Source organism: Bufo gargarizans, chromosome 11 (assembly GCF_014858855.1).
Source record: "Bufo gargarizans isolate SCDJY-AF-19 chromosome 11, ASM1485885v1, whole genome shotgun sequence".
Taxonomy (NCBI): Eukaryota; Metazoa; Chordata; class Amphibia; order Anura; family Bufonidae; genus Bufo; species Bufo gargarizans.
The window spans coordinates 42,529,271-42,673,449 of record NC_058090.1 but is presented as its reverse complement, the minus strand read 5'-3'; the positions used below and the strand labels follow the sequence as shown (position 1 = coordinate 42,673,449).

The window sequence follows — 144,179 nt, the reverse complement described above, 5'->3', positions numbered from 1 at the left end:
GACATTACATATATATTTTTTGTACTGAGGTAACGTTTACTCTATACTAACATTTATGAAAAGCTTTAAACCCCTGAGTATTATATGAGGAAAGTTGCATGCAAATATTGGGGATTAGTTTTGACCGTGTCGTAAGGCCTTTACCATTTTAAAAATTTTACCCTCCCTTATTGACTGGAACAGATTGATTATTTATTTTACTCCCTTTTTAGGTATTCTAAACAGATTAGACAGTCTAAGGCCTCATTCACATGTCTGTGATGACATCTGTGACAAGATGGTCAGTGGATCATCTGTGAAGGATCAGTATGTCTGTTTTTTGCCCTCCGTGTGTCATCCAGATTCCTTGTATACTGCTAGGCTGAAAATTAGTTTCCAGAGCATCTCCTACCAATGGTTTGTGAAAACCATGGACCAAAGACGGATTCATATGCTATAATGTGCATGAGGGATCCATAATCGCGGACAAAGTAGGGCAAATGGTGATACCACACGACAGACCTACAGTCGGTGGAAAACCACTGATGGTTTGAATACACACGTTAAAGACAATAAATGCGTGAGTGGTCGTAGAGACCATGGACAGCACATGTCTGAGATTCACTGGGGTGAGAAAGAGGCCTAGACATGTTCTAAATTTTCCCCAGTGACTGATGCTGGATAATAAATCTGTTGCACAGACTGTCTAGTCTACCTTCATACCACCTATAAGTTGGCGTACTTTATGTAAAGAGTTTCTGTCCAACGATGAACCTACATGTCATGGTTTGCATACAACTCTCGAGTGCAGCGGGCGCCTAAACTGCCTGGTTTCTGATGTTTAAAACAGCAGACGTCTGACGCTAATGTCTGTCAATTGGTGATATCAACAATAGTAGACATTTCACCCCTCAGATGTTGTGGTCTGTTGTAGCCAAAGTATCTGAGAGGTCTTTACCCAGGAACGCTGCACACCTGGGGCCTGAACAGCTTCCCCATGTGGAGATCGGGAAAGCCATTAGTTCTTTAATAGCCTGGAGCCTTAGGAAGTATCCTACGCTATTACAGGTATAGTTATTATGAAGGCTTGCAGGTGGCAGGGCTCCATAAGAACATGGCCAGTCTTCTATACACTGCAGTGCTAATTCCTTGCAGTGTAAGGGAGAAGCAATCTGAGTTCAAGGCTAGGGCTACACGACATTTGTTGTGTGACATATTTTATAATGCTAGTTTATGGTGTTGTACTACAACATGCTGTGATTGCGACACAATTTTTGTGATGCTGTCATGTTGCAGTCACAGTGCAACACCATAGACTAAGCATGACATTGTTGCAACATGAATGGTGCAGTGTAGTTGTACCCTATATATGTCGCGTGACAGATGTCACTGTGTAACCCTAGCTTAAAGTCACTTAAGACTTTTAATATTTAAAAAAAAAAAAAGTTTCTTCAAATTCAACCGCCTCCGGACCGCCTAACGCAGGATCGCGGTCCGGAGGCGGCTGTCTCAGGCAGAGTCACGCATTGGCGCGTCATCTCGCGCATGCGCATCACAGGCCGGCAGAGGTTAGAGGAGTATTTCATCATCAATCTGCCAGCCAATGATCGTGGCTGGCAGGCTGATGATTTAAAAAAATAAAATAAATCAGAAGCCAGTTAACACGTTATATTTATGAATATAAGGTGTTAAATGGCTTCTCTGCTGGTCCTTTTGGTCGGTTGGTTCCAGCAGAGGAGCAGACATCACAGTTAGTACACACCAAACACCACACATAGCCCCCAGATCACCCTCCATCACCCCAATTCACCCCTTGATCGCCCCTGTCAATCACCTAGTGAAAGGGAAAAAAGTGATCAGTGTAAACTGTCACTTTTTTTTTCACTGGTATTGACGGTTAGGTTTTAGGATAGTTTAGGCCCCTTGGTTAGGTAGTTAGCGATCGTTTAGCACCCAGCCCACCGCACCACAGTCACTGATTCGCTGATTAGCGTATCGCTAATCAGCATTTGTACTTTTATAGTATCTGTAAGTGATCAAAACTGATCAGTCAGATCTATAATAGTATTAGTGTCACCTTAGTTCGCCCTCCACCCAAAACGCAGTGTTTGCCCTATCAGGCCTGATTGGTCGCCCACACGTGCGTTCACCCACGCCCGCCCCGCCGCAGTGACAAAAAATTCATATTTGTCACAAGCGCTGCGGCGATAAATAAAAATCAGTTTTGATATTTCTTATCAATCGCAGCGGCTTCCGGTACTTCGCTAGCCTCCCATTTGTAAGACAGGCTTGCTTTTTTTTTTCTTGGGTAGTCTCAGGGGATACCCCCTAAATTTAGTAGTCCAAATGTCAAATAAGGGGTATTCTTCTGAAGAGACCTACAGGCTTCTGACCCAGTCGGATGAGGAATGGGAACCCTCATCTGACGAATCCAGCGGGTCAGAATATGAACCTGCAGAAAGCAGTGGCAGTCTGACCCAAAGTTCGGACGAGGAGGTTGAGGTCCCTGATACCACCAGGCGTACCCGGCCCCGTGTTGCTACACCACAGGTTGCGCAGGATCCTCTTCAAGGGCAGCAGAGTGGGGCTGGCGCTGTCGGATTACGTGGTGAGGCATACACCAGCAGCGCAGCCCTCCCTGGACCTAGTACCAGCACTGCTGTACAACATGGTGAAGTGGCGAGCACCAGAAGGGCAGTTGAAGCTGTACGGTGGCACATGCAGTAGTTATCCCGTCGCAGCCACCGCACAGACAGCCCCGTAGAGTCCCTGAGGTGCTGGCAAACCCTGATTGGCAGTCCCCAACTTCAGCCGCACCATTAGTTCCCCCTTTCACCGCCCCTTCTGCAGTTCGGGTTGAGACAGCTCAGATCGGTTCGGCACTGGGATTTTTTGAGCTGTTCTTGACTGCGGAGCTCTTGGACATAGTCAGGGCAGAAACAAATCAGTATGTCACTCAATTTATAGCCGCCAACCCGGGAAGCTATTATGCCCAGCCTTTCCGGTGGAAACCCGTCCAAGTTTCCGAATTAAACATTTTTCTGGGCCTTCTCCTCAACATGGGTCTAACCAAAAAGCATGAATTGCGGTCATATTGGTCCACGAACCCAATTCATCACATGCCCATGTTCTCTGCTGCCATGTCCAGGGCAAGATTTGAGGCCATCCTGCGTTTCCTGCACTTTAGCGACAACACCACCTCCCGTCCCAGAGGCCACCCAGCTTTTGACCGGCTCCACAAAATTCGGCCCCTCATAGACCACTTCAACAGCAAATTTGCAGATTTGTATACCCCTGAGCAAAACATCTGCGTAGACGAGTCCCTTATACATTTTACCGGGCGCCTTGGCTTCAAACAATACATCCCAAGCAAGCGCGCCTGGTATGGGGTCAAATTGTATAAGCTCTGTGAAAGGGCCACAGGCTATACCCACAAATTTCGGATCTATGATGGTAAAGATCAGACCCTGGAGCCGGTCGGTTGCCCTGACTACCTGGGGATCAGTGGGAAGACAGTCTGGGACTCTGTGTCACCCTTATTTGGCAAGGGGTACCATCTTTATGTGGACAATTTCTACACAAGTGTGCCCCTCTTCAGGCATTTGTTTCTAGAACAGATTGGCTGCTGTGGCACCGTGCGACCTAGCTCGTTACCACCCGTCTTGCAAGGGGGGAGAGGGCTGCCTTGTGTAACGAAGAACTGCTCGCTGTGAAATGGAGAGACAAGCGTGACGTTTACATGCTCTCCTCCATTCATGCAGACACGACAATACAAATAGTACGAGCAACCAGTGTCATTGAAAAGCCCCTCTGTGTCCACGACTATAATTCGCTCATGGGAGAGGTGGACTTCAATGACCAGATGTTGGCTCCTTATTTAGTTTCCCGACGCACCAGACGCTGGTATAAGAAGGTGTCTGTATATTTGATTCAATTGGCTATGTACAATAGTTTTGTTCTCTACAGTAAGGCTGGGAGAACAGGATCCTTCCTCAAATTTCAGGAAGAGATCATCGAGAACCTCCTGTATCCAGGAGGTTCCGTGGCCCCAACCACCAGTGTAGTGAGCCGTCTACACGAGCGACATTTCCCTAATGTCGTTGCTGGTACCTCAACCCAACCGTCACCCCGAAAAAGATGTGTCTGTAGCAGGAGTGGAATAAGGCGTGACACCCGCTATTTCTGTCCTGACTGCCCTGACCACCCTGACCTATGCTTAGGGGAGTGTTTCCGGAAGTACCACACACAGGTACACTTAGCATAGGGATTGCATCTCACAGGACAGGCACATAGGGCTATTAGGGCCCATTCACACAGAGCTGCTGCAAACCTCTCCTTTCACCTGGGACAAAGTGCATAATGTACTTCGCCACATCTTTGCGCTTTGCACATTGTCCCATGGGGAAGGAGAGGTTTGTCCTATAAAGGTAAAAAAAAAAAAGTTAACGTTCTGTTCAAAAAGTTTAATAAAGTTTATATGTTCCGTTCAAATATTATAGTTAATAAATTTATTGCGTTGCGGCCTGTTTTTTTCTTTTTTTTTTTCGATCGACTAGCTGCAGCACTGATGTGCATTCTGACCGAAGCATTGCGCTGCTGTCAGATTACACAAAAGTCGGTGTATGCGGCGCTGCAAGACGAGATTTCTCCTCTGCAGTAAAAGATACGTTTGCCGAGGCATATGAGCTAAGGAGGCGGCGGTGTTCATATGCTTTGGCAAACACTTTGTATATAAAAAATAAATAAATCCCGGCAATGATTTATTCATCCACATCAATTGATGTGAATTGAGAAATCGGGTTTGCCAGGGCATGCGAGCTAAGTGGGTATGGATTTTGGGCGGAGCTCCTATGTCCCGGCAGACGCCTTCCCCCTCCCTTTTTTTTTTTTTTTTTTGCTGAGATTTTTTCATCCACATTGATCGATGCGAATGAAGAAATCTGTGCCGTTAATTTTTTCTTTCAGCCCAGAGGCTGAACGGAAAAAATAAATCTCATTACCTGTATGCTCAATATAAGGAGAATAGCAGAAACTCCTAATGCTGGCCATACATGTAATGATTGCAGAGACCCTCAAATGCCAGGGCAGTACAAACACCCCACAAATGACCCCATTTTGGAAAGAAGACACCCCAAGGTATTCGCTGAGGGGCATATTGAGTCCACGAAAGATTGACATTTTTGTCCCAAGTTAGCGGAAAGGGAGACTTTGTGAGAAAAAAAAACAAAACAATTTCCGCTAACTTGTGCCCAAAATTTTTTTTTCTATGAACTCGCCATGCCCCTCATTGAATACCTTGGGGTGTCTTCTTTCCAAAGTGGGGTCACGTGGGGTATTTATACTGCCCTGGCATTTTAGGGGCCCTAAAGCGTGAGAAGAAGTCTGGGATCCAAATGTCTAAAAATGCCCTCCTAAAAGGAATTTGGGCCCCTTTGCGCATCTAGACTTCAAAAAAGTATCACACATGTGGTATCGTTGGGCAATGTGTTTTGGGGTGTCATTTTACAATTACCCATGCTGGATGAGATAAATATCTTGGTCAAATGCCAACTTTGTATAAAAAAATGGAAAAAGTTGTCTTTTGCCGAGATATTTCTCTCATCCAGCATGGGTATATGTAAAAAGACACCTCAAAACAAATTGCCCTACTTCTTCTGAGTACGGCGATACCACATGTGTGACACTTTTTTGCAGCCAAGGTGGGCAAAGGGGCCCATATTCCAAAGAGCACCTTTCCGATTTCACAGGGCATTTTTTACACATTTTGATTTCAAACTACTTCGCACACATTTGGGCCCCAAAAAATCCCAGGGCAGTATAACTACCCCACAAGTGACCCCATTTTGGAAAGAAGACACCCCAAGGTATTTCGTGATGGGCATAGTGAGTTCATGGAAGTTTTTATTTTTTGTCACAAGTTAGTGGAATATAAGACTATGTAATGAAAAAATAAAAATAATCATTTTCCGCTAACTTGTGACAAAAAAAAATAAAGTTCTATGAACTCACTATGCCCATCAGCGAATACCTTAGGGTATCTACTTTCCGAAATGGGGTTATTTGTGGGGCGTTTGTACTGTCTGGGCATTGTAGAACCTCAGGAAACATGACAGGTGCTCAGAAAGTCAGAGCTGCTTCAAAAAGCGGAAATTCACATTTTTGTACCATAGTTTGTAAACGCTATAACTTTTACCCAAACCATTTTTTTTTTTTTTACCCAAACATTTTTTTTTTATCAAAGACATGTAGAACAATTAATTTGGAGAAAAATTTATATATAGATGTTGTTTTTTTCAAAAAAAGTTACAACTGAAAGTGATTTTTTTGCAAAAATTTCGGTAAATTTCAATTAATAACAAAAAAAAAGTAAAAATGGCAGCAGCAATGAAATACCACCAGATGAAAGCTCTATTAGTGAGAAGAAAAGGAGGTAAAATTCATTTGGGTGGTAAGTTGCATGACCGAGCAATAAAGGGTGAAAGTAGTGTAGTGCAGAATTGTAAAAAGTGGTCTGGTCATTAAGGGTGTTTTAAGCTAGGGGAGCTGAGGTGGTTAAAATTTAAATCACCCCCCCTCACCCTATAATAAAAAATAAAAAAAATCATAGGCATTGCCATGTCCCAAAATGCCTGTATTATATTAGAGTATTCATCCTGTACGGTAAACGCCACAACGAGTAAAAGCCCTCCCACAGCTCCATAGAAGTCTTTATTTTTTTTAAGTATTAAAACACAAGAAAATGAATTCAAATATTGTATTGCTATAATCGTACTGACGCAGAGAATGAAGGTAACAGGTCAGTTTTACCGCACAGGGAATGCTGTAAAAACAAAAACTATAAAACTACGGCAGAATTGCATATTTTGTATACTTTTTCCGTTATCAGCCTATTTTGATTTTTTTTTTCCAGCTTCCCACTACATCGTATACAATATTAAATAGTGTCATTAGAAAGTCCAACTTGTTCTACAAAAATCGAACCCTAACCCGACTAAGTAACAAAAAATAAAAATTATGGCCCTGGAAAGGCAATGAGTGAAAAAATTGAAAAAAAAAAATATATTTTTTCCTCATGCACACGACCATATGTATTTTGTGGTCTGCCAAAAACAGATCAGCCAAACATACGGATGCACTGATAATAGGACATGCACTACTTTTTAGCGGAACGGAAATACAGAAACAATACAGTACCTTCTGTTGTTTTTTGCGGACCCATTGAAGTGAATGGTTCCGCATAGCGTCCTGAAAAAAAAAAAGAACGGAAGCGGAAAGAAAATACATTCATGTGTATGAGCCCTAACTGATAGAAATAACTGACCAAATATCTGAAGTGTGAATGAGACCTTATGTGAAGGGCTTGTACTTTTAAAATCTCGCCATTATAATTATCATCACTACTTTCTATCATCCGTATAAAATGCTCACATGATGGTTTTATTGGTTTTGTGCGCTTGATGGCCTATTTAAATAATGCATTGGTAAAGTCAAACTGTGACATTTGTATGGTTTGTTACAAGTTACATTTGAGACACTTGGCATCAAACAGTGATTCCTCTCCCTCTTATTAGTTGCTATATCCGTTGCAACAGTATGTTCCAGAATTTGTATTAACAGTTTTATGCTAGTCAACTATTGTGCAGGAGACAAAAACATAAACTGGAAAAGAAAATAGCACTACAGAAGTAAGTATCTATTAAATAAAATGAAACATAGTATTCCTTCTAGAATTGTAATTGATAGCATCAGATTCATGACGGCCTATGATACTGGTTTTATTTTAAACATACAGGTCCTTCAAAAAAGATTAGCATATTGGGATAAAGTTCATTATTTTCTGTAATGTTCTGATAAACATTAGACTTTCATATATTTTAGATTCATTACACACCAACTGAAGTAGTTCAAGCCTTTTATTGTTTTAATATTGATGATTTTGGCATACAGCTCATGAAAACCCAAATTCCTATCTAAAAAAATTAGCATATTTTGCATATCTATGCCTTGTAATTGACAGCCGGCTCAGTCGCCGGGACGGCGCTTCTGAATCCTGCGCATGCGCCGTCCTCCTCATTCGCCGCTCGATCCCGTCTTTCTGACGGACACAAGCGCGACCATGTAACAGAATCGCGCATGCGCCGTACGCGATGCCTGCCTGTCTGCTCTCCCTCCCGTGCGCGCGCTCCACTATCTTCAGGCTCCAAGTGCCCCACGTGATCACTGTAGACTTGCCGCAGATTGCAAGCCAGTGATTATCGGGAGCGGAGCATTGTTCTAATAATCGGAAGGTATTTTATGTCTGAACACTGAAGATAGGGGAGCGCGCGCACGAGAGGGAGAGCAGGCAGGGATCGCGGACGGCGCATGCGCGATTCTGTTACATGGTCGCGCTTGTGTCCGCCAGAAAGACGGGATCGAGCGGCGAATGAGGAGGACGGCGCATGCGCAGGATTCAGAAGCGCCGTCCCGGCGACTGAGCCGGCTGTCAATTACAAGGCATAGAGGCGGGGTTAGGGCAGGGGCGGTACGGCCAGAGGAGAGGGAAGGGCTACCCCCTTGACTTGTTGCTTGACTGTTGGAGCACAAAATTTTAACTTTATAAGACGATTTCTTTATGAATAAACAGCGCAGGAAAGCGGCACTAACATGGATAACAACACACTCAAGATAATCTATAAGGTACTGTTGCTAGTTTATAAAGTGAAAATGAGGTGAAAGGTTCGCTTTAAATTGAATACAGTTTAAAATTCCTAATTCCAGCGGTTTTCCTGACTAATGAAAATACCGTTGATCTTAGGGTACTTTCACACTTGCGGCAGAGGATACCGGCAGGCAGTTCCGTCGCCGAAACTGCCCGCCGGATCTGTCAAAACGTATGCAAACTGATGGCATTTGATGCATTGAAATGCTGGATCCGTCTCTCCGGTGTCATCTGGAAAAACGGATACGGATTTTTTTTAAAATTTTTTTGCAGTCTGAGTTTGCGTAGACCACAAAAACTGATCCGTTTTGCTGGAACACTCGGGGCCAGATCTGGCATTAATGCATGTCGGCATTCCGGCAAATGTTCTGGAATTTTGGACGGAGATAAAACCGCAGCATGCTGCGGTATTATCTCCATCCTGAAAAGGCAAAAACACTGAACTGAAGACATCCTGATGCATCCTGAACGGAATGCTCTCCATTCAGAATGCATGGGGATAAAACAGATCAATTGCTTTCCGGTATAGAGCCTCTAGGACGGAACTCAATGACGGAAAAGATTAACGCTAGTGTGAAAGTAGCCTTAGCACACTAGTCCTATATGCAACAATGGCAGCAGCTGATGCACATAGTCACTGCTGTAATTTTTAGGGATGCAATGTCAGGTGTCATTCAGTAAGATCTCATTTCACATAAATACAGCGCCACTGAGTATATGTTACTTTAAGGCGGCAGTTTTAATCACTGCTCGTTGAGCTCTGATGCAGATCTTGCGTAAAAGGATTGAAATCTGCTTCTAAGAGATCTCCCGTCACGTTTAATAAGGATTATTTGCCTTTCTTCAAAGCTTCATTCCCTCACCAGATGTCCACATGTCCCCATATATTACATTTGTGGCTAGGAGACTACAGTTACAGAGAAAAAACAATAGAAAGGTCCCTTGAGGACAACTGCTCCTTGTTTTTTTGCTATTTTTTTCCCCAACTAAAAAGGAATCGAAAGAATGAAATGACCAAAATAGATTTAATTTATTGGTATCTTTTTTGGGGTGTAGTATAATATGCTATCACAGGACGGAGTACACAAAAATGTGTGGCAAGCCTAGATGCGCCAATTTGCATCATTTTATTTTTTATGTACTTTTGACACATAAGCATTAGTAAATCTGGACTATTGTTTTATGCAGTAATTCTGTACAACCCTTAAATGTGTTTTGTTCAGTGCTAGAACATTGCTTTGGATGGTCCCTATCTTTTGAAGAGAATGCTATTTGCACGTTACTTTTGAAATCAAAAGTAACTTGACATTCCTAAACAAAATCACTCTGGGTGTTGTGTTTATTTTCTGAACTTTTAATACCACTTTTCAGTGCCCTGGATATGTGGGAGCACCATGGCATCCGTCCGCTCGCGGTCTCTTGCTGTCGTCCAGTGAGGTCACTGTCTGCTCTGACATCACCACTCCTGTGAAATGGTGACATATACCTCTAATATAAAGTATGCTAGTGCTTTTATGTCACATATTGAATTTCTTGTATAGTTGTTTTGCATCATTATTTACATGTTTACAAATCTTTTTATTTACTTGTTTTTCTAATGTCTCCTTTCTATTTGTCAAATTATAGCAACAGGTAAGAAACCTCTAGCAATATCCCCTGATGCTTGAACCCACTAAAACCATACCATTTTAAATCAGTAAGTGTTTACCAAGAAATGATTACTGTCTCATAATGATCATTATTTTGTCTTTGGCAGCCTCAATAAGAATCACATCACTAGAAGAAAGTCTGGTTCCAGTGTTATCACCCACTGGCTGTGGTCTCTTTAACCGCCTCCGGACCGCCTAAAGCAGATGTGCGGTCCGGAGGCGGTAGCCCTGCGCACAACGACGCATATACGCGTCATCTCGCGAGGGCCGGGATTTCCTGTGAACGCGCGCACACAGGCGCGCGCGCTCACAGGAACGGAAGGTAAGCGAGTGGATCTCCAGCCTGCCAGCGGCGATCGCTCGCTGGCAGGCTGGAGATCTGATTTTTTAACCCCTAACAGGTATATTAGACGCTGTTTTGATAACAGCGTCTAATATACCTGCTACCTGGTCCTCTGGTGGTCCTTTTTGTTAGGATCGACCACCAGAGGACACAGGTAGGTCAGTAAAGTCGCACCAAACACCACACTACACTACACCCCCCCCCCCCTGTCACTTATTAACCCCTTATGAACCCCTGATCACCCATGATCACACCATATAAACTCCCTGATCACCCCCCTGTCATTGATCACCCCCCTGTCATTGATCACCCCCCTGTCAGGCTCCGTTCAGACGTCCGTATGATTTTTACGGATACATGGATCGGATCTGCAAAACACATGCGGACGTCTGAATGGAGCCTTACAGGGGGGTGATCAATGACAGGCGGGTGATCACCCATATACACTCCCTGATCACCCCCTGTCATTGATCACCCCCCTGTAAGGCTCCATTCAGACGTCCGCATGTGTTTTGCGGATCCGATCCATGGATCCGTAAAAATCATACGGACGTCTGAACGGAGCCTGAAAGGGGGGTGATCAATGACAGGGGGGTGATCAATGACAGGGGCATGATCACCCATATACACTCCCTGATCACCCCCTGTCATTGATCACCCCCCTGTAAGGCTCCATTCAGACGTCCGTATGATTTTTACGGATCCATGGATACATGGATCGGATCCGCAAAACACATGCGGACGTCTGAATGGAGCCTTACAGGGGGGTGATCAATGACAGGCGGGTGATCACCCATATACACTCCCTGATCACCCCCTGTCATTGATCACCCCCCTGTCATTGATCACCCCCCTGTAAGGCTCCATTCAGACGTCCGCATGTGTTTTGCGGATCCGATCCATGGATCCGTAAAAATCATACGGACGTCTGAATGGAGCCTTACAGGGGGGTGATCACCCATATACACTCCCTGATCACCCCCTGTCATTGATCACCCCCCTGTAAGGCTCCATTCAGACGTCCGCATGTGTTTTGCGGCTCCGATCCATGGATCCGTAAAAATCATACGGACGTCTGAATGGAGCCTTACCAGGGGGGTGATCAATGACAGGGGGGTGATCAGGGAGTCTATATTGGTGATCACCCCCCTGTCATTGATCACCCCCCCCCCCCCCCCCCCCCGTAAGGCTCCATTCAGACATTTTTTTGGCCCAAGTTAGCGGAAATATATATATTTTTTTGTTTGTTTTTTCTTACAAAGTCTCATATTCCACTAACTTGTGTCAAAAAATAAAATCTCACATGAACTCACCATACCCCTCACGGAATCCAAATGCGTAAACATTTTTAGACATTTATATTCCAGACTTCTTCTCACGCTTTAGGGCCCCTAAAAAGCCAGGGCAGTATAAATACCCCACATGTGACCCCAAGGTATTCCGTGAGGGGCATATTGAGTCCATGAAAGATTGAAATTTTTGTCCTAAGTTAGCGGAAAGGGAGACTTTGTGAGAAAAAAACAAAAAAAATCAATTTCCGCTAACTTATGCAAAAAAAAAATAATTTCTATGAACTCGCCATGCCCCTCATTGAATACCTTGGGGTGTCTTCTTTCCAAAGTGGGGTCACATGTGGGGTATTTATACTGCCCTGGCTTTTTAGGGGCCCTAAAGCGTGAGAAGAAGTCTGGGATCCAAATGTCTAAAAATGCCCTCCTAAAAGGAATTTGGGCACCTTTGCGCATCTAGGCTGCAAAAAAGTGTCACGCATCTGGTATCGCCGTACTCAGGAGAAGTTGGGCAATGTGTTTTGGGGTGTCATTTTACATATACCCATGCTGAGTGAGAAAAATATCTTGGTCAAATGCCAACTTTGTATAAAAAAAATGGGAAAAGTTATCTTTTGCCAAGATATTTCTCTCACCCAGCATGGGTATATGTAAAATGACACCCCAAAACACATTCCCCAACTTCTCCTGAGTACGGCGATACCAGATGTGTGACACTTTTTTGCTGCCAAGGTGGGCAAAGGGGCACATATTCCAAAGAGCACCTTTCGGATTTCACAGGCCATTTTTTACAGATTTTGATTGCAAGGTACTTCTCACACATTTGGGCCCCTAAATTGCCAGGGCAGTATAACTACGCCACAAGTGACCCCATTTTGGAAAGAAGACACCCCAAGGTATTCCGTGAGGGGCACGGCGAGTTCCTAGAATTTTTTATTTTTTGTCACAAGTTAGCGGAAAATGATGATTTTTTTTCTTTTTATTTTTTTCTTACAAAGTCTCATATTCCACTAACTTGCGACAAAAAATAAAAAATTCTAGGAACTCGCCATGCCCCTCACGGAATACCTTGGGGTGTCTTCTTTCCAAAATGGGGTCACTTGTGGGGTAGTTATACTGCCCTGGCAATTTAGGGGCCCAAATGTGTGAGAAGAACTTTGCAATCAAAATGTGTAAAAAATGGCCTGCGAAATCCGAAAGGTGCACTTTGGAATATGTGCCCCTTTGCCCACCTTGGCTGCAAAAAAGTGTGACACATCTGGTATTGCCGTACTCAGGAGAAGTTGGGGAATGTGTTTTGGGGTGTCATTTTACATATACCCATGCTGGGTGAGAAAAATATCTTGGTCAAATGCCAACTTTGTATAAAAAAAATTGGAAAAGTTGTCTTTTGCCAAGATATTTCTCTCACCCAGCATGGGTATATGTAAAATGACATCCCAAAACACATTCCCCAACTTCTCCTGAGTACGGCGATACCAGATGTGTGACACTTTTTTGCAGCCAAGGTGGGCAAAGGGGCACACATTCCAAAGTGCACGTTTCGGATTTCGCAGGCCATTTTTTACACATTTTGATTGCAAAGTTCTTCTCACACATTTGGGCCCCTAAATTGCCAGGGCAGTATAACTACCCCACAAGTGACCCCATTTTGGAAAGAAGACACCCCAAGGTATTCCATGAGGGGCATGGCGAGTTCCTAGAATTTTTTATTTTTTGTCGCAAGTTAGTGGAATATGAGACTTTGTAAGAAAAAAAAAATAATACAAAAAAAAAAAAGAGGATCAAGGTATGGCTCCAAAAGCTAGCAGGCGCTCGGCTGACCTCTCAAATCAGAAACTGGGGTTCAAAACTGCTGAAACAACAAAAATAGACCAGTTTCTGAGGTCTCCGAGGGTTAATACGAGGGGCGGACAAAAGGAACATGCCACAAAAAAAAATGATGACCCAGAGTTGACGGAGTTAGACCCACAAAAAGCCTTTAGATACTCAGAAGTGGAAGATGGTATAATGGGGGAGGTTATCCCTAACGACAACTCCTCTCCGCTAGAAGAAATATTGCTAGCGGTCAAACAAAATGGGGATTTAATACAGGCTGTTACAACCCAACTTGGGTTTATCCAAGTTGATGTGGGACTAATAAAAGATGATTTGTCAAATATGAGAGACAGAGTTAACAACCTAGAGAGCTCTGTTACCCTGATACAGAATGAATCCCAAAAAATAAAAACTGAAGTCTCCACACTTAAATTAGAGTATAACCTTCTGAAGAAAAAGGTGGCGGACCTTGAGGATAGGTCACGAAGATACAACGTGAGAATAATAGGGATTCCAGAGGGTGCGGAAGAGAAGAATTCAACCCAATTTATACAGAAGTTAATCTTTGAAAATTTTGGGAAAGATTCGTTTTCCCCCTTCTTCATGATAGAAAGAGCTCATCGGGTCCCAGGGGGTAAACCAATTTCAGGGAGACAACCGCGGACATTTCTTGTTAAGTTATTGGCCACAGGTGATAAAGATATCCTTTTGAGAAGGGCGAGGGAATGCTCACCGGTTGTATACAATGGGAATAGATTGGCTTTCTTTCCAGATTTTTCAAAAGACATACAAGAAAAGAGACGCACATTTATGACTGCCAAAAAGAGGCTAAGAGAAAGGGATATTAAATATTCTCTTATATTCCCAGCAAAATTACGGATTATTTTCAACGATAAAACTCTATTTTTCGATACTTCGGAAGAAGCCACGGACTGGCTTGATCGAAATAATCTTTGATCTAATTCCTCTTAGGATGTGTTGGGAATTGTAATTGCTATAAGGGGTTTACACCCCTAAATTTCCTTTTCTTTACCTCTGAATGGGGGCGACCGAGTGGGGGGAGTGTGGGAGGGATGGTCACAGGAGAGAAATCTACTACAATATGTGGTGGATTACCTGCATGGGGGGGGGGGGGGGGTTGGGGTTGGGTAGTGGTGCGTCAAGATATATCCCTTTTTTTTTTTTTTTTTTTCCTTTCTTCTTCCTCTTTTTCCCATCTAACCACTGTTGATAATGCTGACTAGAATTATTGCCTGGAATATACGTGGTTTGGGGGATAGAGGAAAAAGACAAGCAGTTTTTGACTTTACTCGGGTCCACCTACCTGCAATAGTATGTTTGTTGGAGACTCACCTCACCGAGGAGACCTCTAGGGTGGTCAACAGGGGATGGGCTGCGCATACGTATCATTCTACTTTCTCCAATTACTCGAGAGGTGTTACTGTCTTGATACATAGACTTATTGATTTTGTTTGTATGGCATCCTCTGTTGATCAACAGGGGAGATTTATTTTTTTACATTGTAGGTTAAGGGGGGAAATATGCATTTTGGCCTTTGTCTACATTCCACCGCCATTTTCTTTTTCGGTTCTTAATTCTTTGGTATTGTTTATGGATAAATGGCCTGAATGCCCAACACTGATTGTTGGCGATTTCAACTGTGTCATTGATCCTCTACGTGATAGGGTTTCGACGAGCATCAGGAGTGATAGTCCGGTTCAGGGGTCTCCCCTGGCACGGTTTTGCCTGGAGGCTGGTTTTGAAGATGTTTGGGAATATTTAGGACAGGGGAAAAGGGTTTTTTCATGTTTTAGTAAAGCAGGTAAATCAATGTCTAGAATAGATCTTGCATTGATAACTAGTAAACATCTGAAATTGGTAAATCGAATGAAATACGAAACGAAGTCAATATCGGATCATTCTCCGCTACTACTTGAACTCTGCTTAACTCAGGAAAGATACACACAAAAACCCCCCTTTAGACTAAATCCTTATTGGTTATCAGTTATAAAGACACATGAAGTAATCCAAAATGAAATTGGCCGTTTTTGGGATAATAATTATGGCTCAGCAAAAATTCTAGTTGTATGGGATACCTTTAAGGCGTACATGAGGGGATTGCTGGTTAGTAACATCGCGAATCTTAGAAAGGAGTACGGGAAAAAACAGAAAAACCTAGAAGAACGTGCAGCACTGGCGACAGAATCCTTTTATATGAATAAGACGGAGGAGAATAGGGAAAATATGCAAAGAGCCACGCAAATATACTCTAATTTTTTATTAGACAAGGCCCAACAGAGCCTTTTTTTTAAGGGGCAAAAATACTTTACGGAGTCAGGGCGACCTGGTAAATTTTTGTCCAGAGTAATATCAAGCCAACAATCTAAAAAATTTATAGACAAGGTTCGATTGAGTGATGGTAAGATGGTCACTGGACAGGGTCCGGTAGAGAAGGCCTTTGTTGACTATTTCCTGGATTTGTACAAGGCTGAAACTAAGATCACAGATGATAAGATAGACTTCTATCTTGACAGGATTACCTTCCCTTCCATTACTGAGACGCAAAAGAAAGCACTCGAATTGGAGGTCTCAATTCAGGAACTCGAGGGAGCTATTAAATTATGCTCAGCCAACTCTACTCCTGGTTCAGATGGGCTTCCATACGAATTCTATAGTAAATATAGGGAGTGTATTCTCCCCAGACTGCTGGAGGTCTTTTCTGAATCAATGGAGTATGGGAAGTTGCCAGATTCAATGATGGAAGCTGTAATAATATTAATTCCAAAAAAAGGCAAGGACCCCCTAGATCTAGAATCTTAGACCAATCTCACTTCTTAATGCAGATGTAAAGCTTCTCGCGAGGGTCTTGGCTACAAGGCTTTCTAGGGTCATTTCCTCTATTGTCCACCCGGATCAGAGTGGCTTTATTCAGAACAAGGGTACACATCATAATCTACATCGGCTCTTTTCTAATATTCAGGCCCCTGGGGGGACCGCTCGCTCCATCCTGTCATTGGATGCCTCTAAGGCCTTTGACAGGGTGGAGTGGCGCTTCCTCTGGAAGGATCTGGCAAGGATGGGCTTTGGAGAAAGGTTCATAGGTACTCTTAAGTTATTATATGGATCTCCAAGGGCAAAATTGAGTCTTAATGGAATCCTGAGTAGCAGTATTGATTTAAATAGGGGCACGCGGCAGGGCTGTCCATTATCCCCATTGCTATTTGATATCTATATCGAACCCCTTGCTATGGCCATTAGACAGGACGAGCAGCTTAAAGGATTCGGTACGCTAGGAACACAAGACCGTATTTCACTATATGCGGATGATGTTCTTTTTTTTATAGACCACACGGAAATTACTCTTCCTAGGATTATTCAAATGGTTAAAGCATTTGGTGAGGTGTCTGGTTTTCTTATAAACTGGGCTAAGACCAGTTTGATGCCAGTGGACCCCCTGCCACAGGAAGAGGTCTCTGTGACACAGTTGAATATCGTTGACACTTTTCAATATTTGGGTTTGATTATATCACCTCGGGTTGAAAATTTTATACAACTTAATTTGATCCCCATAATGGTAAGCAGTAGAGCTAAAATAGGGATCTGGCTGAGACTTCCTCTATCTAGAGCCGACCGAGTCTCATTAGTTAAAATGGTGATACTACCACAATTTTTATATGTGCTCAGGAATACACCTATTTGGATACAAGATAAGTATTTTAAACTTATGGAAAGAATAATTAATGATTTAATATGGGGAAGAAAGCGAGTTCGAATAAAGCTGGAATATTTGTATAAATCAGTGGAGTGCGGGGGTTTAAACCTCCCTTACTTTAAAGGGTACTTTATTGCAGCCCAGTTATTGAGGTGCTATGAGTCAGAGAACAGTGCACTGCTGGGGAAGTTGGTAACCAGCCACGCCCATAATAATATTTTTACCTTGTTGGAATCCGGGCTATTGAAGAGCTATGAGCGAGGCTACAGAGAGACCACAAAACTACTCCTGAAAGTGTGGGCTACAACTAGGACATGGTTGAAGATTAAGGGTTCATTTACATTTACGCCTCTATGGCATAATGTGCACTTACAAAGGCTGGATGATATTGCAGCCGACACATTTTGGCAGAAGAATAAAATTTTATACATTTCACAGGTAGTTAAGGACAGAGATATTAAACCATTTATAGAGATGACACATAATATAGAACATTTTTCATGGTTTAGGTATCTTCAATTGCGTTCAGTACTATCCAGTTTGGATGACAAACAGGTGTTGGATATAGATAATTCATCTTTTTTGAATGAATGGGTAGGGGACACACTGTCTAGAATAAAAATTTCAAATATATATAAGTTATTACTTAAGGCACGGTTTAATGATACACACTCACCAGGACAAAGAGCGTGGGAGCTGGATTGCCCGAACTTACAAATAGAAGGCTGGGAGATTATTTTTGGGAACTTAGGTTCACTGTCACAGAACTTCAATCACGTTCTAGTACAATTCTATATTTGCCATAGATTATATATTACTCCATTGTGGATGAATAAATGTGGATTAAGAGACACGTCAAACTGCCCCAAATGCGACACTGTAGGAGCGGACTTTCTTCATATGATATGGACTTGTCCAGAACTTATAAACTACTGGAATACTATTAATAATTGTATTATGTATAAACTAAAAGTTCGAATCCCTTTTGAACTACAAGTATTTGTGCTTAATGATCTTTCTAAATTAAATAATCATGAGTATCAAAAGATTTTCCTGAGCAGAATATTGATGTTGGCTAGAGTCTTGGTCAGTCGGACCTGGTTTGCTCGATTCACTCCAGATATAAATACATGGATAAATTTAATTGTTAAGGTAAAAAATGATGAGAAAATTATGTACAAACAGAGGGAAGCTGAGGACAAGTGGATTAAGATATGGGGTGGTTGGAGGATTGATTAGTTGAGGTCAAATGGTTTTATTTATAGGGGTTTTATTTTGATGCACCACAGGTAGGGGGGAGGGGGGTTGGGGGGAACTGTATCCTTTTTTTTATTCTGTAATGTTTTGATATATTAATAAAAAATATATATTATAAAAAAAAAAAAAAAAGTCATCATTTTCCGCTAACTTGTGACAAAAAATAAAAAGTTCTATGAACTCACTATGCCCATCAGCGAATACCTTTGGGTGTCTACTTTCCGAAATGGGGTCATTTGTGGGGTTTTTCTACTGTCTGGGCATTGTAGAACCTCAGGAAACATGACAGGTGCTCAGAAAGTCAGAGCTGTTTCAAAAAGCGGAAATTCACATTTTTGTACCATAGTTTGTAAACGCTATAACTTTTAACCAAACCATTTTTTTTTTTTTGCCCAAACATTTTTTTTTATCAAAGACATGTAGAACAATAAATTTAGCGAAAAATTTATATATGGATGTCGTTTTTTTTGCAAAAATTTACAGCTGAAAGTGAAAAATGTAATTTTTTTTGCAAAAAAATCGTTAAATTTCGATTAATAACAAAAAAAGTAAAAATGTCAGCAGCAATGAAATACCACCAAATGAAAGCTCTATTAGTGAGAAGAAAAGGAGGTAAAATTCATTTGGGTGGTAAGTTGCATGACCGAGCAATAAACGGTGAAAGTAGTGTAGTGCAGAAGTGTAAAAAGTGGCCTGGTCATTAAGGGGGTTTTAGCTAGCGGGGCTGAAGTGGTTAAAGGGCATCTGTCAGCAGATTTGTCCCTATGACACTGGCTGACCTGTTACATGTGCGCTTGGCAGCTGAAGACATTGGTCCCATGTTCATATGAGCCCGCATTCCTGAGCAAAAATGAAGTCTTAATATATTCAAATGAGCCTCTAAGAGCAAAGGGGGCGTTGTCGTTACACCTAGTGGCTCTGCTCTCTGCAACTGCCGCGTCCTCTGCACTTTGATTGACAGGGTCTGGCTCTGAAAACATAATGCCTGGCACTGTCAATCATTCAACGTGCAACAGCTGCAGAGAGAGCAGAGCCTTTAGGTGTAACGGCAACGCCCCCTTTGCTCCTAGAGGCATAGGCATATGTACTTTATTTCACAAGAGTTCTTGGCCGTCAATAATTGCATGAAAAATGCAGGCAAGATTTTTAGTGAATACAGTGACTCCTGTGACAAATTATTTCAAAGGCACGGTGAAGAAGGAATGGCTGTGTGCCAACCTCTCTCAAATTTGGTAGCTTGTAATGTTTCATAGTGTTTCTGGGAATCAAGAAGTAATTTATCATACAAGACAGCGTGTATAATATGACAGAAGATCTATTACTTAATCTTATGACAGATTTATTTTTGCGAAGGAAAAAACTGTTTTGTTGCAGTTCTAAAATATTTCTTTTTTAATCAAGCATCTTTTTATTGATATTTAATATAGAGTACATAACATATAAAAGGTGTCAGAGCGTCATATAATAGAAATGGAGCAGAATGAACAAACTACAGATCTTTCAGAACTTTTCAATAGTTTGATGAGAGTAATTTGCAGGAGCTCCTTGTAGGTTTTTGCCAATGTTCGTTTGATGCAGTCGTAGACACCCTAGAACATAACAGAGTGAACGATTCATATAACAAATAGTGACAGTAGGTATGTGGCCCACCCGGGGCAGTCAGGCAAACAAAGTAAGTCATCTATAGGTATTGTGGTTTATAGATGTGGAGGAGGGAGAAATCCCTCTCAGATTTTCAAGTTAACCATGTGTGTGTTCTATATTTTTAACTAGTCAGAGGGTCTGTGATATAGGTCACTTTTGAGCGTCGATAGTGTGAAGACATTTTTAACTCGTGTTTTTGCTTTTGAGTTCTTCCCAAGGAGCCCAAGTTTTTAGGAATCTGGAGTGAGTTCTATTTGCCCAGCTTGCCAATTCCTCCATGAGGCACAGTTGGTCGATTTCTGACTCCCATTGAGTAATAGTTGTGGGTTTGGGGATAAGCCAGTGCAAGGGGATTAGGTACCTAGCTGCTTGGACCATCCAAGTAGGCAAATCAGATGCCTTTGGGGTCCAGTTGTCTGATGGGTTCCACAGTAAGACCGACAAGGATGATGGATGGAGGTGCCACATATTTCATATTTGGTTTAATTTGTGTTATACTTGTTCCCAGAATCCCCTTATTTGAGAGCAAAGCCAGAATATGTGGCCTAATGTGCCCCCTTTCTGAGAACATCTCCAGCAGTCACCCGACTCCTGTAATCCCATTTTATGAAGTTTGTGAGGGTTGTTGTACCACCTGGATATTGTTTTATGAGTGTTCCTGGATTCTGACACGGCGTGAAAAGTCATGGGATCTTAAATGTATTTGGTCTATTTCTGTTGTGGAAAAGGATCTCTCTAGAGACCCAATAAACCTTATCTATATATTCAACACCTAGTTGTGACCTTGTGACTTGTGTCCACACGCTCACTTGACTTTCACGTTCCAGTGGAGCTCCAGTACAATTGAATATCCGGTCTGCGGTCTTGCCTTCGCCACAGGAGTCTTCGGACGGAATCTACAATCTAAACAACCTTGAACCCAAATCTGAACTTCTGTGAAGTTGATCGGGACTCCATCCCGATCGTCTCCTAGCAACTGTGCGTGAAAATCGCACCGCATCCGCACTTGCTTGCGGATGCTAGCGATTTTCACGCAGCCCCATTCACTTCTATGGGGCCTGCGTTGCGTGAAAAACGCACAATATAGAGCATGCTGCGATTTTCACTCAACACACAAGTGCTGCGTGAAAATCACCGCTCATGTGCACAGCCCCATAGAAATTAATGGGTCCGGATTCAGTGCGGGTGCAATGCATTCACCTCAAGCATTTTACCCGCGTGAAAATCTCGCCCGTGTGAAAGGGGCCTTAGGAGGGAGTAGGAAAAGTATTAGAGAAGAAGGTAGATGTCTTGGGGAATCGGAGAATGGCTTGCCGCTAACGTGAAGAAATTTGATAACACCATGAACACCTCTGGTTAGACTATTTAACGGAGTAAACGAGGTTCCACCTATGACGCAGTTCTAAAATTTTGAAATTTTTTTTTTTAAAGGGCAGGGAGTGGAAAATGTCACAAATCTGATGATACTGGAATTTCAGATGATTCCGCAAATAGTGAATTAGTTAACCTCAGTAGATATTTCAGTAAACAGTCTGTAACCAGATAATGTATAATCTAATGATCTTTCTAAATGTGTGCCCCTTTAGGGTGCATTCACACATGAAAGATTTTGTGGCAGAAATATATGCAACTGAAAATCAATTCCATTCATCTGAACGGGCCTTGTAGAAATCCATGTGCTTCCCGCCAAAACAACCCCATTCAGATGAATAGAACTGATTTTTAGTTGCAGCAATTTGCTGCAACTAAATCTGCAGCGTGTGAAGGCACCCTTACTTCATTCCCCATTTTTTATGAAAGGAGTTTATTATATGGGTGCAGTATTCTTTATCTTTACCACACATTAAACACATAATTGTAGCTAATTTTAAATTGACACTTAACACAACAAAAGCCAAAAACCAAAGTCAAGGTAAAATGATTACCAAGACTTAAATATTGCTCACCTATCCTTAGAATAGGTCATCAATATCAAAAGGAGGTCCAAATCCTGGCTTGGGTGAGCACTGCGGATACATCATAAATATTCAACTCCCAGAAACCCCCTTTTAAAGAGGACCATCTTATAGAGCAGGAGCAGCTGAGTGGATTGATATATCGTTTTGTGAGAAAGGATTCAGTAAAACCTGTAATTTATACATTTATATATGTGCTTTTTTTTCCACTTCTGTGAAGAACTGTCGTTACAGGAGGGAAGGGCTATCAGTGACTGACAACTATCTCTGTATACACACTTACACAAAGAATGCTATCAATCACTGATAACACCTCCTCGTGTACAGCCATCAGTGACTGGCAGCTATCTCTGTATACACACTTACACAGAGAATGCTATTAATTACGGATAACACCTCCTTGTGTACAGCTATCAGTGACTGACAGCTACCTCTGTATACACACTTACACAGAGAATGCTATTAATCACTGATAACACCTCCCTGTGTACAGCTATCAGTGACTGGCAGCTATCTCTGTATACACACTTACACAGAGAATGCTATCAATCACTGATAACACCTCCCTGTGTACAACTATCAGTGACTAACAGCTATCTCTGTATACACACTTAGGCCTCTTGCACTTTTTTTTTCCTTTTACATTCCATATACGGAACCATTCATTTTAATGGGTCCGCAAAAAAAACGGAATGTACTCCGTATTTCCGTTTCTCTGTTCCTTTCAAAGATAGAACATGTCCTATTATTGTCTGCATAACTGACAAGGCTACTGCTGTTCTGTTAGGGGCCAGTTGTTCCATTCCGCAAAAAACGGAATGCACACGGATGTTATCTTTATTTTTTGCGGATCCGTTTTTTGTGGACCGAAAAATACTGAAAAAGCCATACGGTCGTGTGCAATAGGCCTTACAAAGAGAGTGCTATCAATCGCTGATAACACCTCCCCTGTATGCAACTATCAGTGACTGACAGCTATCTCTGTACACACGGTGTGCTTCCGTGGTGTTTCTGGCTGTGCCTCCACACCGCAAAAAAGTAGTACATGCACTATTTTTTTTTGCGGTGCGGACTGTCGGATGCGGATCGCGGACCCCATTCATGTGAATGCGTCCGCGATCCGCATGCATCTGCCCCACGGTCGGTGCCCGTGTATTGCGGACCGCAATTTGCCCTTACACGGAGAATACTATCAATCACTGATAACACCTCCCCATGTAACTATATAATTGCTCAAATTACAGGTTTTACTGAATCTTATCCCATAAAAAATAAATATCTATCTGCTCTATAACATGGTGCTTTCAGATTGCATTGTGTTTTGTGGTGACAGGCCCTCTTTAAAGTTAGCAACTGTTTATTTAATGTGTTCAGTTCCAAGATAAGTATTGTTACATCTGTATATGCCAAGAACCTCTCACTCGCACTCCCACTTATGATTACATTACACTTGGAAAGTCACAGCAGTTCCTTTTGCTTTATTTTGAAACCACTCCGCTCCTGATCAGTGACTTCATACATATTGCATCATAGCCCTGATAAAGTAGTCACGTGTTGCTGACATTGGTACTGATCCCAAGAATTGGTTGGTGTTGTGCAAGAACTCTGCCAGACTTGCAGAGGCAAGATGACTTACCTGCTTCCTGGCTCCCCACTCCTTCTTCAGGCCTTCGATACTCCTCTGGGCTCCATCGATGTCCACTTCCGGTTGGCGCCTCTTGCATCATGTGACCATTTGTCATGACGCAAATGGAGCCGGACACTGCCATGCCCTGTGATTGGCTGCAGCGATTGGCTGCAACCCCTTTAAAGCTAATTTTAGGAAAACTATTTATGCAAAAACAAATTAAAACAAAGATCTTAAGACCTTATTCAGATGGCTGTATCGTGGGAGCACTTTATCATGTATATTGCAAAGGCAAAAACGTGAGTCTAATTATCTCGTCTTACATCATTTTGTCTACTGTATCCTCATTTAACAAGAACATATGGCGTCCATTTATTCAACACTCCTATATTCTACACATGCTTAAAGGGCATCTGTCAGCAGATTTGTGCCTATGACACTGGCTGACCTGTTACATGTGCGCTTGGCAGCTGAAGGCATCTGTGTTGGTCCCATGTTCATATGTGCCCGCATTGCTGAGAAAAATGATGTTTTAATATATGCAAATGAGCCTCTAGGAGCAATGGGGGCGTTGCCATTACACCTAGAGGCTCAGCTCTCTCTGCACTTTGATTGGCTTTAGGAGAAGTCAGGGCCAATTAAAAATGATTACATTCACACTGCCTGGTCCTGTCAATCAAAATGTGCAGACGGCGCGGAAGTTGCAGAGAGAGCTGAGCCTCTAGGTGTAATGGCAACACCCTAGTTGTTCCTAGAGGCTCATTTGCTTATATAAAAGCTTCATTTTTCTCAGCAATGATTGCACATATGAACATGGGACCAACACAGAACCCTGAAGGTGAAATGTTGAGATAATTATATTGTCATATGAGATGTATTCTTGTGGTAGGATGTTTGTTCTGGAATTAATACCCTTGTATAATGTTTTTCATAGTCCTGTAATATGATTAACTCCTATTTAAGGAATCGCAAGAGTGTAACACGCATGCTTGAGAAAGATAGCTGTGACTCCTGAAACGTTGCAGGTGGTGTGTACCACACTCCGCTCACCACCTTCTTGAACTTTTGCCCAAGCTGCTCCTGTGGATGAATACAAGACCTTTCTGGATTAATTGCTTTTGGGTATGAGATGAAATGTTCTTTATATACCCTTGGACTATGCAATCATGTATTGGTGATGTTCAAAATTTAATATGGAAGAGATTTTAACTTGTGCGGCCTTCACATTTTAGCACTCTACCTACAGCCACAAATCCTTGCCCAACCACGAGTCTAGTGCCAAATCTAAGAGCATCATAGGGATCTGTGATGATTTAAGTTCACTGGCTGCAGCGGTCACCTGTCACCCGTGCGGCACGTCACCTAGTCACATACTACTTGGGTGACAGGTCACCGCTGTGGCCAGTGATTGGCTGCAGCAGTCACGTGACACATGTAAATAGGATGTTCATTACCAGAGACCCAGGGCCTGCAGAGGAAGCGGAGGAGCGATCCATAAGTAAGTATAGCCCCAGTGCAGGTCCAGCCATTCTGACAACCCCTTAAAGGTCATTTTCACATGGTCAGTATTTGTAAGGTGAAACCAGGAGAGGGTCCAAAACAAAGATCAGGTACAATTATTTTTATTATACTGTATCTCTGTAGGTTCCACTCCTGTTTTGGGTTACAACTACTGGCCAACTACTGATGCAAAATATTGGCCATGGATAAGTGGACTTATGCCATTTCCTTACTGCAATATTCGTAAGGCAAAACCAGGAATGGGCCAAAAATAGAAGTGCAAATCTTTCCATTATTCTTTTTTAATCAAATCCTTTTTTTTTTATTATTGACCAATATATCTGTACACGTATACAGTATGTATAATGAAACATATCAAAGAAAAATAAAGCTTTTGATACATTCTGTTTTGTATTGTCAGATTCTTTTTATACATAGATATATTTGAATATATGTAATCCTATTAACCACTCCACCCCCAATGAAACCTACCCCCCGCACTCCCTACTCACCCCGGCATGCTTCTCCATACCTACCCTCTATAACGTGATACAGCTATTAGACAACCAATCACTCCATAGTTTATCAAACTTTTGTGGGCATCCTCATTTGAGGAATATAGCTTTTTCACAAGCCAACATATTGTTAACTTTAACCCTGAATTCTGCCAATGTTGGAGGACTTTCCTGTACCCAGTGTAGGGCTATAAATTTTCTGGCTACATACGACAATCTTCCCACCGCAACCTTTCTATATTCATCTGTTCCAACCTTAGAGACATATCCTAATATACATATTTTGGGATCTCTTTCTACCCTCACTGACAATGTATGATATATTGTCTCCAGTATACCTTCCCAGTACCCGTCTAGACTCTGCCACAACATGTGAAACAAATCAGCTGGTTCCAAAGAGCACCTTGGGCATCTTGCGTCTATTCTGATGCCTATGTGTTTCAGAAATATTGGCGTTTTGTACACTCTATGGATAATCAAAAGTTGAGACAATTTCCCCTCTTCACTCAATGAGGCCAGCGGGATCGCCTCTAAAATGTCTTCCCATTGGTCTTGTGACATCGCCCCCAAATCTCTCTCCCATTTTTTCATTTGAGTCAACGGATGAGAGTCCGGGAACTTATCCAGTAATAATGTGTACAGCATAGATATCAGACCTCTCTTTTCACCCCGTGAGAATTAATTTTTGGGCTGTTTCCAGTTTAATAATAGTACCTTTTTTTTAATGTGGTATGATACGCATGACGCAGTTGGAGATATTGATAAAAACTTGTGCGAGGAATCTGGAACCTCTCCTGTATATCCGTGAAAGACCTAAACACTCCATTGTCTAAAAGATCTCCTATTCTAAGGATCCCCTTATTCTTCCACTCCTGAGGACATGACAGGGAAAGGAATTCCGGGAGAAGGGGATTGTTCCATATGGGAGATATTTTACTAATGCCTTTAACCCCTCTCAACTGCTTAACCTTACCCCACACTTTTTTCATAGGCACTATTAAAGCCAAATTTTCCTACAAAATCCACACTAAATCTCTCTTGCCTATTTTTTACCGTAAGATCCGATTTAGTCATATCTTCTAGCGTATAGTCCATCCAGCCCTTAAGATGCTGACACTGCGCTGCCAGATAATAAACCCAAGGATTGGTACCACCAATCCCCCCGCTGTTTTAGCATATTGCATTGTCTCTAATTTAATCCTGGGTTGACCTCCTCGCCATATTAGGTCTCTAAATATCACATTGATTTTATGAAATCTATCTAAAGGCAACCAAACCAGGGCATTATGGAGTATATATAAAAGTTGCAGCATCATTGTCGTCTTACTCTGCCCACAACTGAGAGAAATACTGTGCACCATGCTTTAGCCTTCATTCTAAATCTCACCAACAGTGGAGACAGGTTTAGCTCTTCAAAATCCAAAATCCTGGGCGAAATGTGGATTCCTAAATATTTGATATTTTCCACACATTGAATATTATTAGCAATGGCCATGGCAGACACATCCTGACCATCAGCGCCGATTTTTGCCAATTAATAGTAAGTCCTGACAATCTACCAAACCGATCTATAAGAGACATGGTAGCTGATAGGGAGGTTGACGTATTTCCCAAGAATAAGAGTATCGTCAGCGTATAACGCCATTTTATTATGTATCTGTCCGTATTGAAACCCCTTAATTTCTGGATATTTTCTCACTGCTGCCGCTAACGGCTCAGTGGCTATAGCAAAAAGTAGGGGCGATAACGGGCAGTCTTGTCTAGTTCCCCTAGCCAACTGAATGTAATTAGACACTCCCCCATTAGCCCGAATCTGAGCCTTTGGGCTTAGAATATAAGACCTGTACCCATTTAATAAACCGCTGTCCAAAGTCATACATTTCAACGTACCCCAAAGATACCCCCACTCCATACTGTCAAAGGCCTTAGCAGCCTCAAGAGACAGGACAGCCCTTTCTCCACAATTGTCATCCGAGACCTGTATACTGGTATATACTCTATGAATATTGATAGCCGTAGATTTCTGGGGCATAAAGCCTGTCTGATCTGGATGAATTATATTAAGAATCACCTTGGACAAGCCAATAACTTTTATAGGCTTTCACTGGGATGCCATCCGATCCCCGGGCTTTGTCATTAGCCATATCGTTCAGCGCCTCCTCCAATTCCTCCAGATTAATAGTCTCTTCTAATTGTTCCCTCTCCTCTACCGACTGTGTAGGTAAGTCTGCCTCCCCAAGGAACGTTAATAACTCCTCCTCTGAGTTGGAGGCTCTAGAGCAGGGCTGGCCAACCTGCGGCTCTCCAGCTATTGTAAAACTACAATTCCCAGCATGCCCTGCTGTAGGCTGGCCATCCCTGCTCTAGGAGGTATAGAGAGAGGAATAGAATCCCTCAAGTACTCCTAGAATATCCACTGTATCCCTACATGACCTCCCCTGGAGATCCATCGATTCGGTTATACATGATGACCCATGCTGTGCCCTAGAAATAACAGATACCATATGTCCCACTTTTTCTCCTTCTGCAAAAAAACGTTGCTTATAAAAGATACGTTTCCTGTCTGCTACCTGTAATAGATAACATCTCAGTTGTTCCTGTGCCTCTCTCATAGCCCTACTAGTTGACTGGGAAGGTGTAACCCCATAGGCCTCCTCCACCTCCACTACCGCTTTGTAAGCCTTGACGTCTGCTTCTTTAGACCTGGTTTCCTTTGCGGTAATAGACTTGATCAATAACCCCCTCAGATATGCTTTCATAGCATCCCAGACAGCAAGTGGGGACTCCGTACCCGTATTTAGTCATACTTGAGAGGTCATCCAGAATTTGTAGCCAAAGTGCATTGCACTTCCATAGTTTCAGCCCCGGTCTGGTCCCTGCAAATTTCAGCGCCACCTTCATTATGGAATGGTCTGACAACGCTCTAGGCTGATTGTCAGAGGAATGGATAAACAGAATGATAGCATCATTCACCAACTCCAAATCTATTCGGGATAAGGTACGGAATGTGGATGAGCTACAGAAGTATTTGCGCTCTGCAGGATGTCTCACCCTCCATATATCAATCAGGCCTACCTCTTTCATAATGTTACGCAGAACCACCTGAAGATCTCCCGAATCCCTCCACCCTACATCTATCCATCCGGTCATCTGGTGGTGTTCAATTATAATCTGCGATAAGCAACCACGGTATTCCCAGATAGTTTGCCACAAAGTCAAGTTCATTCTCCGAGGGGTCATTCAAATGGCGGGGGGGATATATACTGTCACCAATATTTGAATACCCTCAATATTGCATAGCACACATTTAAATCTCCCCTCCTTGTCTAAGAACTCTTTAATACATTCAAATCTAATATTCTTACCGTATGTACTAATATACTTACTCCCCTGGAATGCGAGGAGAGTACCGCATGAGCCGCATATCCATTATTCATTTTTACACTGTTTTCACGTCTGGTGTTGTCTTACAAATACTGATACACAAGTCTCACAAGTATAGTTTCACACTAGCACTAAACTGTTCCGGTAGAGGAACTACCTGCCACAGTTCATCATATCTGGCATAGCCCCGGAGCCCCTTGACTACAATGGAACTCAGCAGGGATCTGGCATCAGTGCCGGGAATCAACCAGACAAAAAACCGCTGCTTGCAGTGGTACTTGTCTGCCCAAATCTAATCACTAATGCCAGAAGCAGGCCGGATCCCTACCAGGTCCCATTATAGTCAAAGGGGCCTGGCGGTGCTCTAGCATCTTCCAGCTATGCCGGGGGTGTTTAACTCCGGCAGGCTGCTCCTATAACGGCGCTAGTGTGAAACTAGCCTTATACTGACCAAATACTGACTGTGTAAAATAGGCCTTACACCAAGAGTTGTCTTAAAACAATGACAGTATTTTTGGATAAGAGGATTCATCATTGCAGTAATCACTTGGTGACCTATTTACAGAACATCACTGCTCAAGGAAAGTCTTGGCAGTCAAAAGATGAGCCATCCTAGTAGTGCAGATTGTGTTGCAGTCTTTTTGTGACAAAGCCATAAGTGGAGAAAAGAGGAATCTTGTGGCATTTACATGTGGCATCGTGACCCCAGTGACAATCATTAGATGTAATGTCACAATTAAACTTTGCTATCTTCATGTATGGCATCAGATGCCCATGTAGTCCTATATTTAAGTCTCATGAAATATGAGAAACATGGGTCATGTGTCGGACTCATCTCCAGGACCGACGGCGACTCATCTGACGCACACTCAGTGCACATAGTGACTTATGATGCATTGAGTACTCATATGAACAAGGGTCTACTGTACTGCACTCTCACATCATCGTTTGGGGGGTGGGGGGATAGAGAACTAAAAAAACACTTCTGTTTTGGGCTTAAAAAAAGGATGCAAACCACTGACCAAATCTGCAATGTGTATACACTCCCCTAAAGAATTATTAGGAACACCTGTTCTATTTCTCATTAATGCGATTATCTAGTCAACCAATCACATGGCAGTTGCTTCAATGCATGTAGGGTTGTGGTCCTGGTCAAGACAATCTCCTGAACTCCAAACTGAATGTCAGAATGGGAAAGAAAGGTGATTTAAGCAATTTTGAGCGTGGCATGGTTGTTGGTGCCAGATGGGCCGGTCTGAGTATTTCACAATCTGCCTAGTTACTGGGATTTTCACGCACAACCATTTCTAGGGTTTACAAAGAATGGTGTGAAAAGGGAAAAACATTCAGTATGCGGCAGTCCTGTGGGCGAAAATGCCTTGTTGATGCTAGAGGTCAGAGGAGAATGGGCCGACTGATTCAAGCTGATAGAAGAGCAAAGTTGACTGAAATAACCACTGGTTACAACCGAGGTATGCAGCAAAGCATTTGTGAAGCCACAACACGCACAACCTTGAAGCGGATGGGCTACAACAGCAGAAGACCCCACCGGGTACCACTCATCTCCACTACAAATAGGAAAAAGGGGCTACAATTTGCACAAGCTCACCAAAATTGGACTGTTGAAGACTGGAAAAATGGTTTCTTGAACATGACAATGAGTTCACTGTACTAAAAAAAAATGGCCCCCACAGTCACCAGATCTCAACCCAATAGAGTATCTTTGGGATGTGGTGGAACAGGAGCTTCGTGCCCTGGATGTGCATCCCTCAAATCTCCATCAACTGCAAGATGCTATCCTATCAATATGGGCCAACATCTCTAAAGAATGCTATCAGCACCTTGTTGAATCAATGCCACGTAGAATTAAGGCAGTTCTGAAGGCAAAAGGGGGTCCAACACCGTATTAGTATGGTGTTCCTAATAATTCTTTAGGTGAGTGTATAAGGCCCTACAGGGTTGCTTTTTGCTATATGCAGGCTGAGAATATTAGGTTTAGAGCATATTGCATAGGGTTTCCTTAGTCCTCTTTCACTGCGTTGCTTGAAAATCGCAGCATGTTCTATATTCTGCGTTTTTCACGCAACGCAGGCCTCATAGAAGTGAATGGTGCTGCATGAAAAACGCATCGCACCCAGATTAACTGCGTTGCGTTAACGCAAGTAACTTAGCAAGAGTGAATGGATTTAAAATACAGGAAGTGAAGTTATCAGTGTCTGTCTGCAGGCACTGCATGGGAGACAGATTATTGCTAGTTATCTTGCCCTTGCGGAGCCAAATCAAACATGAAAAAGGCCCCAAAAGACAACGATGTTCCCAAAATGATAATCCTGGTCAAGGAGCGCCCATGTATTTGGAACATGAACTGCAGAATACCAGGACCGTTCCAAGAAAGAGCAAGCATGGCAGGAAATTGACAAATAAATATTTTGTACAGTTTGGGAGACTAGTAAAGGCCAAAGACTGGAGAGGTTTGGTAAGTAAAAAGTGGACAATCTATACATGTTTGATCCTAGCTGTCCTCCCTAGCATAGCACATGGCATACATTATCGTCCCTTATAGCACATGGCATACATTATCGTCCCTTATAGCACATGACATACGTTATCGTCCCTTATAGCCTAGCACATGCCATGCGTTATTGTACCTTAGAGCACATGGCATACGTTATCGTCCCTTAGAGCATAGCACATGGCATACGTTATCGTCCCTTATAGCACATGGCATACGTTATCGTCCCTTATAGCACATGGCATACGTTATTGTCCCTTAGAGCATAGCACATGGCATACGTTAACGTCCCTTATAGCACATGGCATACGTTATCGTCCCTTATAGCACATGGCATACGTTATCGTCCCTTATAGCATAGCACATGGCACACGTTATCGTCCCTAATAGCATAGCACATGGCACACGTTATCGTCCCTAATAGCATAGCACATGGCATACGTTATCGTCCCTTATAGCATAGCACATGGCATACGTCATCGTCCCTTATAGCATAGCACATGGCACACGTTATCTTCCCTAATAGCATAGCACATGGCATACGTTATCATCCCTTATAGCATAGCACATGGCATACGTCATCGTCCCTTATAGCATAGCACATGGCATACGTTATCGTCCCTTATAGCATACGTTATCGTCTGTAAGATTGTATTGTTTGGTAAAAGTTTCTTTTTTGTATTTTTATTACAAGTTGCAGAAGTAAAGAGTCGCTGGAGGAGTTGCCGGGACCAATTCCGAAAGGAGATTCTCCAAGGGTGCAGTGGCTCCGGCACTTTCAGGAAAAGGCCATATCAGTATAAGGAAGAACTGATGTTCCTGCAGCCGTTAATAGAGCAGCGTCTGTAAGTAAATTATAACCAATGACGACTACATGTTTATCAATACACACTGTATGTGTACTATGTGGGTAATGTAATTTGTAACAATGTGTAAATTAGAAATGTCATAGTTGCCGCTAGCAACCAATCTGATTCATCCTTGTATTTGCATTAGTAGTTTAAAATTATTACAAGTGGAATCGTGTTTTTTTTTTGCAAAGGGCAGGTATGCCACTTGTAATTTCCATAATGTAGCTGCATGACCACATATGTAATATGTTGGTTAGTTAAACATGACCTGTCACCACTCCTGACATGGCTTTTAAAATAGCTTTATGTATTCCCCATGTAATAAAAATTCTGGAGCATATATTTAACCAAAAAATGTAAACACAATCTAGCCACACAAACTATTTTATAAAAAAAAATACAATATTTCATTAAAAATAATGTATGCAGGGGGTTTAAATATCTCTTACCAGTCAAAGGTGAATCAAAAGAATGGTTGCATTTTTTTCACGCGTGCGAAAAACGCATGCAATCTGCATGTCACACATTCGGGAAAAGCGCAGGAACGCAGTGCAATCGCATACAAAACTGACAGCACTCGCAAGCAAAATTGCACGATTTTCCATGAACGCATCCGGACAAAATCAGTGACGCCCGTGTAAAAGAGGCCTTATTCTCTTGTCATGCAGCATGGTTTATCTATAACTCTTGTGGGGATTCGCTCTGGTAGTTAGGACTAGCGGATGCAGCACAGAGGCAAAGTACACAGTTCTTGAATCAAACAGCGGTGTTTATTCACACATTGGTGTATAACAAAATGCAGATAAGGTGTATCACAAAAGGCAGGTGGCTTGGTGTTTGTTCACACACAAGGAAAGTCCATAAACAATAAGTCACCTTTTCTCCTGGGTGTTAATTCACACCCTGTTAGCAGTTCAGCCTTATCAAGTCCATAGGCGGCCTGTTCGCCTTTTAGAGGGGCCTGAGTCCTCCAACCAGGCTCAAAACTCAAATCCCAGCACACAGACTCCTGAGCTCCACTGTCAGAGGGAGGTGAATCCACACACCTGGCAGTGCTGGCGTGTTTTTATGCCTGTCAAAACCCAGCCTGGAACATGGGGAGTAGTCACCCACCCAGCACTTTGACTACTCCCAGTAAGAGCAGTCCCGGATCAGCTATGACAGCCATGCTAAATCTCAAGGTCTCAGCTAGCAATAGCTGCTGCTGACACACACAATACCGGCTCTTACTTCACCGAGGCCAGGAACCTCGGAGACACATACCTTCCATCCACGATGATTCCAGGTACCTTCTTACATAGCCCCCCCATTTGTTCAACCCTGAGGGGGTGAACACCTGCCATAGCCATACAGTATACCCTGGATAGGGCATCCGTGTTTCCCTGCAACCGGCCTGCCTTGTGTTCCACAGAGAACTTAAAGTTCTGTAAGGACAGGAACCACCTTGTGACTCGGGCATTTCTCTCTTTGGCCTGGCTCATTCACTTGAGAGGGGAGTGGTCAATCACCAGGCGGAACTTTCTCCCCAACAAATAGTACCGGAGAGACTCGAGTGCCCACTTGATAGCCAGGCACTCTCTCTCCACTATACTATACCTGGTTTTGGCTGGGGTGAGCTTGCGGCTTAAAAAGACAATGGGATGCTCCTCCCTGTTGACTTCCTGAGAGAGTACAGCACCGAGGCCTACTTTGGAGGCATCTGTCTGTACCACGAACTCCCTATTGAAGTCGGGCGTCACCAAAACCGGTGACCCACACAGGGCCAACTTCAAAGTGGAAAAAGCCTCTTCCGCATGCTCATCCCAGCGAACCATCACTGATTTTCATCACTTCAAGAGCTCTGTCAAGGGCGCGGCTATAGTGGCAAAGTGGGGAACAAATCTCTCATAATAGCCTATCATTCCTAGGAACAACTTTACTTTTGGTGACAGGTCGGGGCCAATTTCTTATCGCTTCTATTTTGTTTACTTGGGGTTTGATCACTCAGCGCCCAATGACATACCCCAGGTATTTTGTCTCCTCTAATCCTATCACGCTTTTTTTTGGGAAGGGGGTTACCGGTTAGTCCAGCTTTTCGAAGGGAGTCTAATACAGCCTGCACTTTGGGCAGGTGACTTTCCCAATCGGTACTGTGGATGACAATATCGTCCAGGTAAGCCAAAGCGTACCGACCATGTGATCGCAGCACAATGTTTATTAGCCTTTGAAAAGTGTCGGGGGCGCCATGCAGACTAAAAGGTAACACCTTATTCTGGTACAGCCCCTCCGGTGTGATGAAGGCCGTTTTCTCTTTGGGAGCCTCCATCAAGGGTACCTGCCAGTACCCTTTGGTGAGGTCCAAAACACAAAAATACCGAGTTTGTCCTAACTTCTCAATCGTCTACCCTGGGCATGGGATACTCGTCAAACTTAGATACCTCAATTAAATTTTCAAAAATCATTACCCAAACCGGACGGGATGTTGCGGTTTTGTATCAGTACTATAGGGCTGGCCCACTCGCTTCTAGACTCCTCGATGACGTCTAGTTGCAGCATTAGTTGTACTTCCTCAGAGATGGCCTGTCCCCGAGCCTCGGGTACCCGGTATGATTTCCACGGGATTTTGGCCTGAGGCTCAGTGACAATGTCATGCTGGATTATAGAAGTGCGTCCAGGGAGGTCTGAGAACACATCTGTGTTCCTGTTGACAAACTCCTCAGCCTCCTGAGTCTGTTTAGAGGAGAAGCTGTCAGCAATCTTCACTGTGGCAACTGCTTCGCTTACATCAGACTTAGGGGCCGTAACCTCTCCCCCTTGAAAACTCGGCCACGGGCTATCGTCAGTACTGGTCTCCCTATTTTTCCACGCTTTGAGTAAATTCACATGGTACACCTGCTCCGGCTTCCGCCGCCCTAGCTGGTGTACCTTGTAGTTTACTTCTCCAACCTTTTCAAGTACCTCGTAGGGTCCCTGCCACCTAGCCAGGAACTTACTGTCCACTGTTGGTATCAGAACCAAATCCCGATCTCCCAGGTAAAGATCCGGACCCGAGCCTGCCGATTATACACCCAACTTTGAGCTCGCTGAGCTGCCTCCATATGTTCCTTTACCAGCAGCAACACGGTTTCCATACGTTCCTGCATCTGGGTAACATATTCAATAACGCTTTTATATGGTGTGGGTTGTTGCTCCCACGCCTCTTTGGCTATATCCAACAGACCGCATGGATGTCTGCCATATAGAAGTTTGAAGGGCGAGAACCTAGTAGAGGCCTGGGGCACTTCTCGCACTGCAGGGGTACCAGTCACTCTCACAACCGGGAAACCGGGAAAGTCTCTTCCCTATTATGAGTTCGTAGTGCAAATTTGCGGCGACTGCCACTTTGTGGGTCCACCTGCTGACTACCGTGGTTAGAGTTACCAGCGCTGTGGGTTAGTCTTTTTAAGTCTCCGTGAATGCACATCACCCCCTACTTTCCAGCCAGTATACTCAGCGGACCACACTAGGGTAGCCCTTACTAGGGTCACCAAGCTCCCCGAGTCCAACAGCGCCTCAGCTTGAGTGTCTCCCACTTCTACCTGGCACAAGTGGTCTAGAGCCTCCAGGATACCTGTGGCACACAGTTTCATAGCATACAGTGACTGACGGTAACCACAATTAGTGTCCATGGGCTCAACCCGATGGGGACACTCAGTCCTTATATGGCCAGATTCCTGACACCGCCAGCAGATTACCTGGGTCTGGCCCATAGTGGGAACCTTCCAGGTGGATTTCCCCGGCTCATACTGTTGGGCCTGGGGTGGGGAGTTCTGGGGTTTACCTGCCCCCCTCCCGAAAGAACACCCCTTAAGATTCTTAGTGGCCTTATAGCGCTCCACCATTTCCAGGAGACACCTAGCCGATCCAGAGCTAGAGAGGGTATGGCAGCGCCCTCCAGAATATGTAAGCCAATAGTCTATCCAGCATAGCTGTGGGACTCAGCACATCAGGCTGTTGCCACTTTTGCAAAAGGTGGAGTAAGTCATAATACTGGGCTCAGCCGGCTTAAACCCCCACGGACCAACACATTTACCCCCAGTCTTGCCAAAATCTCACCCTTTACCTTCGGGTAGTCGGACGGTTGATCATCCGGTAAGTCGAAATATACGTGCTGGGACTCTGATGCCAGGAAAGGAGCGATGACCTCAGCCCACTGGTCTTGGGGCAGCTTTTCCCTGAAGGGAGGAATGTTATTTACATGGAACTGTGTTTTGGTGGTGGCTGTAGGAGGGAGTGATGTTATTTACATGGGACTGTATGTTGGAGGGGACTGGGCAGGGCGATGTTATTTACATGGGACTGTATGTTGAAGGCGGCTATGGGAGGGAATTATGTTATTTACATGGGACTGTATGTCAAAGGGAGCTGGGGGAGGCAGCGATGGTATTCTCATGGGACCGTATGTTGATGGCGGCTGTGGGAGGGAGTGGGACTATTTACGTGGGACTAAATTTTGGGGGGAATTATGTTATTTACATAGGACTAAATGTTGAGGGGGTGATGTTTACATGAGTTTGCATGTTGAGGCGGCTGGGGAGGAAGTGATGTTATTTACATGGGACTCTTTTGGAGGGGACTGTAGATAGAAAGGGATGTTATTTACAGGTGACTGTATATTGGAGAGATGGTGTGATGTTATTTACATGGGACTTTATGGCGGAGGGAAATAGTATTATAGTGTTGGCATTCTTATTACTACTGGGGGCTCTATAGGAGGGACTTATAGATCCGCCTTATTTCTACTAAGAGCACTATGGGGGCCTTAGAGAGCTTTATTACCACTGGGGGAACAATAGGGGGGCCTTATTTGTACCAGGGACTCTGTGAGGGCATTATTAAATACTGGAGGGCTCTTCTACTTATGGGGGCACTCTTGGGGAGCATTATCACTGTTGGGGGAAGTATTACTAATGAGGGCATTCTAGAAGGGAATTACTATTGGTGGGACTATGAGGAGCACTATTACTATGGGGGCACTTATTTTCCACCAGGATAGTATTTGGGGGTATTGGGGAGCACAGAGAGCAGCAGGATATGGCCGAATGCACACGGCCGTTGTTCTACTATTGTCCGCAAAAAGCGGTCCGTGGTCTCATTGTAGTCAATGGGTCTGCAAAAACGATCTCCGGAGGAGGAGACGTCACCTGGAGGCACTGGATGTAATGCTGTATGCGGTGTGTGGGGGGAGGGGGGATGGCGACTTAGAGAACTGGGCCATATTAATTGGGACGCAGTATAGAGGCAAAGGACCAGGTTATAATTTACTCTTCAGTGTTTATTCACACTTAAACATAACACAACAGTCACTTTTCAGGCTTGGTGCTTGTTCACGCACAGAAAAACTAAATAAAGTTCACCTGGTATCCTGGGTGTCAGTTCACACCTGGCTGAATGCTCAGCCTCAAAGTCCAGAGCTCCACTGTCAGAGGGAGGTAATCCACACCACCTGACAGTGCTGGCTGTTTTTTATAAGCCTGCCAAGACCCGGCCTAGTACGTGGGGAGTAGTCACCCACCCAGCACTTTGACTACTCCCAGTAAGGGCCGTCCCGGATTAGCTATTTACAGCCATGTACTAATGGTGCGGACAAACCTCATGATATCCCACCATTGCCAGGAATGACTTTACTTGCCTAGTAGTGACAGGTCGGGGCCAATTCCATATCTCCTCTATTTTATTCACTTGGGGTTTTATGACTCCACTCCCAGTGGTATTTTGTCTCCTCTAATCCTATTGAACATTTTTTTGGGGTTAGCTATTAGTCCAGCCTTTTAAAGGGAGTCCACATCGGCCTGTACTTTTGGTAGGTGACTTTCCCAGTCAGTACTGTGAATGACAATATCATCCAGGTAAGCCGAAGCATACCGATGATGTGGACACAGCACAATGTCCATGAACAGTTGAAAAGTGGTGGGGGTGCCGTGCAGACCAAAGGGTAACACCTTATATTGGTACAGCCCCTCTGGTGTGATAAAGGCAGTTTTCTTTTTGGCAGCCTCCACCAAGGGTACCTGCCAGGACGCTTTGGTGAGGTCCAAAACAGAAAAATACCGGGCTTGGCCTAACCTCTCAATAAGCTAAGGCATGGGATACGCATCAAATTTAGAAATCTCATTTTGTTTGCGGAAATCGTTACAGAACTGTAACATCTCGTCCGGCTTGGGTATTAAGACTATCGGAGTGGCCCTTTCACCTTTCGACAACTCAATGACATCTAGTTGTAGCATTAGCTGCACTTCTTCCAAGATGGCTTGTCGCAGAGACTCTGGTACCCAGTATGGTTTCAACCAGACTCTGGCTTGAGGCTCAGTGACAATGTAATGTTGGATGGTAGAAGTGCGTCCAGGGAGTTCCGAGAACACATCCGTGTTCCTGCTGATGAACTTCCTGGCCTCCTGAGTCTGTTTAGAGGAAAGGCTGTCAGCAATCTTCACTGTGGCAACCGCTTCCCTTGTATCAGACCGTGGGGCTGGAAACTCTTGTCCTAGAAAACTCGGCTGCGGGCTGTCGTCCGTACTGGTCTCCCTCTCTTTCCAAGGTTTAAGTAAATTCACATGGTACACCTGCTCCGACTTTCACTGCCCTGGTTGGTGTACCTTGTAGTTTACCTCACCAACTTTTTTGAGTACTTCGTAGGGTCCCTGCCACCTAGCCAGGAACTTACTGTCCACCGTCGGTACCAGAACCAAATCCCGATTTCCCGGGTTAAAGATCCGGACCCGAGCCTGCCAATTATAGACCCTACTCTGGACTCGCTGAGCTGCCTCCATATGTTCCCTAACAAGCGGCAACACTGTGTCCATTCGCTCTTGCATCCGAGTGACCTATTCAATTTTATACGGTGTGGGTTGTTGTTCCCACGCCTCTTTGGCTATGTCCAACAGACCGCGAGGATGTCTGCCATATAGCAGTTCGAAGGGCGAGAAACCAGTAGAGGCATGGGGCACCCCTCACATTGCGAACATGAGATAGGGCAGAAGAAGGTCCCAATCCCTCCCATCCTTAGACACCACTCTTTATAACATGTTTTTTAATGTTTGATTAAACCTCTCTACTAGGCCGTCCGTTTGTGGATGATAAACGGACGTCCGTAGCTGTTTTATGTGCAGTAACTTGCAGAGTTCCCTCATGACCTTTGACATGAAAGGGGTCACCTGGTCGGTAAGAACCTCTTTAGGTAGTCCCACTCGGGAAAACATCTCTATTAACTCCTTCGCTATGAGTTTGGCCGATGTATGTCGCAGGGGCACTGCCAGAGTGTCTCCCACTTCCACAGGTGGCTATTGTCTATAGTCTCGGGGGTACCTGTTGCACACAGCTTCCTGGCATACAATGAGTGGCGGTAGCCATAGTTAGTATCTATGGGTTCACCCTGATGGGGCCAGGCTCCTGACACCGCCAGCAGACCATCGGAGCTGGGTCTGCAGGGGGTACTTTCCGGGTGGGTTTTGCTGGCACCAGCCGCCCGGTCTGGGGTGGAGATTTCCGGGGTTTGACTGCCCTCCTCCCAAAAGAACCCCCCTGTAGATTCCTGGTAGCCTCATCTCGACCATCTCAAGGGCATTACCAGGAGACACCTGGCCGATCCAGTGCTGGAGAGGGTACGGCAAAGTCCTCCAGAATACATAAGCCAACAGACGGTCCAGCATAGCAGTGGAACTCAGCATGTCAAGCTGCAGCCATTTTTGCAACCGCTGTAATAGATCATAATACTGAGGTCTCGCGGGTTCAGCCGGGTTAAACTCCCACTGATGCACCCGCTGGGCCCAGACCAACACATTCACCCCCAGTCTTGCCAGAATCTCACCCTTTACTGTCGTGTAATCGGCCGCTTGATCATCTGGTAAGTCGAAAAACACCTGCTGAGGTCCGGATGCTAGAAACTGAGCAACGACCCAGCGCATTCATCTCAGGGTAGCTTCTCCCTCACGGACACCTTTTCAAACACCACCAGATACGTCTCGACGTCGTTCGAGGGGGTCATCTTAGGTATCGCCACACGGGCCGCTTTCCAGGCATTGTGGACGTTTTGGGTCGCTCCTGCCGCTTGTAAAGCCATCACATGCTGCATTAGCAGCTAGGTGGTTTCCTGCTGCTGCTTATTAGCCTTCTTCTGCTGCAAGTTAGCCTCCACGAGGGCTTTCACGACAGCCTCCATTTTGTCAAGGGACATGGGTTGTAATCTCGCTGGTTTGATGTAAGACATACAACCGTGCCCGGAAAAAACCAAAAAATTTCGGCCTTCACGCCAGCCTCACTGTGCTTGCTCGCATCCTCCGCCAATTGGGGATTCGCTCTGGTAGGCAGGTTAGCAGACGCAGTATAGAGGCAAAGGACCAGGTTGTAAATCACTCTTCAGTGTTTATTCACATGTAAACATAACACAGCAGTCACTTTTCAGGCTTGGTGCTTGTTTACACAGAAAAACAAAATAAAGTTCACCTGGTATCCTGGGTGTCAGCTCACACCCAGCTGAATGCTCAGCATCAGAAAGTCCACTTGCAGGCTTTAAGGCGGCCTGTTTGCCTGACCCGCGGTCTTCAGACCTAAGCACAGAGATCTCCAGAGCTGCACTGTCAGAGGGAGTTAATCCACACCACTTGACAGTGCTGGCTGTTTTTTATAGCCTGCCAAGACCCGGCCTGGAACGTGGGGAGTAGTCACCCACCCAGCACTTTGACTACTCCCAGTAAGAGCCGTCCCGGATGTTTTGATCCGTGCAACGGGGAGATGGAGCGGCAGCCGTGTGTGCATTAGGAGTGACGCAGTTGCCAGGAGCGGGGTAAGTATAACCTATATGAGGGCCCGGGCATTAGGGGCAGACATTATAGGGGTTGGATAACCCCTTTCATTTTCAAAACATCTCTTCATAATGGACCGTGAAACACAAATGGAACATGGATGGCATAGACTATAATGGGAGTGAGGGATCCCTAAACACAGACAAAATAGGGCATGCTTCCATGCTAAAACCATGGACCGCGCTAATACACTGATGTGTATATACACACATTAACATGAATTGGGTATGTGTGCTGTCCGTGGAGAATGCGGACAGAACATGTGTGAATGAGGCCTTACTCTGTGGGGGGCACTACTACTGGGAGGCACAAAGGTATTATTACTGTGTTGTGGCACTGTTGAAGGTTTTTAGCTTTTAGGGAAGGTGTTTGTTTGCAGCACTGTGGTGTGTTGCGTTGCTATTGGTTTATATGCGCCCTGCATGGTGGTGTTTGGTTGGTACTGACCATGGATTGGCTCAAGTAAAAAAAAAAAAAGTTTGAGATATGTATAGTTTATAAATCTGTATATAATATAGTTGAAAAATTCAGCAAATATGTTATTATATGTTGTTCTATACAGCGGTGAAGTGTTGTCCCCTACGTGATGGTGCTAGTGATCACATTCCGGCAGCAGTTGGTCCTAATTTGTGTTTCTTTTGTTTTTGATAGCACTGGGATGAGGGAAGTGTAGTCACAGAGATACTTCCTCATTCTCCTGTGTGCTCTGCACAGTACAGAGCTGCCTCCAGTCCCATCTGTCTAATGTTTCACTCTGATTTTGTTTTTTTCACCCCGGGCTACAATAAAACTACTGCAGAGGGTCCCACCCAGAAAGGAACCTTCTGAGCTGCTGGGAAAGGCAAAACTAAGCTGGGGGGGAAAAAAAACACCTTTTTTCTGCAAAGTGGAATTCACTCTCCAGCAAAGCCCTGAGAGAGCTGGCTGCCTCTGTAGAGCTGGCTCTTTACTGGGCAAGAAGAAACTCCACAGATCTCTGGCGTGGAACATAACCAAACCTCTCATTACTGATGGACGCTTGGATTTAGGCAGCAACAGGAGCCTGGGAAGTTTGAAACCAGTGGAAACCGAACAGCTGCTTTTCAGAACTCACCCCCCGGGCAGGCCCAAGGTAAGACGCTTGCTTAGTGAATACCAATGTCAGGAAAGTTACTCAGATGGGGAACATCGCTAAAAAAAAAAGTTGCAAGACCCTGTTTTGTGACTTTTTAAACCCCTGTGCGACAGTTTATGAAAACTTCATTCAGGGAGTGGAGTAGAAATTCACACCAGAAGATGCACCTAATTGATGATGAGGTGCACAGCGCAAATTAATTAGGTGCCTCCTCCGGCAGCGCAGGGGGCTATCAAAGACTGTGGTGAAAAGCAGGTCTTTGATCGTATAATTCTGTGAGGATGCATCTAAAATAATGGACTTTGAACTTCTGCCTCTCAGTGATGTCAATACGGTGAATCACCACTCTAAAGGCTCATGCACACAAATGTATTTTGCTTCCGCTCCTTTTTTAAAATTTTTTTGCGGATCGGATGCGGACCCATTCATTTCAATGGGTCCACCAAAAATGCGGACAGCACACCGTGTCCTGGCCGCATCCGCGTGTCCGTTCCAAAGCCCTGCAAAAAAGATAGTACATATCCTATTCTCACAGACGTCATCCATATATTTTGCAGACCGAAAAATACATATGGTCGTGTGCATGAGCCCTAAAGATAATATAGGAGAATTTATACACTAGAAACGTTATAATTTATTACGATGTGCCACCATATAGTGCCTCAGTGAGTGTGTATAGCAGAGCATGCCACAATGTCTTTTATAGTCTCACGGTAGTGCTGTATGGCCTCATAGGCTGGGGAGATGAATTACGTATCTGTCCAATTTGACTCTTTAATAATGACCATGTGAGTGGGATTTTTGAGCGTAGGTCTCATAATTTCATATTTGGGGGTTCTGTTTGTGGTGAGCGCACTGCTCCTTGTCCAGCAGTCTGCATTCTCTGAATGGGTTGAGCAGAGAAGCGTCCCTGCTCTATTATTATTTCTGTTTGCATAGGAAGCGATGTAGATAAAAACATCCTACTAGGGAATTCCTGATAAAGCACTTTTCCATTATCAACAGGTGGAGTATCACTTTATGGGTACATTCACACGTGGCAGATTTGGTTGCAGGAATTTCTGCAACTGAAAAAAACTTAAAAAATCTGATTGGGGTTGTTTCTGCAGCATGTGCATTGCCTTCTGCAAGCCATATTCACACAAATGGGACAATTGCAGAACTGCCTGCAAAAAAATCAGCTCTGTGTGGATTCCCCCTAAGGGCTCATTCACACGACCGTGGTTTGGTTCCGCATCCAAGACGGATATTTTCCGGCTTGGGTGTGGACCTATTCACTTCAATTGGGGCCGCAAAAGTTCTCCGTTCCGTGGCCCTGCAAAAATTATACGTCATGTCCTATTTTTGTCCGTTTTGCGGACAAGAATGGGCATTTCTATAAAGGGCCGTCCGTTCCGTTCCGAAAATTGCAGAAGGCACACGGGTGGCATCTTTGTTTTGCGGATCCGCAATTTGCGGACCGCAAAACACGGCACAGTGGTGTGAACAAGCCCTAAGGCTGCCTGCATGTGTTTTGTGCAGAAAAAACGCAGTGTTAGGCCTCATGCACATGGCCGTGTTCCGCGGCCGAGAGCGGACCGTGGAAACCCGGCCGGGATTCTTGCTGACAGCATGAGCGCACGGCGTCATTGGTTGCTATGATGCCGTGCGCTTCATGCAGCCGCTGCTGTACAGTAATACATACTAGTGTATTACTGTACAGTACATTAAGTTTTTTGTTTTTTTGCAGACCCATTGAAATGAATGGTTTCGTATACGGACCGCAAAAAACTGAACGTAAACTTTTGTGGCCAAATCCGCATGAAAATCTGTGCAGAAATTCTGTCAGACAACCTATAGTCGTGTGCAGGTACAAAGCATGTTCATTTACAAATTCTCACACTTTTCAAGTCCTTGTTCTAATCAGTGACCAGTCCTCCGAGCTGCAGCAAATATATCAAATGTGCAATTGAAGGAAATGGTATTTTTAAGACAGGTGTCCTCCAGTTTTTTTGCGGTCTGCAAACCGCGGATGCGCAAAAAACAGAAGCCGCAATTTGCGGAACGGGCGGCCCATTGTAGAAATGCCTATTTTTGTCCGCAAAACGGACAAGAATAGGACAGGTTATATTTTTTTTGCAGGGCCACAGAACGAAGCAACGGATGCGGACAGCACACGGAGTGCTGTCCGCATCTTTTGCGGCCCCATTGAAGTGAATGGGTCCTGATCCAAGCCGCAAAAACTGTGGCTCGGATGCGGACCCGAACAACAGTCGTGTGCATGAGGACTAACGGGGGGATTTACAGTACATGTACTAGTTTACTGGCTTTTGTAGTGATTTTGAGTGACACAATAATCTCCCAAAACCTGGCCATGTAATACACTGAAATAGAACATTATTGAAAATTTGCATTCAGATGCAGAAGGTCATTTTTGTCTACTTCTACAAAAAATAACTGCTTGCACCTGATCAGATTTGGAGAAGCCTGTGTGCTATAAAGTGCTTTAGGGCTCTTTCACACTTGCGGAACTCTATGCCGGAAGAATCCTGATCAGTTTTATCCCAATGCACTCTGAATGGAGAGAAATCCGTTCAGGATGTCTTCAGTTCAGGACCGGAACGTTTTTTGGCCGGAGAAAATACCGCAGCATGCTGTTCTTTTTGCTCCGGCCAAAAATCCTGAAGACTTGCCGCAAGGCCGGATCCGGAATTAATGCCTATTGAAAGGCATTAATCCGGATCCGGCCTTAAGCTAAACGTCGTTTCGGCGCATTACCGGATCCGACGTTTAGCTTTTTCTGAATGGTTACCATGGCTGCCGGGACGCTAAAGTCCTGGAAGCCATGGTAAAGTGTAGTGGGGAGCGGGGGAGCAGTATACTTACCGTCCGTGCGGCTCCCGGGGCGCTTCAGAGTGATGCATGGGATAGGCATAAGGCTATCCTTCATATAAGATAGGGCCAGGGGCTATCCATAGTATCCATGAAGCATCCGAAGTCGATTCGCTCATCCCTAATACTAGGCACCATAATTAGCTGTGATTCTATTTTTAACAAAAATACAATCAGCCCTGAGTAAACATTCCTTTAGGCTTATTTCACACAAATGATCTTTCCATCCAGATGCGGTCACTTGATTGGGAAGGGGCCACCCCATTGAAGTTAATAGGATGGCAGAGTTGTAATTACACCTGCTCACTGCTGCAATGTAAACAGTGAAGAGAAGGCAGCGCTCCTACAAGTGCTGCTGTCTCTACAGACAGCTAATTAGCGGGGGTACTGGGAGTCGGCCCCTCGCTGTTGTGATATTGTTGACCTACCCTGAAGATTGATCATCGATATAAAAAAGGCGGACAACCCCTTTAAGCCCTTAGGCCCCTTTCAGACCAGCGAGTTCCACGCATCGGACTCACATCGAGTATGGGGTAGCTCCCGTCCTGACCTCTCAGCACTGACTGGTTGCATAGCATTATATTGACTTATGATGCAATGTAAGCCTTACAGTTCTGGAATGTATTGGATAACACTGGCAGGATTATGTCAGTATTATACCTACCTACTTGCACAATCTGCCCTAAATGATGGCCCACAACATGACAACGGTCCCTGACTTAACTAAGCCATGGGCCTAAACCTAATGGTATAAAAGAGTAGTCAGACAGAAAGAGGTCAAAACTAGGACCGGATCATAATTAAAAGTGAAGTCAAATACACAGCAGAGTGAAACCAGGAGATAATGTCAGAGACAAAGCAGGCAAAGGTGAGGTCGCAAACTAGCAATTTCAAACAGTCTAAGGCTACTTTCACACTAGCGTTTTAGTTTTCCGGTATTGAGATCCGTCATAGGGGCTCAATACCGGAAAAAAACGCTTCAGTTTTGTCCCCATTAATTGTCAATGGGGACAAAACTGAACTGAACAGAACGGAGTGCTCCAAAATGCATTCCGTTCCGTTTAGTTGTGTGTTCCCATACCGGAGGGCAAACCGCAACATATTGTTGTTTACTTTCTGTCCTGGGATGCGGAGCAAGACTGATCCGGCATGACCCCCAATGCAAGTCAACGGGGACAGATCCGTTTTCTCTGCCACAATAGAAAACTGATCAATCCTGCATTGACTTTCAGTGGAGTCCATGACGGATCCGTCTTGGCTATGTTAAAGATAATACAACCGGATCTGTTCATAACGGATGCAGGCGGTTGTATTATCAGTAACGGAAGCGTTGGTTTGGCATCCCTGTTTCCTGAAGGTTGACCAACCCAACTTTCAAAGTACGCCTCGACTCGCAGCGAAAGAGCAGACGGGTATGTATGAGACAAGGCCTTAAGGCAGGTTTAGACCGTCCGATGGAGCAGCCAATTGTCGGGAAGGAAGCGTTCCTTCCCAACAGTCGGCTGCTCGCTCAGTGAAGGAGATTGCCGCATGTGCGGGTGTTGCCCTCACAGTATGATGAGGGATCGCTAAAGTGATCCCTCGTCCCATACTGAATAATTGTTTCTGGGCAGCAGATCACTGTTTAGACCCCACCATCTGCTGCCCAGAAACGATGATTGGTGGTGCCTGGACAAACGACAGGATCCCCCAATGAACAAGCATTTTGGTCGTTCATCAGGTGATCGGCAGCATATTTAGATGGCCAGATTATCTGGAACGGTTGATTATTGGTTCAACTAAATCCACCTATAGACATCCAGAACAATTAGTTTGTCTTATTGTTCATGTGGACTGTTTTTGGAGTATGGATGGACAAGATGGACATGTGCTGCGTAATTAACATAAGCCTTTGTTTTTTGTAGACACCAATGAGATAAGAGAGATAAAATAACAGGAAATTCCGTTTGTTTGAGAATAAAAGCTCTTTCAACACTTGCATGACTTTCAATAGGCGTTGACATGTAAAGGCTCCAAATGTTCTCTTGCGGTCAGTGAAAATCATCCATTTCTGTTAAACCGACATTAAGTAAGGGACGGGTCCTGTTTGTACAAAGAAACATAGATCACCCAGAATCGGTTCTTACCATATAGAATTGTAGAAATACCAATCCTCATTACTCCCAGTTCACCTTTAATGTCCTTAAACATCGTCCAACGATCGGCGGAATTCTCGGGTATGAGCATGCCTTGGAACACAATTTCCTGATAACTGCCCTGTGTAAAGGCGCTGCTGATCACCCAGTGCTCATTCATTGGGTGATCCAGTCTTCAGCTGGCACCCAAAATCATTGTTTCTAGGTAGCAGATCATCCTGTGTAAACAGCGATCTACTGCCCAGAAACAATGAATTTGTATTGGGCAGAGCAATCACAGTAGCAATGGCGCGTCCCCATACAAAGGAGATGATTGCTGCATGTAAATCTAAAATAATATAGGATAAACCAGGCACTCAAGTATGGAGTAAATTGATAAGGATATTTATTCCCACAATGACAATAGAATATAGCAACAAAATTCACCAATAAAAATCACCAATAAAAAACTATAAAATATTATAAAACACTTTAAACCGTAATAGCAGCAATATAGGCATGTGCACTAAAAGTCAATATGTTAATTGAATAGCAGCGGAATTTATATTAAAATTAATACGCAGCAGCAATAGACATATGCATCAATTAATATATAGCAGCATTGGACATATGTGGCTTGTAGATACTGAAGTCATTGGGTTCCGAAGACAAGGAAAACGCAGAAAAACCGTAATTGGTAGCAAAGTCTTATAAGCGCTTCTTTGGTTTCGGTAATGCTGAATTTGCACAGCGGTGGCGTCCCACCGATTTGAGCAACTCTGTTGCTAAGTTTTACTTGGCCAGTATGTCTTTATCCTACGTCCGGATCTGTGGAGATTTGCTGTGAGCGCGGTGTCACCTGGATATCCTGCTCACCGAAGCAATGTCTGTGGCTTTATTAGGATTCCTCCGGTGTTCGTCGCTCTTAGTCACAGCTGATGAATTCTTGGAAGTCCAGGGGATCTATTTTTCCAGCATGCCGGTACAGGGTATTAGACCATACGCGTTTCGGGGTTCTCTGAATGACCCCTTCCTCAGTGGAAATCTAGTTCGCATCCCCGCTGACAAACAGGCAGTTATCAGGAGCATTTGGTTTATTCCCGATAATTGCCTGCTAAATTGTCTAGTGTAAAAGGACCTTTATACTCCCAGTGATTGGCGTCGCCTTAGCCTTTCGGAGTGGTTGACTTTCCCCAGTCGTCTCCATGACACCACATCCTGAGATTGACTCCCTCCTGATTGGACAGGAAAAACACAGAGAGGTTAAAACCCCCACCCCCTCCTCACATCACCAGTGTTTTTCCTGTCCCGTCAGGATAGGAAGCAGGAGAGGTGCACGGAGCTCGTTTGGGCTCACCTGAATTTATTTATTTTTTAAACGATCCATGGGAGTCTCTTTTTTTAAGTAAACATGCTTTAATAATTAGTTTAAATTAATGAGAGAATAACATTTCTGTTTTTGTTGGGTTATTTATTATGAGTAAGATGGAGGCTCAAAAACAGTTTGTGTAAAATGTATGTAGAAATTGAGAAAATTTGACTTTTGTAAACATTTCAGAACCATTATACTGTATTTGATTATACAATTAAATTCTGTTCAGAGTCAGAAGGTTTAAGAAACTCTCGTCTCTTCCATCTGGTCTGTCTACACAATTGGTCGGCAGCCAACATTTTTTTATGTTTACGATGTTCTTGTCTACACACAGAAAATATCTGAGGCCGTTTCCATATGAAGTACAGCAGCAGGGATTGCAGTTGTAATATGTAGTATTTTTCAATTAGATCATATTGGTAAAATCTCCCAGAACATAACTTCTGGACCTTGGCAGATGCATATGCATAGAGCAGTATGGCAGGTCATATAGGCTTCATCAGATGCATTGCTTCTGGGAAGGGAGGGGGAGACAAAACCTTTGTATGACCTTATGAGGTATAAAGATGAACTGTAAAGACTACATGCACTAAAGCAGAGCCATAATATAGCTGGAAGCAAGAGGCTTTATTCCTGAAGGTATAAAAGATAAATTCTCATTTGTAGGAGAGAGAAGTAAATTAATGTTTCAGAAACTCAAATATCCTTTATTTTGTGACTACATTTGGAAGTCGTTTTAAGAACAAAACAATGATTGTTCCATGAGAAAATACGTTTCGTGCTCTATGGTAATGAGTTAAAGGGAAGGGCTGCTAAATGAATTACTCCGTGGACATTTATGTTTTCTATTAAGTCACTAATGTGAACAGAATGTTTGCCCCCCCCCCCCCACCTCACTGCTCTTTGCGTGGTACATTGTCTTTTGTTTATGTCATAAAAATGCAAAAACATAAACAAACACAAACATTCTATTGTGTACCATTTGTGATTTTACCCTTATAATGTGCATGTGTTAGCTATAGCTGATAAAAGGCATGCACACAATGCAATTCTTCATGACTTTTAGGTGTTAAGCCATACAATACTTTACTGGGTGCCATGTGTGGGAGACGTGAGACACAGACTTATGAGCACATAATTGGGATAGATTTTTACAATACAGTTGCTAATAAGTTACGTTGACCAGATGCAGTGATGCACATTTACCAATAATGTCTTAGACCAGGCAAACATAGACTTTGGGATAGATTTGGCACATCTTGTGTGAACTTAAACTTTTGTGCATAAAAAAGTGACACGTCTGTACTAAATATGGCATCTTTTATGACAATTCAAAAACCACAATTCCTTTTGAACATTTTCTAGCAAGGCATAGCCAATTTATTTATTTATTGAATTTTTTGCAAATCAATCATTATCTATGGGTTTCCTATAAACAAAATTTACCACCTCTCCATAAAATAGGTAATAAATATTTTGGTCACACTGGTTCAACTTCTGGGACCTCCACCGATCATGGGAACAGGGGGCCCTAAGTTTCCTGTATAAATAGAGCTGTGGCGTTTATGTGTGACCACTGCTCTAGTCACTGTCTAGGAGACAAGCTGCATCTGAATGGATTAACAAGTCAGGATTTGCATACTGTATTCTACAGTCTTGACTTTTTCCCATTAAATGATTTGTCTGCTATCATGATATTAAAGGACTTCACAGATCAGTGGTCCAACTCCTGCTACCAGGGACGGATTGGCCATAGAGCTTACTTAGAAAATTTCCTCACAGCCAGCCAGTGGACGTTTTTGAGGATGTATTTTGTGCTGTTGGCGGTAGTATTTTGTGATGAACTGTGGTATTTGGCTCTGTTGTGGTGGTATAATGTGCCACAATCTGGTATTGCTGGTCCTGCCTACTTGTGTTGGCCCTGCCTTCCATCAATTTGGACCCAACTACCAAATGTGTCCGCCCCTGCCTGCTACCCTTCCCAGTCATATGGTTCGAAGGGGCGCTGTTTGAAGTTTCTGTTTTAACTGACTGTGTACGTAGGGTTGTCACAATACCAAAAATTTTATTCGATTTCGATACCATAAAAAAGTATTGCGATACTCGATACCATTCGATACCATTCGAAAAAAATTAAATACCAAAAAAGCCACATGCATTCCGCATTTTATGGAATGTCTGTCCCATAATAGAACAGTCCTATCCTATTTTTGAGGGGACACAGTGACAAAAAAAAATGGCAAATCGCGCGTTTTTATTTTTTTTATTTTTCCTGTTATGGCATTCACCGTGAAGGAGATATTTATTAATATTTTAATAGTTTGGATGTTTGTTTATTGTTTAAAGGTTTTATATGGGAAAGGAGGGTGATTTAAACATAATATTTTGGTGTGTGTGTGTTTTTTTTTTTTTTTACACTGCCGTGGTAACCGATCGGAGCCCCGCGATTACACTGCTGGGGCTCTGATCGGAAGCTGCCACCAATGATTGCATTTTATAATACTGGGGTTGGGGGGGGGGCGCACTTGAAGATAACTAACCCATTAATTTAAATATAGGCCACGGGTGCTGGCAGCAGAATCACATAACAGACACCTGACCTCTATAACAAGGCGCTGTGATCCTCAGCAATTAAACCCTCAGGTGTAACACCTGAGGGGTTAATTGCCACGGATCACAGCGCCTTGTCATAGAGGTCAGGTGCCGGGTATGTGATTTTGCACAGGCACCCGCCGCCGCCTTTATTTGTATTAAAAGGTCAGTTATCTTCATTGGTGGCGCAGTGGCCACAGTCCCTCCCCTCCTCCTCCCCTCTCTCTTCTTATTGGTGGCAGCGGCACAGTGTGAAGGGAGACTCTCTCCTTCTCCACTGTGATGCTGAGGAGAATATGGCACGCGCTGAGAGCAGCGCGCGCCATGGCCTCTGATACTAGGCTACGCAGCAGAGCAACCTAGTATCTGTAAATGGCAAATCCCGGCATTGTATCGATCCGTGTACAGTGGCTATCTGCAGTTATTTAAACCTCCTGACTAACACTGTGTCACGGCGGACTGGATCTCAGATACACAGACAACCAAATAAACAAGTATCTAGGAGAAATGCTGGGGAAAGGTCACCTCCTAACAAATCCCTGACTTCTCTTTCTACGCTGCTAAGCCCACATTCAGACCTTGAAGGTAGGAATAATGTGTCCTCGTGCCTGGACTGCAAATACCCTAGAATCCCTGAGATAGTGAAAGGGGAGAAGGGGCAGAAGACACACAAACAGCCTAGACCGCAAATAACAAAAACAGAAACAAAACTTATCTGAGCTGGAACAGAAAATCCTTCCTTCCATGAATCCAAGGCCAGACTGAATTCTATAACCCGCACGGCCCTCTGGGAGTGAAAGCAATTTAAGACATTGACCCCACCCAGAGCACCTGAAGGAAGGCGGATCCAGCACGATTCCAAAACAAATGATTAGACACATGCTGCCAATCTGACAGACCTCCGCAGACCGTCCGAACAGGGCATGACACACTGCCTGTCTGTACTATCTGTGTGTGCAGACTCTCCAATGTAGTTCTATGACATGTAGCTTCACACTGGACTCCATGCCTCCTGCATGTAAGAGATGACAGGGCAGAGAGACTCAAGCTGTATCAGATAGGAGAACATGGAGACCCTGCAGTGTAAGTGACCAGCTGCTCTGTGTCACTGATCCATCATGGCTGCCCTTACACAGAGCAGCGCAGTGTGGTGAGACTCCGCCACTCTATCTCTGCAAAGCGAGGCATGACGGGAAATGTAGGGTTCATTAGGAAAACCATATCTGAGGATAACAAGGAATCAAGAGGGCCAACAACCCTCATATTGCACATCAAATAAAACACAAGAGCATCTATCTTATTCTTTAATATGGCCTATCCTGCACTATATAGACAAAGTAAAAAAAAATCCTGGAGTGCGTCTTTAAAGCCGTCTCATTTTTGGGAGCTAGATTACATCACTGTGGAGCTACTGGCACTGCAATTAATGCAATTACAATTTGATTACATTCCAGCTAAAATATATGTTTATATGATATAATGCGCAAACAGGCACTGCCAGAGACCTAAAGAAGACCCGTAAATGAGAAAGGCAAACTTAATTAAATGGAAAGTATAATAGAGCTATGAAACAGCATGTTTTACTGGGGATTGTATTTCAAGTTTTCTGTGCTAAATGTTCCATTGTTGAGTATTATATGGGAGTTAGTGAAGTGTTATATAAATAACTGGGGAAAAAATGCTTACGGTAGTTTCTAAGGGCTTATGCACACTAACATATTAGGTTTTCATGCAACTCTCATGTTGTGTGGACCCCTTGTACAGCGTCCCTGCACTCTGCTATACTTCTGTATGTCTGTGTTCTCTTATGGTAGTTTATTCTTTTGGATTCTGGTTGTTGTCATGCACTTGTCTGTATGCTATAGACATGTAGTCTGATGACCTTAGTAGGGTTATCCAGGGTTAGAACCAGCATCGAAATGGTAGCAGTGGGGGTGGTTGCAGCTTTTATTTTAATTTTTTCTGGGCTTTATTCCCTTTTTTTCTTAGTGTTTGTTCACATAATACACAATTTTGCATAGTATTGGATGTGTAGCAGGGTTCAGAGGTTGGAGATTCAAGAGATGACTAAGGTCTGTCTATGCCTAAGCCTAGAAAAACCATGCCAGGCCCATCTTTTAGGGAATGGTTAGACAAGTTTGAAGAAATGAGACGGATGTTACAGATAACGACTATGACAGCCAGCCTTATTTATTTTATTACTTATTTTATCAACTTATATAGCGCTGACATATTCCGCAGCCCTTTACCGACATAACTGTGTCCCCAATGGGGCTCACAATCTAAGGTCCCTATCAGTATGTCTTTGGAGTGGAGGAGGAAACTGGAGAACCCAGAGGAAACCCACGCAGATGTTGTCCCTGGTCGAATTCGAACCCAGGACCCCAGCGCTGCAAGGAAACAGTGCTAACCACTGAGCCACTGTGCTGCCTTGGCTGATATGTAATGATTCAAGCTCATTAAGGTCCTAACTAAAGGGCTTTACATGGGCCAAGAATCCTAAAGATAATCGCCAACAAGCATTCATAGGAACGCTTGTTAACTATTATCTGGCTGTGTAAATGTACCACCGAATAATCGTTGTTTGCCGACAGCAGATTCTGCTGTGTAAACACCATCTACTGCCGGCAAACAATGAGTCAGTAGGGGGAAGAGCGATGGCATTAGCGATCTCTCCTCCCCATACTCTGGAGGCACTATGGAGACATTTTATTATGTAAAACTGAAACAAACAACCCAAAAAGTTGTCATATTTGGTATTGTCGTGTCCGTAACAACCTGCTCGATAAAAATACCACATGATCTAACATGTCAGATGAACATTGTAAATAATAAAAAATAAAAACTGTGCCAAAACTGCTATTTTTTTTGTTACCTTGCCTCATAAAAAAAAGTGTAATATAGAGCAACCAAAAATCATATGTACCCTAAAATAGTACCAACAAAACTACCACCTTATCCCGTAGTGTCCAAAATAAGGTCTTTTCTTTGGAGTTTCTACTCTAGGGGTACATCAGGGGGTCTTAAAATGTGACATGGCAACTTAAAATTATCCCAGTGAAATCTGCCTTCCAAAACCCATATGGCATTCCTTTCCTTCTGCACCCTGCCGTGTGCCCATACAGCAGTTTACCACCACATATGGGGTGTTTTTGTAAACTACAGAATCGGGGCCATAAATATTGAGTTTTGTTTGTCTGTTAACCCTTGCTTTGTTACTGAAAAAAATGGATTAAGGGTACTTTCACACTTGTGGCAGAGGATTCCGGCAGGCAATCCGGACGCAAATAGATGCATTTGTGAGCCGGATCCGTCTCACAAATGCATTGCAATACCGGATCCGTCTTTCCGGTTGTCTTCCAGAAAAACAGATCTGGTATTTATTTATTTTTCTCATTTTTAAAGGTCTGCACATGCGCAGACCGCAAAACCGGAACCGTTTTTCCGGAACACTTGGGGCCGGGGCCGGCATTAATGCATTTCAATGGAAATGAATGCCGGATCCGGCATTTCGGAAAGTGTTCAGGATTTTTGGCCGGAGAGAAAACTGCAGCATGATGCATCCTGATGCATACTAAATGGAATGCTCTCTATTCAGAATGCATTAGGATAAAACTGTGACAGAACTCAATACCGGAAAAGAAAAACGCTAGTGTGAAAGTACCCTAAAATGGAAAATCTGCCACAAAAGTGAAATTCTGAAATTTCATCTACATTTTCCCTTAATTCTTGTGGAACACCTAAAGGGTTACCAAAGTTTGTAAAATCAGTTTTGAATACCTTGAGGGGTGTATTTGCCAAAATAGGGCCTCTTTTTTTTGGAGTTTCTACTCTAGGGGTGCATCAGGGGGTCTTCAAATGTGACATGGCAACTTAAAATTATCCCAGTGAAATCTGCATTCCAAAAACCATATGGCGCTACTTTTCTTCTGCGCCCTGTCATGTGCCCGTACAGCAGTTTATGACCACATATGGTGTATTTCTGTAAACTACAGAATCGGGCAATAAATATTGAGTTTTGTTTGGCTGTTAACCCTTGATTTGTTACTGGAAAAAATTGATTAAAATGGAAAATCTGCCAAAATTTGAAATTTCATCTACTTCTTCCTTTAATTCTTGTGGAACACCAAAAGGGTTAAGCAAGTTTGTAAAATCAGTTTTCAATACATAGAGGGGTGTAGTTTCTAAAATGGGGCCATTTATGGGTGGTTTCTATTATGTAAGCCTCATAAAGTGACTTCAGACCTGAGAAAAGATTAAAGGACCTTAACATGTATAACTTGGAAGAAAGACGAGACAGAGGGGATATGATAGAAACTTTTAAATACATAAAGGGAATCAACAAGGTAAAAGAGGAGAGACTATTTAAAAGAAGAAAAACTGCTACAAGAGGACATAGTTTTAAATTAGAGGGGCAAAGGTTTAAAAGTAATATCAGGAAGTATTACTTTACTGAGAGAGTAGTGGATGCATGGAATAGCCTTCCTGCAGAAGTGGTAGCTGCAAATACAGTGGAGGAGTTTAAGCATGCATGGGATAGGCATAAGGCTATCCTTCATATAAGATAGGGCCAGGGGCTATCCATAGTATTTAGTATATTGGGCAGACTAGATGGGCCAAATGGTTCTTATCTGCCGACACATTCTATGTTTCTATGTTAACTGGTCCTTGGAAATTTTCTGAAAAATTTAAGGATTTACTTCTTCTAAGCCTAACGTCCCAAAAAAAGAAAATTGCATTTACAAAATGATCCAAACATGACGTAGACATATGGGAAATGTAAAGTAATAACTATTTTAGGAGCTATCACTATCTGTTTTAAAAGCAGAGAAATACAAATTTAGAAAATTGCTAATTTTTCAAAATTTTTGGTAAATTTGGTATTTATATTTTGATAAAAATTTACCACTGTCATGAAGTACAATATGTGACAAGAAAACAATATAAGTAAAAGCGTTTTAAAGTTAATACCACATAAAGTGACACATGTCAGATTTGAAAAAAAAAATGGCCTGGTGATTAAGGTGAAAAATGGCAGGGTCCTGAAGGGGTTAAGGTTTATGTATGTGGCACTACTTAACGTATTCAGATCCCAATGATTTTATTTGAATAGGCTCCATCTCTTAGTTATTCTACATTGTACTGCTCTATTGATATACATTTCTCTCCATGTGTTTTGTCTTTTTAATAAAATTATTAACCCGTATATAATACTGTGTGACGTTTAATGTAACGCCAAAGTGGATAATGAGAAAATACAGAAAGCTCACTAGTAGTATACAACTGTCATGCTATTGTTCTTTAAATTTATTCTAAGGAACCCGCTGGATATTTTCATGACATTCCTACCAAAGTGTTTTTTATTTCTTGAGCTTTGATGTTGCTTGCATTTATTGTAAATCCCCCGGAGTCAAGATTTGTCTTGCTTCTCAATTATGTTAATAGGATAAAAACTAAACGTCAAAGAATAATTTTCTGAGCGTTGTATACATAATCCATCATATCCAACAATTACAGACATAAAAGGCAGCACGTTTCCTGCCATTGTGATTGTTCATCGTGTAGTCCCGTCCAAGAATGAAAACAACAAATAGTTAGGGATTAGATGTGACATTGGTTTTTATCATGTAAGTTTATTTTTACAGGCACTTTGAATATTTAAATTTAGATTTTTGGCACATGAAAAGCAAATTTTTTGATTCCAAGTAAAGCTCATTACTTTCCATATCGGATGTATTGAGGCTGATTTCGCTTTCAGGAAACTAAGGGTATGGCCACACATTCAAATTTTTTTGTTGCAGGTTTTGAAGTCAAAATCAGGAGAGGATCATAAAACGAGAGAAAGTATTAAGGCCAGATACTACTCCTCCTCTTTTTTTAAATCTATTTCTGGTTTGGCTTCAAAAACTTTCATAAAAAAACTTGAATGTGTGCCTGTACCCTAAAAGGTCCTTTACACAGGCTGTTCATAGGAATGCTTGTTGACGATTATCTGCTGGTGTAAAGGTGTTGCCAATTACCCGATGAACGAGCAAAATTCTCGTTCATCGGGTAATCAATCACATCTTTAATGAGGTCACCTACATCGTCTTTGCCGGCAGATCTGGCTGTCTAAACAGTACTCTGCTGCTGGCAAACAAAGATTCAATATGGAGATGAGTGATGGCTTTAGCGATCGCTCCTCCCCATACTGTGTAGGAGATCGCTGAACGTAAATACAGCGCTCTCCTTCACTGACAAGCAGGCACCTGCTGGAAAGGAACGCTTCCTTCCCAACAACGCCTGTTAAATTGTCATGTGTAAAGGGACCTTCAGCTGATAATTGCACATGCCAAAAAGAATAAAGCTAGGTTCACACACTATTTTTGATCCTGATGAAATGTCCTTTCATCCTTAAAAAAAAAAGTACTTCAAATTGGATAGTAAAACATGATGCCTATTCTGTAGTACCCTTTTGCCATAGACTTACATCGTACAAGATGGACACAATTGTGTACTTTTATCCAGGGCAGCACGATGGCTCAGTGGCTAGCACTGGTACCTTGCAGCGCTGGGGTCCTGCATGGAGTTTGTTTGCATGGGGTTTCCTCCGGGTACTCCGGTTTCCTTCCACACGCCAAAGATTTACTGATGGGGAACTTAGATGGTGAGCCCCATTGGGGCAGTGTGATGCTAAAGTCTGTACAGCACTGCGGAATATAGTAGCGCTATATAAGTAAGTATAATAAATAAAGGACAGACACTCCATTGAAAACTCATGGATCCATTACTAGATCCGTTAAAGAAAAAGAATCAAACAAATATTTGAAAAGTATGTGTATTGTGTTGAGCCCCACAGGTGTTGACATTTTGTTATTTGCTATATAATATAGTAGTGAGGGGTGGAGGGATTGTATTGATAAATGCTATCACCACTTCTAGTCACAAGCAGCCAAGGAAGGCTAAAGATTGCTTCGTGCATTCATTTCAAGGATCTGCTTTTCATCATTTTCTTCTCAATTAAGCCTGTTTATTGTGGCTGCTTCAGTCTACGGTTATTTAGCTGCCTTTCCTTTGTCGGCAACTTGAAGGTCGAGGTTTTTGGAGCTCATGTTTCTTTCCGCTAGCTGAATCAGAATGGACGGTAGTTTATGGAAGTGCCATTCATTATAAGATCACTGCTCAAATAGCCTGCCTCGTCACAATATTGGTTTTGCAAGTATTTACCTTCACCCTTTCCCAGGATTTTTGTTGTATCATGTTGCTTTTATATGTGTACTATTTAAGGTAAACCTCTTTAGTGGAAAAAAGGGACCAAGGAACATAAAATGTCTTTGAGAAAATACTTTGTGTGACCGAGGTTACACACAAACACCATACACATATGATAGTTGCCAACAGTCCTGACTTTGTAGGGACTGTACTTTTATCTTCACAGACAGTCTCCGCAAATTTGGCAGAAAACTGCATATTATGCACTGCCCATAAGTAGGTAGTCCTTGGCTGGCTTGGGGCATGCCTGAGGGCTCGGGACTTAGATGTCCCTAAATTACTAGCCACAATGTTGGTAACTATGCATGTAGTGTGCAAATAAATCTCATAAACTTCCACCGTTATGAGAGAAGTAGGCCTAGTTTATCAAAGTTGTCCAGTAGCTGACAACAACCAATCAGAGCTCAGATTTCATTCCTTAAAGGGCTCTTTAAAAATGAATGCTTATCTCTGGTTGTGTTGGGCAACGAAGTCAACAGCTTTACTGTTAGTTAGTATAGGTATATGATGCCCACCATATACAGTGCCTGCATCCAAATTAAAAGGACGTTTCTGAGGAGAGCCCTGTCTGGCTGAGAGCAACCGATTGACAGGGCTTTCCTTGTAATGATCCTCTTAAATCAGGGATGCTCAACCTTTGGCCCTCTAGCTGTTGCAAAAATAGAACTCCCAACATGACTGGGCAACCTATAGCTATTAGGGCATGATGGGATTCGTAGTTTTGCAACAGCTGGAGGGCCGCAGGTTGGGCATCCCTGCCTTAAATGATAATACATAATCCTTTCATATGTTGCCTAAATTATATGTGCTCTCGGCCCCTCCACTGATGCTGTAGTAAACTACTGCTGTGCATTGTAATAAGGGAGCCTTGTGGCATGCGTTTCTCCATAGCATAAATCATAAAAATGATACCTATTTTGCGTGTGCCTGTTAAAATGAATCCTACCCTTGTGTGGTGGACTGTTCGATTACACACAGTCACTTTTATATAATTTTTGATCTATCGATAATATGAACTGGATGTTGAGAACACGTCTCCTTTTCCATTCTTAGGCTGAAGTCATCGGTTTACAAACATCCGGGGCTTGTATTTGTTGGATGAGCCTTCCTGTATGACCCAATAATTCAGATACAGGGCAAAAAGCAATGTTTCTGAACCTGGCAGACCTCTAAAACTCGGTCTTTGATCAAAGCTTGGCATGAAACGATCTGCCATTCTGCATGTTGGCGCATACACAGGGCCAAAGGCAAGCGTTTGGGAACATCAGGTAAGGAGCTTGCACAAACGTGTTGGCTGGTTTCTGTATGAGAACAATGGTGCTGTTTACTACATTCATCAATTAACACATTTCTGTGTGAGCCTTTACGTATAAATGCTATCATTCATAACTGGTGCACCCGCCATGTCTGCTTAAGATCCACATGCGCTGTCAGGCCATAGCTTTTGTTTTCTCTTAATTTCGAAATTATTATGCTATTTATTCAAAAGTGTAAAGGGATTATCCCATAACTAATGGAAAAAAATAAATCGGACATCATATAGTAGATGACAACCTCTTTCTAACAAAGCTAGAATCAGCCCTGTACCTCACATGGATCCAGAGATCTCCCCATTCATTGCTCTGCTAGATTTATACCAAGCTGACAGCTCAAGGGGAGTGTCTTTTCTGCTGCAGCTCAGGGGGTGTGTCCATGCTTTCCCAATCACAGCTCAGGGGGCGTGTCCATGCTCTCCCTATCACAGCTCAGGAGGCAGTTGACGGATGAAACTGAGCATGTGCGGCCATCTCAGTGAGCAGGTCAAATAAATAAGAAAAAAAATCAAACAGCAGGCGGCGCTATACAGATATAATTTATTGAATAACTCAGTGGCTATGCTAAATTTTTAATTACATGCAATTACAAAAGTTTTCAGATCCAGGTGCTGGTTTGTAATTTAACATATTATATGGAACAGTCCTGTCAGGAAAAAAATGTTTTCATTTATAGCATTTTATATTGCTTTCAGATTTGGTGAGGCTTGATCTATACGCATTTCTGTGTTCATCAGAAGTCATTGTGCAAGTACTGTGGCTCATTTACTGACCTGCACAATGGGCTCCCTCTTGATGGTTCCTTAGGCCAGTATCAGAAGGGCATGCCCACTGCGTGAAACACGCTACCTGTGGAACCTGAAGTGGACTCAGGTCCTTTGACCACACGACATTATAATTATTTATGCTGCGTGTGTCTGCCCGAACTCAACTGTAATGATTTGTACCGACGGCATTATGTCAGTACAAATCAGTACAGTTCAGGTCAGACATAGAAGTCAGTACGAATCACTACAGTTGAGGTCTGACAGAGACACAAAGCATTATAATTCATTATAATGTTGTGCGGTCTGGGCAAAGAAGCAGAGTCCACTATGGGAATATTTTTACTAGAATTCCATCATTTATCAGATCTCTTACTCAAGCCTACCACTATGTATATATGTTTCTACCATCGCTCTCTTAGGCTTCTTTCCCATTTGCGGCACATTTCTTCTGCAGTGTGCAGCTGTTTTTGTCCTGCCAAATACCAGTATATTTGCAGGGTAGTGGCTGGTTTTCCGCTGGACCCCATTATAGTCAATGGTGCAGGCAAGCATTCTGGTAACATCCGGCGATGCCGGATCCGGAGAGCTGTGCTGAAAATGTGAAACTAACCTTACTTTGTGTGAATGATTTAACCATAAACCTACATCTGCTTTATTTGACAGGTACAATGAAGACCCCATTTTTGCTTCTTACCTTTACGTTGGTTCTGGATTCTGCTTACTCAGTAAGTGTGTTGATTACGAAAGAGTGCGCTTACCAAAAACTGGAAATGTCAATTACCCTGATCTATCAACCAAAAATCTTAACGTTTTATTTTTATGCCTTGCTGAAAGTAAATGATGTAGCAGTGAGAGATTATAGGGCTATCAAAATAACATTTCCATTTGAATTGGTATTTAGTACTATTTAATATACATTCAGCATAGTTTTGTCAGCACTTAGAATCAAGCTTATGCCCAAAAATGAAAAATGTTCGCCAGTAGACCAAACCCAATCATGGGCATCCTTTCCCCTTGTTCTGTTCTTCATTTTCCCATCTGCTACACCTGTATAGAAGCCTCTGGTACATTCCTCTCAATCTTCTCAAAGGTAGGATCAAACCTGTAGGGTTGGGCACACGTGGCTTGACAATTTCTCTTTATTGCAGTCCTGTTTTGAAGGTGGTCCTGCAAGCAAATGCTGAGTGTTTTTGAAAATGCAGTAGGATTGGCTAAGATGGATGTCAGAATCCACGCTTATTAAATGTACAAGGCAACTAAATAGTGACTTGGGTCATAACTGGATACTTCGCCTGTTTTTATATTCCTCAAGGACTCTGGGAAGGGCAGACCTCTTTTTGGACAGATATATCCAGAAGATAAGTGTCTATTGTGGGAAAAGCAGAGTGGGCTGACAGCCAAAGGGGATTTTATGTCAACCCCCCCTCCCCAAGGGCTGTATTGCACTAGCGATGATCTGGCCGACCCTCGTCCTGTGTGATACAGACCTTAGTCGCTGGCTCTGTTAATATTGAACATGCCTGCTAATGGAAACATCTTATCAGTGCTTCTAGTGCCCCCCCATTTTTACATCCCACGGTGTAATCTCATTTTATTTCAGTAGCGCAAGTAATTGCTTTACATTGAATGCCAAGTGTGAGATCATTTAGCCTGTGGGCAATACACTATGCATACATTCTCACAAGTGTTTAATTTGTAAATACTAATCTGTGGGGGGGGCTGTCTGGGTTTGGCGCGCACTATGACTTCTAGAAGGTATGTTGGGAAACCAATTTGTTTTTATAATATGTTTATTTTGTCTTTGAAAGCTATGTACACTTTTGAGGGCAATTTTTTATATTATTGCATTGTACTTATTTTGAGCTAAGAATAATTTTTTTCAATTGGTCTTTATTAAAAATATGGAATCCTTGTTTGTGTACATAGCTGAGATGCTCTAATAGAAGCCTATGGATTTTTTGTCTTTTCCTTCATCTCGGGAGCAGACAAACTCCTTATTTCTGCTCTCTGACATTATAAACACTCATGAAAGCTCAATCCTTATTTTACTGATAAGAATGTGTCTTCAATAAGTGTTTATGACCTCTTAGTAGTTTAGTAGAACTGTTACCTGTAGTTCTACTAATCCCATTGTGTTTCAGCCATGGTAGTGTGCACCTGCATTCTCAAATTTACTTATTATGGAGGTGCTGGTTCGTTTGTTTTTCTTCCCTCTTAGTAGTTTAGAGATGAGGTTTATTAGCTGACGGCACAAAGTGAAAATACCAGTCACACAGTTACAAAAACAGTTAACCCTTTGAGACAGAATGGCTCAATATTTAAAAAAAGGCCAATTGAAAATATCATTTTTAGCCAAAAAGGAGTAAAATGTAATCATAAACAAAAATTGCCTCTGAAGGTGTATACCAATGGCGGGTGAACCTAGTCTGGTGATTCCAAATGAATCCAACCGGACGTGATTCAAAAAACAGAAGACACTGTAAAAGGCGCCACTCCCAAGGATGTGAAGGGGATAGGTGTGGTGGATAGTGCCCCCTATACCGGAGGATGATATTATGATAATAATATAAAATATAGAATACTCTCCTAAAGGGAGATTCCTGATCAATGCAGTTTATTACAATAAAATATCCCTGGGGATATTTTATTGTGATAAACTGCATTGATCAGAAGCCTTGTCGTTGGCTGCCATCAATTCACACCATCTGACATGAGATCCCGGCTAGGGGGGCAGTTAGTCACGGGTGTCTTGAGCTTTATCCTGTGACTACCCCCCCGTGAAGTGAGTACTTTAACTCTCAAAACAGGAATCTCCCTATAGGAGAGTATTCTATATTTTATATTTTTATATTATTATCATAATATCATCCTCCGGTATAGGGGGCACTATCCACCACACCTATCCCCTTCACATCCTTGGGAGTGGCGCCTTTTACAGTGTCTTCTGTTTTTTGAATCACGTCCGGTTGGATTCATTTGGAACCACCAGACTAGGTTCACCTGCCATTGGTATTTGTCTATTGGGAATGAAAACATTTTTCACCTCCCTATAAAACTTGTTCAGCCTTCCCTAAATAGTCATTAAACGGCACTTAGTTTCTGGTGCTATTTTATATAGTATATTTAATATTTTTCCTTCTAATCACACTTCCATCTTCTCCATCCCTCTGGCGCCTTTTCCCCAGGACCTCTAGTCCTGGGGGAACTACTCAACCTCTTTTTTTCTTGTCTCTTATTGCATTCCTTGAAGGTGTACACAGCCTTTAACAGCAATATAATTTTGGGAAGCTTAGATTGGGAGATGTGGGTTACCGAATACCGATAACATTACCGACGTGTCTTGCATTTTATTGAATAAACACCATTAGAGCAGGGCCGACGTACAGATAAACTGCCATGGCCCCAAAAGAGCTTCTTGCAAATGCAGCACACCGACCCGCAGGGGAGGTGTTGTGGTGGTGCTGGAGAGAATGAGTGTCGTGTCAATGGCTATCGGGGTGGGTGGTAGTCTTCACGGTTGCAATTTCTGCTCCAGTACTCCCTTAGGCCATACGTGCAATGACTCAGGAGGCACAACCCTTCTTCTCTTCGAAGAAAACCCTGGATCTTGGGGCTTCCTGCCTAGTGGTGGATGGGTAGCAGGGTGCAAGGCAGGAGAGCCGGTGCAGGGCTGGTGGATGGTGGAGGCAAAGATCATGCCAGCTTGACTATAGCAAACAGAAGTCCCTTTACATGGAGATGATGGGTGGCACAGTTCAAATATAAGTAGTAGACACAGTTCTCAAGTATATCACTTTGCAGGTGTTTCCTAAAAGGCTGTGCCTAGGGGGCAGGCAGTTTAATAATCCCCTGTAAGTCTCTAAGTTTCTCTTTAGATATTCAATGCAATCCTCTCAATTGACCAAAGGCATACAAGTCATTTCTCAATCTATCTGCAGTGCTCAGCTGTGAGGTGCCGTCCTAGAATGGATGGCCAGTCCATCTCAGCAGCGTGGTGGGCACCCGAAGTTATGAACCACGGACAGTAAACTCAATGCTTCTCTCCCTCCTCTGTTTTTTCTTAGCACAGTTGCTTTTCTGGTAGCTTTAAATCACTCAGAGATGGTGGTTCCCTGGATAAATTCTGCGTCATTGTGGGCTTACTTGTCAGCGGCCACTACACACGTTCTCACTTAGGACTGTTCACCAGAAGACTCACTAACCAGGGAGGCAGGACCAGCCCACTCCCGTCAACTAGAACTAAAGCTGCTAGTTAAATATTTCCTTCAGATATACAGCCAATTTGTATCACAAAATGCATAATACAACCACATTAATCATTTGTACCACTGAAAGTGCATAGTTAACATAGAATAACTCTCTTAGCAATGAACCATACTACATTAGAACATTATTTAGAAGCAAACCACTGAATCACTGCACAAGGGGGAGTACCACACTCCTCAGCGATGGTAATAGGAGGGAAGTTAGCATAGAGAACCATCAACAAGGTTAGTGGACAACACTGCTGCTGTCAGTGACTGGTGGATGAGGGGATAACTATTATAAAGTGCTAATACCAGTATAACGGTCCTGTGAACAGCTGGCAACAGTGCTATGGACCAGGATGTTTTATGGTCTGCTTGGTGCACTTTGAAAGGCAACAGCTCTACTATGTTCTCCACGCCAGCAAAGCACTTGTTCAAACAGCAATGGAGGGCACTAAAGAACCCCCCTAATTCTATGTCTGATCCTTCCACATTATATTGTGATGTCATGGTAGTTGGGTGCATAGTCAATGGGTTGGTTGAATTGGGACCCATCGAGTTTCAATAATTGACATTGACTATTTGGAGGAGGATCGGGCCAACCAGAGCCGTGTTCTCCCATCTCTATCATCCCCATTGCAGTCAATCCCTCTGTGTACACCCTGGTATGTAATAAATTTACTTTTCTGTATTGATATTTCCTTTTGATTAAAGGTCCTCGTGCTTTATGTATTTATTTGACACCAGTATGCTTAATATATTGTAAACCAGTAAAATTCATATGTTTGTTACACAACTCACCTGAATGCAATATTTTACAGGTTAGAAGGGACAGAAGACAGAGTGATTTTTGGGACAACTGGAGCGACTGGGGAGAATGCAGTCGTTCCTGTGGTGGGGGAGTAAGTTTCAGAGAGCGTCAATGTTACTCTCGTAGGTAAGTTTCCATTTTCAACAGTTTTGCCTAACTTATACAGACTAGGTCTACCACTAGTGGTACTTTGCCTGCAAATGCATAAAGGCAGCAGAAACTGATCCTATGGTATGGTATATAAGATGTGGTCATACAAAAACAGACGACTGGCTTTTAAACATATGTCCCTTGATTAACCCATCGGAACGTGCAGTAACGCTGAGCTGAAGCAATACAGTCTTTAGTGACAGAAAATCTTGTTGGTCCGTCTAAAGTTCTGAGGCTTTTGTTTCATCCTGGAAGGAAAACAATATATAAACTGGTTAGATTTGAGTGTGGGTTCTCACATAAAAATGGAAGGAGTTGGTCACCAGGTAATCCACTGTTAAATCAGACATAATGCTTTGTAGGATGAGCTCACGCTGAATGTAATTATAACTTTTACTTAGTGATCTGTTTCTTCATTCTGGAGAAAAAGTTATTTTAATCTATAAGCAAATTAGCAGTTAAGTGCACCGAGGGTGGGCTGAAACCACAGTGCACCCTTCCTACTTCCTTTGCCAGCCCATCCCTCTCCTTCTTGATTGACAGGGCCTGCATAGTAATCTTGCCTGGCCATGTCTATCAAGAAGAAAACTAAGGCCCCTTGCAGACGAGCGTGTCCGGATTAGGTCCAGATGCGTTCCGTGAAAACTGCGCAATTTCACAAGCAAGTCCATTCAGTTTTGTTTGCGATCACGTTCAGTTTTTATCGCACAGGTGCAATGCGATTTAATGCATTTTTCACAACATCTCTTGGCAACCATCTGTGAAAAACGCATCTCATCCACACTCTCTTGCGGATGCGATGCGATTTTCACGCAGCCCCATTTACTTCTATGTGGCCAGCGTTGCGTGAAAATCGCAGAGTATAGAACATGGTGCAATTTTCACACAACGCACAATTAATGCGTGAAAACTAACGCTCATGTACACAGACCCATTGAAATGAATGGGTCCGGATTCCGTGCAGGCGCAATGCGTTCGCATCACGCATTGCACCCGTGCGGAATACTCGCTTGTGTGAAAGGGGCCTAAGGATCTAGCAAAGAAAACAGGAGGCGAAAAGGTGAGGAGAGTGTCAGTCGTGCACTTAACTTTTTTTATTTTTTTAACTTTTTCTCCAGAATAAAGCAAATGTATCATTGCATTCAGCTAAGCTAACCCTTCAAGGCATTGTCTGGTCTAACAATCAATTTCTTGGTGACAGAATACCTTTTAAAGCAATAGAACTTTTGTTCCATCTTTGACATTATTTTAGACCGCATAATTTCGGAACCTTTATATAGTGTTGTTATTTTCTTCATTTTTCTCTTAGTGTTACGTGCTGGGAATGACTAAAGGGGTTATGCAGGGGTTTTATATTGATGACCTATCCTCAGGATAGGTCATCAATATCTGATTGGTGGGAATCCGACACAGTCCGATCAGTCCAATCAGCTGTTTGAAAAGGAGGTGGAGCTCCATGTAAGCGCTGCTTCCTCTTTATTACACTGCTCGTCCTCTGAAGTGCAGTGTATCTACAAGTACTCTCCATTCTCTTGAATGGAGCGAGTACTTGTAATTACACTACACAACGACTACAGGGGAGACAGCGCGCGGTGTAACGAAGAGGAAGCTGATAGAAGATATTGATGACCTATCCTCAGGATAGGTCATCAATAATACACCCCTGCACAACCCCTTTAAAGAAATAGTAGGGATGTAATGGGATTCGCGTCCCCACCTATCTCTTGGTTGAACTTGATAGACTTATGTTTTTTTTCAACCATATTAACTATGTACCGTATGTGCACACTAATATTAGTGACTATGTTCAGCCAAAGGAAATGATTTTCAACAGTAGTGCTCCAAAAAGGAAACTTTTGAAGATTGGTACGATATTGGGGATATAAAGCAAAAGGCTTTATATAAAAGGAAGGATCAAAGAAAACATTTCAAATGATTATTGATCCTCGAGGTGAACATATATAACACCTCAAAAAGAGTTTGATCGGTTCTTTGATTATATTGTAAAACAAGGTACAAGCATCTATGCAAAAATATAAATGATTTATTATACAATAATTTAAAATACAATCAAAGATTAATCAATGTGAAATTCAATAATCTGCAATGATACACAGTGACATGCAGTACCCAAAATACCAGCGTGTACAAAGTACCTCTTAGACAGAAGAATATAATACAATCCGTCTCGACCACAATTTTTAGATATAAAAACTTAAAAATGCTAAAGGATAGATACGAACCCTTGCTGTCACAACCAGATCTTTGAGAAGTTCTGATAGACGCTCTTCAGTACCTCCTGCATGATCTTCTTTTGTTTTGCTTTTGTTTTGACATCTCTCCTCCCTCTCCCAGCTGTCATCTATTAGCAGTGATTGCCTCCCTATATATCTCCTCCCCATACTGCCTCACCTTGCGGGTTATACAACTTCCTGGAGTGTGCTCATGCTGCATGCTGCACGAGGGCATGCAATTTCCTATCATAGAGATCTTTGCATGGGCTGAGAAGACAGGGAGAGTTTCAGGGCTTAAATAGGGGTCACCCTTTTGTTCCTTAGTTTCGGATCAAGCCAGTCGGATCCTTATTTGTAACTTCTTGTTTTCTGTTACACCATCCGCGACACTTGCTCTGCACAAACCATGACAAATCTCGGATAATCGGGTAGGATGGTCACACAATTTAAAAATTATCAAGCCTGGTATTGACTATGGAATAAAATTATTCCAATCAGAGAGTTACCTCTGAAATCAATATTTAGTTTTTTTTATTCAGTAATATGCATCTTTACTGAATAGTGAGAATATTGATGTAGCACTTTTAACAACTATACATCCGCCAAAAGCAGGGAGTTTGCTAAATATCAGGTTGATTAATTTATATCAATACTACACAAAATAAAGTTATACATTACCGAGAATGCAGATGATGTGCAGAGACTAAGGGAAGTCAGCTCTAAGGTATGATCTGGTCATTAGGATCTTTCTCCTGGGTTTTATTTGTTTCTCTGTGTTTTCCTGTTTCCCCCTTGTCTTTTTCCTGTTGCTCTTTTTGTTTCTGTTCTCTCCCTCTCCATTTGTGTGTGTGTGTGTGTGTGTGTGTGGTTTATGATCACAAACTTATCAGTTAGACACACCTTCCTAGCTTGGAGTTTTCCAATCATTGTCGGCTAGGCGTGTACATATGATAAGGACTGTGATGTCATTGTATTACCCAAAATGCACTTCTGCTTTTGGTGTTATGTTACTTATTTACCCCTAGGTGACACTGTTACCTAAGCTATTAGTATTATTCTATTAAGGGTTGAATATACAAGTATGCCTTTATCTCACATTCTATGCACATGAGAACACTTTGGAATCTTAAATTAGAGCTGAGGGATTAATTTTGACACATATACCAATTAAAACACATATGTTTTGGCACCATTTAGACTTTTCCCATACTCTCAGATTTATGTACCGATAAATAATATAATGAACACTGTACTCTCACAAATATATGTGCCTCCTCTGCTACTCAAATGGGTGATTGATGGTTAGTTAAAATAACACATCTTACCCTAGACAGAGACTCATTAACAAGGCTTTTCCTAAACAGTTTTCATCATATAATAGGAATATATGCGTTCCTATTGAGAAATCTATATGATAACAAATATATAAACGTCCTTAATAATGCGTAACAATATAAAACGATACATATGTCTTATTGATTTTCTTATACAAAACTAAAGTTGATCATACGGGTATATAGATATTACAGATTTTCTGCTTCATTAATAAATACCAAAGTGTAGAAGTAATTGGCACCAGCTGCGTCTAGAGAACACCCTTCTCTCCTGTCATAAATCCATAAGGAGACAAGAAGGACTCTTCTCGGACTGGTATATCCATGAGAAGAAATCTTATGAACAGTGTCCTTCCCATGAACTTCTCTCTGCCATCTTTAAAATACATAACATACACTGCCTCTTCAAAAAAAAAGTTGCCACCTGGATTTAACTAAGCATATAGTCATGAGCCTCCTATTGGATAATTACTGCATGGGCGATTATCTTTCAGCTGGCAACAAGTTATTTAACCCCAACTGGTGCAATGTGCTTCTTATTTCTTAACCACTTCAGGACCCTGGGATTTTCCATTTTTGCGTTTTTGTTTTTCACTCCCCGCCTTCCCATAGTCCTAACTTTTTTATTTTTCCATTCACATAGCCTTATGACTGCTTATTTTTTGCGGGACAGGTTGTAGTTTCTAATAGCACCATTTACGGTTGCATACCATGTAGTAGGAAGCCGGAAAAAAATTCCAGATGGGGTAGAATTGGGAAAAAACGCTATTCTGATCAAGTTTTCTTTTTTTTTTTTTTTACACTGTACACTATGCGCTACAATTGACCTGTAGTCTTCATTCTCCAGGTCAGTACGGTTCCAACGATACCACATTTGAATAATTTTTCTTGTGTTTTAATACTGAAAAAAAAATTAAAACCTTTGAGGAAACTTTTTTTTTTTTCATAACCATAATCTGACCCGTATAACTTTTTTGTAGCTATGTGTACGGGGCTGTGTTAGGGTTCATTTTGCAGAATGATCTGTTATTTTCAGTGTTACCAATTTTAAGTGTGTGCGACTTTTTATTAAAAAATTATTGGGTAGTTGAAGTGACAAAAAATGGCAAATTGGCTGTTTTTCTTTTTCTTTCCCGCTACGCCATTTGCCGTATGCCATTAATGTTGTTATATTTTAATAGTATGGGCATTTTCTCACGCTGCGATGCCCATGATTATATTTTTTTATTGGTTAAGTATTTTTATTTTAAGGAAAGGGGGGTGATTTGAACTTAAATTTTTTTTGGGCAAAAACTTTTTAACTTTTTTTCAGTCACCTTGGGTGACAATAACTGGCAATTATTCGATTGCCCCTAGTATTCAGTGATGGCTAAATAGCCATCATTGAAAACTTCAATTGCACTATATCAATACAAGGCTGCCAGCTAGTGGCCTGTATTGATATATACATCTAATTGACTCTGAAGCCGGCTTGGGGCTTTGGTCAATTAGATCGAGGTAACAGGTTCCCCAATCTCAGCCGGGGAACGCTGTTACCGGACTGGAAGCTTGCGACTTCCGGTTCCGGTCTGCGCAGATGCCGTGGTCACATTTGACCACGGCATCTGAAAGGTAAGATGTATGCGATCAGCCTTATAGCTGATCGCATACATGTGCCGCGGGTCTCTGCTATGGCACCCGTTTGAGCGTGCGCCATGTTAAAGGGGTTGTCCCACTTTGCTTTTTTAATCTTATCAGCAGTAGATGTCCTGATAACTTCCTGGTTCTCAGGCAGTTGAGTGAAGGCCACGCCTCCTCATGACTCACCCTGCGTGCTCGTTCATGTGTATGAGTCATCCACATGGAGCCGTATGTGAGGTCCCGCCCCCCCCCCCCCCCAGTATAATAAACATTGAGTGCGGCCCCCCCCAGTATAATATACATTTAGTGCGCCCCCCCAGTATAATATACATTCAGTGCGGCCACCCCCCCCCCAGTATAATATACATTCAGTGCGGCCACCCCCCCCCCAGTATAATATACATTCAGTGCGGACCCCCCCAGTATAATAAACATTGGTGGCGCAGTGGGAAGTGCCAATGAGGGTTAAAAAAATAAATAAAAAATTAACTCACCTCCTCCAATTGATTGCGCAGCTGCCGGTCTCCTGTTCTATCTTTAGGACCTGTGAAAGGACCTTTGGTGACATCACTGTGGTCATCACATGGTACATCATATGATCCATCACCATGGTAATGGACCATGTGATTAGCTCAGTGACGTTACCACAGGTCCTGAAGATAGAACAGGAGACCGGCAGCTGTGCGATCAATTGGTGGAGGTGAGTTAATTTTTTATTTATTTTTTTAACCCTCATTGGCACTTCCCACTGCGCCACCAATGTATATTATACTGGGGGGGGGGCGCACTGAATGTATAATATACTGGGGGGGGGGGTGGCCGCACTGAATGTATATTATACTGGGGGGGGTGGCCGCACTGAATGTATATTATACTGGGGGAGGGGGGGTGGCCGCACTGAATGTATATTATACTGGGGGGGGGGGCGCACTGCGCCACCAATGTTAATACAAATGCAGGAGGTGGGTGCCGGAGTGAAATAGCCGGCACCCGACCTCTATGATAGGGGGCTGCGATCAGCGGCAGTTAACCCCTAAGGTCCCGCTCCCTGTCATAGAGGTCGGGTGCCGGCTATTTGATTCCGGCACCCGCCTGCTGTATTTGCGCATGCGCGGGCGTGCGCGTACTTGTAAGAATGGAGAGGCGGCCCGAGTACTGGTTCAGCTGTTGTGCGCAGGCGCGGCACAGCGATGCGGCCGGACGAAAGAGGCCGTATCCATGGGATACAGAAAACAACAAAGGAATCGCTTTACATGATTTTTTGAATGAAAGGTAGCTTTTGGATAATAACATGGATAGGAAGATATGTTGTGTGGGGGTAAATAGATTAGATAAAACCTATTTTATGAAGTGGGACAACCCCTTTAAGGGATCGGACCCATGACGTACAGCTACATCATGGGTCCATAAGGTTTAAATAAGCATGTCGAAAGACACATCTTGTGGTCATGGAAATAATGTTAGTTTGTTTGAGAAGGATCAAATCATTGGCATGCATCAAGCAGAGAAAACATCTAAGGAGATTGCAGAAACTACTAAAATTGGGTTAAAAACTGGAAGGATAGTGGGGACCCATCGTATTCGAGGACGAAATGTGGCCGGAAAAAAATCCTGAATGATTGTGATCGTCGATCACTTAAACGTTTGGTAAAATCTAATCGAAGAAAAAGTAGAACTCAGGGCCATGTTTAATAGTGAAAGTAAGAGCATTTCCACACGCACAATGTGAAGGGAACTCACGGGATTGTGGCTGAACAGCTGTGTAGCCGTAAGAAAACCACTGCTTCAATTTGCTACGGAGCATAAAGATTGGACTCTGGAGCAATGGAAGAAGGTCATGTGATCTGATGAGTCCAGATTTACCCTGTACCAGAGTGATGGGCGCATCAGGGTAAGAAGAGAGGCAGATGAAGTGATGCACCCATCATGCCTAGTGCCTACTGTACCAGCCTGTGGGGGCAGTGCTATGATCTGGGGTTGCTGCAGTTGGTCAGGTCTAGGTTCAGCAACAGTATGTGCTCCAAGAATGAGGTCAGCTGACTACCTGAACATACTGAATGACCAGGTTATTCCATCAATGGATTTGTTCTTCCCTGATGGTACGGGCATATTCCAAGATGACAATGCCAGGATTTATCTGGCTCAAATTGTGAAAGAGTGGTTCAGGGAGCATGAGACATCATTGTCACACATGGATTGGCCACCACAGAGTCCAGACCTTAACCCCATTTTTTTGGGTGGCAACTTTTTGTTGGGACAGGCAGTGTATAACAGTATGGCCTCTTATAGGTCTAATCAATTCCACTATAATTTAGGATATTTAGATATAAATGTCATATACCTATGAAAAGGCACAACAACGAGGTTGCCACAAATAACCACACTTCACTGGAGTTTTCCACTTTCTCATCCTCCTATAGGCAAACAGTAAAGAAAAAATGGGGGGTTAGTCAGCACATCCCAATGCGCAGGTACACGTTGCTATGGCTGAAAACACAACATAGAACAAAACATACAATGCAACAGCACTCTGTAAACCAAATAAAGTACAAAAATGTATTGTAATGCTAATGCTATGCTTATAAATTAGAAATGCTTGGCAAATACATTTTGTACAAAATTATTTGAGCCCGTCTGCCACAGTGGGAAGAAAGAATTGGAAGTATTTGGTTGCATTGTATTGTTAAGTGCCGGAGGGATGCCATTCATCTGCTATAGATTAGCCGCACACCCATGGCTATCTGTACATCTTAGAGGATTTTCTTAATAGGAAGCCTAGTTGGCGCTCATTACAAAGCTTGAATATGTTCCATGTACCACATAAAATATCTGCGTTCTGAGCTCCCCCGAGGCGTCATTCCTAAGGTAGGATTGTCATGGAATGCCAGCTGTTTTCTAAGCCGTAAGCCTTGTAAATCCGTGTTTTGTATGGCTGGCTTTGGCTTGGAGGTATGAGCGTTTATTTCTTGGTACAGTACAGAAAGTGGCTATGCTTGACAAAACTACTGCTAGCTGGACCCGATAGCACAGCATTACATCTAAATATGATTACCACATTATGTTTAATGTTTCATGGTGCCCAGGGGCGTAGCTAAAGGCTCATGGGCCCTGGTGCAAGACTTCAGCTTGGGCCCCGCTTCCCTCCTGCCTGAGGCAAAAATTAAAATGCCCCCCCCTTTGCCAAATTCTTGACCTAACTCCTTCCCTCCTGCCAGAGATGTAACTTGACTAGCATGCACTCTTTATAACACTGGTGTCTACTTATGTGGCACAAGCCTTTGGGCCCCTCAGGCACCTGGCCTTGTAGCGACTGCTACCTCTGCACCCCATATAGCTACCTTCTGATGGTGCCCCATTATGTCCTAAAAGGTTCCACAAACATGCAGATACGGCATGCATTCAGTTTTTAACTTGGACTCATGCGTGCCTATAAAAATTTCTGGACCTCTGGGCAGTTGAGCGTGGCTTAAAGGTTAAAATTGAATGTTGGAGTTCTTTGGTGGTTTAAAATTTAACCTTAAAAAGGGGTTGTCCCAGTGTTTTTATACTGACGACCTGTCCTCCGATATGTGATCAGTGGGAATCCAGTGCCCGGCATCGCTTATTACATTCTAATAATTATATTATTATTATTATAATAAGTATAGTGCTCCCAGTAGTTATAGAGCTTCCCATATAGTGCCCCCAGTAATTATAATGCACTGAGTAACCTAAATGCTCCCCGATAGTGTCCCAAGTAGTTTATAGTCCTCTATGGTTTCCCCAGTAGTTTAGATGGTCCCCTAAAGTGCCCCCAGTAGTATGTTTGCATACATTTTCCCCTTCAGATGCCGTGGTCAAATGTGACCACGGCATCTGATCAGTCTGGAAGCAGAAGTCTTGCGCTTCCGGTAACAGCATTCCCCAACTGAAATCCGGGAACATGTTACATTGCTAAAATAGCCCGACGCCTCAAGCAGGCTTCGGTGCCTATTTCAGGAATATACCAATACAGGCCACTAGGTGGCAGCATTGTATTGTTATATTCCAAATGAAGTGTTCAATGATGGCTATTTAGCCATCAATGAACACAATGGGCAATCTAATGATTACTAGTTATTGTAACCCAAGGTGACTTAAAAATATATATATATATATATATTACTAAAAGTTCAAATCACCCCCCTTTCCATAAAAAAAATACTTAACCCCAAAAAAATAATAAACATGGGCATCGCCATGTGCGAAAAAATGCCCATATAATTAAAATATAACAATAATAATGGGAAATGGCGTAACGGGAAAAAATATAAAAACAGCTAATTTGCCATTTTTTGTCACTTCAACTACCCAATATTTTTTTTAATAAAAAGTGATAAAGTCTCACATACTTAAAATTGGTATCACTGAAAAGAACAGACTGTCCTGCAAAAAATGAGCCCTCATACAGACCCACAACTACAAAAAAGTTATAGGGGTCCGAATATGTTGTAAAAATTTTTTTTCCCTCAAAGGTTTTAATTTAGTTGTAACCATACTGACTTAGAAAATGAAAGTAACCTTTATCAGAATTGCGTTTTTTCCCAATTCTACCCCATTTGGATTATTTTTTCCACTTCCTACTACATGGTATGCAACTGTAAATGAGAAAGTACAACTTGTCCCACAACAAATAGGCCCTCATAAGGCTAGCTATGTGAATGTAAAAATAAAAAAGTTAGGACTATGGGAAGGCGGGGAGTGAAAAACGAAAATGCAAAAATGGAAAATCACAGGGCCCTGAAGGGGTTAACATGACCGTGAAATTTGCCAGGGTCTCTCATGGCAGAGAGCTATGTTTTAAAACATAGGGGGCCATTTATTTGTTTTAGTTGCTGGTCTTAATAACCCCTATATCTGGCTGTGGATCCGCGTGAGCAGAGAAAAGTTCCAGATTGCAAAGCGGGGATATAAACCAGAATATATATTGGCGTATTTCTGGATAATAATTGACACGCATAGTTTTAAAAATGAGCTAGGAACGGCAAAGACAGTTGGGGTAACGGAAGAAGAGTCCACCGTGGGACTTCTCCCTTCCCCGCTCTGCAACAGTAGCTTGATAGCTTTCTCATTGTTTGCATCCATTTTAGACAGAGCTGTGCAGGGAGGGAGAAGCCACAAAGCGGACTTCTCTCCCTGAGTCCGGATTGTTCTTGTTCCCGGTATTTAACTCAAAGGTGCTGTACACTTGAAAAAGGCTAGAATACATAATACAAAAATAAGAAAACATTAACTAAGTAACAGACTGGTTCAGAGGGAGAGACCTGCCTGTGAGGTTCCCTTTTTTATACCCATCACATTAGCAATGGGATTTTACATTTCTTATTGTCTGGCTCAAATATAAATTCTATTACTTTTTTTTTTTTTACATTTTATGTAGCTTTAGTGGAGGCTTGCAGTTGTAACATAGGAATCCAGATAAACTCAAGTCCTTACCTGCTGCTGCCTGAAAATAAAGCATAGACGGCGCTACCAAGTGTATTCACATAAGCACTGCTGCAGCCGGCGGACACTTCCTCTGCCTGTCAGGGGAATATCAGCTCCGGTAAGCAGGAGACCAGGAGAGCAGGGCACAGGTGCTGGTAGTGGGAGACTCAATTATTAGGGGTACAGATAGGACGATCGGTCACAAGGACCGGGAACGTCGAACGCTGTGTTGTCTTCCTGGCGCTCGAGTTCGACACATCGTGGATCGGGTTGACAGATTACTGGTAGGGGCTGGAGAAGATCCAGCGGTCATGGTCCATATCGGAACCAATGACAAAGTTAGAGGTAGGTAGAGTGTCCTTAAAAATGATTTTAGGGATTTAGGTCACAAGCCTAAGGCAAGGACCCCAAAATACTACGTGTACCACGACACAAGAAAGGCAGTGGGAGATTAGGGAGGTTAAGAAGTGGCTCAAGAACTGGTGTAGGAAGGAGGGGTTTGGGTTCCTGGAGAACTGGCCCGACTTCTCTGTCAGCTACAGGCTCTATTGTAGGGATCGGCTGCACCTCAAAGGGGAAGGGGCAGCTGTGTTGGGGGAGAAGATGGCTAGAAGGTTGGAGGAATGTTTAAACAAGGGACTGGGGGGAGGGTAATTACATTACAGGATGGGAAGATAGTGCAGATAGAGATTGGGGCGAGGTAATAGAACTGGGGGAGGAATGGAAGGAGAGACTAGAACAGTTCAGAAGGAAAGGTTTAAAAAATATACATAAACCTCGTAATTGTATGTACACTACTAAAGAGAGGGGGAGGGGTCTGCCTGTATGTAAAGTCCTGTCTAAAGCCCACAGTCTGAGAAGATATAAGTGAGGGACATGAACATGTGAAGTCACTGTGGGTAGAAATACATGGAGGCAAAAACAATAATAAAATACTAATAGGAGTTTATTATAAACCACCTAATATACCAGAGTCCACAGAAAATCTGCTACTAAACGAGATAGGCGAGGCGGCAGATCATAATGAGGTCACTATTATGGGGGACTTCAACTACCCAGATATAGACTGGGAAACTGAAACTTGTACATCTCATAAAGGAAACAGGTTCTTGACAATAACCAAAGACAATTAGCTTTCCTAACTGGTTCAGGACCAGACACTAGAGGGACGGCCATACTGGACTTAGTATTAACCAATAGACCTGACAGAACAACAGACGTGCATGTTGGGGGACACCTGGGAAATAGTGACCATAAAGTAATAACCTTCCAATTGTCATTCAAAGGAGCGTTTCTTCAGGGAGGAACAAAAATACCAAACTTCCAAAAAAGCTAAATTTAGCCAACTAAGAGAGGCCAAAAGAATGCAGTACTTTTAGTCCGGCTGCCTCTTGCCGTGTGCTGCCGTGGTGCCGCTGGAACTACACTCCCGCCCCCATTATAGTCAATGGGGACCGAGCGGCAGTCCGGGGGCATATGTCAACTAGCGGCAGGACGGATCCGTCAGGCTGTTCACCCGCCGGAACAGCCTGCCGGATTCCCCTGCCTCAAGTGTGAAACTAGCCTTAAATCACTAAAACAGGAGGGTAGCGAGGAAGCACTGCAAAACTATAAGGAAAAAAAATAGAACATGTAAAAAAGAAATAAAAGCAGCCAAACTAGAGACCGAGAGATTCATTGCCAAAGAGAGCAAAACTAACTCTAAATGTTCTTCAATTATATAAATGGTAAAAAGTATAAATCTTAAGGTGTCGGCCCTCTATAGAGTAATGAGGGGGGAGTTGCAGAGAGCAATGATATTTTTTTCTCCACTGTATTCACTGAAGAAAATAAACTGTCAGATGAAATGCAGAATGTAAAAGTAAATTCCCCATTAAAAGTGCCCTGTCTGACCCAGGAAGAAGTACAGTGGCGTCTTAAAAAGATTAAAATAGACAAATCGCCAGGACCGGATGGCATACACCCCCGTATCCTAAGAGAATTAAGTAATGTCATAGCCAGACCCTTATTTCTGATATAGTGTTCCACAGGATTGGCGCATAGCAAATGTGGCGCCAATATTCAAAAAGGGTCCAAAAACAGAGCCCAAAACTATAGACCGGTAAGATTCACATCTGACGTGGGTAAACTGTTTGAAAGTTTTTTAAGAGATGCTATCTTGGAGTACCTCAATGAAAATAAGCAAATAACGCCATATCAGCATGGCTTTATGAGGGATCGGTCATGTCAAACTAATTTAATCAGTTTCTATGAGGAGGTAAGTTCTAGACTTGACAGCAGCGAATCAATGGATGTCGTATATCTGGACTTCTCCAAAGCATTTGACACTGTACTGCATAAAAGGTTAGCATATAAAATGAGAATGCTCGGACTGGGAGAAAACGTCTGTATGTGGGTAAGTAACTGGCTCAGTAATAGAAAACAGAAGGTGGTTATTAATGGTACACAGTCAGATTGGGCCACTGTCACTAGTGGGGTACCTCAGGGGTCAGTATTGGGCCCTATTCTCTTCAATATATTTATTGATGATCTTGTAGAAGGCTTGCACAGTAAAATATCAATTTTTGCAGATGACACTAAACTGTGTACATTTATTAATGCGGAAGAGGACAGTATACTACTACAGAGGGATCTGGATAGATTGGAGGTTTGGGCAGATAAGTGGCAGATGAGGTTTAACACTGACAAATGTAAGGTTATGCACATGGGAAGGAATAATGTAAGTCACCCGTACGTACTAAATGGTAAAACACTGAGTAACACTGACATGGAAAAGGACCTAGGAATTTTTGTGAACAGCAAACTAAGCTGTAGAAACCAGTGTCCAACTAGTTGCCAAGGCCAATAAAATAGAGGGTTGCATGAAAAGGGACATAGATGCCCGTGATGAGAACATAGTCCTACCACTTTACACATCACTAGTCAGACCACACATTGAGTACTGTGTATAGTTCTGGGCTCCTGTGAACAAGGCAGACATAGCAGAGCTGGAGAGGGTTAAGAGGAGGGTAACTAAAGTAATAACTGGAATGGGGCAACTACAGTACCCTGAAAGATTACCAAAATTAGGGTTATTCACTTTAGAAAAAAAGACGACTGAGGGGAGATCTAATTACTATGTATAAATATATCAGGGGTCAGTACAGAGATCTCTCCCATCATCTATTTATCCCCAGGACTGTGACTGTGACGAGGGGACATCCTCTGTGTCTGGAGGAAAGAAGGTTTGTACACAAACATAGAAGAGGATTCTTTACGGTAAGAGCAGTGAGACTATGGAACTCTCTGCCTGAGGAGGTGGTGATGGTGAGTTCACTAAAAGAGTTCAAGAGGGGCCTGGATGTATTTCTGGAGTGTAATAATATTACAGGCTATAGCTACTAGAGAGGGGTCATTGATCCAGGGAGTTATTCTGATTAGAGTTGGGAAGGAATTGTTTTCCCCTTAACCCCTTAGTGACCACCCTTAAGCGTCTTTTTACGGCGGCCCGGTCTAAGCGCTGCACGGCTCCCCCGTGCAGCGGGGAGCGCGGACCCGGCTCTCACATGAGAGCCGGGGCCCTGCTCTAACAGCCTGAACCGGCAGAAGTGCCGATCCGGGCTGTTTAACCCTTTACATGCCGGGCGCAATGTCGCCCGCTGCATGTAAACTGGTGACAGAGGGAGCGGACTCCCTCTGTCTCCCATCAGCACCCCGAAAATGCGATCGCGGGGTGCTGATGTGTTGGGAAGCTTACCTTGCTTCCGATCAGGGTCCCGAGCCTGTCTGCTGTTCTCTCCAGCAGGCTGTGCCTCTCTGGCGCAGTCTGCTGGTCAATGTTTGAATAGCATCGCTATAGAAATGTAATGCATTATAGAGATAATGCATTACATTTTAAAAGCAATCAAAATACTGTATTTTATAGTCCCCTTGTGGGACTTTTAAGTAGTAAAAAAATTTGACACATTTATTAAATAAAAAAAATTCCATAAAATAAAAAAATATGCTTTTTTTCCATTGAAAATACGCTTTTCAATGAAAAAAATTGCAAAAAGAAAAGATCCCCATATGTTTGGTGTTGCCGCGTTTGTAACGACCCGGACTACATAATTTATGTTATATTTATCCCCTATGGTTAACGCCGTAAAAAAAAAAAAAAAAGACTGAATTTCTAATTTATTCTTAGTTTCCACCGAAAAAAACTTAATAACAAGCGATTAAAAAGCGGCATTTACTCCAAAATGATACCAATGAAAAATACAAGTTGTCCCTCAAAAATCAAGCCCTCGCACAACTCCATAGAAAAATAAAATAAAAAAGTTATGGGTCTTGTGAAGTGGCAATGCAAAATCATTTTTTTGGTTAATAAAAGGGGTTTTATTGGAAAAAAAAAAAAGTAGTAAAACTTAAAAAAAAATATTAGTATTTAGTATCACTGTAATCGTACTGACCCAGAGAATAAAGATATTATGTTATTTGTACCGAAAAATTAACGCAGTAAAATTTATAATGTAAAAACGCAGTGGCAGTATTGCTATTTTTCCCCATCTCCCTCCCAGAAAGAGTTAATAAAAGTTAATCAGAAAGTTATGTGTACCCCAAAATGGTGCCATTAAAAACTACAACTTGTACGTTCCACAGTTTTTATTTAAAATCGGGACATAAAATGGGACATAAATACAGATCTATGTCTTTAGGAATATAAAACATTTTATCCAGTACTTATTGTAAAATAGACTTTGGCAGAGTTTATTTATCCTTCTTGAATTAATTTGTATCAAAAGATTGTGAAAGAATGTAGGGTAACACAATGGGCAAGGATTTTTCAATAATCTCTCATGGGTCCTGATGATCCTGGATCTATAGGGTACGCGCCCGATGGTGTGGCTTGCCAGATGTAGCCGGTCCGTGCCCACTCCAGAGGCCAGTGGTCTCACAATTTTACCACAAAATTGTGTGCCCGTTGTCTGCCATGGGTGGATGTGACTTGGCCACATGCGGCCAGCCGCATCATGGGTCATACCCTTCTACCTCCAGAGACTCTTGAATAGTTTTAAATTGCACATTTGAATTTGTACAATTTAATACTATAAGGAATATTAGAGAATTGCATATTCTCATAAGAGTAATTGATTTCAACCCTTTTCTTGCTTTATTATCAAGTTGAAGTTCTGATGGCTTCCCTGTTTGTATCCATGGGTAGATATGAGTCTGGTTCAAAGGTTACCATTGTTGCGTTGCCTTGGGTTAAACTCTGGCCAGGGGCAACCTTTACTTGCAAACTAGATAGATAGCTTACCGGTATATAGATACGCAATACCGTTCCCGAAAAAAAAAATAGAACATGTACTATTCTTGTCCGCAATTGCGAACAAGAAAAGGCATTTTCTATTATAGTGCCGGCGATGTGCGGAGCGCACATTGCCAGTGTCTGTGTTTTGCGGACCACCATAGTTTTTCATGCCCATTTTTCTCTACTTGGTTGTCTGATATAAAACATGCAATTACGCAATACATTCTGCTCAGAAAATAATGCATTAGAATAAATCTGATTTGTCGGATGTATTCGCACCATGTGTGGTTCATGCGCTAACGGGACTGAAGACATTAATAGCTGTAAAGGGTGCTTTTGGCAAGTGTTTATACAGTATTGTTCAGTATGTTTTGATTGATTTTAGTTAACTCATTATTTATGAGAGGAGAGATCTGAATATTTTATTGTCTGTAAGATGTAATTAATAGAAGGTAATAAAAGGCTAAATACGCTAGTGGTACTCTCTAGTGGTCACCACATCAACTTGTCAAACCACCCAGATCCATTTCCTTGTAGTAGTAGTGGTGGTGTTGTTATTATTATCAAAATTAATCTGTATCAAAGGGAACCTCTTATGTTGTACATGTAGTCCAATCTAAGGGCAGCTCGGAGGAGCTGAGCAGATTACTATACAGCTTTGTGGGGGGGGGGAAAAGAAGAAAAATTGTAGAATTTTTATTTTATTCATCCAAATCCCAGCTCTTTCCATGTTTGTCATATGGATAATCTTGGTGGTTGACCACTATACCTGTATCCCTGATTCACTACATAATACCATTTACTTATCTCCTAAATTATGCTGAATCTTTCCTACAAAACTATTCAGCCTGCTCAGCTCCTTCTGCTCTATTAGCATGATGCCTGTGGATCCCTCACATCTTCATGGTGACAGATTCCTTTTAATGCTCTTGTTATGGAAACATGGTTTATTTGTGTGCAGTTTTCTAAATGCAGTTTTGGATGTTCTTCTTCCTTAGGGCAGATGGAGGATCGAATTGTATTGGACCAACTAGAAACTATCGCTCATGTAATGTGCAGGCATGTATCTGACTTCATCTTGAATGCTCCTGTATGACCAACAATATGTGGATATTGCTCCTGATTATTGATTTAAGGCAGGGATGCCCAAACTGCGGCCCTTCAGCTGTTGCAAAACGACAAGTTTCATCATGCCTGGACAGCCTACAACTATCGGGGCCTGCTGGGAGTTGTAGTTTTGCAACAGCTGGAGGACCGCGGGTTGGGCATCCTAGATTTAGGGCTCTTTCACACGACCGTATGGCCTTTTCAGTGTTTTGCGGGCCGTTTTTTAACGGATCAGTTTTTTGTTTCAGTAGCGTTTCCGGTTCTGTACCGTTTTTCTGTTCCGTTTTTTCGTATGGCATATACAGTATACAGTAATTACATAGAAAAAATTGGGCTGGGCATAAAATTTTCAATAGATGGTTCCAGAAAAAACGGAACAGATACGGAAGACATACGGAGTACATTCCGTAGGTGTTCCGTTTTTTTGCAGACCCATTGACTTGAATGGAGCCACAGAACGTGATTTGAGGGCAATAATAGGACATGTTCTATCTTTGCACGGAAAACCGGAAAAGGAATGCATACGGAGTACATTCAATTTTTTTTTTGTGGAACCATTGAAATGAATGGTTCCGTATACGGACCGCAAAAAACCTTTCGTGTGAACGAGCCCTTAAGGTGTGTCAGTCGCAGACCTTGCAAATGAATGCAAAAAATAAATCGCACAGCCATGTCCTCTCCATAGAATGAATACCGGTAGTAGTATGGGTCATACTTTAAATGTGGCACTGTCAGAAGATACCACCTTCGCCACAGTGCGTTTCTGAAACTTCTGGTCTCCTTGATCTGCCCCAGTCAGTAAGTGCTATTATAGTGAAGTAGAAGTGTTGGCTCAGCTACAAAGTTCTAGACCATGAAAACTCGCAGAGGCGAACCATGTGGTATGTAAAAATTGTCAACTGGAAGTGACATCAGCACAAGCCTACCCTAAAATGGAGGTGCGAGGTCCTGACCTCAATACCACCAAACACACTAGGGATACAGAAAAAGAAGAAGAAAACGACCCCAGATGACCCCCAGCCTAGATAGCAAGGACAATGCCTACATTATTTAGAATAAATGTTGGGGGGTACCTGAAAGAGGGTAACTCGGTACAAGCTCCGAGTATAATGGCAGAAAAACAGAAGAAAGGAGCTTAGAGTACCAGATAATTAGAAAAATACACGTTTTTATTAAGTTCATGATAAAAAACACATATAATGGATGCCAAAGACAAGGTAAGGGAACAGGGGAAAGAAAACAAGCGCCACCCTGGACGAACACACTGATCACAAAATATGAATGGAGTAATTTATCAATTATATTGCTGTAGATATGGGAAAACAAAATTGTGTATGGTAGAATGACCAACCCATGAATACAGTAGTAATGAAATATTTAATGTAGAAGGTGAGTAGAGATTAATAAAAGGGATGCCGCCATGGCAGTAGTGCATGCAATACAATGCAAGGCGCATTAGTCATACAAAAATGTGTAGACAGTGTGCCAATAGATGGACAATAATAATAGGCCAAGTGAGAAATCTCAGCATTGGCAGCACATGGCCATGGCTGGGAACCTATGATCTGAAACTCACCAGTAAGAGACCAAGTGTGAACGGAGAACCAGGATGGCGCTACCCCAACGCGCGTTTCGGCGTGCCTTCGTCAGGGGGTGAATTCTACATTAAATATTTCATTACTACTGTATTCATGGGTTGGTCATTCTACCATACACAATTTTGTTTTCCCATATCTACAGCAATATAATTGATAAATTACTCCATTCATATTTTGTGATCAGTGTGTTCGTCCAGGGTGGCGCTTGTTTTCTTTCCCCTGTTCCCTTACCTTGTCTTTGGCATCCATTATATGTGTTTTTTATCATGAACTTAATAAAAACGTGTATTTTTCTAATTATCTGGTACTATAAGCTCCTTTCTTCTGTTTTTCTGACACTAGGGATACAGTAGAACGCTAATTACCAGACAGACCTTCTTGCCTGACCTGACAAATGCTCTTTTGGTTGAACGGGCACGAATTCCCACAAACACACTAGACAATTTTGTGAAAAATCTTCCCAGAATAGTGGAAGATGTGAAACCACAGAAATGGGACATCCTTAGTTTTAGAATGTGATGTCAAACACTAGGTTTGAGAGAATTGAAGTATCCAAAGTGGACTTCGATACCAATTTCAGGGAAAATTTGATTCGCCACAAAGCCGAATTTCCTCTTGCTTCGTGGTAACGAATCAATTTTCCCTGAAATGGTAGTAAAAAAATAAATAAATCATACCCACCTCATCCATTTGAGCGCGAAGAGGCCTTTTTTAACCGATTAACCCCTGAGAGCCCTCTTTTTTTTTTTTATCTCAGATGCCGAGATCAGTGATGAATGCGGCATCTGAGCGGTTAAATGATGGGGGCGGCACAATCACCGTTCCCCATCATTGTCCCCGCTACTTACAAAGAAATGTGTTTGTGACAAAGTAATTTGTCATGAAGCAAATTTCTTTGTGAAATTCGGCAAAGCAGCTGAATCAAAATTTTGTAAACTTTGCTCGTCCCTATCAAATTGTCTGAATTTGGTTCAGTGAACTGTAAGATCCTCCTGAGGGATAGGATATAGTCCATCTGTTTATAGACATTTCACTCATCCCCTTTCACACGACGCAGAGCTGATGTACTGATCTTTTTATTGCACTTTGCAGGAATGTCCTGAAGCCTCCCGAGATTTTCGGGCAGAACAATGTTCGGAGTATGATGGGATGGAATTCCAGGGGAAAAGGTACAAGTGGCTGCCTTATTACGGAGGTAAGAAATACAGCTATGGTTAGACCTAACTAAACGTTGTTAATTAGACATTTATTATTTTATCCTATTACTTCTAAGTAATATTTTAATGGCGCCTTAGGAAATATTAGTGTATACTTCTATACCAATGGGTGATAGAGATCCAGTTCTTCACTCAATCAGGAATGGCTACGCCTGCAGAATTCTTCCCCACATAACAATAGTAATAACTTCCGTGGAGCAGAACTGCAGGTAAAGTATTGTGTTGATGAAGAAAATAGGGACTTTCGAGGGCACTTGTAACTTGTATTTCACATGTTTATATAGAGAGATAATAATCCACGCTCTACATATATTTTTTTCACAGCATCCAATAAATGCGAGTTAAATTGCATACCCAAAGGAGAGAACTTTTACTACAGGCACAAAATGGCTGTACTTGATGGCACTCCATGTGATCCAGGCAGAAGAGACATCTGTGTAGCGGGTGTATGCAAAGTAGGACTTCATTTTCTGATATTTTCAGCACTCCCCTCCTCCCTTTGCCTTGTTGTATCATCAGATTTCTTAAAAGGGTTGTGCAGGGCAAAGATACTAATGGTAACGAATATCAGATCGCCAGAGGTACAACTCCCAGCATCCCCACCTATCCGCTGTTTGAAGGGGTAGCGGCATTCACGAGAGCACTGCTTCCACTTCAAAATTACCTGCACCTCGTCTTGCTTGTAGAGGCTGTGCAGTGTAATTATAAATGCTTGTCCTATGCACGTGCAAATACATTGCACTGACACCGCAAGGTTGGCGGTGCACAGGTAATTCTGAAGCAGAAGTAGCGTCCCTACTAGTGTTGAGCGTACTTGTGTTTTAAGTTCGGCGTCTAAAGTTCGGGTTATCGAAGTATCCCGTTATGGTCCGTGGTGGCGGAATCCATAACGGGATACTTTGAGAACCCGAACTTTAGATTAATCAGATTTTATTAAAGTTTTCATCAGATTAAATTTTACAAGAATCAACTTATGAAAGTAGAACCCGAACTTTAGAAGCCGAACTTAAAACACAAGTTCGCTCAACACTAGTCCCTACCTCTTCCAACCTCAGATTGGTGGGGGTGCTGATCTAAGGTGTAGCTCTTTGATATCTTTGTACTGCACAACCCCTTTAATTACTTTAATACAATTATTTCCCAACTTATCTCAGTGTATCTCATAATGTAAGTGAAAATTATTTAGTATTGATGCAGTATTCTTACTACAGATCAAATCAGACACAAATATCCACATTAGCCTTTTCATCAAGTATTTTGTGTCTGTGTGTGGGGGCTTTTTATGTCATTTAAATGTAAAACTTGAAATAAAAGTATTTTATTCAATTTTTTTACAACAACATGTACTTTTTAAATTGACCAATGAAATAGACGGTTGGCTGCGATAATATATTGGATTCATCCAAAAGAGAGGATCGTTGTTTGGTATGTGGAGGGGACGGTAGCTCCTGCTATGAAGTCAAAGGATCTTATGACTCAAATACAGTATCCAAAGGTATGTTGTGCTGTAACCCACTGCCTTATAACTGGTTAAAATGATCATTTACTTTAAGACGAAGGGTTGCAATTTCAGTCAATGACAAATGAGAAAATCACATCTTCCTCACTTTTTAACAGCGTATACCTCCCCTTTCCCCACCTGTCGGCTACATGAAAACATAGTGTGTCCTCAAAAAATAAAAAAATAAATCTTGTATAAAACACTAAATAAGACATTGAAGAAGAGAGAGAAGGGAGATGTGGCTGCAGGATACTTCCCTCTGATACTTCTGCTGTGAGAGGGGAGGGGGAGCAGCATGAGAGGTATCTTATTGGCTTAGAGCACACAGCTATTATATCACATTATGGGAGTCTGTCCATAAACAAGGATATACAGAGCACTAATAAGACATTGAAGAAGAGGGAGGAGGGGGATGTGGCTGCAGGATCTTCCTCTCTCTGATATTTCTGCTGTGAGAGGGGAAGAGGAGCAGCAGGAGAGGCATCTAATTGGCTTAGAGCACACAGCTATTCTATCACATTAGGGGAGTCTGCCCATAAACAAGGATAGAGAGAGAGCACTTTTTGTGATCCAATGATTCATCTGCTTAAAGGGTTTCTATCATCACAAAATTCGTTATGTAGCTGGCTGACATTAGTGATGTTCTAATGTCAGCAGTGCATAACTGTGTAACTTTTATCTGCCTACATGCCGCCGTTCGCCCAGAAAACTAACTTTTCGCTTTGATGGACATCTCTGCTCTACACTTTGAAAGTAAAATCCCGTGCCTGCGCCGTCCTGTTTAGTGTTCGGCGCAGGCGCCCCAATAGCACCTAGAGGCTCATTTGCATATTTTAAAAGTTCGTTTTCTGGGCGAACGGCGGCATGTAGGCAGATAAAAGTTACACAGTTATGCACTGCTGACATTAGAACATCGCTAATGTCAGCCGGCTACATAACGAATTTTGTGATGATAGAAACCCTTTAAAGGGATTCTGTCATGAGAAATTGGTCCTATAAGCTAAACATATGGCGATGTCCCTTGTAAAACACTGAATCCTAAAGTGAGTTTATCAAATGCCCCTGTGGCTCTATATTCATAAAAAAGGTTTATATCACCTGTCAATCACTTCGAAATGTGTCCAAGGGGATGTCTCATGGTGAAAGGTGCCCAGCTGCATCCATCTCGTTTAGGTGCCCAGCTTCAATGCTAAAATCGCCGCCCTCCCTTTCTTTCGATCCGCCTACCTCAGCTCAGTTCAACGCCGCCTCTCGTACGTCCACTCAATTCAGCCAGATCCTGCACGTGCGCACTAGGTATAACCTGATGCGCCCATGCGGACTACTGGCAGCGGCCTCGTTTAGCGAAGTGCGCATGCGCCAGCCGGCGCACTTTGCTCGAGCCTCCACTGACTGCCCTATTACAGCCTGAAAATGTGTATTATTTTTTTTTAATGATTTTGTATTCTTTCAAATTTGTCTTAAGTTGTTTGGACCTTAATCTTCCAGGGTACAGTCAGCTCTTCACTATACCAATTGGAGCCATCAATATTCAAATTAGGGAAGTTTCACCAACAAGGAACTTTTTAGGTAACAAAAATTCCAAAATTGCACATCGAGTTGAATTTTTTATAGAGCATTTCTCCGTTTTTAATGAAATGTCTATCTATATCTGCAGCTGTAAAGAACGCACGTGGAGATTATTACCTGAACGGACATTGGACTATTGAATACAGCCGCGCCCTGCCTGTGGCCAGCACTGTTCTCCATTACTATCGAAGCTCGGAGGGAGATTTGGCACCTGAAGTATTAACAGCCAGAGGACCCACTACTGAACCTTTACTTATTGAGGTGCACCGTCTGTTTATTTAAAGATATATAGTGCCATAAGAAAATGTGTATGTATTCACCAGGCAGACATACTGCTTGTTAAAGGGGTTATCCCATGATTAAAGTAAAAAATAGAAATGCGACATCATACAGGACATGATAATCTCTTTCTAACAAAGCTGGAACCAGCCCTGTAGCTCAAATGGATCTAGAGCTCTCCTATTCATTGCTCTGCTAGATTTATTTCAAGCTGTCAGTTCAGGAGACATGTCCTTCTCAGGGGGTGTGTCCTTTTCGCTGCCACTGGTGGCAGTTGAAGGATGGAACTGAGCATGTGCTTCCATCTCAACGAGCAGGACAGAGACATTAGAAAAAGGCACAAACAGCAGGTGGAGCTATACAGATAGATTTCACTGAATAACTTTAATTACATGCAATCACAAAAGTATTCAGATTCAGGTGCTGGTTTGAAAAATGTAGATTATTTTTTTGTGGGACAGGCCCTTGAAATAGGTACAATTCTGGATTGCCAGTCAACTATAGCTTGTGCCACAGAAAATTGTAGGCAGAAAAGTGGTACAATATATCTGTCTATGGGGTTTCCGCATCCCTCCATGATTAATATGTTTGGGGAAACATATATTGAATAGGTTATTTTCTTGACTGATCATTCTGGTGACACTGGCATATTCCCTCCTCCATAGAATTGACATGTTATTTTGAGCCAAGGTGGATGCACCATGTGGCAGGGTCACACAATGGCGTCAACAAAATTTTATTTTCTCTCTTCCAATTTTCAGCTCATTGGCCAAGAACCCAACAGAGGAGTTCACTACGAATACTATTTACCCAATAGTCTTGAAGAGGATGACTATCGGTGGAGCTATGGCTCGTGGACGGAGTGCAGTGCAGAGTGTGGTGGAGGTACAAGCAGACCGAAATACTCAATGTACTCATACGTATGATCCTGAGTAAAACAGTTCCTCTTTATTTTTTTATTTTTTTTTTGAAACGTTTTACAAGTATTATGTCAGTTGACAAATATACAACCGTATCATGAATATAAAAACAGAATAATAATGACATAAGATACAAAATCAGTGGCAATAATGTAGATCACACAGTCTCTCAATTCTACTGTTTGACTTGTACGGTCTCAATGTATCACATTTGTCAACAGATTGAAAACCTAACCAGTTATTTCCAAGTTCTGTCATCCCTCACCCTAAATATATTGTTGTGGAAGTTATGCACAGGAGTCATGTGGGGGGTGCTAACTGCATGACTAGGCATACAGGGAAAGCTGTCAATCACTGAGTAAGACCGCCCACGTGACTCCTGTGCATAAAAAGAGCAGAGGTTTAAAGGGAACCTGTCATGTGGATATTTGATTATAATTTAACTAATTATATACAATCATTAACTACTAAAAAGTACCTTAGATGTATTTACTTACTGGTGTGACAGTTGGTTACCTCATAATATACACACAAAGATGCCGCATGCTAATGAGCTGATTTGAGTCCAGCGTGATGTCAGTGAGTCCAGCGTTTATTTAATTAACAGCTATAGCCACTCCCCTGCCCACCTGCTGCTGATTCATATGGAAAGTAACTGTCATTCAGCAGCAGGTAGGCGGGGAGAGTCAGGAGCTCATGAATATTCATGACTCATCATTATCAGCTGGAGCTTTTCAATACAAGATGTTGGCAGATTGACTGGGTCAATTAAAGAAAGTGACCCAGCATTTTGCTAAGAGAATCAGTCACTTATTTATGTTAGTTAGGACACCATAAAACTGGTGACAGGTTCCCTTTAATTGCATACATTACAAGTTTTCCTGCATATTTTTCTGTAAAACTATATATCAGTCTGCTCAACTACTCCTGCACTATAACCATGCCTGCAGATTACACGGCATTTCATGGTGACAGGTTCCCTTTCATTTTCAATCTGCACAACCTGAATGCCACAAAATTGTTGGTCAATGGTCTGTAAGATTAAAGTCCTTATGTAATTTCTGCCCAATTGTCATAGATTGCATTTCAGTAGTCACCCCAAGTGAATACTTCTATAATGCTATGACTTTTCATTTTGGCAGGTTACCAGTCTCGCTTGGTGTTCTGTACTATAGATAATGAAGCATATCCAGATTATATGTGCACAAAGAAACCTGCTCCAGCAAACAACAGAACCTGTAGCATACAGCCGTGTCCACAGACAAAAAGGTAGGCATTCCTGCTAAACTGTGCAGAACACTGCGACATTTCCCTGATGAAATAATATCATGTTATTTAGAATTTCTTCTGCCATGTTTGATTATATCCTTATCTAATCATAATATATCCATAGGAATTGAAAATGTGATTGAGGCCTCATGCATACAAGAGCATGTATTTTGTGGTCTGCAAAATACAGAAACCGACACCCATTTGCTGTGTGCATTTTTTTGAGGCATGAATGGGTCCACGTCCAACCACAAAAAAGGCGGATTGGACGCGGACAAAAAATATGTTGGGTGCATGAGGCCTAAAGGGATTGTCCTGACCAAGAAAAACATGATGCTTTCTATTAAAATAAGATTACACCTGTACATATGTTGTGTGTGGTACTGCAGTCCAGCCCTATTCACTGTACGTAAGCTGAGCTGCAATACCACAAACAACCCATAGGTGTAGTACTGCTTCTGAAGAAAGCAGCCATGTTTTTATGATCCTGGCCAACCCCTTTAAGTTAAACTTTAGAGGCACATTTTATTAGAAATATAGCTATAGGCATATGAATTAAACAAGCATAATGTAATATGTCCTTATTCTGTGCAAAAGGATTTCTTACTTATATCAGCCAACCATGTGGAATCGTATAGTGAACACAAAAATGACCAGGTAAATGGGACAGTTGAGTAATTATCTGGTACTGCTTTGGATTAACTAACCAGCTTCCTAAATGCCTTCTGAAGGATCATACTAAAATCCTAAGATGCTTGGGTGGCAATTTTTCTTCCAACTTTTATCCGGTGCTTTGCTGTAGCAATAGAAGATTTCTAATACCTCAAACTACAAGAATCTTCATCTCCATGATTTTGCAACTTTTTGAATGACTTCCGTGTCTGGTTTACCTTTACACATTGCCATTTTATTGACAGTGCAAGTTTGGCAGAATATACATTTCATTAAATTTCTCATGAAGACAACCCCTTAGTCAAAGTTGGCCCAGCAGTCAGCCGACTGACAAGCTGGCCCGGCAGTCAGCCGACTGACAAGCTTCCCAAAAGCCGTAGTGGTTAGCTGTACTAGCTGGAGGAAACTGCAGTCATCCATGCATTTATCCTTCAGTGACCATACATGGAACCAGACCCATGCATGTTAAGGCTATGCGCTCTTTTGGGAGCAATATTTTTTTTTATTATTGCATTTCACTCGTTTTGGTCTAAACAAACAAAAAAAAATGATAATCTTTATTTATTGCCACCACCATATTATGCAGGTCGTTATAAAATATTTTCAATCGTTTTTAGGATACAGTTTTTACTTTAAGTACATTTGCAAAGTAGCAGGTTTTCTGTTTTACAGTGACCCGGGCTCCATGTGTAGCCCTTATCTTTAAACTCCTGACAGCTCCTAAACACTCAATACTTCTTAAACTCTTATCAGTATGAGCCATAATATAGGGATATTCTGTACACTAATGCATTGAATGTTAACTATACGCATTGGCTTTGGGTGCAAATTGGTGACTTGATATAATGCTGGTTATTGGTGGTGGGTTCTGGGGCAGCTGGTGCATAAGATTTTCTATTTGGTGGAAATTAAATAGTGTTGTGTTGACCATAAAGTGCCCACCGAACAGAGCATGTTGCAATAAGGTGACCAATGTTCAATACCATTTATTATAAATATCAGTGTACACACTACAGCAACACTTGTCCTATTATATTCCTTTCATCCTCCTTCCATGGCTATGCAAAAGACCTGCCATGCAATATATTTTATGGTATTGACATTTCCACTTTTGTGCCACATGCTCTGTGTCATGGCTTAAAATGCTGTAAACATGCCCAATAATGTAAATTTCAGCTGGAAGGCTGGCGAGTGGGGGCCATGCACTGCCACCTGTGGAGGAGGTACTCAGACGCGCTCAGTATATTGTGCTACATATGAAGGCAGAGCTTACCAGCAGGCGGCAACTGATGCAGAGTGCAGTGCGTTCATGGAAAAGCCACCGAGCCAGCAAGTTTGCAATCTCCGGTCTTGCGCTAAATGGAGCATCGGGCCATGGACACAGGTGGGTACCACGGCAATGTTCTCTATCATTGTCCATTACCCAATATTAAAGGACAGCTATAAACCCCTGTTTTCTTGGTAAATTTTTCTTTAAATAAGATTTAAGACTTTAGCAAATGGCATTTATCATGTAGGGAAAGTTAATACAAGGCACTTACTAATGTATTGTGATTGTCCATGTTGCCTCCTTTGCTGGCTGGATTAATCTTTTCATCACATTATACACTGCTCATTTCCATGGGGTTATTGCCACCACTACAGCTCAAATAAAAGATGGCTAGGACAAGATCTGCTGCGCATGCGTGCCTATGCACACTCCTGCGGTTTTGGCCACCCGAGAGTTCGGCGGTTTTTCCTATAGTGTGCAAGCACAGCCACCGCTGCTGCATTGCAGTGTGGTCATAACCCCTGGAAACGAGCGGTGTATAATGTGATGGAAAAATGAATCCAGCCAGCAAAGGAGGCAACTTGGGCAATCACAATACATTAGTAAGTGTCTTGTAGTAACTTAAATGGCATTTATCATGTAGATAATTTCATTTGTTTTTATTGTTTGGCATATTTCATGGGCATAAAAATTGATTATTTGATTTTAGTGCTCGGCCGAGTGTGGAGAAGGAATCCAGAAACGAACAGTAACTTGCAAAACAGACACTGGGGCTATTGTTCAGGATACTGCATGCATGCACCAAGTCAAACCACTTGATAACCAGATATGTAATGGCGAAAACTGTGTTCAAGAAATTGGCTGGCATATCGGAGAATGGGGTCTGGTAGGAAATACTTTTATACTTTTATTGACACACACACTAGATATAGATATATATATATATAGTGCTTTCAAGTTTGTGAACTCATCATATTTTCACATAAGTCCTAAAACTAGATAAAGATGACCAAATCAAACAAATGAGTGAAAAATATTAGACTTGGTCATTTGTTTATTGAATAGAATGCGGATATGAGGAAGAAACGCACATAAATCCACATGGACTCCACCAATCCAACGTCAGAATAAAAGAAAGTGGGAGGACCTGAAGTGAGCAGTTCATGGGAGGAAACCCACCAACATAACAGGGCTGAAGCTGTTTTGTACGGAGCATCCCTTCAAGCTGATGTGCAGGACTAAGCAACAATTGCCGAAATAGTTTTTAGTTATTGCCGCACAAGTTGGTCACACCAGATGCTGAAAGCAAAGTTTCACATACTTTTGCCACTTGTCCTCAATAAATAAATGACCAAGTCTAATATTTTTTACTCCTTTGTTTGATTTGGTTATCTTTATCAACTTTTAGGACTTGTGTGAAAATCTGATGTTGTTTTAGGTCAAATTTATGCAGAAATAAAGAAACTTCTGAAGAGTTCACAAACTTCCAAGCATCACTGTATATGAATGCGTGATAAATTAAATATACAGTGTGTGTATGTACATATAAAAAATATATAATATTAGATTTGAGCCATCTGTTGTCTGGTATATGATATATTTTCCCATGAAATGTCCAACTTGCTGTGGCTTCCCCTAGCTGGAGTGTATCCCGGCCCACATTATGAAAAGTGTTGCCTCTGATTGGACAATGCACTTAATTTGTGATCTATGCCATATTGATACCATATTAAAGAAATTTCACTTGTAGTAACTGCTTAAATATTGGATGAAAGTAGTGAATTAAGAAATAGCTCATGAGACTGAGATCACCTATGAAGACTCTGCATTCAATGATAATTGTTATAATGCCGTAATGTAAAGAATTCCACACAAATGTACGTTTTAACCAAAGTCAAACTAGTTGTCTTCAACACAAGATGTATTACGGTAAATTTTGTGAAAGGAAAAAAGACACAATTGCTCATTAGAACCAATTATGCCGCTTTCATTTTCATGGGTAAATGAACCACTTATGCCTTGTTTTAGTCTTGATAGATCCCCTCAGTGTTCTCAGATAGATCCTATGGATTTTCCTGATTTCAACATAACATTTAGTCTGAATTTCCATAACAACAAATCTGTTTATCCACCTTTGATGCACATTCATTATCATCATTCATTGCTGATTCTTTAACTTTCAGTGCTCAAAAAGCTGTAACAATGGTATCCGAAAACGTCAGGTGGTCTGTGCTGACAGCAATCGGAACATCTTTGATCCAGCAACATGTGAAGCCTATGAGCCTGAAAAGCCAGTTCAGATTGAGCACTGTAACATGCAGCCATGCCACCTACAACAGCGTAAGTTACGCATTATTCTACCTGTATAGAATCAAAAATGTGGAGCTGCACCAGCGGGTACTGTTGGAGGGCAGAGTGCAGTTGTGTGCCAAGTTTATGCAGACCCTTTAAACAGATCCAGAGTTCTTTGCTGAGATATTATATACAGCACACAATGTAAAGATAAATGCCATGTCAAGAGGAGCATTTCTACATAGTAACATAGTTTATAAGGCCGAAAAAAAGACATTTGTCCATCCAGTTCGGCCTGTTATCCTGCAAGTTGATCCAGAGGAAGGCAAAAAAAACAAAACCCTGTGAGGTAGAAGCCAATTTTCCCCACTTAAGGGGACTCCAATCAGGCAATCAGAATAACTCCCTGGATCAACGACCCCTCTCTAGTAGCTATAGCCTGTAATATTATTACACTCCAGAAATACATCCAGGCCCCTCTTGTGCCAATAAGCACAACCCCCAACTACCCACCCCCCACCCCCACTCTTCAGCATTGATCGACCACATATGACTTATCATGCTCTACTCAGCCATTGACTCCAAAGCTTTGCAAATTTTGTAGGGCAACCACGTTTCGTAAATACCATTTTCTCATATGTTAGCATCGTGTTTACTTTATTCTGGAACTCCTCCAGTCTTGTATCCAGTGTAACGCTATGAGTTTCCCACCGCTATCCTATCTGTTTCATCCGCTCCAATCTTGGACATATAACCTAGATTACATATCTTCGGCTCACAAGGTACCCTTATTAGGAAGGTGCTGTGTATAAGCTCTAGTACATCCGTCCAGAAGCCATCTAATCTTATGCACTGCCATATCATGTGTATTAGATCTGCTGGTTCCATCTGACATCTTGGACATTGTGCGTCTGTCCTGATGCCAATATGATGTAAAAACACTGGGGTTTTGTAAATCCTATGTATAATAAATAGTTGTACAGCTTCTAGGATGTCCTCCCATTGTTCTTTGGATATCTCCCCGACATCTTTCTCCCACCCTTTCATTCTGGATAGTGGATATGCTTCCAGGAATTTGTCTAAAAGCATTTGATAGATCATGGATATAAGTCCCTTTTTATCTCCTTTCCCAACCATCAACCATAAGGCGGGGTCTCTGTGTATCATGATATTATTTTTATGCATTTCATTAAATGCATGCCTTATTTGTAAGTATTGATAAAAGCTGCTTTTTGGTAAATTGTAGGTCTCTTGTAAATTGGTGAACGTTCTAAGCACCCCCTGTCAATCAAGTCACCCAATCTGGTCACTCCTTTATTCTGCCAGGTTTTACATCCCTTTAAAGGGAGGAATTCTGGGAGTATGTGGTTATTCCATAATGGAGTAAACTCTGTTACCCCAATGGCCCCTCTCAATTGTTTAGACTTTTCCCATACTTTCCTCATCATTCATATAAGTGGAGTACGTTTATCTACAATTGGTAGTTCCGACCCGTCTAATATGCACAGGAGCTCCTTTCCACCCAATTTATGCTGCAATATTTGGCCTGTCATATCCGTTATGCCCGGATCTATCCACCCCCTGAAAGGCTGACATTGGGCCGCCAGATAGTATATCCAGGGATTGGGCAATGACAGCCCCCCCCATCCCCCACGCTGTTTTCGCATGTTGTAAGGTTTCCATTTTAATTCTAGGTGGACCTCTCCTCCATACCAGCTCCCTGAAAATGGAATTGATTCTCTGGAAACTTTTTAGTGGTAACCATATTGGGGCGTTATGAAGCACGTATAATAGTTGGAGCATCATAATCATTTTTAAGAGGTTAACTCTCCCCACTACCGACAGGAACAGTTTACACCACGTCCTGTTCTGGATTTTAAACTTCCAGTCTTCCAGCCTAGGAGATATGTTAATCCCCAGGTATTTGATGGTTTTAACACAAGGAATATTGTTTTCTTCAGCAACCTTCGAGGAAATTTGACCATCCAGAAACAAAAGCGCCGATTTATGCCAGCTTATAGTCAACCCAGACATCTTACCGAAACTGCCAATTAGCGACATGGCCTCTGACAGAGATGAGGACGTATCCCCCCCAAAATAGCAGAGTGTTATCAGCATACATAGCTATTTTATTGTGGACTGATCCATATTTAAAGCCTTGGATTCCTGGGGAGCAGCGTACTGCTGCTGCAAGTGGCTCGATCGCTATTGCAAACAATAGCGGGGACAGTGGGCATCCCTGTCGAGTCCCCCTAAACAGCGAAGACACTTCCCTGTTGGCTCTAATGCGCGCTCTTGGATCTGAGTATAGCGTTTGCACCCATTTAATAAAACACTGACCAAAACCCATTGCCCTTAGCGTACACCAAAGATATCCTCATTCTATGCTATCAAAAGCCTTAGCGGCGTCTAGTGACAGGATTGCCCTATCTCCCCCATTATACAACCCAATCTGTATACTAGTGAAGACTCTACGTATATTAATAGAGGTGGATTTTTGGGGCATGAATCCTGTCTGATCGGAGTGTATTATGGACAATATCACTTTGGATAGTCTTGTTGCAAGTGCCTTAGCCAGTATCTTGTCCAATAAATAGAAGTGGAGGCAGCATGTCCGGTACAAAAAATCCCTTTATTGGGAGCCGCTTAGGTGAAAAAACACGTGCAGAGGGTAGTTACGTTTCGGCTGACCCACAGCCTTTATCAAACACAATGTGTACTCTAAAAGATCATGTTTAAATACCATAAAACACACCCACTCTCACAGATGTGGCCAATTACCCAATCAGTGAAGTGCATATATCATCACAGGTGTGTACATACATGCTCATAAGAAGTGTCATAAAGTGCGCCCGCTACGGGCATACGATCCAACTCCCCACATACCTTCATGGCGCCCATCTCTCGAGCGTCCTCCAACAACCCGTGCGCATGTCCGGGGAGGCGGGGCCATGTGAGCACATGACCATCACTGCCCGGTCTTGCTTACCAGGAGTTGCCTGCGCCTTGGCCGCTTTTTCTCTCTTTTCATCACCAGAGGATCTTTCTCCTTCATCTAACGAGAGGTCTGTCCCACACTCTTCTCTGTGCCTCTCATCAGCATTACGGCGATATTTGCTGAGCCACGCAGCTTTATCGCGGCTCAGCCTGTCTTGTGGGTCCTCCCCTTCTTCCTCGTCGGTGCCATGTTAAGGTCGCAGCTTCCGCTCTGGTTTGTCCGTCGCCTTAGCCTTTCTGGGCATTTTTTTGTACTCCCACGGGCTTTCTTCTGGTGCCCCAGCGTACTCGCCCGTCACTTGCCACTCCAGCGGGTAGCTAGAAGGTACTTCAGTTAGAATGTCAGGATTCCTAGCCGGAGCACTGTCCAGTGCGTCTCACACCATGCCCCTTCAGGCCCCGCCCCTCCCTCTTGAACTTCACCATCACCACCTCCTCAGGCAGAGAGCTCCATAGTCTCACTGCTCTTACCGTAAAGAATCCTCTTCTATGTTTGTGTACAAACCTTCTTTCCTCCAGACGCAGAGGATGTCCCCTCGTCACAGTCCTGGGGATAAATAGACGATAAGAGAGATCTCTGTACTGCCCCGATATATTTACACATAGTTATTAGATCTCCCCTCAGTCGTCTTTTTTCTAAAATAAATATACCCTAATTTTGATAATCTTTCAGGGTACTGTAGTTGCCCCATTCCAGTTATTACTTTAGTTGCCCTCCTCTAAACCCTCTCCAGCTCTGCTATGTCTGCCTTGTTCACAGGAGCCCAGAACTGTACACAGTCCTCCATGTGTGGTCTGACTAGTGATTTGTAAAGTGGTAGGACTATGTTCTCATCACGGCCATCTATGCCCCTTTTGATGCAACCCATTATCTTATTGGCCTTGGCAGCAGCTGCCTGACATTGTTTTTTACAGCTTAGTTTGCTGTTCACTAAAATTCCTAGGTCCTTTTCCATGTCAGTGTTACCCAGTGTTTTACGATTTAGTATGTACAGGTGACTTGCATTATTCCTTCCCATGTGCATACCCTTACATTTGTCAGTGTTAAATCTTCTCTGCCCAAGCCTCCAATCTATCCAGATCCATCTGTATCAGTATACTGTCCTCTTCCATGTTAATTACTTTACACAGTTTAGTGTAATCTGCAAAAATTTATATTTTACTGTGCAAGCCTTCTACAAGATCATTAATAAATATATTGGAGAATAGGGCCCAATACTGACCCCTGAGGTACTCCACTAGTGGCAGTGACCCAATCTGAGTGTGTACCATTAATAACCACCCTCTGTTTTCTATTACTGAGCCAGTTACTTACCCACATACAGACATTTTCTCCCAGTCCAAGCATTCTCATTTTATATACTAACCTTTTATGCAGTACAGTGTCAAATGCTTTGAAGAAGTCCAGATATATGACATCCATTGATTCGCCACTGTCAAGTCTAGAACTTACCTCCTCATAGAAACTGATTAAATTAGTTTGACATGACTGATCCCTCATGAAGCCATGCTAATATGGCGTTGTTTGCTTATTTTCATTGAGGTGCTCCAAGATAGCATCTCTTAGAAAACCTTCATACAGTTTACCCACAACAGATGTTAAACTTACCGGCCTATAGTTTCCGGGCTTTGTTTTTGGACCTTTTGAATATTGGCACCACATTTGCTATGCGCCAATCCTGTGGAACACTACCTGTCAGTATAGAGTCCTTAAATATCAGAAATAAGGGTCTGGCTATGACATTACTTAATTCTCCTATGATACAGGGGTGTATGCCATCTGGTCCTGGCGATTTGTCTATTTTAATCTTTTTAAGGCTACTTTCACACTAGCGTTCGATCGGATCCGTTCTGAACGGATCCGATCATAATAATGCAGACGGAGGCTCCGTTCAGAACGGATCCGTCTGCATTATTTTTAGCTTATAACAGCTAAGTGTGAAAATAGCCTCGTACGGATCCGTCCAGACTTTCAATGTAAAGTCAATGGGGGACGGATCCGCCTGAAGATTGAGCCATATTGTGGCATCTTCAAACGGATCCGTCCCCATTGACTTACATTGTAAGTCTGGACGGATCCGCACGGATCCGCACGGCCAGGCGGACACCCGAACGCTGCAAGCAGCGTTCAGCTGTCCGCCTGTCCGTGCGGAGGCGAGCGGAGCGGAGGCTGAACGCCGCCAGACTGATGCAGTCTGAGCGGATCCGCTCCATTCAGACTGCATCAGGGCTGGACGGCTGCGTTCGGGTCCGCTCGTGAGCCCCTTCAAACGGAGCTCACGAGCAGACCGACGAACGCTAGTGTGAAAGTAGCCTTAGATGTACTTCTTCCTGGGTCAGACAGGGCACTTTTAATGGGGAATTTACTTTTACATTCTGCATTTCATCTGACAAGTTTATTTTCCTCAGTGAATACAGTGGAGATAAAAAAATATTTAATAGCTTTGCTTTCTCCTCATCCCTCTGCAACTCCCCCCTCTGTAAAGGGCCGACATCTTCAGATATATACTTCTTACCATTTATATAATTTTAGAACATTTTAGGGTTAGTTTTGCTCTCTTTGGCAATTTATCTCTCAGTCTCTAGTTTGGCTGTTTTTATTAGTTTTTTTTACATATTCTATTATAGTTTTTCATTGCTTCCTCGCTACTCTCCTGTTTTAGTGATTTAAATGCCTTCTTTTTAACATTTATTGCTTTCTTTACAGTTCTATTTATCCACATTGTTTTTGTCTTGTTCCTTAACCTTTTATTCCCATAAGGTATGTACCTCTCACAATTAGATTTTAGGATGCTTTTAAAAATATCCCATTTTGTGGCTGTATTTTTATTTTTGAGGACTTTGTCCCAGTTTTCTGACCCACATTGATATTTTCAGTTCTGTTCCATATGAATGATATGAGTGATAATATCCCTACAGCTCTGCAGAATATGGTGCTATAAAAATAAAATATAATTCTGCCTCTAAGCTAGAAATTCCTCTTACCTCAGAGCTTCTGATACTACTTCCACAGTTGTTACAGTAATAATACTGTGTTAAAGGGGTTGTGTCGCAAACCATATTCTAAATTTTTCAAACCAGTACATGGATCTGGATCATGTAATTAAAAGTATAGCCAGTGAGCTATTCAATAAAATGTATCTGTATAGCACCACCTGCTGTTTGTTCTTTTCCTTTATAATTTTTTTTTGTCTGTGCTCAGTTTACATCTTCAACTGCCACCAGCCATATGTTCTGTTAAAAGCTGTGGCAGTTACAGGGAGAGCTGCTGCAGAAAGGACACACCCCCTGAGCTGCCAGCTTTATATAAATCTAGCAGAGCAATGAACGGGGAGATCTCTGGATCCATGTGAGGTACAGGGCTGGTTCTAGCTTTGTTAGAAAGAGATTGTTGTGTACTATATGATGTCTGATTTTGACTTTTGACATCAATCATGGCATAACCCTTTTAAGGCTACAACCCCCGGACCTTCCGTTGTTCCCTGCAAACCGAAATTGGATCACAGTGGGTATTATGGTGATCTTAGTTCCATTTAGTAGATCTGCATAGGTTCGGATGTTGCTGCTATTATGAGAAGGGAAAAATATGCCAGTATTACAGTAGCCATAAGTTCTGGTCTTTGTGTTTTGTGTGTTTTAGAGGTTTCAAGTATGCAAGACACCTGGGGCTATGATAATTCAGATCAGTTTTCTCTTGCACGGTACAGGCAGCCCAGTAAGTATAAGCAATTTTTTTAAATATTTTCTATAAACGAAAGTCATACATAAAAGCAACATCTATATTATTGAAGTTCAAATGACTTTTTGGCTTATTGAACAAAATGTGGTTCTAGTACTACATTTTAGTAGCCATGACACTTTACACATATGTTCTTGTGCAATACAGTTCTTGTTTTTATATAGTTATTTGTGTATGTTTTAAAAGAGCACGTCGGGTAAAAAGTGCAAGGCCTGAAACATAACATAGTGCATCAGCCTTGAGCAGAATGTTCCTTTTAAAGGTATTTGGACAAGGACCACGTTTTGTCCCAAAGCACCCTTGTGCGGTCCTCATCAGGCTGATTAAGACAACTGTAAAATATTATGAAAATTAACATTCAGAAATTTTCATTTATTGTACTATTTATTGTCATTTTTCTATCTCCGTTTTACCAGCCCTCTCCCCCCCTCTTCCTGCCCCTAAAGAAGATAACTTTCTTCCCTCAAATCGCAGAGACTGCAGGCGCAGCAGGTATGTGACTAAATTCAGAACTTATTTTAGCCTGTAACTATTAATCTATACAAAAAAAATGGCTCTATATAGGGAACCATTAAAGGGAACCTGTCACCGGGATTTTGTGTATAGAGCTGAGGATATGGGTTGCTAGATGGCCGCTAGCACATCCGCAATATCCAGTCCCCATAGCTCTGTGTGCTTTTATTGTGTAAAAAAAACGATTTGAAACATATGCTAATTAACCTGAGATGAGTCCTGTCCCTGACTCATCTCACATACAGGACTCATCTATGGTTAATTTGCATATGTATCAAATCGGTTTTTTTTACACAATAAAAGCACACAGAGCTATGGGGACTGGGTATTACGGATGTGCTAGCGGCCATCTAGCAACCCATGTCCTCTGCTCTATACACCCAGTGACAGGTTCCCTTTAGGCCTCATGCACACGGACGTTTTTTTTTTGCGGTCCGCAAAAACGGGTTCCGTGTCTCCGTTTTTTCTTCCGTGGGTCTTCCTTGATTTTTGGAGGATCCACGGACATGAAGGAAAAAGTCGTTTTGATGTCCGCCTGGCCGTGGGGAGCCAAACGGATCCGTCCTGACTTACAATGCAAGTCAATGGGGACGGATCCGTTTGACGTTGACACAATATGGTGCAATTGCAAACTGATCTGTCCCCCATTGACTTTCAATGTAAAGTCAGGAATCCCTATTATACCATCTGATCGGAGTTTTCTCCAATCCGATGGTATATTTTAACTTGAAGCGTCCCCATCACCATGGGAACGCCTCTATGTTAGAATATACCATCGGATTTGAGTTAGATCGTGAAACTCAGATCCGACAGTATGTTCGAACACAGAGGCGTTCCCATAGTGATGGGGACGCTTCAAGTTAGAATATACTACGAACTGTGTACATGACTGCCCCCTGCTGCCTGGCAGCACCCGATCTCTTACAGGGGGCTGTGATCCGCACAATTAACCCCTCAGGTGCCGCACCTGAGGATCCCCCCCTCCCTCTATTGTATTAATTTCATTGGTGGCCAGTGTGCGGCCTCCCCTCCCCCCCCCGCTCATTGGTGGCAGCGGAAAGTTCCGATCGGAGTCCCAGTTTAATCGCTAGGGTTCCGATCGGTAACCATGGCAACCAGGACGTTACTACAGTCCTGGTTGCCATGGTTACTTAGCAATATTAGAAGCATCATACTTACCTGCTGCGCTGGCTGTGACCGGCCGGGCGCTCCTCCTACTGGTAAGTGACAGATCATTAAGCAATGTGCCGCACAGACCTGTCACTTACCAGTAGGAGAAGCGCCCGGCCGGTCACAGACAGCACAGCAGGTGAGTATGATGCTTCTAATATTGCTAAGTAACCATGGCAACCAGGACTGCAGTAGCGTCCTGGTTGCCATGGTTACCGATCGGAGCCCCAGTGATTAAACTGGGACTCCGATCGGAACTCTCCGCTGCCACCAATGATCGGGGGGGGGGGGGGGCCCACTGGCCACCAATGAAATTAATACAATAGAGGGAGGGGGGTCTGCCCCCTGCTGCCTAGCAGCCCCTGATCTCTTACAGGGGGCTATGATACGCACAATTAACCCCTCAGGGGTTAATTGTGCGGATCACAGCCCCCTTTAAGAGATCGAGTGCTGCCAGGCAGCAGGGGGCAGTCATGTACACAGTTCGTAGTATATTCTAACTTGAAGCGTCCCCATCAAAACTCAGCTCTGAAAAAGCTTTTATGCAGACAGATCTTCGGATCCGTCTGTATGAAAGTAGCCTACGGACGCGGATGTCAATCTTGTGTGCATCCGTGTTTTTTCACGGACCCATTGACTTGAATGGGTCCGTGAACCGTTGTCCGTCAAAAAAATAGGACAGGTCATATTTTTTTGACGGACAGGAAACACGGATCACGGACGCGGATGAACAACGGTGCATTTTCAGAGTTTTCAAAGGACCCATTGAAAGTCAATGGGTCCACAGAAAATCACGAAAAACGGCACAACGGACACAGATGCACACACCGGTCGTGTGCATGAGGCCTTAAAGCTATACTGCATAAATGTTTCAACAGATACTGAGGAATCTTGATGGGCCCAAAGTCTTCAATAACGTCTTGTGTGGTTGCCTGATTTGACAGCAAGAGTACAACCCGTTAAAGTGTGGACAGAGCCTTATCTCAAACGATGTTGAAATCTGTTACTTTGTATTCTTGCAGACACTTTTGATCTGATTGTATCAGGAAGGTGGCATCTGAAAACGGAGGGTGACCAGGATTAGATAAGGCTGCGTTCTTCAAAAAAAACACCTGTCCACAGGTTGTGTATAGTATTACAACTTAGGCTACTTTCACACTAGCGTTTTCAATTCCTCTATTGAGATCCGTCATAGGATCTCAATAGCGGAAGAAAATGCTTCAGTTATGTCCCCGTTCATTGTAAAACTTAACTGAACAAAACGGAATGCACCAAAATGCATTCCGTTCCATTTGGTTGCGTCCCCATCGCCGCCAGAAAAACGGCGATGTGGTGCGGAGCAAGACGGATCCGTCCTGACACACAATGTGAGTCAATGGGGACGGATCAGTTTTTTCTGACATAATAGAAAACTGATCCGTCAATCATTGACTTTCAATGGTGTTCAAGACGGATCAGTCATGGCCATAGAAGACATAATACAACCGGATCCGTTCATGACGGATGCATGCGGTTGTATTATTGTAACGGAAGCGTTTTTGCAGATCCATGACGGATCTGCAAAAACGCTAATGTGAAAGTAGCCTTAGTCTCAGACTTTGCTGAGCTGCAATACCTGACACAACCCTTGGACATGTGTGGCACTGTTTTTGAAAGAAAGCAGACCTATTTTTTCTAATCCTGGACAAACCCTTTAACTGTTTGCTGACTTGATCACCTCTCAACAAGAGCATCTCCGTTCCAGCTTAAAGGGAACCTGTCACCGGGATTTTGTGTATAGAGCTGAGGACATGGGTTGCTAGATGGCCGCTAGCACATCCGCAATACCCAGTCCCCATAGCTCTGTGTGCTTTTATTGTGTAAAAAAAACGATTTGAGACATATGCAAATTAACCTGAGATGAGTCAGAGCTTGAAAATATGACTCTTCTCTGGTCACACAAGAAAGATATAACTCTTATGTTAATTTGCATAAAAGGCGAGAAGTACAAAAATGCATAATACTTATTGAATTTGTCTGCAAATGAAATTAAAAGTGTAATTTATATGTTTAGGGTAACACAATGAACATTAAGAAACGCTCAGTGAGGGTAGCATAGTAGAGGTGACAGGTTCCCTTTAAAGGCAGCAAGATGAAAACAGATCCGTCCCCATTGACTTACATTGTGTGTCAGAGCGGATCCGTTTGGCTTAAGCAGCGTTTTGGTGTCCGCGTCTAAAGCGGAATGGAGACTGATCGGAGGCAAACTGATGCATTCTGAGCGGATCCTTTTCCATTCAGAATGCATTAGGGCAAAACTAATCCATTTTGGACCGCTTGTGAGAGCCCTGAACGGATCTCACAAACGGAAAGCCAAAACGCGAGTGTGAAAGTAGCCTAAGATTTACAGATTTTACAGCTACATGGATGTAAAACTGCATTAGGCCATAAGCATGTGATTGCATTTTGCACCAGTGTCCGATCCGCATTTTTATGCAGATCAGACACAGATCTATTAATTTCTCTGGGTCCGTAAAAAAACGGACAGAACACGGATGTCATCCATGTGCTGTCCGCATCCATATGTCTATTCCACAAATTATAGAACATCTTTTATTCTTGTTTGTACTGCAGGCAAGAATACTAATTTCTAGTAATGGAAGTAATAAAGGTGCAAATGGATGGTGTCTGTATTTTGCGGATTCGTGATTTGTGGACCGCAATACGGACACAGTTGTGTGCATGAAGCCCATTTCTGTATATATTTTTTTTTTATTTTTTTATTTGTAGGTACGGCTGCTGCTCTGATGGGGTAACATCTGCTCAAGGCTTCAACAATGAAGGGTGTCCAAGTGAAAGGAACACAAGAGCTGACCTTTCAGTAAGTGAAATATGACTGCCACCCTAACTGTTAAACAGGACGTAAACTAAATTTTATTGGGGGACGGTGATGGGGAATATTCAGTATATTAAAAATATCAGAAACAATGTTGATTAAATGTTGCTTTTGTCATAGGAAATACTTATGTTATGTTTGGACTTTATGTATAGCTGCTCATATTGAAACCTCATGTTTTTAGTGCTTAAAAATTGCAGCATGGACCAAAACATCCCACCTCCTCACATAAAGGCTTTTCCAAGGTTTTTCTTGCTAATTTAGAAAAAATAAATCCGGTGTAGCCATAGCTGTGAAAGATTCCTTACATATTCAGATAGACAATGTACTGATAGACCAAGGGGGAAGATATCTTATAATAGTGGGCATGATGGGATCTACTACCATGACGTTGGCAAATACTTATGTCCCTAATAAATCTCAAGTCCGATTTTTAAATAAGGTGATGAAAAAAATTAAGACAGTAAAAAAGGGGTCTTTATTGTTATGTCGAGATTTTAATATCATCCCTGACACACATCTTGACTCCACAGGGAGCGGCAGAACATGTACCCCAACTTTAGGAAAATGGCTGGGAAATGCTTGTTTATCTGATACTTTTCGCTGCCTGAATGCTTGGAATTTACCTTTTACTCCTCACGTCATAGGTCATTTTCTCAGATTGATCTTGCTATTATTGATAGTTTCTCGAACTTCAGAATAAGCTCAGCTAAAATAGGAGAAACTTCATGGTCAGATCATGCTCCGATATTCTGTACCATTTCACTTTCCCCGAGCTTCTCTCCCCAGAGATCATGGAGAAATAACGTATACCTACTCAGACATCCCAAATTTCAGGACCAAACTGAGTCCTATCTAACCGATTATTTTACTACCAATAATACCGATAACATAAGGCTACCATCAGGGGAACTCTCTTAAAACAAAGTTCCCACTTTAAAAAAGGTAAAGAAGCCAAACTCACATCTCTACTATCTGAGGTTAACAAAATAGAAGATATGATACAGGAAAAACCCTAATGTCCCTCCGCCATGAAATAGAAATAGATTATGACCGCCGGATTGCTTCCCTCCGAATGTCCTATTATAAATCCCATAATAAGCCTAGTAGAATAATGGCAAGGAAAGTAAAACCAATGCTGCAAAAATCTAATCTACCATATGTGTAAGACGCTGATGGCGTTACTAAACTTAACCATCCCAAAGACATAGCGGATGCCTTAAGCTACTATTACACCAAACTATATAATCTGGGATCAGACCCTTTAAGTCCCCAACCCACAACTGAGAAAATTGCCTCCTTCTTGGAGAGCATTAATCTCCCTTCATTAAATGAAGAACAGGCTACCAACCTTAACTCTCCTATTTCTCCAGCAGAGGTCATGGCGGCTATAAAAGCTGTTAAACCTACTAAAGCCCCTAGACCTGACGGCTTCTCAAACGAATATTACCAGATATTCACTCCCCTGCTACTGCCCCATTTGGTCAATATGTTTAACACCGTCTTAAAGGGAGAACAGTTTCCTGCAGAAATGCTTCAAGCTACCATAGTCACTATTCCTAAACCTGGAAAACCAGCAGACTCCCCAGCTAACTTTCGCCCCATTTCACTGCTTAGGCTGCTTTCACACTAGCGTTCGGGTTTCCGTTCGTGAGCTCCGTTTGAAGGAGCTCACGAGCGGACCCGAACGCAGCCGTCCAGCCCTGATGCAGTCTGAATGGAGGCAGATCCGCTCAGACTGCATCAGTCTGGCGGCGTTCAGCCTCCGCTCCGCTCGCCTCCGCACGGACAGGCGGACAGCTGAACGCTGCTTGCAGCGTTCGGGTGTCCGCCTGGCCGTGCGGAGGCGTGCGGATCCGTCCAGACTTACAATGTAAGTCAATGGGGACGGATCCGTTTGAAGATGCCACAATGTGGCTCAATCTTCAAGCGGATCCGTCCCCCATTGACTTTACATTGAAAGTCTGGACGGATCCGTCCCAGGCTATTTTCACACTTAGCTTTTTTTTGCTAATATAATGCAGACGGATCCGTTCTGAACGGAGCCTCCGTCTGCATTATTATGGGCGGATCCGTTCAGAACGGATCCGCCCGAACGCTAGTGTGAAAGTAGCCTTAATTGTGATATTAAATTATAAGCTAAAATTATATCTTATAGACTCTTGCGAGTTCTCCCGCAAATAATCCACAGCGATCAAGTGGGATTTACAAAAGGTAGGCAAGCCCCGGACAGCACCAGATAAATTCTAGGGATAATGCAGAAAGCCGGAAGTTTACAAGCGCCTTCTCTGCTTCTAACCTTGGACGCAGAGAAGGCGTTTGACCCAATTCACTTGAGGATTCGCATTTGCGGTTTTAGCTAAATTCAGCTTCCATGGCCCCATACTCCAAGCTATCCAAGCTTTATATACCCAACCATCTGCCTGAGTTTTAGTGAATGGCACATTCTCTACACCATTCCCTATCACCAACAGCACTCGCCAAGGATGCCCCCTTTCCTTTTCTTGATGGTGATGAAACCTTTTGCGGAAAGGATTAGGATGTCGGGGGAAATCGGAAGTGTGGGTCACGGACAAATCTAATTTCCCCTCGAAAGCAGGGAAACAGAAGAGAGAGAGCGCACAATAGTGTAGTATGTGGGGGGAAATCGGAGGCATTCCAGTTGGACATAGACAACACAAACTAGGTCTCTTCGTGGATGACGTGATCCTGACCTAATAAATTCCTTAAGGATGGCTTTGAGTATTATCCAATCATTTGGAGAGGTATCTTATTATAAGATCAATGAGACTAAATCTTAAATACTAGCTATTAAGGTTCCATCGTCGTTAAGGGAAGCAACAGGAAGAGAATTCCCATTCCAATGGGCATCCTCTTCCATAACATATTTGGGGATTCAACTATGTTTCCCACTTTCTAAGCTACTCTCCTGCAACAATGATATTCTACTTAAGTCCTTACAATCAGAACTGGATAGATACTCTAAAATAGAACTCACTTGGCCGCATAGTGATTTACAAAATGATGGTATTACCTAAAATATTGCACTATTTTCACACTCTTGCGATACCTCTACCAAACAAACTACTGCATAAACTCAGACGGCAAATGCTCTCCTACATATGGGGAAGAGATAATCATAGAGTCGCTGCATCTATCATATTTTCGCATTGAAGAAATGGAGGTTTGAGTGTTCTGAATCTCCAACTCTACTATGAAACAATCCTTTTTAAGCAACTGAGATATTGGTGCAGACAAGACCCATAAAATAGGGTGGCCGGGAATAGAAGTAGAACTCAATTCCTCAATTCAGGCAGACCACTTAAAGGGAACCTGTCACCGGGATTTGTGTATAGAGCTGAGAATATGGGTTGCTAGATGGCCGCTAGCACATCCGCAATACCCAGTCCCCATAGCTCTGTGTGCTTTTATTGTGTAAAAAAAAACAACAATTTGATACATATGCAAATTAACCTGAGATGAGTCCTGTACGTGAGATGAGTCAGGGACAGGACTCATCTCAGGGTAACTTGCATATGTATAAAAATTTTTAATTTTTTTACACAATAAGATATCCTCAGCTCTATACCCAAAATCCTGGTGCCAGGTTCCCTTTAACACACTACTATTGGTTCATGCCATTGACCCTCAACGCCCCTTCCTTTAGCCTTATATCTGAAAGCCTCAATCAAAATATGGCAGTCTCTACTTTAAAAAGTGCACAAAGTCAGCCCCAAGAAGCAAATTCCCCTTCCCTTAGAGATACTGGAATACTTTATGCCAGACCTCTCTATGGCAATTTGGAAAAACAGGGGAATCCACTTCTTAAAAGATCTATGATGGTAACACACTGAGACCTTTCTCTTCCATATAGTCCCTTCATACCATCCCTAGTTCAAGTCAGTTTCACTATTTAAGAATATCTCACATCTTGAGGAATTTCTCTACCAAAACTGTCTCTCTTCCTCTTTCCCTATATAACGACCTCTTTCTTCCAGATGGAGACACCCAGACTTCTACCAGTTTAATATATAGAACCATTATGGGTGATCTCTCCTTTGTAAAGAGCACACATGCTGAATTGGGAAAAAGATCTTCAGTGTACTTAGATTGGCAGACAGCGATTAATTCCACCTTAAAGTCCACAGTCCTCTTAGAGGGATATCACAAACTGTTGACTAGATGGTAATAGACCCCCACCAGACATCCTTCATATGTTCTGGAGCTGCACCGCGCTTGGCTCTTATTGGTGATAGGACATAGAAAAAGCTCCTTCAAAACATCACTGCCACAAATGTCAGGATTTATTCAGGTCTAGTTCTCTTATCCTTAGGCATAGACCAGATCACACATTCTCACCGTATACTAGTATGTCATATCTTACTGACTGCTAAGCTTATGATAGCCAGAAATTGGAAATCTACACAAATCCCATCTTTAGACAATGTCACCGATATGGTTTCTTCTCATTGCATGTACGAGAAATGGATAGCACATCGGAGAAACATTATAGTCTCTTTCCAGAAATCCTGGAGTCCTTGGTTAACACGATTTCCATTACCAACTTTAGATTCACATTAAATTATTGGGATATTAACTGTCGTATGTCTAACATTGGAGATCACTGGAACTTTATTCATTGTATTCTGTTACTATTATGTTTGCTTGCTGCCAACGCCTCATTGGATTTTGAAGACTGTGTAACTTCCTTGAAAACTTCAATAAATACTTAATGTTAAAAAAAAAGAATTGCAGCATGCATGTTATCAGTCTGTTGTAGTTTTTGCCATGACTACCATGGAGAAACATGACAGAAATGGTCTGTAGAAGAAGGATATCCTAGAGCCATTTCTTTAATAAAAAAGATGCAACTGTAGCTGTAAGAAAATTGCACATTAGGAAATGACAGTTTTTCACACAATTTGTTATATGGCTGAAGTAAGTGAGTGGTGGCTTGAAAAAAGGTCTCTGCAACAATATGATCAACTGCTCCTATTTATGAGGGTCTCTCTGTTCTGCCCCTTGCTTCTCTCAGTGTTATGGCTCATGCACACGGCCATTGCCCGGTCCGTAAACAGCGGGTCCGCAATACACGGGAACCGGCCGTGTGCACCCCACATCACAGATGTGTACCCATTCACTTGAATGGGTCTGCAATCTGGGAGGTGCAGAACAGAGGAGTGCTTCCATGGGTTTTCTGTCCGTGCCTCTGCACCGCAACCCGGATCGTGGACCCAATTCAAGTGAATGTGTCTGCGATCCGCATGCGGCGGCCCCACACTCCGTGCCTGTGCATTGCGGACTGCAGCACGGGCCAGGAAGGAACACGTGTGCATGATAACTTAGAGAAAGCACCAGGGAGGGGAAGGAGTTTGTACAATACAGATCAGAGTGTGGAGAGGGGATAAGGCAACTCGGAAGGCAACACATAGGTAGAGAATCACGTCTGTTGTGCAATATATTCAGCATTTAATACTGGTTGGGACAAGCCCACATGAGAAAAGTCTGTTACTGGGTGCAGGTTGTAAAATTAATATTGGGGTCTAAAATTGAAATATTGTAGACTGAATTTTTAAAAACTTTTACTCAAGGTTATCACTAACATATGTAAAAATATTTCTGTCCACGTGAATGGTATACATAGCCTTTAAAGGTCAAAATATGGAATGATGATTTGTACTTTGGGACATTGTAATTACTGGTTGTATATGATTCTAGATGCCTTCAGGTGAATGCAGAACCTCTACATATGGATGCTGCTTTGATAATGTCAATAAAGCCTCTGGTCCTCTTGGTGAAGGATGTCAAAGTAAACCCAGTTATGGTATGTATATGTCCTTGGAAGTCTAGTTGAGTCCACGCAGAGTGGCTGGCAGATGGTGCAAGTTGTACAGCATGTCAACTTAGTTTGGATAATTATTGTCAATGGCGTATAGCTGCTGTTTACCTGCAAAATTGTGCTGTCATTAGTAACCAGTTTACAAAGTGTGCCATAATGCTGATCAGCATTCTCCTGGCAGCCACTCTGTGTGGCTTTACCCTATAGGATCTATAGAAGGAGCACTTGTCTCTGCTCCTGTCCAGGTTATAGATTGACATCATGGGTTCCTGGTCTCAGAGAACCTCTTTAAAGGGGTTCTCAAAAAATTACTGAAAATACTTAAATATTAATTTATTATTAATATATTCCCAAATACTTTTCATTAGTTATAATGGCTCATTTTGTCTAGGGAGCAATTATTAGGGGGGGGAAAAATGGCAGCTGTCCTATTAGTACACACAAAACCTGTCCTAATCACACAGGAGGACAAGATACGTCAGAACATTGAGCTAAAGAGCTGCCTCATCCTCCTCTCTGCTCTGCTTCTCAGGGATTATGGTCCTCAATACAGCTAATAAGATCTTCAGCTGACTCTGTAGGAATGGAGCACATGAGGAGACATGCAGTACAGAGAGGATGTGGGGCTGTGGCTGATGAGCAGCAACACTTGTATGCAGTTTCCATTACCAAAGTCTGTCCTGTCCATCCTCTCTGCATTTCATGGACTCCATTCCCACAGAGATTCATCTGAAGATCTTATCTAGCTGTATTCAGGATCATAATTCCTGACCGGAAGAGCAGAGAGGAGGATGAGGCAGCTCTTTAGCTCAATGTTGTGAAGTAGCTTGTCCTGCTTTGTGATTAGGGCAGGTTTTGCGTGTACTGATAGGATGGCGGCCATTTTATTTCTCCTAATAATTGCTCCCCTGATAAAAAAAAAAGCCATTATAACTAATGAAAGGTATTCGGGAATATATTTATAATAAAGTAATATTTTAGTATTTCCATTTTCTTAATTCCTGGAGAACCCCTTTACGGGATGGGAAAAGGACACATGCCACTGGCAAAAAATGTTTCCTCTACTTAATCACTCATCATAATTATTTTGCCTGTTTTATTTCTGTCAGATTATCCAACAATGTGTTTACTTCCAAGTGCTCTGGGGCCTTGCAGTGATTGGACAACTCGCTGGTATTTTGTGCCAGATGTTGGAAAATGCAACCGGTTCTGGTATGGTGGATGCCAAGGTAACAAAAACAATTTTGAAAGTGAAGAGGAATGTATCAAGTCCTGCAAGACGATTTCAGGAAGGACAACAGGTATTCTAGAGTATAGGTACCGCCAGCGAGGAATGAAATGGGACCGCTTGTCACACGAACACCCTGGGATTGATGATGCAACAGCTTTTGAGACTGAACAAGGCTCTCGAGGGATGGTTAAAACACTTGACCAAGACCCTGAAGGAAGACAGTGGGATGAGCACAATGTGGGGCATGAAGAATCTCAGCCCTTGACAGAACAAAATGCATATGGGCAAATTGCAAAAGAAGATACTTCACGTCACTCTTCAGTTTACCGGTAATGTTTCTTGCTAACCATCATTAAAGAGGCACTCCAGAATGATAAAAACATGGTTGAGACACCGGTCCACAGGTTGTGTTTGGTATTACAGCTCAGCCAGCCATATTTACTTCACTGATGTTACAATGCAATGCCAGATGCAACCCATGGACAGGCGTAGTACTATTTCTAAAAGAAAGTACACACTCTCTGGAGAACCCAGGACCATCATCTATTTGCCAGAGCACATGATTTCAATATGGACTATGTAATGATCATAGTAACATAGTACATGGCCGAAAGAAGACATTTGTCCATCCAGTTCGGCCTGTTATCCTGTAAGTTAATCCAGAGGAAGGCAAAAAAAAACCCTGTGAGGTAGAAGCCAATTTTCCCCACTTAAGAGGAATAAAAAATTCCTTCCCGACTCCAATCAGGCAATCAAAATAACTCCCTGGATCAACGACCCCTCTCTAGTAGCTATAGCCTGTAATATTATTACGCTCCAGAAATACATCCAGGCCCCTCTTGAATTCCTTTATTGTACTCACCATCACCACCTCCTCAGGCAGAGAGCTCCATAGTCTCACTGCTCTTACCGTAAAGAATCCTTTTCTATGTTTGTGTACAAACCTTCTTTCCTCCAGACGCAGAGGATGTCCCCTCGTCACAGTCACCGTCCTGGGGATAAATAGATGATGGGATAGATCTCTGTACTGACCCCTGATATATTTATACATATTAATTAGATCTCCCCTCAGTCGTCTTTTTTCTAAAGTGAACCCTAATTTTGATAATCTTTCAGGGTACTGTAGTTGCCCCATTCCAGTTATTACTTTAGTTGCCCTCCTCTGGATCTTCTCCAGCTCTGCTATGTCTGCCTTGTTTACAGGAGCCCAGAACTGTACACAGTACTCCATGTGTGGTCTGACTAGCGATTTGTAAAGTGGTAGGACTATGTTCTCATCACGGGCATCTATGCCCCTTCTGATGCAACCCATTATCTTATTGGCCTTGGCAGCAGCTGCCTGACACTGTTTTTTGCAGCTTAGTTTGCCGTTTATTAAAATTCCTAGATCCTTTTCCATGTCAGTGTTACCCAGTGTTTTACCATTTAGTATGTACGGGTGACTTGCATTATTCCTTCCCATGTGCATAACCTTATATTTGTCAGTGTTAAACCTCATCTGCCACTTATCTGCCCAAACCTCCAACCTATCCAGATCCCTCTGTAGTCGTATACTGTCCTCATCAGTGTAAATTACTTTACACAGTTTAGTGTCATCTGCGAAAATTGATACTTTACTATGCAAGCCTTCTACAAGATCATTGATAAATATATCGAAGAGAATAGGGCCCAATACTGACCCCTGAAGTACCCCACTAGTGACAGTGACCCAATCTGAGTATGTACCATTAATAACCACCCTCTGTTTTCTATCACTCAGCCAGTTACTTACTCACATACAAACATTTTCTCCCAGTCCGAGCATTCTCATTTTATATACTAACCTTCTATGTGGTACAGTGCCAAATGCTTTGGAGAAGTCCAGATATACGGCATCCATTGATTCGCCGCTGTCAAGTCTAGAACTTACCTCCTCGTAGAAACTGATTAAGTTAGTTTGGTATGACCGATCCCTCACGAAGCCACGCTGATATGGCGTTATTTGCTTATTTCCGTTGAGATGCTCTAAGATAGCATCTCTCAGAAAACCTTCAAACAGTTTACCCACAACAGATGTTAAACTTACCGGCCTATAGTTTCCAGGCTCTGTTTTTGGACACTTTTTGAATATTGGCACCACATTTGCCATGCGCCAATCCTGTGGGACATTCCCTGTCAGTATAGAGTCTGCAAATATCAGAAATAAGGGTCTGGCTATGACATTACTTAATTCCCTTAGGATACGGGGGTGTATGCCATCCGGTCCTGGCGATTTGTCTATTTTAATCTTTTTAAGTCGCTGATGTACTTCTTCCTGGGTCAGACAGGACACTTGTAATGGGGAATTTATTTTTACATTTTGCATGTCATCTGACCTTTTATTTTCCTCAGTGAATACATTGGAGAGAAAAAATATTTAATAGCTTTGCTTTCTCCTCGTCGCTCTCTGCGACTCCCCCCTCATTACTCTGTAGAGGGCCGACACCTTCAGATTTATACTTTTTAACATTTATATAATTGAAGAACATTTTAGGGTTAGTTTTACTCTCTTTGGCAATTGATCTCTCGGTCTCTAGTTTGGCCGCTTTTATTAGTTTTTTACATGTTCCATTTTTTTACTTGTTTTTCAGTGCTTCCGTGCTACACTCCTGTTTTAGTGATTTATACGCTTTCTTTTTTTCATTTATTGCTTTCTTTACAGTTCTATTTATCCACATTGGTTTCTTTTTGTTCCTTAACCTTTTATTCCCATAAGGTACGTACCTCTCACAATGAGATTTTTAGGATGTTTTTAAAGATATCCCATTTTGTGGCTGTATTTTTATTTTTGAGGACTTTGTCTCAGTTAGTTAGGCCTATGGCCTCTCTTAGTTGGCTAAATTTAGCTTTTTTGAAGTTTGGTATTTTTGTTTCTCCCTGTAGAAACGCTCTTTTGAATGATAATTGGAAGGTTATTACTCTATGGTCACTATTTCCCAGGTGTCCCCAAACCTGCACGTCTGCTGTTCTGTCAGGCCTATTGGTTAATACTAACTACTTTGGTGCTGCAGGGAAAGACTTGGTAGACATGGAATTAAACACTTCCCTACAGAATATAGCTCATTACTGGGCATCCCAGTAGTGTGACCCCTGTGATAATTTTATTGTTGGGGGACAATAAAGGATTGCCAAGGTTGGGACGCAATAAAAATAATTGGTTACCTTAAAAAGGAGTCTGTCACCAGTGACCTCCTTATCAGACTGTCTGCATGGACACATAGCTGAGAATTTTCTTTTGTTGATCTGAGGCTCCGTTACTGAGTTATGATGCTTTTTCTTAATATGCAAATTAGGGCTTTGGTGCAATGAGGATGTCACCATTACTCTTGTTGCAGCCAAGCTCCACTCCTTACTGTGGCCAGCGCTTCCCTCACTGCTTTGCCAATGCCTGGCCCTGTCATCAAAGCAGTGAGGGAGGGGATGGTCTTAGAAATAAGTGGAGCTTGTGTGCAACAAGAGCAATGGCACCAAAGGCTTAATTTGCATATTAAGAAAACATAACTCTGGCACGGCACCCAAGATCAACACAAGCATTTTAACCCCTTCCTGACCACCCCAAGTACATTTACGGCAGTGATCGGGCATTTAATAATGGAGCCCGCTCGCGTTTTAAACAGCAGGCACCCGGGACTAAAATATGCGATTAACTTTGGTTAAATGTATGCAATCAACGTTATCGTTAAAGACCGAGAGTGCATCCTCCCGGCCATGCTCCGGCTCTCCCAGTGAGGATTGGGGAAGCTGGATGTAATGTGCGGCAACCTCTGTACTCAGGAGTGGTACAGGGCTGCCGCACATTAATTCCTATAGAGAGCCTGCCTGTGGCAGGGCTCCATAGGAACACTGTAATTTTTATAGACTCCAATGCTCATGGAGTCTATGAGATAAGCAATCTAAAGATTGCTTGCTATAGTTTCCTAGGGGAACTATTAAAAATTGTAAAAAAAAAAAAAAAAGTTTTTACAAATATTAGAAAAAAAAATAATATAAGAATTGAAGTCACCCCCCTTTACCCAAAATAAAAATACATAAATTAAAAAAATTACATCATAGTACAGGCATTTTTGCATGCAGCGAAGCCTAGTAAATATTGATCCCATACGGCAAACGATAAGTCAAAATGGCTGAATCGCAGTGTTTTGGTTGCTTCCCGAAAAAAAAAAAAGAAAATCACCCGTTCTTGAAAGGGTTAATCAAGTGAACCACAGCCACGTGTCTATGCAACATCTGGATATGGAGGTCGCTGTCGACAGATTCCCTATAAGTAGGTTTCTGATTTAACTAGGACTGCCATATCACTTTGAAATACAGTAAGTCTCTTTATTTATTTTTTATTTTGTTTAAGAATTATTTTGGACAAGGCCGAATCCTCCTCCACAGAGGCATCAGTTGGAGAAACGATCCGTCTACTTTGCAGAGTCAGTGATTATCCTTTCCCCAAAGTGGAATGGCAGAAAAATGGAAGTCCTGTATACTCCACCAGGTGAAAGGATATAGTTATTTGTGAAATTTAACTGTAGTGTGAAAACATGACTAGAAATTAATCCAACTTGGTGCTTGGTGTGACGTTGACTTGCCTGCTATTGCTCTTCTGTAAAAAGGGTGCCCTATAAAAGTGGACGTATATTGAAAAATTGTGACTAGCATCTGTATGAACTTACTCTTGTGAGGATCCATGCACGCTCATACCAATATCCCTCTTTTATCTACCATGGGTTTTACCTGCTCTGTTTGGCAGTGCTGTATCCCACACTTTAGACTTTCTCAACAACCTTTGGTTCTTTCAGCATTTTTGTTCACCCTGGACCTCCCAGAGAGTAGATCCTTTCATGTCTCAATCTTGGTTCCAAGCTGGGGGTATTCTGTCCTGTGGACATTGTTGGTGACAAATGAGGGATTAATATCCGCTATGTAGGATATTCTGAACTCTGGTTCATTCTTCAAACATCATTACATGTTCAGGTGGGACCGGTGTCTCAGAGAATTACTTCCAGAGACATGGCAGACTATTTGGAATAAGGCCTCTAAATCCTCTGTGTGTACTTTATACAAAAAATATCAATATAAGAGACTGATGTTCTGGTATCATACAGCTGAACTTCTACATACATTTCTCCCATGAGTATGATAGATGTTGGCATTGTGAAATCACAGGCAGGATCCTTGTCTTAATCTTCTGGCCTTGCTGGTTGATCATACCATACTGGGGGATGCTAAAATCTGTGATTGTACCGTCTTAGGCCTCATTCACACAACCGTTGTTCGGGTCCACATCCGAGCCGCATTTTTTGCGGCTCAGGTGCGGACCCATTCAATCCGTTCTATGGCCCCGCAAAAAAAAATATAGCATGTCCTATTCTTGTCCGTTTTGCGGACAAGAATAGGCATTTCTACAATGGGCGGCTTCCATTTTTTGCAGATCGTGTGCATGAGGCCTTAGATGTGACTATCTGCTTAGATACAGTTCACAGTTTGCATGCCCGGATGCTTCTCTATTTGCTTATGGCTGCAAAGTGTTTTATTGCCTTCCATTGAATGCAAATATCTCCACGGGTCCCACTCTGATTTTGTGATAGAATTAGGGGGTTTGTAACATGGAGTATCAGACATCTAGCCTTATAATATTGTTAATCAATTCTATTCTCTCTGGTACTCATAGGATCTTTACTGGAGCATTTTGCCTTAATATTTGCACTGATGTCTTTTTTGGTGTTGCCTGGCAGTAAAGGATTTGAACACCTAAAAGGGGCTTTTTTTTATCATTGCATTTTACTCATTTTGGGTTAAAAAAAAATAATAAATCCTGTTGGATTTTATTATAAGTTATCAACAGTTTCTGTACTACAGCTTTCACTTTAATAGCAGCTTTGGAGAATCTGACGGCTCCAGGTGCAGCCCTTACCTCAAATCCTGACAGGTCATAAACACCCTTTTAAGGCTAATTTCACACTGACGTTTTGGTTTCCGTTTGCGAGATCCGTTCAGGGCTCACAAGCGGTCCAAAATGGATCAGTTTTGCCCTAATGCATTCTAAATGGAAAAGGATCCGCTCAGAATGCATCAGTTTGGCTCCGTCCCACCTCCATTCCGCTCTGGAGGCGGACACCAAAATGCTGCTTGCAGCTTTTTGGTGTCCGCCTGACGATGCGGAGGCAAACGGATCCGTCCTGGCACACAATGTAAGTCAATAGGGACGGATCCGTTTTCACTGACACAATAGAAAACTGATCCGTCCCCCATTGACTTTCAATGGTGTTCAAGACGGATCCGTTACAAACGGATCCGTTCTGAACGGATGCATGCGGTTGTATTATCTGAACGGAAGCGTTTGTGCATATCCATGACGGATCCGCACCAAACGCGAGTGTGAAAGTAGCCTAAGCCATATTCTTATCAGAATTGAGCTAAGTGTTTACGAGCTGTAAGGAGTTCAGATACGGGCTGCACATGGAGCGGTCATTGTAGCTGATGTAAAACAGCAAGACAGTCTGCATATACACTAAAAGTGAAGGCTGTAGAACAGAAACTATTGTAATCAAATGTCTGACACTCCACTTATTGATGTGCTTTGGTGCTCCGTGATGGGGAGATATCCCAATGTTATAAGATAGGAAATTCACGGCACTCAAAATATAGGAAAATGCAAAATGATATCTTTATTGAAGCCACCATTAGTTTTCTATACATAAGGCTAAAGTTTCGGTCCCTCCCGGACCTTGTTCACGGCCTATAAAAAACATGATATACATTTACAAGAAATGCCAATACTCAGAATATAATCATGGAGAGAAGAAAAAAGACAAAAAATGAATAAAAATAATAGTAAAGATAATATAGAGACATGAGCACATATCAGACGTATAGTGGGTGGATCGTTACATAATTAAATGAGTGTATGCACACAGTAGCGTAATAATGTATTGGAAAAGGAGTTAAGGGAAGGCAAAAGGGAGGTAAAAAAAAAAACTGAGTTAGAAGTGGGGGAAAAAGCAAAACAAGAGGGGAACAAACAAAAGAGGCTCTACACTCAAATAGCATATGGTATCTAATGCACGTCCAATTGTAATTATAACATATGGGGCATATCCAGAAAGTAGATATAAATTGCAAAATAATGTGCTGGCTCTATAGATAACATAGAATGCTATTCCCATATATAGAAATAGAGCGACATAAAATCCTCAAGCACATTTAGGGCAAACACATGTTCAATTCCTAAAGTATAGGTACCTGGCACCAGTACATACATACCTGTGGTTTGTGATGATCATTGAGTGAGGTGGCGTGGTGAGAGACATACCGCTCATGCCCGGGCTAAATACAGAACAGAAACCATTGACATTTTTAAAGGGATTCTGTCAGCTAGCTTTAGCCTATAGAGCTTAGGACACAGAGCGCTGTAATCTAGCGCATGCGCAGTTCATTCCCTGAGGCTGATGCCAGCACAGGGAAGGAACACTATGCCGGCACTGACATGCGGTGTACTCACACATGCGCGGGATTACGGCTCTCTAACTGTGTGACGTCGGGGGAGCAAGGAGGAGATTCGGAGGATGCGTGGCGGTGCTGGGCTCCTTCACAGTGGACGTGGCTGGACTCCTGAAACATTGGTAACAGCCCCTTGGGCTCCTTACTAGCCTCATTTGCATATATATATATATATATATATATATATAAATATTTGGCTGAATAAAAGCACTCAGAGCTATGGGAAATGTATATTGTGGACGTGCTAGTGGCGATCTAGCAGCGCATGTCTTCCGCTCTATAGGCTAAACCTAGCTGACAGAATCCCTTTAAAAAAGACCAATTAAAAAAGTATGTTTAGTGCAAAAATGCAATGAAAAAATAATTACTTCCAAAAGTGTTCATAGCCTTTAAACCTTTCTCCCACTTTTCCTTTTCTTCTGCTCCTTTTTTCCTCTTTAATTGTATTTGTAGTGTTCCGTTTCCGTAATTGGATTCTACTCTTGCATATATGTAATCAATATTGATATGTTTCTGGAATTTAGTTTCGTATTTTCTATTTCTGATGAGCGACCAAGTTGTACCATTTGTCATTCCTTCTAGCAAGTATGACATTTTGCTTGTTGCAATTTTTTTCTTGGATATAGAAAATTTTTTAAAAAATGGGTGCCTTACAAATAAAGGGGTTTTTCCAAGTAAGTTTCTAATATCACACAACCATATGTCTTTTTCAGTGTTTTGCAGGCTGTTTTTAACAGATCAGTTTTTCAGTTTTTTGTTTCGGTAGTGTTTCCGGTTCCGTTTTTCCTTATGGCATATACAGTAATTGCATAGAAAAAATTGGGCTGGGCATAACGGAACGGATACAGAAGACATACGGAGTACATTCTGTATGTTTTCCGTTTTTTTTGCGGACCCATTGACTTGAATTGAACATGATTTGCGGGCAGTACATTCCTTTTTTTTTGCGGAACCATTGAAGTCAATGGTTCCGTATACGGAACACAAAAAAAGTTAATGTGAACGATCCCTAAGTCAATATCAGCTCGGCGGGGGTCCTAAACCCCACACCCCTGCCGATCAGTTGATTCAGAAGGCTGTGATGCTCTGGTGAGCGCTGCAGCTTACCATGCACAGGGATGTCCATTGGTTAGTGCCTGTGCTTGGTCCTACCGTTCAGGCCCATTCACTTAAATGGAATTGAACTGTGGCCAGACAATATGATCGATGATCGTGACATCACTAACCTAGGAAGAGGCCACAACCTCTTCAAATTGGCAGGGTCCAACTTGATGACCTATCCTGAGGAGAATGAGTATGGACTGGTCCCAGTTTGTGTGGCAGTACTCAACATGATTTTTGACTCTTCTAAAGGGGTTGTCCTATAATTTTATTTAAAGAGGACCTTTCATCGGTCCAAACATTGTGAACTAAGTATCATGACATATACAGCGGCGCCCGGGGATCTCACTGCACTTACTATTATCCCTGGGCGCCGCTCCGTTCTCCAGTTATGTCCTCCAGTATGTTCGGGGACTTGGTTATAGTAGGCGGAGACTTAGGGGACTTGGTTATAGTAGGCAGAGTCTGCCCTTGTTCTGCTGGGCGTCTCCTCCTCCTAGGCTGTAGCACTGGCCAATCGCAGCGCAGAGCTCACAGCCTGGAAGGTTTTTTTCTCCCAGGCTGTGTGTGAGCTCTGCGCTGCGATTGGCCAGCGCTACAGCCTAGGAGGAGGAGACGCCCAGCAGAACAAGGGCAGACTCCGCCTACTATAACCAAGTCCCCAAACATACCGGAGGACATAACGGGAGAACGGAGCGGCACCCAGGGATAATAGTAAGTGCAGTGAGATCCCTGTGCGGCGCTGTATATGTCAGGATACTTAGTTCACAATGTTTGGACCGATGAAAGGTCCTCTTTAATATTTGGCATTTATCATGTAGAGAAAGTTAATAAAAGGCAGTTACTAATGTATTGTGATTGTCTATATTTCACTATATTTCACTTTGCTGGCTGGATTAATTTTTCCATCACATCATACACTGCTCGTTTCCATGGTTACAGACCACCCTGCAATCCAGCAACGGTGGTCGTGCTTGCACAATATAGGAAAAAGCCCTAGCCCATGTGAGCTCCCGTGGCCCTGACCACCAGAGAGGCTGACACTTTCTCCTATAGTGTGCAAGCATGACCACCACTGATGGATTGCAGGGTGGACTGTAACCATTGAAACAAACAGTGTATAATGTGATGGAAAAATTTATCCAGCCAGCAAAGGAAGCAATATGGACAATCACAATGCATTAGTAAGTGCCTTGTATTAACGCTCTACACTTTAAAGGGTAGCTGTCCTTTCATAAAAGGTTTCCTCATACTTTTAGTGATTGTATGGGGTCTCCACCCCCAACCATAGCAGTCAAAACCTTAAAATAATCAGGGGTTTTATAAAATGACAGTGTTAAGTGGGAATTACTAAATTATGAAAGTAATGTAGGTGAGCAGAGAAAATGTCTTCAAGGGGTAATTCCTGTTAAGTTATCCCCATCCACAGGATAGAGGATACTATTGATAAAATATCATAATTTACATTTATTTAACAGGCACACGTACCAATCAGACAATTCTTTAGTGATCAGCAATGTCGGTGTTGAAGATGCTGGTACTTACATATGTATGGTTTCAAATGGAAATCGCAGAGAGACACATAGAGTGCAGCTTCAAGTGGGAGGTAGGTGTTACAACATGTAATACTACTACTTCTAATACAATGTAAACATTTAAAGGGTTATTCCTGTCTTGAGATGGGAATAACCACAGTAAGCACCAGGCAGAGATAGGGCGAGTTACGGAAATGGCCAGCAAAGAGCATAGCACAGCAAGATAGGCTGTTTCCATAGCTTCCATTCACTGCTTATTAAAACTGTGGAGTGCGTGCAGCTTGGATGTTTCCGTACTTCTGCCTACCCTTGACCGGCGTTTACTGTGGTTATTTCCATCTCTGCAATTAAAAAGGCCAAAATGGCAACAATACCCCTTTTTAATAAAATTATTATTTTGCATTTTGCACAGATAAAGGAATAAGCTGCGGCGCGCTGATATTCATTCCTACTGTAAACACATACACACTTTGGGGGAGATTTATCAAAAGTGGTGTAAATGAAAACTGGCTTGTATGTGTGAAGAGATGGTTAGAAGGATGGCGGTCGGCTGCTAATGGAGGACCATTTTAAACCATTGGTGGGCCCAGTGCAAAGTTTCAAGAGCGGGCACCCCCAAACATTGTCCATTTTCTTCTAATTTGTCTTCACAGTCACTTAAGCATTATAAAAACAATTCTGTTTTTGGACAATTTTCAGACATGTTGATGGGAAATGTTTCCTTTTCGTCTCTCTACATAGATTTCTTCCAGCCAGGACTTCTCTGTTGCTGTTCAGACATCTTTGTCTCCTTGCATTTACAGTAGCCTCCCCACCTTGAATAGTGCTACACAGACTGTGGCACAAAATAATAGTAAAAGATGGATAGTGTCACAAAAAATAAAAAGGCCAAACAAAGAGTGCCCTAGATATTCATAGTGCCTACATGATGCTCCACGCAGGAAAGCTCCCAAACTACACGCCAATTGTGTTCACAGCCTTTTGGCCTCCATCTAGCCTGTATACAGAATGGAGCAATCACTATATGTACAAATGGGTACACTACACCATTTCAGTACTTTGCCAGAGTTAGTCTGTTAGATCGGCGCACTTATGCAAAAAGGCGAATTCCACACCGGTACACCCACAGACCCCAAAACAAATAAAAAAAAAAACTACAGGCCCCAGACCAGACTCTCCTAAATAAATAAAAGATTTAGAATACGCACCTCAGATGGGATCTAAACAAATACAACCCCCTTCCAGACTAGACCCCGGTGTACACACCCCACACTCTTATATAGCAGCTCACACTTTCCTCCTATATGGAGCTCTGTAGCTCGTTCTCTGACTTTAGGACCTGCACAGATCTGGTCAGTTGACCATACAGGTCCTTCAACAGACCTACAGAGGAGTGGGAGGATCACTGCTGGTGTTTCTTCTTCTCCCTCTTCTGCTGTAATGCCTGTGGCTCGCCTTTTTCTGGTTTCTATAATATATGTCAGGCAGAAGAGTGGGTTGTGATAATAATATTGTCCTGTATACAAGAGAATGGTGTGACCGGGAGCTGATGGCTATAGTCAGGCTGGCCGCTGCACCGGTGTATCATTTGCTGTATGGTTAGTGGCTCTAGATGTAGTGCCATAGTAACTGAATTATGTGTTGGTAGGGCCAGGTTTTGTTTGCTGACTTGAGCCATATATCTTACTCTTTGACTTCACCTTCATAGGTGTGAAGACAAGTGAACATCACAGAACACATGGCAGTGGTCACAGACTTGGCTTTCATGAAGATATGAGAACAGACTCTCTTCCTGCTCAGACATCAAGAGAGCGCTCACAGAGCAGTCATAATATACACTCGGGGAGGAGAGATTCTAAAAAGTAAGCAACTTTGAAATAGTTTTGGTTGAAAATATCTCACTGACTTAGGGCTGCAGCTTCTATACATACCTATGTGTCTCTATGGTTACAGACTACAAGCAGGGTGTAGTCTGAGCCTGCAATCATACTTCCTTCCATGTCACCTCTACTTCTGGCTAATTTACAATAGCAAACATTGCGGGGTGGGTGGAAGGCAGTTTGACTATAGGATCACCCAGTTTTGTCTGTAACCATGGAAGCACATTGGAGCAATGCGAAAAAAATTAAAATAAATAAACTGCCAAGCAAAACATACTATTTAATTCTATATGGTGTGCTAAAATATGAATATAATCATAATAGTAAAAATGTGTTATGATCTATTCAGGCCGATTTTAACGGGACCTGTGGAGGCAGAAGCAAATCTCGGCCATCGAACAAGGCTTTCCTGTTATCTTGAAATATCTCCCAGCACTACAGTTGAATGGCAAAAAGATGGGATGCCATTGCCTTCCCCTAGGTATGAAAGTTTAGCAGACTGGTGCTCCAAATGCTGGGATTGTTTATAGGGGTTGTAAACAAAAAAATAAAATACATCAAAGTGCTTTGCTAGATGCTAATAGGGCTAAAAGCTGTCCTCACCTCACAGATCTCCCACCAGTCCTCCAACGCTCTACTGGTCCAGCTATGCTGTTTCGACACAAGGGTAGTGACGGCTGCAGCCAATCACCGGCCGCTGCAGCAGCCATCACATGTTCTTGTGTCAGAACATAATCACTGGAACATGAAGCAAAGAGCGGCAGGAAACCAGACTGCGTCAGTACAGGAGTGGAAGGGGATCCATGAGGCGAGTACTTATTATTATACACCATTACTGGCATTTGTAAATATAACGCCTTTATACGTTTCCCGTTTGGTACACTTATTCTAATGCAGTAGGACATTTTTTTTTTTATTTCCTCAAGAGTTCAAGGCTGTGTTCACAAGTAGCAGCTTTAACACTTTTTTTTCCATTGTGGTGTTATGCCATTGAAAATGCAAAAAACTAAATTATTTTGTATGTTTGCATTGTTTTCATGCATTAAAAAAATGGATACCGTTATTTTTGGTAATTTAAAACCACATAGGAGTGAAACTGCATCTAATTTTTAAGAAATGTATGCAAATTTACAGTGTGTAAAATATGCATTTTGACACGAGTGTGACTTTCTGCTGCCATATGTAAGCATATCCTAATGCAGGCTTTGTATGTAATACAATGTATTCACAAAGTTACCCTGCGTTCACATCTGCACTGTAAAATGTAGCAGGCTGTTCCAGCAGAGAAGCATCCTTCACCGTATCTGACACAGCTCGATAGGGATCCAGCAGTTCACAACCCTATGGACTACAATGGGATCCGAAGGGGATCTGGCCACTTTCAAGCATACATGCTGGCTTTCAACTGGACAAAAATTCTGTATAGCAGACTTTTTGTCTGGCCAGGATGCAGTCTGATCCCATTGTAGTCAATGGGAATCCAGCGGGTCACAGCATTATCTGGCTATGCCAAATATAGTAAACTATGGCAGGCTTTTCCTCTGCTAGAACGGCCTGCTGGATTTCACAGCACAGATGTAATTGTAGTGATAGTTACATGTATTATTTGTTATATATCTATATGTAAACTATAATCAAAAAATAAATAAAAAATGTTGATCCCACAATAAACAAGCAGTTGTGATTACAGCAATGTACCTTGCCAAATTTTCTGCAGATACAGAAAGCATGCAGATGGTTCTCTTGTCATAAGTCGTGTTAGCTCAGAAGATGAGGGACTCTACACATGTGCGACAACAAATGGATCCCGGAGGGAATTCAAACAAATACAACTTAAAGTCAAAGGTTAGCTAAAATATCACCGACTGCTAGAGCACAGAGTAATGAGCTTCGTTACTTGGACAAGGCCTAATTTTGCATCTTCATTGCAGCCACAAGTCTGGGTCTGACTGCATGTCCAATAGCAGATCTGTCGGGCCAGGATTTGTGGGTGCAGTACAGACACTGGCCTCCTTTACACTGTCATTACTGTGATCTTAAATTAGAGATGAATGAATCATTTTGCCCGGTGAGCAGATCTGCTTGGAGAAATGCTTAGTTTATTATTCTAAGTTATACAAAAGTGACTCTCAAACCCAAGAGTCTATCAAGTCTTTTTGCTGCCTGAGGCAAATATTGAAACTGCACCCCTGACCCTCAAACATTTTGCAGGGAATAAAATCCATGGTCAGATTCTGGCAAGTGTGGGTTTAGATTTTGCTGTGTTTTTTTTTTTTTTTTTTTTTTTGAGTCTCATTCTCTGCCAAAAACTCTGTGATCCTAACCTTGGTATTGAAGGGGTTAATAGTAACATTTCTGGTGTTTTATGGACATGAATTGTTTAATGTGTACCTTTCTGAGTGAAGAACCTGTTGCCAGAAATTTACTCATACATTGTGCACTTGTATATACACACCCCATATTTGCTTACTGTAGAATATTTACATTAGGGACCATCCGAGAAGCCATGTGATAAGAATCAGTTACTTACCGTATATATATGTCTGTCCATTTACATAAAAGGATCTGAATTGTTTTATAATTGCATGTAATTTAAACATTTTGTATAGCCACTGAGCTATTCAATAAAATGCATCTGTATAGTGACACTTATTTTCTTATTTCTTTGACCTGCTCACTGAGAAGGCCGCACATGCTTAGTTTCAGCCTTCAGCTGCCCCCTGAGCTGTGATAGGGAGAGCTGAGACACGCCCCCTGAGCTGTGATAGGGAGAGCTGAGACACGCCCCCTGAGCTGTGATCGGGAGAGCTGAGGCACGCCCCCTGAGCTGTGATAGGGAGAGCTGAGACACGCCCCCTGAGCTGTGATAGGGAGAGCTGAGACACGCCCCCTGAGCTGTGATAGGGAGAGCATGGACACACCTCCTGAGCTGCAGACAAACAGACACTCCCCTTGAGCTGTCAGCTTGATATAAATCTAGCAGAGCAATGAATGGGGAGATCTCTGGATCCATGTGAGGTACAGGGCTGGTTCTAGCTTTGTTAGGAAGAGGTTGTCATTTTTTACATTAGTCATGGGATAACCCCTTTAAGCCATGCCCTGCAAAACCACCAATCTAATGTACTTGAATCACAAGCAGTGCATATGACTCCTTTTCTAACACCCCAAAATGAAAACTGACCACAGACCAAACCCCAAAACTTCAGGTGAGACTCAAACGCATAGGGCACTCACTTTTCTTACAATCTCTTCCCCCGAGGATATGCAATAACCCCTAAAGGTACAAATGTGTGCATTAGTTACTTACTAGTGTATGGTCTGTAGCTGACATGTCTACCGCCTGGGGCAGAATGATCAGAAAAACTGGAGACAAATAGCTAATTTAGTTAGACATAGTCTGACTACCATTCTGCCTGAACCCTTGGTGCCTCTGACCCCATGGATCAGCTGTTAACCACACAGATTAGTCTAGGAGGCAGCAGCCAGGTTGCTCCCCTGCAGTACAGTCTAGATCCCTGTACAAGGGTTGAAGGGTGAATAACAGGTGACTGCTAGGATTATGCTCTTAGGATTCTGCTGGTTAACACCGTGGTCCTACACCCACTGTCTTAGGCCAATTTATTCATATTTTTTTCTTCTTCAAACTTAGATTCTTTATTAGTCTCTTATTTACATGTGAATAAAAAATAAAAAAATAAAAATAATCTCTCTTCACAGGTGAATTGAAGATCACTGAACCTCCCAGTAGTGTTTCGGTGGCTGAAGGGGATGACGCTTCACTACGCTGTGTGGTGATAGGTGACAATGTCAACGTTAAGTGGTCAAGGTAACCATTACCAATTTTACTGAATTATACAATTATGCTTTCTGTGTTTTCACAATTTGTCCAGGCTCACACACACAGCCATATTACGGATCTGTGTTGTGTGGATCCATATATCCATCCATCCGACCACACACCCACCAACCCTCCGACCCATCCGTATTCTGCTATTGGCTCAAACCATTTGTCTGTATACCGCCCATTTTATACGACGGTGCGTTTTTTTTTTTACTCGCTAAATATGTAAGAAGGGGAGGAAGAGTACCAGCTTATATTATACGACTATGGTAGAATTTTCTTCTATAAGAATTGCTTACATAGACCCCATATTGCGGTAGCAGCATGAAACTAAAAACATTATTCCTCCAGGATCTAGGTATAAACTTATGGCTAAGCAAAAAGAACAACTGACTGGCAGATTCTGCAATAGAGCCTCTGTGTGCATGAACTCCCAAATCTATTAGTGTTTGAGAACCATTCATTACTTAAAGAGATTGGCCTATTGTTTAAATCATATTTTTATGTTAAACTTTTTTTTTATTGTATATAATCATGCAATTTTCACACTCATCACTAGGCCTAAAATATGTTAAGTGTTTCTGTCTCGAGAGCAGCTACATGGGCCTCAGCAACATTGACTTACATGAGAGAGTCTTCTAGGCGTGCTCTGCAACGTGTGCCGAGGTCAGGAGGGAGCCGATAAGCTGTGATATCACCTGTCTCATCTATACAGCAGTGTATTGTAATTCTGCCTATAATGATAATAGCTACTGAACAGTTACCTTTACAGAACAGGAAATCATAATAAATTATACGGCCTAGTGGCCAGTGTGAAAATTGCATGATACACACTTCCTCTATATACAGACTGTAGTCCGTTTAGAATATAGTGACTGTATAAATGATGAATATATACAGAAATCTACATTATTTTAAAAATACTCATCTGTTGAAAAGTTGTTTATCTGGTGAACAGGTAGTCTGTTTTTAATAATGTGTATTACTATACCCATTTCATTGGGAATTTAAAGTGGCTGTCCACAATCATTATTTCAGACAAGTTCCCCAAATTGCCAAAAATAAAAATAAAAAGTTGTGTTACACTCCCCTCTTTATCAAGTGCGGTTTTCTGTGGCAGTGCAGCGGTGATGGGTCAGTACACCACATGTAACTGCAGCAGCCAATCAATTTACCTCGGGGGACAGTCATTGGCTGCAGCAGTCACAAATGCTGTACACCAAGCATAACATTTTAATTTTTTTATTTTAGGCAATTGGGACTTGTCCGGGATAATTAAAAGAAGTCTGTAGCCTTATTTCCACTTATTTTCTTATTTCACTTCTAGCAGCGTTCTGTTGTACTCCAGTGCAGCATTCTAAGCTTACCTCGATTAGCTTGTGTGGCAGTGACTTGCAGCAATAAACCATCTTTATTTAACATACAAACTAGGCCCCGGGCTGGGGGATTCTCCAGCCTGCATGTGCCCAAGCCCACATCTCCTCCCCTCTCCCTGCAATGTTATTCATCCCCCTCTATGAATTGCTGTCCGGCACCTGCGCATTTCAAACATCCTTGTGGGCATCGGTTTTACAGCTTGTAATGCACATGCGCAGTCAAGCACCACACCACAGGCCTGCTCTAGAAGAATACGATTGGCTGATGTCCACAGTTACTCCTCTTCTTCCGGTTGGTCTGTGGCGCTCTGCTTGACGGTGCATGTGCATTATGAGCTGTGAAGCCGATGTCCGCAGCGATAATTTTGTAATGCGTAGGAGCTGGACAGCATATCACGGAGTGGGAAGGAGCCATGTACGTTTAGGATGGAGAACGCCCCCCCGAGGCCTTGTTTGCGGCAATAATCAGTCTTTATTTGATTTGCAAATAACTGACAAACGCTGATAAAGGCAGAATACTGTTGGAGTACAGCACAACACTGCCAAAAGCTTAATAAGTGAAAATAAGGTGACGGACTACCCTTAAAGGGAACCTGTCACCGGGATTTTGTGTATAGAGCTGAGGACATGGGTTGCTAGATGGCCGCTAGCACATCCGCAATACCCAGTCCCCATAGCTCTGTGTGCTTTAATTGTGTAAAAAACCAGATTTGATACATATGCAAATTAACCTGAGATGAGTCCAGCACCGCCCCACATCCTCAGAATCTCTTCCTTGCTCCCTGACGTCAGAAAGCTAGAGCGCCGTAATCTCGCGATGCGTGAGCTACCGCATGCACAGTTCCTTCCCTGAGGCTGATCCCAGCACAGGGAAGGAACACTATGAGGACACTGCACATTCGCTAGCTCGTGCATCGTGAGATTACAGCGCTCTAGCTTTCTGACGTCAGGGAGCAAGGAGGAGATTCTGAGGATGCGGGGCGGTGCTGGGCTCCTTCATGCTGGACTCATCTCAGGTTAATTTGCATATGTATCAAATCGTTTTTTTTACACAAATAAAAGCACACAGAGCTATGGGGACTGGGTATTGTGGATGAGCTAGCGGCCATCTAGCAACCCATGTCCTCAGCTCTATTCCCAAAATCCAGGTGACAGGTTCCCTTTAGAAACCAAGACAATCCAACCTCAGAATGGATATTGGATTTTTGTACTGCAAATCTAAAAGCTGATTATAATTGCGGACTTATTTTCCCTGTAGAAATGGTGTTCCAGTGCAATCAGATGGCCGCCATACCTATGTATCACACGATGGCAGCCTGGTTATAAGGAACACCAAAACAGCAGATGAGGGAGCCTACACATGTAATGCATACAGTGGCACCCACTCCATCAGCGCTAGCGCAGAAGTCAGAGTAAGCAAGCAAAAAGCAGCAGGTGAGTATGTCTTATTAAAATATGCATTTTGCTAATTTGACACACATTGAGGGACATATATGCCACAATAGTGGCACCATATTTGTGACTTTTTGAGCTTCTCGCCACTTTGGAAAAGGGGACAGGGCTTCCGCACGGACAGCCATATTTACTATAACTTTCGCTAGAAACTGATGTACGTTATAGATGAAGTGTAGGCCAGCCCCTGGCTGGCATAGACTTCAAGTGTAACTGTCATTCTTTTATTTATTTGTGTAATGTATAGGGGCATTGATGCTGACCATTTTTGTAATATACTTTAATTACTGAAATAGTACATTTATATTAGAAAAATATCACTAAAAAGTGGCCCATTTTGAGCCTTAGCAACGCTCCTCTCTTCTGTTTACATAACACGGTCAGTGTTGAGCAAGTCTCCACAGCTATGTAAACAGAAGACAGAGGAGCGTTGCTAAGGCTCAAAATAGGGTACTTTGAGCTATTTTTATCATAGAAAAGTACGATTTCAGTAATTAAAGTATATTACACAAATAAAAAAATGAATGACACTTAGGCCCCTTTCACACGGGCGAGTATTCCGCGCGGATGCAATGCGTGAGTTGAACGCATTGCACCCGCACTGAATCCCGACCCATTCATTTCTATGGGGCTGTTCACATGAAAAGTGATTTTCACGCATCACTTGTGCGTTGCGTGAAAATTGCAGCATGCTCCTCTTTGTGCGTTTTTCACGTAACGCAGACCCCATAGAAATGAATGGGGTTGCGTCAAAATCGCAAACATCCACAAGCAAGTGCGGATGCGGTGCGATTTTCACGCACGGTTGCTAGGAGACTATCGGGATGGAGACCCGATCATTATTATTTTCCCTTATAACATGGTTATAAGGGAAAATAATAGCATTCTGAAAACAGAATGCATAGTAAAATAGCGCTGGAGGGGTTAAATATTTTTTTTTAACTCACCTTAGTCCACTAGCTTGCATAGCCGGCATCTCCTTCTGTCTTCATCTTAGCTCTGTGTAGCAACAGGACTTGTGGTGACGTCACTCCAGTCATCACATGATCCATCACATGATCTTTTACCATGGTGATGGATCATGTGATGACCGGAGTGACGTCACCACAGGTCCTGTTGCTACACAGAGCTAAGATGAAGACAGAAACAGATGCCGGCTACGCGAGCAAGTGGACTAGGGTGAGTTAAGTTATTATTTTTTTTAACCCCTCCAGCGCTATTTTACTATGCATTCTGTATTCAGAATGCTATTATTTTCCCTTATAACCATGTTATATGGGAAAATAATACAATCTACAGAACACCGATCCCAAGCCCAAACCTCTGTGAAGAAGTTCGGGTTTGGGTACGAAACATGCGCGATTTTTCTCACGCGAGTGCAAAACGCATTACAATGTTTTGCACTCGCGCGGAAAAATCACGTGTGTTCCCGCAACGCCCGTCTGAAAGAGGCCTTACACTTTGTTTCTGGAGCATGGCAGTGCAGAGATGCATCCGCCTCTTAATAAATTCCAGTGCAGGGTGATCAAGACTGGCATATGGGTTTTCCAGTCTTGATAAATGTCCCTCAATGGTCTTATTTTCAGCAAAAATAATAATGATGATAATAATTTGTCCAATGAAAAGCTATACAATTTTATAGTATATTTGCTGTATCTATTCTTCATAGTTTAAAGGTACTCTTATTAATGCAAAACGGCAGAGATACAACACATGTCCCTGATTTCAATCAATGGAGAAATGTAAAAATGTATTTTGAGTGTCGGGAGCACTGCTCCTAGTGCTTCAGGCTCAGTGTATGAACCCCTCTGCTCCGAGAGTGACGGCTGTAGTTTTCAACCAGGAGACCCCTACAGGTGTGATTCACTGTAGAGGGGTGTTGGAGCAGCTCCATTTAGCCATTTCCCAGTAAACTTTCGGATGGGGTCATATGCACCACTGTAACCAATAACTGGCCTCAGCAGTGACGTATCTGAGCTTTTGACCCTGCAGTGATGTGCAGCTTGCCTGTGACCCTGTCCATAATGCTGGGGCTAGTTAGTGTCCAAAAAGCTGAACAATTACTTTAAAGGGGTCTTGAAAACAGTATTATTTTGTAACAAAGCTGCTGACCAAAATAACCAAAAATAATATTTAAACGCTTATCTGAGACAAAGAGAGATGACAAAGCAGAAAACAGTATAAAATAAAACCTGCCTGCACACGGGTGCAGGATTACCAATAGACCATCCGCACAGATTTCCATGTGGTTTTCTGTGTGTTTCTGACAAAAAAAAATGCATGTTAATTAGCGTTTTTGTTGTAGGTTTTATGCGGTTTTGCTGCAAATCTCACCCTTGCATTGCACAAAAAAATTGCACAAACAATAGACTGGTTTCAAAATCCACACGGCAGGTCAAATTCTGTCCAGAAGAAAGAAAGCAGTGTACATGAGACTTATCTACTCTACTCTACTGCATTTTTTCTGGCACAATAATCCACTCTGGTCCTATAGCTATGATGTCCTGTTCATCATTCACCTTACCACTGCTGCCAATCAATGGTCATGTACTGTTATAGGGATTGTGCGTGTTCAGAGCTGAACCGGGACATATCCCCATTTTTACCCAGGCAGCCCCCCTATTATGAGCATTTCATGCTCCAATGCTCTCCTTTTCTCCGGTAATTTGCCGGCACCGATGGGCAGGCTTTAGCGCTGTACTAGCCTGTAACACAGCTAAGGCAGCGCTAAAGCACACCCATCAGATCCGGTGACATCACCGGCAACACTGCTAGGCGGAAGCCTCCACCCAGCAGTGTGAAAATACAAACACAGAAGCCCTTGCCCTACGCGCCGATGCTCATGTCACAGGGGCCAGAGGGGTAAAGATGGGCGATATGTCGGGGTTCAGAGCGGAAACTGTACTGGTGCTGAAGCTGCAGGAGATTTAAAAAGGCAAGTAAAGTGGGGCTGGGGTTTCCTTTTAGATATCGCTGTTCAGTGCCGTTTTCCCCAAAAGTCTTGGAAACCCCCTTCAAAGGGGTATTCCCATGTCAGACCTTAATGGGCATATTTCTAGCATATGTCAGATAGATAGATGCAGATACCACCTCCAGAACCTTGATATTATTGGCATATTCTAGTGTTGTTACGCCATCAATGTCTGTGATGGGAACACCCTTTTAAGGTATTAATTTATTACATTTCAAGTCACTAAGGAAAATGTAAGATGTGTAACAAAGAAACAACAGATCTGCTAGCTTAACCAATTTTTTCTCTCCTTCTCCTCAGATCCTAATAATGAATGCATTGACCACCCTGAACTGGCCAACTGTGACCTCATTGTTTATGCCCAGCTTTGTGCCAATGAGTACTACGGCAGCTTCTGCTGTGCCAGCTGCTCTAGACACCGCTCAGAACACAGCCAAAGACACCAGGGCTAAAAGACCTTTCTGAAACACATCCGAGCTAAAACGGCAAACAATTTGGAGCAACCTTCTTAGCCTCAATGCCCTTGGATGTGTGAATTACAATGGGATATAAAATAATCCTGGAGGTTGCTCTAAAGAAGCATCACTTAAAAGACACATAACCCCAAAATCTGCTGTCATGTTATATATCCCTCCTACAAGAATGAAACTTTTTAAACTATTGAGATTTATATATATACACAATGTGTCTGATTGTCTTATAAGATACAGCATGTAAAAATGTGTTAGTTCATAAATCGCTGTGGTTAAGCTGAGTTGTAACACCTTATGGGACGGTGAGTTTTGGGACATGATTCTTTGTGTAGTATATTGGGACACTTTGTAAAATAGATATAGAAACTATGCAATCTCTGAACTAATAAGAACTTTTCATTAGTGACAGGGAGTATGGTACAATAAGACTAGATGAAGACTTGCGTCATACGATGCCTAGCAAACGTCTGCTGTGTGAACAACAGAAGTCAGTAGAAAGTTACACCACCATTGGCTGCGTGCCTCACAACATTCATACGGCTCTGTTCACATTGGTGTTAGTATGTTGAACTATTTTCCTTGATGGAATCCTGACTTATTCCATTAGAAGTCAATGGGATCTGTGTCTGTTAGTATAGTACCCACATCCAAAACATCCCCCGGCAGCGATATAGCGCACCCATCTGTGCCAGTGATGTCACCAGGCTCACTGCTAGGCGGAAGTCTCTGCCTAGCATAGTGATGTGAAGCCCGGGACATCACCGGCAGTGAACAGACCTTGTGCTGCACGGGGGACCATCAGAGCAAGGAAATGTTTAGATGCTCCACTCATATGTAATCAGGGAATAAAGAAAAGCTTATATCCAGGTTCAGCCCTGAAACCGGAGAACCCATTTAATTATCCTCAATCCACAGGATAACTAACTGATTTGTAGGGGTCTTACCACTGGGACACCCGATTATAAAAAAAAAATGGGGGCCCCATTTTCTGGTTCTCACGGAGCGACAGGTCATGTTCCTGCCGCTCCATTCATTATGGGACTGTTGGAGATGGAGTACAGTGCACATCTCTTGGCGGTCCGAAAGAGGATAGAGAAGCAGGAGGATGCTTGACCTGCTGGTCCATCAGGACAGGGGAACGGGACCCACATTCTTGGAATCAGTGGGGGTCCCTGTGGTCAGATCACCACCAATCATTTACTTATCTCCTATTCTGTGGACAGGGCCTTTTCAAACCCTTTAAAGGTCTAATTCAGACAAGTCTTTTCTGTCCTTGTCTAGAAATGTGCATGCTGCAAGATGCTCTACAGTTTTCTGTCCAGGACTCATTCAAGTGAATGGGTCTGGAAAAAAAAAACGGACACCAACATACATCCGTGATCTGCAGGCTGTAATGGAAACGACTGTCTGAATCCAGCCTAAAGTGAATCACCTTTTAGGTCCAGAAGTTTGTGTGGATTCATTTCTTAATATATCATTATAGTGACCGGAGCTGAAGTTTACAGTTTTCCCTGCACATCCCCCATATTCACTGCATAGCATGAGCATGGATTTAAAATGGCAGCAGGCACCCCTAGGAAAAGTTTATTGCATACTTTACTATTGAAGGTATTCTTGGATATTCACAAATAAACTGAGTAGAGAGCAGGGGCGTTTAAAAAAATAAAATAAAAATGTAAACACCTTTGAAGAGGACCTCTCTTCTCACATGTCTGTTTCAGTAACTACTTGCATTCCCTATGAAATAAGAGTTCTGAAGCGCATATTTTATCATATGTTGTGCCATTCCTCTATTACTCCTTCAGAAAGTTTTTGCATTAATTGCTAGTAGTCTGCAATAAAGGTCCATCTGGGTGTTAGCAGGGGGACTCCAGAATTATTACATGGGGAATGCAAGAGGTGACAGGCCCTCCTTATAGGGAATCGGTCACCTCCAAGCCCTAATATGTACAATAATACATGTATAGAACACCTTCTGCTGACTCCAGATCAGTAATCTGTATGTCCTCGTCCCCATTTGCCCGCTGTTCGTCCACAAACCAGCCATGGAATGCATCGAGAGGACTCCTGTGCATGCGCACATAGTGGAGAGGACTCCTGTGCATGCGCACATAGTGGAGAGGACGCCAGGAGAAGTCTTTTCTATGCATTTCATGGCCAGGTGACAGGCACATAACAAGGAAATGGAGGTATCGTCATACAAATGACTGATCTGGAGACAGTGGAAGGTGGTCTATACATGTATTACTGTACTTAAAGGGGTTGTCTTGCTTTAGTAAATGGCATTTATCACGTAGACAAAGTTGAGACAAGGCTATGCTTGCACAATATAGGAAAAAGCACTTTTTCCTATAGCATGCAAGCACGGCCACCGCTGATAGATTGCAGGGTGGTCGAAACCCATGGAAACAAGCAGCGTATAATGTGATGGAAAACTGAATCCAGCCAGCAAAGGAGGGAATATGGACAATTACAATACATTAGTAAGTGCCTTGTATTAACTTTCTCTACATGATAAATGCCATTTGCTGACGTAAGACAACCCCTTTAATAGAAGTTGCTGGAGGTGACAGACTCCTTTTAAAGGGATTCTGTCACCTCTTTTTACCCTATAGAGATGCCCAGCCCCCCCCCCCCCCCGTGAAGGAGCCCAGCACCGCCTGCGTCCTCCGAATCTCCTCCTTGCTCACAGTTAGATTGCCGTAATCTTGCGATGCGAGAGCTCGCACATGCGCAGTGACGGCATAGTGTTTCTTCCCTGTGCTGGCATCGGCATCAGCCTCAGGGAAGGAACTGCGCAGCGAGAGATTGCGGCGATCTAACTGTGAGCAAGGAGGAGATTCGGAGGATGCAGGCGGTGCTGGGCTCCTTCACGGGGAGGGGGGGGAGGGTGTATGGGCTCAAAGAAGGTTACAGATCTATAAAATGATTCTTTAAACACAAAAGCACACAGAGCTATGGGACAGGTATATTGCGGACATGCTAGCGGCGATCTAGCCGTGCATGGCCGCATCTCTATAAGCTAAAACGAGGTGACAGAATCCCTTTAACCTCAATGTGTAAACCCTGTGCTCCCTCTAGTGGTCGCTGTAGGCAACCACACTAGTTAAACACTGTCTAGGCAGATGAATTGGACTGATATTGTATATAAGGTTGGAACAATACATGCAGTTTAAGCCAAAGTCAGCAGTGGATCCAAAGAGAATAATAAAGTATCAAGGAAAGATTTCTTTTTTTTTTTTTTTTTACTCCTGTCTTTGGTTCAAAAACGGTATTACAACCTGTGTGTGTTTCTAGCCTTTAGAAATTATTCAGCACAGAATTCTAGACCTATTCAGATAAGAAAGAAAATGGTCTTCAAGGACAGACATTCACTGTAACAAGAATAAAATACTAACACATAAGGGTTCTTAAGATTCAAAATATATAATTTGTACTGTAAACTAGTAAAGTGTTAATAAGGAATTTAATAAAGCTGATCTCCAAAGAGACGCTAACGATTCATTTTGTGTATTCTTTTAGAATAGGAAGCTTATTCTAAAAAGAGTGGCTCTTAGGCCAAGTTCAGTTATTGTGAGCCAAAACCAGTAGTGAAGCCTACACAGAGAGGAGATATAATGGAAAGATCTTCACTAGTGATGAGCGAACCAGGTTCAGACTCCTCTGTCCAAACCCGGTTCGTTGTATACCTTCATTCATAAATTGCCGCTCTGTAGTAGTCCAAAATGTAAGGCCTCTGGTGAGGCTTTCTTGCTAACTGCCCAAGTAACGCGAGTCTTCCTTACTTTTATACATGTGCCGTTACACCTAGTCTCGGCGCATGCAATTCGGTTTCAATATTCGAACTCGGGTTCGTTAATGGTCCTGACGCAAGCCATGAACGAGTTATGTGTCCTGTATCCGGAGATGAGTCCAGCGGAAAGGAGCCCAGCACCGCCCCGCGTCCTCCGAATCTCCTCCTTGCTGGCGCTGGAGCGCCGAAATCTCGCGATGCGCGAGCTAGCGCATGCACAGTGTCGGCATCATGTTCATTCCCTGTGCTGGCATCAGCACAGGGAACGAACTACGCATGCGCTAGCTCGCGCATCGCGAGATTTCGGCGCTCCAGCTCTGTGACGTCAGCCAGCAAGGAGGAGATTCGGAGGACGCGGGGCGGTGCTGGGCTCCTTTCCGCTGGACTCCTCTCCGGATACAGAACACATATCAGGTTCATTTGCATATGGATCAAAATGTTTTTAACACAATAAAAGCACACAGAGCTATGGGGACTGGGTATTGCGGATGTGCTAGCGGCCATCTAGCAGCCCATGTCCCCAGCTCTATGGCCAAAATCCTGGTGACAGGTTCCCTTTAACTCACCTTAGTCCACTTGTTCGCGTAGCCCGGCATCTCCTTCTGTCTCCTTTGCTGAACAGGACCTGGGGTGAGCATTAATTACATGAACAGGACCTGTGGTGACGTCACTCCCGTCATCACATGGTCCGTCACATGATCTTTTACCATGGTGATGGATCATGCGATGGAACATGTGATGACCGGAGTGACGTCATCACAGGTCCTGTTCATGTAATTAATGCTCACCCCAGGTCCTGTTCAGCAAAGGAGACAGAAGAAGATGCCGGGCTACGCGAACAAGTGGACTAAGGTGAGTTAAATAATTTTTTATTTTTTTTTAACCCCTCCAGCGCTATTTTACTATGCATTCTGTATTCAGAATGCTATTATTTTCCCTTATAACCATGTTATAAGGGAAAATAATAATGATCGGGTCTCCATCCCGATTGTCTCCTAGCAACCGTGCGTGAAAATCGCACCGCATCCGCACTTGCTTGCGGTTGCTTGCGATTTTCACGCAACCCCATTCACTTCTATGGGGCCTGCGTTGCATGGATTATCGCACCGCAACGCACAAAGAGGAGCATGCTGCGATTTTCACGCAACGCATAAGTGATGCGTGAAAATCACTGCTCATGTGAACAGCCCCATAGAAATGAATGGGTCGGTATTCAGTGCGGGTGCAATGCATTCAACTCACGCATCACATCCGCGCGGAATACTTGCCCGTGTGAAAGGGGCCTAAGGGTTGTTTCACAGAAGCGAGTCCATTACGGGAATCCAGCTCTGTGTGTGAGAGTGATCCTCCATTCTGGATTTACAGGAGCGCACAGCATTATCATTATTTATAAAGATGTGTGTCTCTGCTTGACCTTGCTTCTACAGGATCATAGTGACATAAAGCTGGCAGTATAATTCTGTAGAAATAAGGTCACGCAGAGGCACACAGCATTATAAATCATGATAATGCCGCGCTCTCCTGCAAGTCCAGAACGGAGGATCACGCTCACACACGGAGCGCGATTCCCGCAATGGACTCGCTCGTGTAAAACAGCCCTAGGTTTAAAAGGCGCATGCATGAAAATAAGGCAGTCCGAACCCGGTTCGCTCATCACTAATCTGCACCTGTTCTGTGTTTTTGACCCACACCTAGTTTTGGCTAACAATGATGGAAATAACTGACCAAATATCTGAAGTGTGAACTTGGCCTTAAAAAGGTTGTCCAGGATTAGAAAAACATATCTGTTCCAAAAACAGAGCCACACCTATTCACAGGTTCTGAGGCATTGCAGATCAGCTCCACTGAAGTTAATAGGGCCGAGGTGCGATACCACACAAAACTTGTGGACAAGTATGGCTCTGACAACCTAAAGAACAAAAATAAAAATAAAAAAGCTGGTTCGCAAGGTGTAGAACCCTCATAACAGGGAAGAGAATTATATTAAAACCAAAGTAATACATTGTGGCATGCTCTATGGGAGAAGTATTACAGTGCTGTATGAAGTCTCCATACTGTGCTCCTGCCATGTGTATCAAACCAAGAATCGGATGCACACATGCATATTACTGTTCCATTTAGTATAGTGCCGCAAATAAGAAAGACAAAAGAGGAACATGGGGCCCTTATTGTGCCACCACATTCAGGCTCATGGATGTTTTGCGGATCCACAAAACCTTGATATTAGCCATGTGCATGCTGCATTTTGCGGAACGTAAGGGCCGGCCCCTAATAGAACAGTCCTATTCTTCTCTGTAGTGTGGCCAATAATAGGACATTTTCTATTTTTTTGCAGAATGCTGCCTCCTGCTAAGAGATTCAATATTAGCTGGTGGTGCTGGTTGTTGTGGCGTGCTGAGAAAGGTTTTCCACATTTCGACCATGCTAACCCTCCCTTCTGAGGTGCTGGCGGTGCCCCAGCTGCGTTGGCAACTTCTTCCTCCTCCTCCTCTGCCTTGTGCTTCCACTGAGCCCCCGGTGTCAGGTGGAAATGCCATCAGCAGCGTGTCTACCGGCGTGCGCTTCTACTCGCGCATCTTCCGATCACGCTCCAATGACGGAATTAAGGACGGCACGTTGTCCTTGTAGCAGGGATCCAGCAGGGTGACCACCCAGTAATCAGCACTGGTTAGAATGTGGGCAACTCTGTGGTTGTTGCGCAGGCACTGCAGCATGTAATCGCTTATGTGTGCCAGGCTGCCCAGAAGCAACGACAAGCTGTCCTCTGTGGGAGGTCTATCGTTTGTGTCCTCTGTATCCCCCCCAGCCACGTTCCAGTGATGCCCATGAGCTGCTTTGGGTGCCACCCTGCTGTGAATCCTCCTCCTCCTCCACCTGGCCTCTGTTGGTGCAGGAACCCACCCTCTGAGCCACTTGTGAATGACTGGCCTGATAACCGTGGAAATGATCCCTCTTCCATCATCGCCTGAAGCGTTTTTCCAAGGAGACATGGCACTGGCTATATTGATGGAGTACTAGAAACAGCTCAACATGGCATACACGTCCCACATGGAGGCCCACTCGGTGGTGGTGAAGTGGTGCTGTTCTGCAGAGCGACTCACCCGTGCTGCAGCTGAAACTCCACTATGGCCTGCTGCTGCTCTCACAGTCTGTCCAGCATGTGCAAGGTGGAGTTCCACCTTGTGGGTACGTCGCATATGAGGCGGTGAGCAGGCAGGCCGAAGTTACGCTTCAGCGCAGACAGTCAAGCAGCAGCAGGGTGAGAATGCCGAAAGTACGCACAGACGGACCGCACTTTCTGCAGCAGCTCTGACATATTGGGGTAATTTTTTAGGAACCTCTGCACCACCAAATTCAGCACATGCACCAGGCAAGGAATGTGAGCACACCACTAGGCCAGGCTTGAGGTTCCGTGGAACCAACCACTCATTAGTCTGTTGTTCCATGCCCCTCCACAGCTCCTGCGCGGTGTGGGGTTTTCCCCCCAAACAGATGTTTCAAAATAGCCTGCTGTCGTTCACCCCTGGCTGTGCTGAAGGTGTTACGCTGACCAAATTAGGAGGCGGTGGAGGAGGAAGCGGAGTAGCAGGAGGAGACAACATGAGGCAAAGAGAAATGTCCTGCAATCCTCAGTGGCGGAAGGACATGCACCAAACTGCTATCCGCCTCAGGCCTCTGCACTGCATTTACCCTGTTAGAGAGATTATAACGTCCCTGCCGGTGCTTACTGGTCCACGTATCAGTGGTTATGTGGACCTTGCCAAGGATGGTGTTGCGCAGTGCACACCTAATTTTGTCCGCCACTTGGTTGTGCAGGGCGGGGATGGCTCGCCTGGAAAAGTAGTGGTGGCTCTATCTCCACCAGATGGAATGACAGCATTTCAAAGGCCAGGAATTTTGAAATGCTGGCATTCAGGGCCAGGGATCGCTGGTGAATAGGGGGGGTACTTCCTCTTTCTCTCCAGTGTTTGGGAGATGGACAGCTTAACGCTTCCATGGGACATTGTGGAGATGCTTGGTGACGGACGTGGTGGTGTTGCTGCCACATCCTCTGTTTGCGGGGTGGCAGGTGCCACTGTCACTCCAGAGGGAGATAAAGAGGCCAGGACTGCAGAAGAAGAGGGACCAGGA

At 42.7% G+C, this 144,179-nt stretch overlaps 1 protein-coding gene across 4 annotated transcripts; it reads left to right on the top strand.

Moving 5' to 3' along the window:
- The first annotated feature begins 42,264 nt into the window (after window positions 1-42,264).
- Window positions 42,265-137,595, top strand: PAPLN (papilin, proteoglycan like sulfated glycoprotein). Of its 4 annotated transcripts, XM_044271964.1 has the most exons (30): window positions 42,265-42,666; window positions 47,445-47,569; window positions 59,923-60,137; window positions 61,613-61,674; window positions 66,018-66,133; window positions 83,061-83,121; window positions 85,860-85,962; window positions 86,309-86,439; window positions 87,356-87,479; window positions 88,974-89,054; window positions 89,143-89,315; window positions 90,095-90,218; window positions 91,396-91,522; window positions 92,120-92,179; window positions 93,371-93,578; window positions 94,174-94,350; window positions 95,648-95,804; window positions 102,394-102,468; window positions 102,909-102,984; window positions 106,945-107,035; window positions 112,769-112,874; window positions 113,999-114,449; window positions 118,484-118,621; window positions 124,206-124,333; window positions 125,971-126,124; window positions 126,492-126,623; window positions 127,860-127,987; window positions 129,860-129,968; window positions 132,618-132,793; window positions 136,083-137,595. In XM_044271964.1, exons 4-30 carry the CDS (start codon window positions 61,618-61,620, stop codon window positions 136,232-136,234), a joined length of 3,615 nt encoding a protein of 1,204 aa, XP_044127899.1. In that variant the 5' UTR covers window positions 42,265-42,666; window positions 47,445-47,569; window positions 59,923-60,137; window positions 61,613-61,617; the 3' UTR covers window positions 136,235-137,595. The 4 variants fall into 4 exon arrangements, with proteins under 4 accessions (XP_044127899.1, XP_044127898.1, XP_044127900.1 ...); XM_044271963.1 differs by lacking the exon at window positions 47,445-47,569; XM_044271965.1 differs by lacking the exons at window positions 47,445-47,569; window positions 59,923-60,137.
- Window positions 137,596-144,179: the final 6,584 nt, after the last annotated feature.

Excerpts from the sequence above, each read along its gene's own strand:
- PAPLN (XM_044271965.1), top strand. The coding sequence starts at position 61,618 with ATGAAGACCCCATTTTTGCTTCTTACCTTTACGTTGGTTCTGGATTCT. Across the intron at positions 87,480-88,973 it reads CTCAAATACAGTATCCAAAG|GGTACAGTCAGCTCTTCACT; the intron begins GTATGTTGTGCT and ends TTAATCTTCCAG. Across the intron at positions 91,523-92,119 it reads CCGTGTCCACAGACAAAAAG|GATTTCTTACTTATATCAGC; the intron begins GTAGGCATTCCT and ends TCTGTGCAAAAG.